The sequence below is a fragment of the Notolepis coatsorum genome (assembly GCF_963971535.1).
Source record: "Notolepis coatsorum genome assembly, chromosome: 10".
NCBI lineage: Eukaryota > Metazoa > Chordata > Actinopteri > Aulopiformes > Paralepididae > Notolepis > Notolepis coatsorum.
This window is the reverse complement of record NC_140174.1, coordinates 29808321-29952499: the sequence shown is the minus strand read 5'-3', so window position 1 is coordinate 29952499 and position 144179 is coordinate 29808321. Positions and strand designations below refer to the sequence as shown.

Here is a 144179-nt window from a genome sequence, read left to right as displayed (position 1 = left end):
CCCAGGTACTTAAAGCTGCTCACCCTGTCCACTACTGATACAGGTAGTAGGACGGTTGAGAGATACAGGTAGAAGGAAGGCTGAGCGATACAGGTAGAAGGAAGGCTGAGAGATACAGGTAGAAGGAATGTTGAGATATACAGGTAGTAGGAAGGTTGAGAGATACAGGTAGTAGGAAGGCTGATAGATACAGGTAGAAGGAAGGCTGAGAGATACAGGTAGTAGGAAGGCTGATAGATACAGGTAGTAGGAAGGCTGAGAGATACAGGTAGTAGGAAGGCTGAGAGATACAGGTAGTAGGAAGGCTGAGAGATACAGGTAGTAGGAAGGCTGATAGATACAGGTAGTAGGAAGGCTGAGAGATACAGATAGTAGGAAGGCTGATAGATACAGGTAGTAGGAAGGTTGAGAGATACAGGTAGTAGGAAGGCTGAGAGATACAGGTAGTAGGAAGGCTGAGAGATACAGGTAGTAGGAAAGTTGAGAGATACAGGTAGTAGGAAAATTGAGATATACAGGTAGTAGGAAAGTTGAGATATACAGGTAGTAGGAAGGCTGAGATATACAGGTAGTAGGAAGGTTGAGATATACAGGTAGTAGGAAAGTTGAGAGATACAGGTAGTAGGAAAATTGAGATATACAGGTAGTAGGAAAGTTGAGAGATACAGGTAGTAGGAAAGTTGAGATATACAGGTAGTAGGGAGGCTGTGAGATACACGTAGTAGGACGGCTGAGAGATACAGGTAGTAGGAAGGCTGAGAGATACAGGTAAGGTTGAGAGATACAGGTAGTAGGACGGCTGAGAGATACAGGTAGTAGGAAGGTTGAGAGATACAGGTAGTAGGAAGGCTGAGAGATACAGGTAGTAGGAACATTGAGATATACAGGTAGTAGGAAGGCTGAGAGATACAGGTAGTAGGAAGGCTGAGAGTGAGACAGTTAGTAGGAAGGCTGAGAGTGAGACAGGTAGTAGGAAAGCTGAGAGTGAGACAGTTAGTAGGAAGGCTGAGAGATACAGGTAGTAGGAAAGCTGAGAGTGAGACAGTTAGTAGGAAGGCTGAGAGATACAGGTAGTAGGAAGGCTGAGAGTGAGACAGTTAGTAGGAAGGCTGAGAGTGAGACAGGTAGTAGGAAGGCTGAGAGTGAGACAGGTAGTAGGAAAGCTGAGAGTGAGGCAGTAGGAACGCTGAGAGTGAGACAGGTAGTAGGAAAGCTGAGAGTGAGACAGGTAGTAGGAAGGCTGAGAGTGAGACAGACAGGAGGCAGGGGAGAGAAGGCCCTGTGGGGACAAGGGAAAGGCACCACACCATCCACAGGGACCAGGGGAAGCATACTTGTCACTGGGCTTCCTGTTTATCTGTGTCTGTGAAACAGCAGGGAGAAGGAGAGGTCAACAATTCAGCTCAAATCACATCAGACCAGTGGAGGAAAACCACAGGGCTGTTGCCTCATCTCAGTATATTAGTACCACATAATATGTGATGAGTGGTATGTTTACTCCATAGTCTGCTGTTGGCATGCTGTCCCTGTAGGCTGTGAGTTGTTGTCCTTGTGCAACTGTAGTACTACTGTGGTACTACTATGGTGTGGCTGTTGTACTGTGAAACCTGTAAATTGCCAGATCTGTTGTCACCAGGAAGAATGAATCCCTGTGCATTCTTGGTATTTGGTCAAATAAAGATAATAATAAACTGGCAGAGAAGTGTCTCTAATTCTGATTGTCCCAGTCACTGCACATTATCCTACTGTCTTTATATTATGTGGACAAGTGCACATTGGAAGAAGATGTTTTCAGCGACTAGCTGACAGGCTTCCTGGGCTATGTTCATGGAGCGTTGCTGCCCCCATGTGGTATATAGAAGTGTTACACCTCATAAGTGTTGGACACACCTGAGTAGAATGGCCACACTATTACAGTTTTTCCTCAATTGCTTAAACACATTTCCTGATTGACTACCTGACTTCCTCAAAACCCTAAACAGAAATCTCAAAACTCACACAAAATGCTAAATCCTACACTTCTCTTACAAAAGCACAGTTTGCCCTCTAAACATTGTTAAGTCTTCACTAAATGGTGTTTTCTTTTCAAATGACAAACACATACTGTATGAGTGTACGTCATATGAGTAGACATTCTAAGCACTCATTGAACACTGGTGTGCAAAATGGAAAACATTATAGTATGAATGGAAAACACTATGAATGCTTTATCAGTAGAATTAATCCGTTCAGTGTTACTCTTTCACCTGTTGGATGTTTCAAGTTTCAAGTTTTGTTTTACTGTATTTGTCACGTATAAAGTACATGTACATTAGGCTACAGTGAAATGCTTGGTTCTGTAACATATTTTACCATATAATGTTTTTACGTATACTCAAATAGAAAACACAATATTTTACTGTATAGGCCTACTGCAGAGATAGTTTTTAAAGCTAGAAGTTATCAACTGCCATGTAACTTACACATTTTGTTTAAAGAACGAGAGGTGACGTATAATTTAAGAAGAACACTCAATTTGAAACAGCCTAGAGCTCGAACCACACTTAAAAGTATGTCTGTGTCAGTTAAAGGAGTGAAACTCTGGAACAATATACCGGATAAAATAAAAAAACAGCAGGAGTCTTTTTAAGTTTAAAAAGATGCTTAAAAAGAGGGTGCTAGAATCTTATAGTACACTTTTACCTACAATCTGTTTTTCTCTACCATGAAACTCTGGTATTGCAGATTAATTTTTGATTTTCCTATGTTGGCTTATGTTCTTTTCAGGATCGGTTTTTGTTGATTTTTGATTTTTTTGTTTGTTATATTTTGAAAACTGTGATTTTTTTTTATTCGTTTTTTTTATTTGGGGGTCGGCTTCAAACCTATCCTTTTTGTTTGTTTATTTGTAAACATTTTCGATATTTTTTTTTTGTTTGTTTATTTATTTGTACTTTCGAAATAAAATAATTCATTCATTCATTCATTCATTCATTCATTCATTCATTCATTCATTCATTCATTCATACAGTAATAACCCAAAATGGGATGCAATTGTAAAGAGATAACAGAAAACAGGAAATAAACTAAACAAAACAAGTAGTCTGCATCCTGCCCAGTGGCGTCGTTAGCCCTGGGCTTCCGGGGCTTTAGCCCCGGATGTTTTTCTCCTAGCCCCGGATCTAAAAAAAAAAAAAAAAAAAAAAAAAAATTGTTTACATTTTTTTTTTTTTTTCTTTTTTGTCAGCATCCCCATTGTATTTGCTGAATCTTTGTTAGTGTTTGGTATTTTTTGTTGGTTTTTAGTACTTTTAAACATTTTTAGTAAGTAGTTTTCATTTGATCCTATAATTTTTCATTCACCGATTTGTGGACTTTTTCTTTAGTGTCCTGAAAGGCGCCTTATAAATCAAATGCATTATTATTATTATTATTATTATTATTATTATTATTATTATTATTATTATTATTATTATTATTATTATTATTATTATTATTATTATTATTATTATTATTATTATTATTATTATTATTATTATTATCATCATCATCCAGGAGGGAAAAGACACTTTGGATAGTAGGGACTGCATCTTTGCCTGTCCTGACCAGGAAACACTTTGCAACTGTGATCTTCTCTGGCAATAGTTGGATATTGTAATGTGTGGCGAGGGGTTGCAGCAATTCCACTGAGAGAAACTGGTCTGAGGCTGGATAACATGCCTGTATGCCTCTCATAAGTTGTTATCCAACTCATGAGAACCTGCTCTCAAGCTCTGGATAGAACAGTCTCTGTCTCAGCTGATCTCCTGAGCTGAGGTCTGAGCTTGTGCCACAAGATGCCATTACATATGGCCTTTGTCCTGTCATACATGTCCACTGCCATCTCTGAGGTGCGATAACCTTTGAGTGTGTCCTGCACTGTGCTTTTAAATAGTACAGATAGGTATTGAAGATGTGCACTTTAACGCAGCAGCACTGGAGCCTCCATACCCATGTCCAGTGTCCACTGACAAAGACATGCTCATGATACTGTGATAAACTATAATAAGCTTTAATCGAACCCTGGTTCATTTCCTCGGATAGTCCGGTTGGTTTGGGGTGGTGTGAAAGCTCATTCACTCTTGCAAGTGAACCCTGCATTTGAGATGTGAATGCAAAGCGGACCAAAGGCAGGAAAATACCCAAAAATCTAATATCTTTTTTATGAGACTTTTTTTTTTCGATTGCTTAAGCATGATTTTTAAAACGGGCCCGGTGTTTCAAAACACACAATTAGCACAACCACACACACAATTATCAGAACACCTCAGATCCTTTGCTAAATTAAACACTTGTCAAAACCATACACTAATTTAAAAAAACTACATTTTGTTACTATATGAAACACACGTTTTATATGACTTAATTCTGTTTGAACCAGTTACTCACACTGCTGTGCTTAACCTAAAACACATTTAGCTATTCTACTTCTCAGTGATTAGAGTACTGTAAGTGAAGTACGCAGAGAATGTGCAAATATACAATAAATTCACCAAACACTACACAAGACCAATGCTGTAGACTGATGAAAATATTATTTATTTATCTACATATACCCAAATCAATGATGCAGACTGCTGGAAAAAAAACATTTTCTCTCCATATACCCAAATCAATGATGCAGACTGATGACAATATAAATTTGCTCGCCATATAACCAAATCAGTCAACATTTCAACATGGAGAATCACAACAAAACATGTCCCAGTTTTCATGCTACTATGTGCATAACACTGTAAGCTCAGCAAATATCAGACAAACATAAAATACTGTATCCAGTAGGCCTACAGGTTAAAATTACAGTAAAACAAAAACAATTTTGAAAAAATTTAAATAGAGTACAGAAAATACTAGACATTATCTCTTTGCCTAGCTGGATCTGGCAAGATACTTTTTTGCTCTGTGTATTGTTTTGCAAAAAGTGTGAGGCTGACATTGTGCTTATAGAGGTGCAAATCTGGGCCTATGTTTTGCTCCTTGAGTGTAATGTTTTGATAATTGTGTAATACTTTTGATTTGAGTGTTTATGCAATTGAAGAAAACTGTAAAGACTAGAGATTAACTGTTTATTTCTTTTGTACATAGGCTGTGCATATGTTTGTTTGTTTGTTTATTTGCTTATGTGTATGATTCTTAACAGTTTTTATTTTGTTATTGGTGTATATGTGTGTATGTATGTACAGTATATGTATATATATATATGTGTATATATGTATATTTGTACTCCTGTTGGGGCCTCTTGGACCAGATCAATGTTTTATCTGGCTAAATAAAGGTTAAATAAATAAATAAGAAACTGATGATTTGGTCCTGTTAACTTTGAATTTTCTATGGGGACTGCCCAGATCCCTCTCATGGACATGGACCTCACTTTGAGAACCTCTAATGATTCTAGTTCTTCAGTATTCATCTCTAATTACTCTAAAATTGCGTATTACTGTGTTTAAAAAAAAAAAAAAAAAAAAAGGGGGGGGGGGGGGGGGAAACCCCCCTCCACCCCCCTGGGCTGAAGCCCCCAATGTTTTCTAACCCTAAAAACCCATTTCCTGCCTTTGCTCCCTGTCATTTTCCTCTTCATCCACCTCCTTGTCCTGCTCCTCATTGTCCTATTCTTCCTCCTCCACCTCCTTCTCCTGCTCCTCCCTCTCCTCTTTCTCCTCCTCCCTTTCCTCTTCCTCCTCCTCCACCTCCTTCTCCTGCTCCTCCTTGTCCTCTTCCTCTTCCTCCTCCCTGTCCTTTTCCGCCACCTCCTTCTCCTTGTCCTCTTCCTGCTCCTCCTCCACCTCCTCCTCCTTGTCCACACAGAAGAGTGTGCAAGATATAGAGAATTGTGTCTAGTGTTGTGACAAATGTGTGGTTTGGAATGGGAATCTGAGTCTAAAGCAGATAATGTGTTTGGAGTTTAGCAGAATTGGTTAAGGTTTAGCAGTTGGTAAATGCGTTTCAGGTTGTGCACGTTGTGTCTGATGTTCAAAATAATGTGCTTAAGCAATTGAGGAAAAACTGTAACACTCACAATGTTGTATTTTTATCCTTTTTTCAAGTTCATGGAAAAAAGTACAGTGTGTGTGTGTGTGTGTGTGTGTGTGTGTGTGTGTGTGTGTGTGTGTTAGGGGTGTAAAGGTACACGTATCCGTACCGAACCGTTTCAGTACTGGACCTATAGGTTCAGTACGGCTGTGTACTGAACGAATACAATGTTAACCACTAACGACCTCCCACTGTGGGCTGTTTTTTCCACAATTTAATATAAAAAAAAATGTAAACAAGTCGATTATTAATTTCAATATAGAATATTCGTTGACAGCTGTCATGTACAGAGGTCTAACGACCATACAAGATAGTAACTGGGCAGGTGGTACATGAGCAGAAACAACCCCCTCAGTAGAAAAATGCTTTTCAAAACAGTCCCGGGTAGGCAGATAGTAAACAAAGACGTTTTTCAAATGGTAAATTATGTTTATTGTAATGTGGGGCTTCCAACCCACGGCCTTTTCCCAAAGGGAAAAGGGATGTTGTCAGTGGGGATTTCAACCCACAACACACACAAAGGGAAAAGGTATGGGAGGACAAACAAGACATACATATAAGACAACTCAAACAAACACTTAGTAGTCACGATACTACCTTGGGCCCATCCCAGGCCACCACAGCTGTGGAGTCTAACCCACACTCCATGCGATAAGATGGCACCGTGCCACACAGTGTTGTGCTTAGGCCATAGATAGGCGAGACAGCAGCCTTCCCACTCTCCATAAGGCAAGTGACTCCAGCAACGAGACTACTGCAAAAATGACACCATGACGCGCCCCCGACGTGTGTGTGCTGTCAGGTATTTGGCTACCCATCCCTCCTGATGTGATTGCTATCAGCTGCCATTCATTAGGCAATCAGCACTCTTCAGTAGGAATGGGCAGCACCTGACAGGGAGAGAAAAGAGATATCATTAGCTCTCATGTTCACACACACGCACACATACAAACGATACTAATCTGATGTTCACATGGTCTTCCAAATACAGTAATAATGATAATGACCAACCCACGTACGTCACAACAGCCCTACAAGTACAATTAGTTACTGCACACTACATCACCCCTGAGTGGAACATGGAAAGCCAAACTTTCCCCCACTGTACCGAAAACCCGTACCGAACCGTGACTTCAAAACCGAGGTACGTACCGAACCGTGGTTTTTGTGTACCGTTACACCCCTAGTGTGTGTGTGTGTGCGTGCGTGCGTGCGTGTGCATGTGTCAAAACATATGGACTATTGTTTGTACATCAAAAGTATGGGTGTAAAGGTCCACGTATCCATACCGAACCGTTTCAGTACTGGGCCTTAGGTTCAGTACGGCTGTGGACCGAACAAATACAATGGTATGTTAACCACTAACGACCACCCACCGGGGGCAGTTTTTTTCACAGTCTAATAACTTTAAAAAAAAAATTAACAAGTCGATTAAACATTTCAATATAGAATATTCGTTTTTCTTGTTTTTTTGTTTTGTTTTTGAAGTTTTTTTACTGTTTTTTAATATTCTTACAGACTTTTTTTTTAAGATGGGGTGGGTTATATGGGCCTTTTTTCCCCTTGTGTGTATACTTTGGGCATCTCGTCAACAAAGACCAAATTTGGGTTATCTATTAGTACAGATTCATATACTTTTGAATTATTTTATTTCATATTATAAATGTCGTCTTTAGCTATTTTCTCATGGAACGTTAAAGGTCTTAACAATTCCATTAAAAGGGCTAGCTGTCTTGATACTATATCAAGAAATCGAGTTGAAATATGCATGTTTCAAGAAACGCACTTGCTTGAAAGAGATATGCACAAATTAGAAAATCAGCGTTATAAAGTGGCTTCTTCTGCTTCAGCTTTGAATAAAACCAAAGGGGTTGCTATAATCATTGATAAAAAAATGCTAAATTACCATCATAGGCAAAGGCAGTGATCAAGAAGGAAGAATAGCTTTTCTAAAATGTATTCATAATGGTAAAAGAATTGCGTTTATTAATGTCTATGCACCCAACTGTTATGAACCAGACTTTTTTCAATCATTGAATAAAATTCTAATGGAACTAGCTGATTTCCAGTTGATTATTGGGTAAGGGCCCGCGTCCACTTGGCGCATATTTCTGACCGCACGCATCTGTTTTCAATGTATTCCAATGGGGAGGGAGCGCATGCGGCCGCATGCAGCCGCCTCTAGGAAGTGCGCTGCCGTCGGCTTCTTTTCTCAGCTTTTTTGTGCAGCCGAAAGTTGAAACGTTCTCAACTTTCAGAGCGATGCGCTGGAGCTCATTTTCAGACAACCAATCACAGCCATTCATATCTACCACTCTGTTTGTAACCTGACACCGGAGCTGCCTGCCTGTCTGGCTGTCTCCCACAGACCATTGAGATTCGCGACAAAACTAATAATAATAACTACACGAATACACTACTAAAAAGCTAATAAAAAGCAAAGGGCAAACTGTGGTGTCAGGCAATAACTATATATATAATTAATATACAATAAAGTTATTCAAATATGCTATAATATGTGCAAAACCGCGGCATGGCTGTAGATTTCTTTCTGTCCATTAGGCTCGCCCCCTCGATAGATGCCTTCAAATCGAGGCTCAAAACCCACTTCTACCTACTAGCCTTTCCCGTTCACTGACTCATGCCCTGTTTTTCTATGTGTTTGCCTGTGTGCCCTCCCATAAAACGGAGTGTGATTGTTGTCTATATGTATCTTGTGTATTTACCCTCTGTACAGCACTTTGGTTGACACGCGTCATGTGAAATGTGCTTTATAAATAAATTTGATTGATTGATTGATTGTCATCTACAAGATGCGCTTCATGCCAGCGCTGCCGGCGCACTCCCAGCATGTTTCACGGAGAAATATGCGCTAGGTGGACGCGGGCCCTAAGATATGAATTCTGTTTTGGATCATACCTGGGATAAATCAAAAGCAGTTAATCATAATGCTCGCTCGACAAACGCTTTAAAGCACTTGCTATCTGACTTTAATCTTATTGATATTTGGCGGGTTCATAATCCAGGCAACAGGGAGTATACTTTTTTCTCTAATAGACATCTATCATTTTCCTGTATTGATTTAGTTTTAATATCAGCATCCTTATTTTCAGACGTAAAAAAAAATTGAAATCCGACCTATGAGTTTATCAGATCACCATGCCTATTTCTGTCAATTTCAATTCAGCCATGCTAAGAAAAAGGCCACAAGATGGTGCTTTAACTGCTCTTTATTGGATAATCCAGCATTCTGTGAGCAATTTCAGTCTGAGCTAGCCCAATTTTTTATGATTAATAATAACTCCGTGGATGATTTCAGGATACTTTGGGACGCTACTAAAGGCTTTGTCAGAAATAATGCTATTACTTTCCCCTGGACCTATCTCAATAGAGGCATTACTTTCAGCAGACTGCCGCCACACTAGCCAATGTTAAGAGTGAACTAAACGATCTTATCAGGAAAAGAGCCGAAACCTCTATCCATAAAGGTAGAGTAAACCAATACTTTCATGGTAGTCGACCGAGTCAAATACTGGCCAACAAACTACGCAATAGTGATCTTGTAGGAAATATTACTACTGTTACATCAGAAAATGGTGAGCTGCTTACAGATCCAAAATTAATCAATACAAGATTTGCTAAATTTTATAATGATTTATATACTACAGAAGGCGAGCGTCCCTCTGAAGAGATTGAATCCTTTTTAAGCGGCCTTAACCTCTCTGTTTTGTCACCAGTTGAATCAAGTTTAATGGGTGCTCCTATATCATTACAAGAACTCAAAACATCTCTGGAAACTATGAATAAAGGCAAGTCTCCAGGGTGGGATGGCATTCCCCCTGAATTTTATTTATCAATACCTATCTTTGGGCTGTACTGAAACATATGGGACTAGGTCAAAATTTTATAAATATGGTAAAAATAATATTCTCTAATCCATCAGCCAGTGTCATAACCGGAAATATTAGTTCTCCTTTCAAAATCACTCGTGGAAGTAGGCAAGGGGATCCGATCTCTGCAAGCTTGTTTATTTTATCCCTTGAACCTTTAGCCCAAGCTATACGGCAATCAGAAAATATTAAGCCAATCTCTGTCAATTCTACTGATCATCATATTTCGCTTTATGCGGATGACATCTTGTTATATATGGAGAATGTATCTCAGTCTCTCTCAAGCCTCCTGAATTTTTTTGAAAAATTCAGTTCAATTTCAAGTTATAAAATAAACTGGACCAAATCAGCACTAATGTACCTAAGAACCACTCCTAACTCTGTGCTTGACCATGAGATCCCGGTTGTAACCCAATTTAAATATCTTGGTATTGATATATTTCCTTCAATTGAAAAAATTGTGTCTGTAAACTACAATAGAACCATTAGGTCAATCATAGACAATCTCAATCGATGGTGTAATATACCTGTCTCCCTTTCCGGAAGAGTCTCTATTATCAAAATGAACATATTACCTCGAGTAAACTTCTGTAGTTCCATGATTCCTATTGCCCAACCTGTTGCTCATTGGGAAAATTTACATAGAGCAGTCTCAAAATGTATATGGCGTGGCAAGCGAGCTCTGGTAAAACTTACTACCTTACAAAATGAGCGGCAATCTGGTGGTTTAACTGTGCCAAATTTTAAGTTATATTTTCAAGCGTTATCATTTCGTCCTCTGTTGAGTTGGTTTAATTTAAATTCTGAGGCCCCCTGGCTTAATATTGAAAAACATATTGTGGCGCCGATTCGTTTACAAGACATTGTCTTCACAGATATTTCACTAAAGCAATGTAGATTACGTTATGGTCCGATAATAGCGCATGCCATATCTTTATGGCACAAATATGAAAAGTTACTTAAATGGGATACTAAGTGGCATGAACAGACTCCCTTATTTCATAACCCTTTTTTGCTTAGCGGAGGCCGCAGTTTTGTAGCTCAATCATGGTCCAATTGTGGCATTCATGTACTTGGCGATGTTATGGAGGACAATGGTCTAAGAACATTCTCAGATCTGAAAGAGTCATATAACTTACCTGGCACCTCCTTTTTTTATATTTACAGCTCCGTTCGGCTATGCGAGCCTATGGAGTTCCATGGACCAAACCAACTACTCACCCATTAATTACTTTCTCTAAAGAAACTGCAGGTCTCTCCAAAGGACAAGTCTCTATAATTTATAAAGATCTATCAGAAAGATGTACTTCGTTAATACCTGTTATCCAATCGTGGAGCACAGAATTGGGATTAGAACACCATCACTCTATCAATTGGACCAGAGTTTGGGGAAATGTTACTGTGGGAGCTATTAACTATTTTTACATTTATTTAATATATTTATTTGTTATGTGATTTTGTAGTATTAATTTGTTTACAGCCATATTATTTAAGTTATTATGAGTCGCAGCTAAATGCTTTTACTTTGAAGGGGATCTGGGCAATTGGGAAGCACAGCTGGGTGTATTTAGGTAATTAGAGTCAATAGCACAGTGGCATCAGGGAAGGTATATGGTTTTTACCAGCGTCAGGAGATCATATAGTTTCAAACATAATTTTTCTGTATTCTTTGATTAACAGACAATAAATGCCACAAAACTGTCAAATGCTGTCTGGACAATGGACTTCCTGATCTGCGTGAGATTCGCTGCCCTGGTGCTTCAGTGGCTTTTTAGTTTTTATTAGTTGTTGTTGACAAATAGCCACTACATAAAGTAAAAACCGTTCCTTATTGAAGCGGACACTTTTTATTGTTGTTTTGGATTTTTGCCGTTGGACGTTTTGGACATGGAAACACCACGCTCAAACGGAGGATCATTCAGATCAGAGGACATGGATGCTGGCTCTCCAGCGTTTGGTCTGGAGAGCCAGGCCTTGGATCAACCTGTTAAAGACACGATCGGAGAATGGAGGACCACACGGCCTAAGGGACGTCGCACTTGAACAAAACAACATCATTGGTATGTGAAGAATAATCCGTCAGCTTTATTGGAAAAAGGCAAACTTATTGGAGTGACTGAGTTATTGTCTCGCGATGCTAAATGATGTTGATGAATATTGGGAGTTGTTGAACTTCATTGTAAAGACATTCATTCATAAATCTCCGACGTGAAGTTGGCTGTGTGAACCAATCAGACAATATGGAGCAGCTGGTTGGGACATATGAGACAACGCCTGTGGTTGGTTCAAATGTTGCAAGTGGGGAGAATGTTGCTCCGCCCAAGTCCTCTGTAAAACGGGGCATCAAGTTTACCGCAAAAGGGTTGGCATTTTACATGCAAACATGTCAAGAAAAGAGGTCTGCAAAAATCAAACAGGCCAAGAAATACATTGAACCAATACGTACCTTGCTGAAATCTACTGACAATGTGAACTATGTGCGAGCTCATTTGAGTAACTTCATCAATTGTTACGAGGACGCTAAGGACATGCATGAGTCTTTCATAAATATGGATTTGCCTGAGGAAGAGGTTAAAAGGCAAAATACATGTTTCAATGCAACAATAATGACATTTTGTAATTTCACAGAGGATGTAAGGGTTTGGTTGTCTGCTGCTGGGCACCCTCATGTGGAATCAAATGCAAATATTGACAATGAAACTAATGATGTTGTTGAAACAAATGAAGATGATGATGAGGCTCAATCTAAACAAAGTGTTGTTATTGATGATATCAATCCTGAGGACAGTGCCTCTAACATTTCATGTACAAATGAAAAGCAACAAAAGCCACACTCCAGTGTATCAAAGACATCATCCACCGCGTCTACCAGGCTAAAGGCAGAGGCTGACAAAGCGTCACTACTGGAGCGGATGAAAGCTTTAAAAAGGAAACATGAGTTGGAAACAAAGCAGGAGGAACTAAGGGCAAAGCAGGAGGAACTAAGGGCAAAGCAGGAGGAACTAAGGAAGGAAAAGGAACAGTTTGCTCTGGAAACTGACCTAGCTGCAGCCAATGCAAAAATCAATGTGCTGGAAACCAATTCAAAATGTAACTCTAAAAGGTCGGATGGAATGAACTCCTATCTAGACAGGAATATAGCTCAAAGAAGGACAAGCCAACTCAATCCTCAAGCTGGTCAATTTGTCCCGCAGGGAAATAACATGCAAAATGAATTTCATCCTGAGGCCCAGGCTGTCACTGTAAGGCCCAAAGGACCATCACAGACCATTGGGTTTAAAGACGCATCACAGACTGTTACGAAGGATCAGATTAAACTGAATATATATATTTACTACTTGATATATATTGCATAATATTTGTATATCGTCTGATATCCCTTGTGTATTCTTTGTACATATACACGGAATATCCCTTTACCTAGTACAGACCATAATATTTCGTTCTCCTATTGGACAGCGGTCCCTTAGGCGCCACTGCCATACCCCCAAGGTCTAGTTCAAAGTCACCGCCAAAGACATGCCTGGACATGAACGGCTCTGCGCAAGAATACGAGACAGGAATAAGGCTGGTACTAGTTTGTTCACCTAACGTATAAATACGGCGCAGGTGAATACAGAAGTATGTTACCCAATAAGTTGAAGCCTCACCCACGATACAACGTGCGGTGAAGTAAGGCCTGTTTGGCCCCAAATAGAGCATTGAGACCGCGTGCGAATTAATAGCTGAAGTATCAGAGTTTAACGCTGTACCGTCGAGTTCGACCTATTCTATTAATTCAGTAATAGTCTATTTATGTATAGTGTATCGTGCGGCTACCGTTCTACAGTGACCAGCATCACCAACGTTTCCTCGTACCAGCTAGTGTGCTTATCCAGGCTGGGCAGCTTAACCTGGCGCCTTCACCCGAGGAGCCCTAGACAAGGACCGTGTGGACATGTACACTGGATAACCTACCCGACGACTACATAGCCCTTTTCGGCTGGATTATATTTGCTTTGGTCCTGTAATTGATGGAGCGGAGAATCGTCTACACCCACAATTGTGTGGGATTTACCCTGTGAGGAGCAACGTCGAGCCCGCCTCTCAGACGCCTGAGGCTGGCTAGCTTTCTTCCATGCGGAGCTGCATGCCGGAGAATAGCTGTTATTCGTCTGTGGATCAAGAGATTATTGCACCGTCTCCTGTACCTGGAGTCTCCCTATTCTTCGTTGACCCAGACTTTGCTACCGACAAATCCTCTCCCCTTGCTGGCCTACAACCGGAGGGACCCTACTAGTATCTCCCGCTGCCCTACTAGTGTACCATAGATATAATTCCTAAGATACAGGTGGTATTCATTATCTCTTGCGTAATATTATAATGGACTTACGCTCTTGATTTACTCACGCACATTCTTCGCCTTACAAGCGCGACCAAGTAATGTAATTTACTATTATTGCTGCTAATAAATATTATTCTAACCAAGATTGTGTGGAACCGTGTCATTGTGGGAAGTGTTCATCACATATACCTGTGTACTGTATGGCCAGTAGTAATGTACATAAGACAGTAGTGGTTTAATTATACCATACTTATTTAATACAGTCAGGGAATTGTACCCCTCAGTTACAATTGGTCCTTCGAGCCGGAGGGTAACTAGCGTAATATTAATATAATATTAATATTGACATGGCCAATGATGAACACAAACGGTTCTCCTAAAATAGATCGCCCGCAGCGCAGACGGCACCCACCTCAGTACTTAGAGGACTACGCTGCCAGTATACTACCTAGCTTTCTACAGACGTTAAACGCGGAAAAAGCGGATAGTAAAAGTATGTCAAACCCTACCGACAAGGCGACCCCGCCAGTAGAGACCCTAGTGGGTTCTAACGTAACTGACCAAGCTCACGGGGGGGACCAGGAGGGACCTGACATGACTTTACCCCCCGCCAACGTCGACGAGGTAGTCCCCGGAGCAGAGTCGGCGCCAGAGCGAATTTACGAGGGGGGCACAGGTAATTGTGGGGGGGGCATAAAATATACGCTTCAGAAAAGGCATTTCCCGCAAACCAACACGCATTTCTTCAAAACATGAGCGCACTGCAGGCATAAGAGATAAGACAGTCTCTCTCTCTCTCTTTCTCTCTCGCACGTCACAAACACACTGGCGTCTTGCGCACACACAAAGTGAAAGATCACGTATTTCGTTTTCGTATTATTAATACTGACAAGGGCCAAGGGGCAAGGCAGCTTAAATTAAACACTATGAAATAAGCCCGAGGCTGGGCTTCACATTCAACTTATTAATAATAATAATTGGGCCAAGGGGCAAGGAGGCAGCTTAAATTAAACCGTATGAAATAAGGCCGAGGCTGGGCTTCACATTCAACTTATTAATAATAATAATTGGGCCAAGGGGCAAGGCAGCTTAAATTAAACACTATGAAATAAGCCCGACCAAGGCTGGGCTTCACATTCAACTTATTAATAATAATAATTGGGCCAAGGGGCAAGGCAGCTTAAATTAAACACTATGAAATAAGCCCGACCGAGGCTGGGCTTCACATTCAACTTATTAATAATAATAATTGGGCCAAGGGGCAAGGCAGCTTAAATTAAACAGTATGAAATAAGCCCGAGGCTGGGCTTCACATTCAACTTATTAATAATAATAATTGGGCCAAGGGGCAAGGCAGCTTAAATTAAACACTATGAAATAAGCCCGACCGAGGCTGGGCTTCACATTCAAGTATTATTAATAATAACAATATATGACTTACCGATTAAAAGAGTTGTAGGCGGCGAGTCGTGGCACTGAACCTCCTCAGGACGGTGTCCTTCCATTCCGTGGTACATTTTCGCGTGAGGTCCTTCTCAAACGCCAGCTGAACCAATTGGGCCTTTCGTCTGTGGAGCATTGTCCGTCTGTGATCCGAAAAAACGTTCCGTAGCGCTGAGAACGAGTTTTCGCACATTGCGGTGGAGGCGCCGAAAGTTAATGCGTGCTTGAACGCAATCAATACACTGGGCATTGCCACAAGAGTTTTGTGGTAGTGAGACAAAATGTACTTTGTGGTCCAGATCCCCTCCTCGATTGGCTGTGATTCCTTTTCAGTCTTGAAAAACTCTTTTGCTACTACAAACTCTGCCTCAATTATAGGTGATCGTGACAGGTCCATGATATGCTTCACAGCTGTAGCATCTAGAAATGTGTCACTTTTTGGATCGAGTGCAGCAAGTGCCCTAGCCAGTTGAGTGTTGCGTTCACTAAACCTTTGATCCATTTCTCCAACAACTGACTCGATAATGCTAATGTACATTCTCTTGAGTTCTGTTTTGCCGTCAGCATCCCTCTGGCCTGTTGTTCCCTCAACCTGTTGTCAAACTCCTCATCACAACGTAGTTTTCGTACGCATTCTTTTGAACTAGCCACAACACGCAGACCTGTCAACAAATCAGCATCCTCTCTTTGTAGCATTTGGTTTGCTGGGTCAAGCAGGGCAAGCACTCTGTGCACTACGTTTGCAGTGAATGCAAATCTGGGCTCAGTCATCTCTCGCAGCAGGCCCACAGCTTCCATTCGTAGCTCTGCGCCATGGGCCCGCACAGCGTCGATCTCAGTCAGAAGAGATGTGATGTTGTCAAATGATTTTAAAATGACAGACACGGTGGCAAGGTGCCCTGTCCACCTCTGTTCTAGAAGGCGTTTAAGACGCTCACCCTTGTAATGCACAGCAACTGTGGGCTTCTTGCAGAATTTGTACAACGTGCTACACACATTAAAAAAGTCCACTACAGCTGGCTCGGCTGACATCGCATGTACTACGACCAAATGTAGCTGGTGGTTCAGGCAGTGTACATAAGGTATCTCACGATCCAGTGTCTGTTGCATTAGCTTCTGCATGCCACTGTGCCTCCCTGACATCACTGAAGCCCCGTCATACACCTGGCTGAGAATCTTTGACGAGTCCAAACCAGCATTCTTTAGCTCAGCTAAGACTGTGTCTGTCAATGTCCGTGCATCACCTGCGTCAGCTGTCGCTATGGTTACCAGGCGCTCTGTCACTTCAAATGACTGGTCTACAAAACGAATGACAACAGATATATTTTCACATCCCGTGGGATCGCGTGTTCCGTCCACTTTCAATGTGAAATGCGAGTCGCCTACTTCTTCCACTATAGCCTCAGTCACCACACTGCTAAGTGTACTTATAAGTTCATTTTGCATGTCATGACAAGTGTATGTGGCGTTTCGAGGGATAGTTTTCACTATGTCAGCCAATTCTGGGTCCTTTTTAATTGTGTAGTCCAATAAGGACAGGAAAAGACCACTTCCCCCCTCAGACATGTCACCAAAAGCATCTAGCTTTCCACGTAAAGGCAACTGGTTTTCTACCAGAAACCCGACAACATCCACGAGAGCCGAGAAGTAGTACCTGTTCCTTCGTAGCTGGTCTGTGTTGACAAGTGTCGAAATCTCCTTGCCGGTATTGACACGTCTCACTCGCTCCTTCCACATTGTGTAGCTAGAGAGATGCTCCTTTGATGTTTCATGTTTATGAAATCCCCTGTCCCTCTCTGTGGCATTTTTCCAATTACGGTATCCAAGATTCACAAAACCATCCACTCTCCGATTGGTGCTACTGCCAATAGAACAAAAATTCCGGCAGCAGAAACAAAAAGCTGCATCAGCATGTTCACTGTACTCGAGCCAGTCTCTGTTTTGGAACCACGTCGCTACAAATGACCGTTTCCTACCGCTAAACATGCTGGCAGGGTATGGTTGTAACACCATTTGTTTGGGATGCTCAGTCCCGAGATCATTTACCATTACCGCCAACGGTTGTGGATCTGGTGGATGATCATCATCATGGCCTATAACCACCACGTTAGCTTCTGCTGTGCCTGTAACAGATGCAGCACCTCCAAGTGCAGCACCGGCGGGGGGGCCGCCTGGGCCTGGCGCTTCTTGGCAGACTTCTTCAACCACGTTAGATGTTGGAAGGCCTTCACCAGGAGGAGGCATTCTTGGAGGAGGCCGTGAAGAAGCCTTAGGTGCGCCTGCCCCAGCCAACCATTTTCGTATATCCATTTTATTTGTATGTCCGTCTCCAAGAAGTGATTATTATATTTTACCTGAGTCTGACTTTCGCGCTCACTGACCTCACTCAAGTCACGCCCTACCCATATCAAAATCAATTCAAATGCAGTCACGCCCTACCCGCCGTCAACTCAACGTGACCAATAATAACGCGTGTGCGTGAGCCGTGGCGTGAGATCAAACATACACTTCCTTTAAGACTTTTTTTGTTTAATTTCGTTTAATAATAGGCTAAATAGCCTATTTATAAAGGAAAACATCTGACTTTTACTATAATAAAAAAAATTAAATGTTTAATTATTTTATTTTTTTATAATAATTGACCATGCCGGTTGGAGGGGCACAGTGCCCCATCTGGGGGGGCATGGCCCGCGAATGACCCCCCATGTCGCCGACACTGCCCCGGAGAGCTCCAGGATAAAGAAAGCCCTCCAGGGACGGAACCCGACCCACCACAGGAAGAGACGCGCACCCAGGAGATAGACCTCCTCGGTACGCGACAGGAGAACGGATCTCCAACGAGTACTACCAGAAGCCGATCACCTCTACCAGTGTCTTCCCCCAGCGAGGCGGACAAGATGCTGGCGCAGGCCTTTATCGCCACCCTGGCAGCCTCAACCGAACGCGATCGACTCCAAGCACAGATGCTTAGCGAGCGCGAACATTCTTCTATGGAACAAGAACGCTTCCACGCGAAACTCCAAGCGCAAGCCCTTAGTGAACGCGAACACTCTGCGACCGAGCGAGAGCGCTTCCAGGCGCAGCAACGGAGTGACGAAGACCGCATACGCCTAGAGACTAGACGCCTCCAGACGGAAGAGAATATGGAAAGAGACCGCGCCGAAGCCCAGCGCGCCGCCGCCGCTGCCCAACGCGAAGCAGAGCGCGACCTCGCCCACACCAAGCGCGAAGCCGAGCGCGACCGATTACAAGCGCAGATAATGGAGCAACTGATTACCAGGGTAACCCCCCCTCCCTCCGCACGGGGCTCCAGGGCCTCGTCAAGACAAGGGTCTAGGGCACCATCCCCTACCCGATCAAGCGACCCTGAGCCCGGCCAACAGAGAGAGCCTATACCCCTCTCCGAACCCCTTCCCCGACCGGTCCAAGCGAGACCCAGCAACAGGGAAGAACCGGCCTATGCCGCGGAGAGACTAAATAGACGACTACAGGATCTAGATGACCTGGCAGAGGAAGAAGAAGAGGGAGAGGAGGAGAGTCAAGCCCAACAGCATCATCGTACTCCACAGGACCAGGAGGTCCAGTACAGCCCAGACTTTACCCCCGCGGCTCTGCGCTACAGACCCCCGACTCAATTCACGGGTGAGCTTGACACACGACCAGCCCCGAGGAACAGCACCTGGGTACGCGGGCCTTGGTACCCGACAGGTACCAGCCCACCACGACAAGTTAGAGGAGACTCGCCTAGGAGGCCTCTCCTCCAACGCTCACCGATGTGCCAGCCATCCATGGCATCGTACCTTGGCACACCGACGTTCCCGGACTTCACGCAAGAGAACAGAACACAGTACACAGAGCTACGAATGTGCTTAGAGACAATGATGTCCGACGTAACAGATGAACCGTACAAGTATGCTATCCTACTCAAGCACCTGAAGGTGCCCAGAGCGCACAATATAGCGCTGGCATATTCCACCTCTACTACCCCATACACCGCGGCTCTAGCAGCCCTCGACCAATGTTATGGACGCATATGGGACTACGTAATACAAGAGATAAGGAATATTGACCGTCTACCCCCAGCAACAGACAATCGCTCATTAGATGACCTGTCTATCAAGGTACAATCCCTGGTAGGGATGCTGGGGGCACAAAAGGAAAAGGGTATGCACGAACTGTACGCAAACTCTAATGTTGAGAGGATTTTAGAGAAGCTTCCGCCCGCCCGACAAGAGCGCTTCAGGCGGCAAAGAGACCACCGTGATCCTAACGGTCCCGAGCCATCCCTCCTAGACCTAGCCGACTTCCTGGCGAGAGAAGTCAACAGCCTACGATTGGATACATTCGTGCGGAGCACGCCAAGCTCCAGAGAGGGACCTAGGAGAGCAAACGATGGCCGCAGGCTGGTGACCGTCATGCACCAAGCCGAGTCAGTACCAAGCAACAAGAACCACAGTACCCCCTCGATGAAAGAGAAGTGGAAGATTGTATGCCCGTACTGCGAAAAGGAACACTGGCTGTCACACTGTGACACGTTCAAGAAGATGACCGCCGACGAGGTGAGTCAATGGATAAAGTCCAACCGACGCTGTTACCGATGTGCGCGCAGTCACATGGCAGCCGAGTGCCGCTTAAAGAAGAGGTGTAGTCGGTGCGACGGAGCCCACTTGGACGTCCTACATGACAGTAACAGAAGAAAGCCTGCACCCTCAAGCAGCACAAAGGCAAGTGTTATGTACATTGACCCCGCCAGCAGCGGGGGCGCCCGGGTGCTCTTGAAGGTGGTCCGCGTAACATTGAGTTACGAAGACAAGGTCATGGACACCTACGCCGCCCTTGACGACGGGTCAGAGAAGACCCTTCTCCTCGCGTCCGCTGCGGCCCAGCTGGGGCTGCGGGGGAGCGAAGAAACGATGACGATTCGGACAATAAGAAGAGACCTGAAGACGATCAAGGGCGAGAACGTCTCCTTCACTATCGCAGCAAGCGGGCAGCCAGAGAGACGGTATAGGATCACTAACGCTTTCACCAGCCAAGACATAGGCCTGTCGCAGTACACCTACCCGATCGCCAAGCTGATGGATAAATATGTGCACCTGCGTCAACTACCTATACCGCTCATAGACGGTGCCACCCCGACCCTGCTGATAGGATCCGACCATGCACACCTCATCGTCCCGATGGACAGGGTCCACACTGGGCCCAGAGGCTGTCCAGCAGCAGTCGAGACCCGCCTAGGATGGACACTACAAGGCCCCCTCTCTAGGTCTCCTAACCGAACAGCAGCCACTCGCTGCCTCCACTCCAGAGTGACAGAAGAAGACACCACCCTCCTACAGCACGTCGAGAGGCTATGGACACTAGAGACAATGCCCTTTAAGAACGAAAAGAAACACATTTGTTCCAAGGAAGACATTTATGCCATAGCCCTCCTCGAGCGGGGGACAAAGAGAGTCAAAGTCAACGGAGTGATGAGATACGCAACTCCACTCCTGAGGCGAGAGGGTATGCCTACCTTCCACGCCCCAAAAGAAGCGACGGAGCGGTATCTATCGAACACAGAGCGGCGCCTAGCCAGAGACCCCGCTCAAGCTACTGTGTACCGCGCTGAGATTGACAAGCTAATCACAGTGGGACACATAAAGAAAATTGACATTAAAGAGGCCGATCAGACGACCGAATCATGGTACGTGCCGCACCACAAAGTCCACCACAACAGCAAGGATCGTATTGTGTTTAACTGCAGCTACCAAATCGGATCACATACTGCCTTCATCCTGGCTCGCTCAAGAATAGCCCCCCGCAAGCAACAATCTATCCCGCGTCTAGAGCTCTGCGCAGCCCTAGCAGGAGCGCAACTCGCCACGTTAATCCAACGTGAACTCACCATCCCGGTGCAAAGAACAATCCTGTGGTCAGACTCCATGACTGTACTCACATGGATCCAGTCCGATTCGTGTAGATACAAGGTCTTCGTGGGAGTCAGAATCACAGAGATCCAAGATTTAACAGAAGCAGCATGCTGGAGGTATGTGGACACAAAACAGAACCCAGCTGACGTCATCACACGGGGAATGTCCCTGGATGACCTCACCCGTCACAATCTATATAGTGACGGGCCCGAGTTCCTCAAGCTCCCGGAAGAAGAGTGGCCTACACCCACCCCACGGGAGGCGAGTGAAGAGGAGGCAGAGAAGAAGAAATCTATGTTCTGTGGGTTGACACACACACTCGTCCCCACAGATCCCAACATAGACGACTGCCTCACCCTTGAGAGTGCGCAGCTAAAGACATTCCTGTGGCACCACCCAGAGGTTCAGCCCACTACTGACATTACTGCAGCCAACTACGAAGAAGCAGAACTCCTTCTGCTACAGCGAGCCCAGAGAGACTCGTTCCCCGACGAGCTAGACTGTCTGCAGGGATCAAAGCCAGTCCCGTCAGACAGCAGACTGCTCCACTTAGCCCCTGAGAGCGACGCCCATAATCTCATCAGAGTGGGTGGTCGTCTGAGGAGAGCCCCAGACTTACCGGATGACGTCAAGTACCCGATAGTCTTAAACAGCCGACACAAGGTCACAGAGCTCATCATAAAGAAATACGACGAGGAAGTGCACCACGCCGGGGCAGAGAGAGTCTTCGCGGAGATCAGACGTCGGTATTGGATACTGCAAGGAAGAGAAGCAGTACGACGCTTCCAGCGGACCTGTCTAGACTGTCGTAAATGGCGAGCACAGCCCAGTATACCCCGGATGGCTGACCTACCCCCCTGTCGCCTCCGACTCGGCGACAAGCCTTTTCACTCCACCGGTATGGACTGTTTCGGCCCGCTGTATGTAAAGAAAGGAAGAGGGACGGAGAAGCGGTGGGGTATTGTATTCAAATGCATGACCACCCCAGCGATACACATAGAACTCCTTCCAACCATGAGTACGGACTCATTCCTTATGGCCTTCCGGAGATTCACATCGCGGAAAGGAAAACCGTCTATATTATTGTCTGATCACGGGACAAACTTCAAAGGCGGAGAAAGAGAGCTGAGAGAGAGCTTCCAAGCTATGGGCCCAGAACTTAAGACCCACCTCGCTCCATCTCAGATTGATTTCCAGTTTAATCCCCCGAATGCACCTCACTTCGGTGGAACTTGGGAACGAGAAGTACGTTCAATAAAGACAGCCCTGTACGCCGTGCTTGGGGCCCAGACCGTGGCGGAAGAAGTCCTCACGACAGTCCTCACGGAGATCGAGGGAGTATTGAACTCAAAGCCCCTCGGTTACGTCTCAAGTCATGTAGCAGATGTCGACCCAGTCACCCCCAACACTCTCTTGATGGGGCGGCTGGACCCCGCGCTACCACAGACAGTGTACAGGCCTGAAGAAGCGAACGGCCGAAGAATGTGGAGGTACAGTCAAGTATTGGCTGACAAGTTTTGGAACAGTTTCCTCCTCCACTATCTACCGTCTCTACAGACCCGCCAGAAATGGGTGAAAGAAAGAGACAATTTGACAGAAGGAACAGTCGTCATGATTATCGACCAGTCACTACCCCGAGCTATGTGGCCGGCCGGCCGCGTAAGCAAAGTGATCACTGGTGCCGACGGAAAGGTCAGAGCGGCAGAAGTGCTCGTCCAAGGGCGGACATATACCAGGCCCGTGGCGAGGCTGATAGAGTTGCCAAGGCTCCCTGACACTTTTGATGACGACCATGACCCCCTGACTTTGTGAACTGCCCTACCCTCACAACGGACATTGAGTAGTGGACAGTGCGGTTAATCTGTCTCTGCTTATCTAATTAGGTGGGACTAATTAGGAGGCGGCTGTTACGAAGGATCAGATTAAACCGAATATATATATTTACTACTTGATATATATTGCATAATATTTGTATATCGTCTGATATCCCTTGTGTATTCTTTGTACATATACACGGAATATCCCTTTACCTAGTACAGACCATAATATTTCGTTCTCCTATTGGACAGCGGTCCCTTAGGCGCCACTGCCATACCCCCAAGGTCTAGTTCAAAGTCACCGCCAAAGACATGCCTGGACATGAACGGCGCTGCGCAAGAATACGAGACAGGAATAAGGCTGGTACTAGTTTGTTCACCTAACGTATAAATACGGCGCAGGTGAATACAGAAGTATGTTACCCAATAAGTTGAAGCCTCACCCACGATACAACGTGCAGTGAAGTAAGGCCTGTTTGGCCCCAAATAGAGCATTGAGACCGCGTGCGAATTAATAGCTGAAGTATCAGAGTTTAACGCTGTACCGTCGAGTTCGACCTATTCTATTAATTCAGTAATAGTCTATTTATGTATAGTGTATCGTGCGGCTACCGTTCTACAGTGACCAGCATCACCAACGTTTCCTCGTACCAGCTAGTGTGCTTATCCAGGCTGGGCAGCTTAACCTGGCGCCTTCACCCGAGGAGCCCTAGACGAGGACCGTGTGGACATGTACACTGGATAACCTACCCGACGACTACATAGCCCTTTTCGGCTGGATTATATTTGCTTTGGTCCTGTAATTGATGGAGCGGAGAATCGTCTACACCCACAATTGTGTGGGATTTACCCTGTGAGGAGCAACGTCGAGCCCGCCTCTCAGACGCCTGAGGCTGGCTAGCTTTCTTCCATGCGGAGCTGCATGCCGGAGAATAGCTGTTATTCGTCTGTGGATCAAGAGATTATTGCACCGTCTCCTGTACCTGGAGTCTCCCTATTCTTCATTGACCCAGACTTTGCTACCGACAAATCCTCTCCCCTTGCTGGCCTACAACCGGAGGGACCCTACTAGTATCTCCCGCTGCCCTACTAGTGTACCATAGATATAATTCCTAAGATACAGGTGGTATTCATTATCTCCTGCGTAATATTATAATGGACTTACGCTCTTGATTTACTCACGCACATTCTTCGCCTTACAAGCGCGACCAAGTAATGTAATTTACTATTATTGCTGCTAATAAATATTATTCTAACCAAGATTGTGTGGAACCGTGTCATTGTGGGAAGTGTTCATCACATATACCTGTGTACTGTATGGCCAGTAGTAATGTACATAAGACAGTAGTGGTTTAATGATACCATAATTATTTAATACAGACAGGGAATTATACCCCTCAGTTACACAGACCATCGGGTTTAAAGATGCATCACAGACTGTCAGGCCTAAACAAATGGCAGTATTACAGACGGACCTCAGACCACTATACACTCAAGCACCAACACAAGTGGTCCATGATGCTCAACAGACCGGACGAGCATCCTCCCTGAATATGGCATGCAATAATGACACCCAAAATGACATTGTGAATATCATGCAACGCCAAACTGACATCACTACAATGTTGGTCCAGCAAAATTTGGCATCTTCTCTACCAGTGAGAAATATAGCCATATTTGATGGTGATCCTCTTCAGTATCATTCCTTCATCAGATCCTTTGAAAATTGTGTTGAGGTTAAAACCGACAATGCAAATGATTGTTTACACTTTTTAGAGCAGTACACCAGGGGACAACCAAGAGACCTGGTGAAAAGCTGTCAGCACCTACCCTCTGTTCAGGGATATCAACGCGCTAAATCCCTGCTTGCTGAACGTTTTGGAAATGAATACAAAATTGCTTCTGCTTATATGGACAAAATTGATAGCTGGCCTCTGGTTAAAGATGAAGATGTAAAATCACTACAATCATTTTCTCTGTTCTTGCGAGAATGCTCTAATTTAACACAGAGAATCATGCAAATGAATGAGTTGGACATACCATCAAACCTCAGGAACATTGTGATGAAGCTTCCTTATAAGCTGAGGGAGAAATGGAGGAACGTCGCATGTGATTTGCAGGAGCAACGTGGTTGCAGAGCACTATTTATTGACCTTGTGAACTTTGTTGAAAAACAAGTTAGAATTGCCTCTGATCCACTGTTTGGAAATATTCAGGATTCAAAATGTACCAGCCGCAACAAACCCCCCATTGACAGTCAACCAAGGCAAAGGAAACAGGGCACCTTTGCCACCAGTGTCACTGCAATGAAAGAAGGAAACAACAAAAGGTACATGGATAATAAGATCAAGTCCTTCTCTGCCCAAAGTCACATCAAATGCTGTTTATTCTGCCAACGAACAAGCCACTCACTTGAAAAATGCTCACAGTTTAAGTTAAAGATACAAAAGGACAAAATACATTTCATAAAGGAGCATGGAATTTGTTTTGGTTGCTTGAAAGTGGGACACATAAGCAAAGACTGCAGGAGTCGATTGGATTGCAGTGTGTGTCAGCAAAAGCATCCATCAGTCCTACACATTGAGCAGAAGGGTATAAGTACACCTGTGAGCCATCTGAGTGTAACATCTGTTCAGTCTCAAACATGTGGCCATATAGGGGCCGGAGATGAGGACAATGCTGTGTTTTCAATTGTTGCAGTTCAAGTGAAAAGCCAAGTGACTGACAGAGTTGTGCAGACATATGCATTTTTGCACTCATAACCTGGCAAAGAGACTTGGGCTAAGTGGCAAGCCAGCCAATATTCTATTACGAACAATGGGGCAAGAGAAAATTGTGAGCACCAATGTATTGTCTCACTTGTTTCAAGTTTCAAGTTTCTTTAATAGTTGTCATACAGAAGTACAGAATACTTTCATACAAAATGCTTCTTACTGTTACGCTCCAGAGACTGTGCTAGACAAGATAGTATCAAATAACATAGTATAGCATGTAGTTTAGAAGAAGAAAATGAGGTCACAGTGTTCGGTATAGACATATGTACAATGTTCTGAGTTACCATATAATATACAATACAATACTATGCAGTGTACTAATGTACAGTACTATATAGTGCAAAGCAGAAATGGGATGAGGTACAATTTAGGTACAATTTACAGTAAGGTGTACGAGTTGTAGTGCAATCCTTCATCAATAAATAAATATAAAGTGTGGGGAGTGGGTGCTACAGTGTGTTTGTTTAAAGTGGGTGTGTGCTATAAAGTGTGTGGAGTGGGTGCTACAGTGTGTTTGTTTAAAGTGAGTGTGTGCGTGTGGATGTGTGTGCTATGTGCGTTTGGTGGTTGTTGTTGTGTAGGGGAGGATCTATGGTGGTTGTTGTTGTGTAGTGTTCATTCATTGTTCGTTTAGCAGCCTGATGGCCTGGGGATAGAAGCTTCTTCTGAGTCTTTCTGTGCTCGCCTTGAGACTCCGGTATCGCTTGCCTGACCGCAGCAGTTCAAAGAGGCAGTTGTTCGGGTGACTGGAGTCTTTAATGATTCTCTTAGCCTTGCCCTTGCAACGCTTGTTGTAAATGTTCTGGAGGGTGGGGAGCCCCCCTCCAATTGTGCGTTCGGCTGAACGTGTCACTCTTTGTAGTCTGCTTCGGTCTTGTGCAGTGCTATTCCCAAACCAGGAGGTGATGTTGCCGGTCAAGATGCTCTCTATTGTACATGAGTAGAAGTTCTTAAGGATCTTCTGACTGACTTGGAACTTCCTTAGGCGCCTGAGGAAGTAGAGGCGTTGTCGTGCCTTCTTCACAACACTGTCAATGTGTGTGGTCCATGTCAAGTCCTCGGATATGTAGGCTCCGAGGTACTTAAAGCTGTTGACTCTCTCAACCGGTGCCCCGTCGATGCTGAGGGGGCTGTAGTCCTTGACCCCCGACCTCCTGAAGTCCACAATCATCTCCTTTGTTTTGCTGACGTTCAGGGAGAGGCTGTTTTCCTGGCACCATCCCGCCAGGACCTTGACCTCTTCCAGGTAGGCCCTCTCGTCGTTGGCAGAGATCAGGCCCACGACCACTGTGTCGTCAGCAAATTTGATGATTGTATTGCTACTCCGCTGAGCCACACAGTCGTGTGTGTACAGGGAGTAGAGGAGGGGACTCAGAACACAGCCCTGGGGGGCCCCTATGTTGAGGGTGATGGATGAGGAGGTGCAGTTGCCTGCTCTCACCACCTGGGGTCTGCCAGTCAGGAAGTCCAAGACCCACTGGCAGAGGTCATAGTTCAAGCCCAGGTCCCTGAGCTTGGCTATGAGTATGGAGGGGACTATGGTATTGAATGCCGAGCTGTAGTCGATGAATAGCATTCTCACATAGTTCCCCTGCCTCTTGTCCAGGTGTGATGCTGCTGTGTGCAGCACATGGGCTATGGCGTCCTCCGTGGACCTGTTGGGGCGGTATGCAAATTGCAGGGGGTCCACTTGGAAGTGTCTGGCATGGATAAGGAGGATTTTATTGAATTGCCAAATGTCTTAACCCAAAGAGCTATGCCAGTGTCACGTGTGAACATTCCACGACAGGATGATGTGGAAAAATTGCCTTACTTGAGTAACATAAAACTGCACGACTTGAATGCAGATGTGGATTTGCTCATCGGAACCGATGCAGCAAAAGTAATGGAACCATGGGAGCTGATCAACAGCCAAGGTGAAGGACCATATGCAGTCAGAACAAGAGTCGGCTGGGTCATAAATGGACCACTTAGGAGTGGAAGTAACAGCAGAGTTAAGACTGGCTGCTCTGTTGTCACAACAAATCGAATATGTGTGGAACATCTGGAAGAAATGCTCATGAAGCAATACAACCATGATTTTAATGAAAAAACATCAGAGGGGTCATTGGAAATGTCAAGGGAGGACGTTAAATTCATGAAGATAATGAGAAGAACAACAGAGTTGAAAGATGGACATTATTACATTGACTTACCTTTCAGAGAAGAGGAACCGGTCTTGCCAAATAATCGCTGTGTTGCAGAGCAGCGACTTAAAGGCCTGAAGAGGAAATTTGAAAAGAACATCAAGTTTAAAGAGGAGTACACCTCATTCATCAATGATATGCTGGTTCAATGTTATGCTGAAGTAGTACCCATTGAACAGCTGGAACAAGCTGAAAGAGCTGGATTTGGAAAAAGATCACCTGCCTATGGAAAGAGCACTTGGACTGCAATGGTGCGTTGAGTCCGACCAGTTCAGCTTTAGGACTTCATTACAGCCACGCCCACAAACCAGGAGAGGTATCTTGTCGGTGGTCAGCTCTCTGTATGACCCTATAGGATTTTTGGCTCCTTTTACAATGCCAGCCAAGTTACTGTTGCAGGAGCTTTGCCGGCAAAACCTGAAGTGGGATGAACACATTTCCCCCTCCTTCTCCAAACAGTGGTCTGATTGGCTGAGCGACCTCCAAAGGATGAGTGTATTCAAGGTGGAACGCTGTATCAAAACCCTGAACTTTGAAACATCTGTAACAGCACAAATTCATAATTTTGCTGATGCCAGTGAAGCTGGTTATGGTACAGTATCGTACCTGAGACTGAAGGATAAAGATAGAGACGATAAGGTGCATGTTTAATTTCTTGCTGGAAAGGCCAGAGTTGCACCTCTGAAGCACATCACCATTCCTCGTTTGGAACTCACAGCAGCAGTCCCTGCTGTCCGAATGGATGGCATGCTTCAAAGGGAACTACAGTGGCAACTGGAGAAGTCAGTGTTTTGGACCGATAGCACGACTGTCATCAAATACCTCTCCAATGAAACCAGACGTTTTCATACGTTTGTTGCCAACAGAGTCACTGTAATCAGAGAAGCTACAGATGTTGACCAGTGGAAGTATGTGGGCTCCAAGGTCAATCCTGCTGATGAAGCATCACGTGAATTGAGAGCTGAAGAATTTCTCACACATGGAAAATGGATTAAAGGCCCAGATTTCCTGTATTTGCCTGAAAATGAGTGGCCTACACTGGAAATAGATTCAGTGATTCCCATTGATGACCCGGAGGTCAAAAGAGAAGCGGCAGTGAATGCCATTGTTAAGGATTCAGAAAATCCAACAGACCATCTCATCAGCTACTTCTCATCTTGGAAGAAGCTTAAAACATCTGTTGCCTGGTTCCTTGAACTTAAAAGACTTCTGTTGCTTCTGAGTAAAAAAAGAAAGGAACTTAAAGCTACCGAAGATGACAAAGATGCTGGAGTGAAAAGTACAGTTGAACAGAAACTCAAGAGCTTCAAAGCCACGCTCTGTGGAAAACATCTGACTCCAGACGATTGCGATTGCAGAAAAGGCAATAATTTGTTTTGTTCAGAAACACAGGTTCAAGAGTGAAATTGCCTCCCTCAAACATGGCTTAAATATCGTCTCCAAGGACAGCCCACTGTACAAACTAGACCCCATACTGGAGGACAACATCCTCAGAGTTGGTGGTCGTTTGAACAGGTCTGCATTACCATCAGAAACCAAGCACCCTGTCATTCTTTCCAAAGACCTGCATGTCTCCCAGCTCATTTTACGTCATATCCATCAACAACTAGGACACGCTGGGAGGAACCACATGTTGTACAGACTTCGACAGAGGTATTGGATAATCAATGCCAATTCAGCTGCAAGGAAGACTATTACAGAGTGCATGGTGTGTAGACGGCACAGAGGAAAACTTGGTGAACAGAAGATGGCAGACCTGCCTGAAGAGCGAGTTGTGCCAGACAAGGCTCCTTTTACTAAAGTGGGAGTTGATTATTTTGGGCCCATAGAAGTGAAAAGAGGAAGACGCCTTCTAAAAAGGTATGGAGTGATTTTCACTTGTCTGACCAGCCGTGCAATACACCTGGAGGTGGCACATTCACTTGACACAGACTCTTGCATTAACGACTTGCGGAGATTCATATGCAGAAGAGGCCCTGTGTCAAATTTAAGATCTGATAACGGCACAAATTTTGTTGGAGCAAACAAAGAATTGAAGCAAAGTCTTGCTGCTTTAAATAATGCAAGGATCCAGGATGCCTTAATTCAGGATGGAATTAAGTGGAGCTTTAATACGCCAACAGCCTCACACCAAGGTGGCGTTTGGGAGCGTCTCATTCGATCAGTAAGGAGTATACTGACCTCTGTTCTTGGACAGCAGGTTTTGGATGATGAAGGCCTGCAGACACTGTTTTGTGAAGTAGAGGCGATACTAAACGATAGACCCCTCACAAAAGTGTCTGATGACCCTAATAACCTTGAGGCCCTCACCCCAAACCATATTCTCCTGCTGAAAGGAAAACCCATCTTTCCCCCAGGACTCTTTGAAAAGAGTGACCTGTACATCAGAAGAAAATGGAAGCAAGTACAGTATATCGCAGAGCTGTTTTGGAAGAGATGGACATCCGAATACTTACTTGTGATGCAGGAAAGACAGAGATGGGCAGCTCCAAAAAGAAACTTCTCCCCAGGAGATATTGTCATTATTGCCGATGCTACAGCTCCAAGACTAGGATCCTGGAAGATGGGTCGAGTTTTGAGTACCAAGTCCGACTAGAAAGGATTGGTCCGGTCTGTGTGCATCCAAACTAAAACCAGCGTTTTGGAGAGACCTGTGACAAAGATCTGCCTGCTGGTGGAGGCCACAGAATAATAATAATACCTGTTCTATCTATTCTCTCTTTCTATCCTGTCTTCTTACCATCTGTTTTCTTTCAGTGGCAGCAGGGAAGGAGACACAGAAGACGCTTGAATAGAAAGAATAGCTCCCTTACATGTTATATATATATATATATATATATATATATATATATATATATATATATATATATATATATATATATATATATATATATATATATATATATATATATATATATATATATATATAAGGGTAATTGTGACTCACAATTAGGGGCCGACTTGTGGGAGCTATTAACTATTTTTACATTTATTTAATATATTTATTTGTTATGTGATTTTGTAGTATTAATTTGTTTACGGCCATATTATTTAAGTTATTATGAGTCGCAGCTAAATGCTTTTACTTTGAAGGGGATCTGGGCAATTGGGAAGCACAGCTGGGTGTATTTAGGTAATTAGAGTCAATAGCACAGTGGCATCAGGGAAGGTATATGGTTTTTACCAGCGTCAGGAGATCATATAGTTTCAAACATAATTTTTCTGTATTCTTTGATTAACAGACAATAAATGCCACAAAACTGTCAAATGCTGTCTGGACAATGGACTTCCTGATCTGCGTGAGATTCGCTGCCCTGGTGCTTCAGTGGCTTTTTAGTTTTTATTAGTTGTTGTTGACAAATAGCCACTACAGTTAATATGGCATCACGAAACCCAAATCATCAGCAGATTAATTTCAATTTTGTCCATAAAACATATTTAACCCCCCAGAAAGCTTATAGAATGAGACGTGCTATTTCACCAAACTGTACACTTTGTTCTCTAAATACTACTGGTACTTTTACACATATGATGTGGGAATGCCACACAGTTAAAAGTTTCTGGGAACAGATAACTAATTATCTATCTAAAGTATTACAAAAACATATTCCCTGTTGTCCCAAATTACTTCTCCTTAATGATGATGATTCTTTAGCTTTAAGTATTGGTCAGAGACGATTTTGGCTGGCAGGAAGTACTGCTGCAAAAAGAATGTTGGCGCTGCGATGGCAAGCTCCACACTATCTGCCCTTTAATCACTGGAAACAGTTATTAGCTGATGTTGTAACAATGGAGCTTTCTACAGCTATAGATTAAATGGTGCAAGCTATCAAACAATAGATAGCTGGAACCATATTCTCTATCAAGTTAGGACCTTCACTATATAGCTAGCAGGACATAACTAATTATATCTGTATAATTCCTTTTATTTTTTATTTTCTTGGTCTTTGTTGAAATTTTTGTTCAATTAATTTTCTTCTCAGGCCTATGACGGGGTGGGTTGGGGGGGGGGGGGTTACTATTATTATTATTATTATTATTATTATTATTATTATTATTATTATTATTATTATTATTATTATTATTATTATTATTATTATTATTATTATTATTATTATTATTATTATTGTTATTGTTATTGTTATTGTTATTGTTATTATTATTATTATTATTTTATTTATTTTTTGTCAACGGTGGTTGGTGCAGGGGTTAGGGGTAGGAGTTTTTTTTTTAAATGAGGCAAGGGGCAAGTCAATGCATGTAATTGGCAAATAATTTAAATGTATGTTTTATGTGCATTGTATGCCTGTACCTGTGCCCTTTCTTCCAAAAAATGAAATAAATTATATATATATATATATATATATATATATATATATATATATTAAAAAAAAAAAAAAATTGTTGACAGCCCTACAAGTACAATTAGTTACTGCACACTATATCACCCCTGAGTGGAACATGGAATGCCAAACTTTCCCTTACTGTACCGAAAACCTGTACCGAACTGTGACTTCAAAACCGAGATACATACAGAACCGTGGTTTGTGTGTACCATTACACCCCTAATCAAAAGGTATGGACTATTGTCCTGCTGTTGTTTTAATGTAGTTTGTGATGTTCGCCCTCGCCACAAAGACCCCCCCCCACCTATAGAACATTTATGGAAATGCACAGAGACCACTGGATAAAATATGTAGATATCTCTCAGTTACAGTGGGTGACAATATTGTCACAAGGAAAGAAGAAATTACCTACCTGGGTTCCATCCTAGGGGCAAATCTTTCCTGTGACAAAATGGCATCCAATGAAATAAAAAAAGTCAACCAACGAACTCGATTCTTGTACCGGATCTCCTCTCTGGTAAACAAGAATACCCTGAAGACTCTGGCAGGAGCACTCATTCAAGGGTACTACGACTATGCTTGCACCTCATGGTACCAAAGCACCTCAAAGGCGCTAAAAACAAAATTACAAACATCTCAAAACAAACTGGTCAGACTACTGCTTGACCTTACTCCTAGAACCCACATCACCCCTGCCCTAGGATGGCTTAGAGTAGACGACAGAGTACAGCAACTTGCAATGGGCCTGGTCTACAAGATACACTACTACACGACCAAGGTACCCATGTACATGTCAAAATACTTCCCAAAGGTCAGTGAATACCACGATCACAACACCAGAGGGAGCTCCACAAATCATGTAAAACCCAGATTCGGCTCAAACAAGGGACTAAACACGTTTCGCAATTATGCCACATCAATGTGGAACGCCCTACCCAAAGCTGTAAAGGAATGTGAATCACTACCCACTTTCAAAACCACTCTGAAAGAACACCTACGGGAGACTGCAATTCGAAACTGGCCCCTGTAAATGTCCTAAGTCCTAACTCAACCCCCTCCAATGTACAGTAAATTATACCAAGTATGGTTTTGTCAATATTCCGATGTACAGTTTTGCTTGTACAGTTGTACAGTGTCCCCCCCCCCACCCCTCCTACCCGACACCCCCCCCCCCCCCACCCACCCAACCACCTCCAATGTACAGTCCCCCCCACCCACTCAACCCCACCCCACCTACCCAACCTCCTCCAATGTACAGTTTCTACGTCAAATGTATATACTCTCTTTTCTGGACTCTTTTTGTATCACAAACAGTACTGTGTCGTATTCGATTTAAAGAGAATAATCATTCAGGACGAGGAGATTACATTAAGAGGTTTATTGCAAAGGTAAGCATGAGTGTAACAAAAACAAGGAGGTAGGGACCGCACTCGGAATATCGGAATATAATTATTTTCAAGTTGTTAAAGGGCACAAAACGTTTTCAGCCATCCGGCCTTCATCAGTGTGCAAATAACAAATGTGACAAACACAACTTAAATAGGCTGTACTTGACAACAGGTGGGAACAATCGGCAATCAGTTAACAGGCTAGGTTGACGTCATGATTAGTAGCAGGGCTAGATTGAAAAGTAGATATCACAATATCACATAAATGTGTATGATGGCAATGTATGAAAACAACAAATTGATACATGTTATGATGAATTGAAAATGGGGGACCCTGATGTAAACAAGACGAAAGTATTTCTCTGGTCTGCATCCCCTTAACAATTGTATGTATTGAGCTGTACTGTACTACTGTAGCCTACCCATTCTGCAATCTGTTAATAAAGTTTTCAATCAATCAATCAATCAATCAATCAATCAATCAATCAATCAATCAATCAAAGTAGTCGTTTGTGCACAAAGGTCACAGATCCATTAGTACTAACAGACTGGAATTTCGTCCTGGAGTCCTTGAGAAAACAAATATCGTAGTGCTTCTGAAGTTCTGATTGAATCCCTGTCATAGCAACAACTCTAATCAAATTCCTTGTACAGTATGTGAAAACTACTTGGCAATAAAGACCTTTCTAATTCTGATTCTGAACTCTAGTTGGCAGCACTGTCCCAGAAAACTGCAGTGTGCCAGCCGAGGAAAACAGCGAAGAAGAAACCCGTCAAAGGCTAATAATAATAATTCCACGGACACTTCGTTTCAGGTAAACACATCCGTTTTCATGTAATAATTTGATCAACAGTTTAAACATGTTTTAGCCAACTGACGTAGGAAACATGGAAGCGGCATTGTTTTGAATGACAAATTACGTTTCCGTGTATCGATCCTTATTTACTGAGACAACATCCTTGCTAACGTTAAATGCATCACGTTAAGTACCTTACAATTTGGCCTAATGTCACAACACAAGCTACAGTAGTTAACGCTAGAATGCTGTGCGTAGAACGTTGTGTGTAAAGGGCTATTTGTTGCCATTGTAGTGACACTATTGTCCGTCCTTCGCAGTTGAAACTGGGCCAGGTATGATGAGGCACAGGCTCACACAGCCTACAATATGGATGGTTACATTCTAACACTTGGTTGCCATTAGGATTTCCTCAGTCTAAATTAATGTAACGTTGTGTGATATTGTGACCACTGACTCATGTAGACACGACATCACACAGCCTGAAATACTGCTGCTGTCAAATCGACCAGATGTCAACCACAACACAGCTGTGGCCCCCATCATGTTATTCCTAATATTTAGGCTCGTTTTCTAACATTTGCTGCATACTACAGTGCGACCATGGGTGTAATAGCGTATACAGTAATTGAACAATGTCATAGTGTCCTTGAGCAAAGACACAAACTCCTAACTGCTCTTGATGAGCAGGTTGGCAAAAATAAACAGTGTAAACAAAGGTGCAGGTGGTTGGTTGGTAATATTATAGTATGCAGATCTCTTGTGTGATCAAATTGCCTCATTACATCAGTTTGCAGGTTATATCTGACAAAAACCTATCCACTATCTCATCTCGTATAGGCCTATTGCAAACAGAGACTTGGGCCTACCAGTATATTGGTAAATCAGATGCATTAGCCTCAATGTCTTCTTTATTGTCCTATTATTAGTTATCTGGTAACTGTTTCTCGTGGTTCCCTGTGCTCTCTTTTCCCTTTAGGCATGTTTTCACTGCTCAGCTAAGAACTGTAGGGCGAACATCACCTATGGAGTATTTGTTAGTATAGATTGCTCCGGGACGTCACACACAGGTCTCTGGGAGAGTGCACTTGTTCTTCATCAGGTAGGGAGAGATGTCTGCTGTCCGTTTTCTATATTTGAAATCAAGTAGCGTTACTTCAGCTAACGACGTTACCGCCTGACTTTAGCTAACATTACCGCCTGACTTTAGTTAATGTTACTGCCTGACTGTAGTTAATGTTACCGCCTGACTTTAGCTAACGTTACCGCCTGACTTCAGCTAACGTTACCGCCTGACTTTAGCTAACGTTACTGCCTGACTTCCTCTAACGTTACCGCCTGACTTTAGCTAACCTTACCGCCTGACTTCAGCTAATGTTACTGCCTGACTTTAGCTAACTTACCGCCTGGCGTTACTAGTTTTGCAGCAGGGACAGGTTGCCGGCATAGATATTAAGAATGCTAATTGTGATTCTGATGAATGGCTTGATGATCCTCAAAACTCGCATAACTAGGCCTATTTTACTTGAATATCATTAGTTAACCTATATACTTTGCATCACACTCCTACGCAGAGCTGCCTGTACGTCACGGCCTGAAAACAGCTCTGCCCCAAGTGCCATATAAGGCAGGCCTCTAATCGGGTCATACTGTGTGTAGGCTGCACTATAAAGGACCCAGAGCAGCCCGGGAACAAATATATGGGGGGGGGGGGGGGGGGGGGGGGGGTGGATAATAATATATTATTTAGTCAATATGTTAACCCATTCTCCGCCAATCACGTGTTAAGGCAGGTTTCTCCGCCATGCGTTGTCTGCCAATCACGCCATAAGGCGTGTTTGAGATCAATATTTCATATTTTCGTCATGGTATTCATATTTCACCCACGGAGTCTTGGCTGATGCTGTCTGAGCCAGCACAACTCTGCAACGCTTCAATACTGCCACCTGGTGGCCGATCGGCGAGTTGCCAAACCGGAAGTGCCCGTTGGAGCTCGGTCCGTCCCCTAATTTCGTCCGGCCACTCGTTTATCGTCCCGGGGCTCAATACAGACACCGTGGATATGGATCATTGCCATAACTTAATAATCAACATGATTTGGACCTGTATTAGTAATATACAAACCGGAAATGGATCGCATCGATCAACATCACATAATTGGGATCTGTTTGCTCCACTCTCATCGCCCAACGCTACGAGGAGACTGACGTGAGTTTCAGCGTTTTTCTTTATCATTTTCGATACAAACTGCTCTGATCAATATATCACCCATACTACATAAATCATTTAACGTCGGTCATTGAATTATAAACGACCCCCCCCCCCCCCCCCCCCTCCGTTCACCCGCAGATGATCAGTCATGACGTTTAGGACCATGTACAGTTGACATTTTTAATATAGCATGGATCGGTATCAAACTGCATTTGATAATCTAATATATGCATCTATGCCTATATCTCACGTTCTATGAAATACTGCAGGAAACAATAAAAACATATTTATACTCTAGACGGTATTTTAGTATGAATGTGTGAATGAAAAAGTAAAACGTTCCTACATCCTGAACGATAGTTAATTGATGTTGAATGGGCCATAGTAATGTCAATTTAGCAATACAATTTAAAAAGTTATAGCCCTGCAAAGAAGGTGAACATCTCCATAGACAAATAGCGCTGGCAGAGGATGGTTTAGGATGATCAAAGTGGTGGCAGAGAATGGGTTAAAGGGAAATAATAAGAGTATCTGACACTAGTATAGGTAGCATCATTAGTTTACTTCCTGTTTGGCCAGAGATGTTTTTTTTTATCAAATCTTTTAAATGTTTTCCTTTTTTTTACATGAAACAAGACAACACAATACAGTAACAATAATAATAAACAAGACATCAATAACAGCAATAATCATAATAACTATAATGACAAGATAAACAATTAAAACAGGATAATGAAAATAAATTAGTTATAATATAAATTAAATCTATAAAGAAAAAAATAAAATATATATATATGTACCATAAGGTGAGACTACCCAGCACCGACAACCAAGATCACCGCCCCGCGAGGACCCCGAATCCGGCGCCCCGGCGAGCCAGAGCATCATGCCTCTTTAACACTCCGACTCACCGAGACACCGAACCAGGGGCCCCCACCAGCCCGAGACCGTGAACCCCAACGGGGCCCTACTGCCCCACCCCATATGGACACAAAATAGAAACAGAAATAACAAAAAGCAAACTACAAACTAGTGTTGTCACGATACTGGAATTTCGAACTTCGAGACGATACCTTGAAAAGTATCGATATTCGATACCATTTTCGATACCACAGGGAAAAAGGTTCAATCTTAAAATGTAAAAAAAATATATATATATATATATATATTTCTTTTTAAATAAATGTTGCTTTTGTTGCTGGTTGATTCTCCTCAGCTTCTCTCTGGTACTATAAGAGAAGATAAATATAACACTTTTAAAACCCTTTGTTTATCTTTAGGTCACACATATAAAAATAACTAAATGATATAATCTTAGAAATTAAGTAAATAACAGATTGATTGATTGCAAATTGTATTAACAGATTGCAGAATGGGTACAATACAGTACAGCTCAATACACACAATTGTTAACACTTTGACGACCGCTGGGACCCGTCTAATATGGTGGTAGAGGACCAAGGTTTGTCAACACACCGATGTCTTTTTGTAGAGCTATAATCTATACTTTATAGTATTGCTATCTGTCCATTCTCATTGTCACTTGAGTTCATAAACCGTCCCTTCAAAATGGCTTAAAGAAAAAAAAATCCATCAATAGGTTGTCATTTTATAGTGCCGTGAATATAAGTTTTATCACAATTTCGTCTCATATATTTTCTGGAAAGCTAGTTATGGAGCTAAAGGCTACTAACGTTATATTCAACGGCATTTCCGTTTTATATATGCTAAAGAAATAACACAAACTGCATATGATCCGGGCTCTCCCAAAGCATGTATGGATGAAAGGGGGGCGGCGGGGGACGGCGTTTAGTATTATTGATTACCAATACAGTGTCCGTGTAACTAGCCACATTCACTGATCGAATGCTTGCGTCTCACAACAATGTCTGATCCGGCTGTAATTTAGGTGAATAAGGTCTTACCGTCAGCCCGTGGGATACCCACCAGCATTTCCCCGTTATCGATCGGCATCTGGTAGATCGATATGTTCATTGGTTGCTGATAAATCCCCTTATTCCATGGTGAAATCTGCGATTCGAAACGTAATCAACGGTGCATGCTGTTGGTTCGGGATCAGGGTAATATGAAACGCCATTGGAAGGTACAAATAATTTGTTTTCCATTCGCCCACATGGTATACTGCAGTGGAGCGATGGCGCCCCTAAGAGGATCTGGCCGGTATTGCATGTTTGCGATTCCACAGACGAGGGTAGATCTGCAGAGCCGGTCGGGGATCTTGATCCAGTTATTAACACTATGATCGCTGCGGACGAGTTTTCACGTCATTCCTAGCCATGCTCATTCTGCCGAAGACGCCGTAACTCGTCTTTGATGTCAATATTTCAAAAATCTGTCATCGAAATCATATTTCCTTTCCGGAGCCCTGAGACACACTGCTGATCTCCTCTCAACTCTCTAGCGGCTCAAGAGCGCCATCTGGTGGCCGATCGGCAGATCGCCAACCGGAAATCACCCTTTGAACCAGAAGTGCTCACTCCATATGTGGTCCGACCACTCGCTATAGCTCCCGCGACTCCATCTTGAAACACTGGATAATAGATTGCTCGCCCTAACTCAATAAACAACGTTATTTGGACGTATATACTATTATACAACCTGGAAATGGATCGGGCATTTCTACATCCCATAATAGAAAAAAATCTGTTCCACGCTCATCTGCCAGCGGCGCGAGGAAGCCACGGTAAGATTCAGCGTTATTTTCTAACGTATTCTATACTAACTGATCTGATGAACATATGACCCACTCTGGATGAATCATCTAACGCTGCCCACGGAATTATAAACGATCCCCCGCCCATCCGGTCATCATCAGATGATGCGTAGAAACTTCTAGAACCACGTCCAGTTGACATTTTTTATCTCGCACAGATTCCTACCAAACTGTATTTGATCATCAATATAATGCATTTGGGGCTATAAATCACGTTCTGAAGAAAGCTGCAGAAAACGATAAAAACATACTTATACTTTAGACCATATTTTAGTATGAATATGTGAATGAAAAAGTTTAACGTTGCTACACCCTGAACAATACATATAGGACATTGAATGGGCCATAATAATGGCAATTTAGCAATAGAATTTAAAAAGTTATAGCCCTGCAAAGAAGGGGAACTTCTCCATAGACAAATAGAGCTGGCGAGGGATGGTAAATTATGAATTTAACCCATGGCGATTAAAGTGTTAATATGGAATAAAACAATAACAACTTGTCACGGCTATATACGTGCCTCTGGTCCACAATGCATGGCACCGAAAGCCGTATATATACATGGCCGGTCCCCATTGTGTTAAGGGGATGCAGACCAGAGAAAGACTTTTGTCTTGTTTACATCAGGGTCACAGGTGACATTTTATTATAATTTTTTTTTAATCAAATTTAATTTATTACCTTTTTTCAACTGCAAAGTAAAACTTTGTCAACATGTTTTATCTAATAAAATAAAGTTCAGTCTGTTCATCTCACTTCAATCATTTTTATTGCAGAACATGGTATTTTCTCAAGCAGACAGATGTAAACACTGTAATCTGTGTTGCATGTACCTGACAAACTGAACTGTTTGTATTACAGTCATGTATTACAGTCATATTCCAACGTGTGTGTGTGTGTGTGTGTGTGTGTGTGTGTGTGTGTGTGTGTGTGTGTGTGTGTGTGTGTGTGTGTGTGTGTGTGTGTGTGTGTGTGTGTGTGTGTGTGTGTGTGTGTGTGTGTGTGTGTGTGTGTGTGTGTGTGTGTGTGTGTGTGTGTGTGTGTGTGTGTGTGGACTAATGTACAGGTATTGAAATGAACAATGCAACTACCTTATAATTTTTTTTAAATTTTTATGAATAATTAAATATCGATATTGCGGGAAATGAGTATTGAAACCGTTTTAAATATTCAGAATCGATATGTATCGAAAAATCGATATTTTTGACAACACTACTACAAACACAAGAATACACTTGGGCAGAGATGTTTGACAGTGGAATGTCATCCAACTCTCTGCATAGGAGTGTGACTTAACTTTGCATGTCAGTGTAGCGTGTTGACAACATGATCACCAGAGGCCCCATGATACCATATTATCATGATACTAGAGTCACCACTGGTCGTATTTAGAGATGTTCCGATACCATTTTTTCCTTTCCGATCCGATTCCGATACCTAAGCTTTGGGTATCGGCCGATACCGATACTTATCCGATACCAGTGCATACATAAAAAAAATAAAAATAAAAAAAATATTATATAAATTTTTTATGAATATAATATATATATATTTTTTTTTAACAAATACTGTTTTATATATACTGTTTTTTAGTAATAACTAGAAAGTAATGGTATTTATTCAACAACAGGTGATTGTATAGATTTGTATTAGTATCATTAATCAATGAGTATGGGGCTTCAGCACTGCAGATATACCCTACTCCAATGATCCACACGGACATTATACGTTGCTGCACTCGCTACCCACTGGCTCTGCAGATATACCCTACTCAGTCTGTCTACAAGGCTCCGTTGAAGTAGCAGAGGATCTGTTGTGATTTTTGCACAATAAATATTCAACATTCTCTTTTGAGACTCCGCCTCAGACTCTTATCATTTGGCACTAAAAGCTAAACATTGTCGCCGATATGGCTGTCCGCAACATGTCATTAATTGTGTACGCGACGTGCAATTGTGCAATGACGACGTTACCGTTAGCTAGCATGAGCTACCGGTATATGGGAAGACCATGGAAGACTGTAACGTTACTGGTGACATTGTGATTTAACTTGGAATACTCCTTTGCCAACTTGCTGTACTTTGCTTGCAGGTCTGCAGCCATTATTGCTGGATTATATGAATAGCCCCAACTTTAGCCAAGGTAATGTTAAAGCTAGCTTTCGGTTAGCTGTTCAATGCTAATAACACCAGCCACCAAGCGAACCCATGAGCTCGCCGTCAACACCGCTCTGTCGGGACGATGACATTTAAGAAAGTATCTGCTGTTAAAATGACATGGCATTGACACTTTAATCGATTAAGCACACGTTTGTTTTATAATGCTTACTCAACAGACCACAGTGTTGTTGATAAATTACGTCATATGGTATCGGAGCGCAGCATTAGACTGGTACTCGCCGATACCGATACCAGCATTTTAGCCAGTATCGGCGGCTTTTCCGATACTGGTATCGGTATCGGAACAACTCTAGTCGTATTACCCTTCAACTAGGAAACATTTCTAAATATCGATACTTGGTGTTACTTTATCAATATAATATTGCCAGGCAAAATATCACGATTGCTGTATTGATTGTTTCCCCTACCCCTACTTGGTACCTGATTGTATCTCCAAGTGAACAGATGTTTGGAACATCGGCCTCCAAAGAGTTGCTGAATTTTTCTCCCTTGATAGTTTTTTTCCAATTCATGCACCTCGGTTGAAGGACGTTGCAACAGATCTTTTGTTTTTCTTATGAGCAGGCACGACCTACTGTACATCCAATACCGTAGCATCTTCTATGTTAATATAGCCTATCTTGTAGGCTACTCATACACCCACAAAGACGGTACTTAACGTTACAAGTTTTCGTTAGACCTTCTTCGCTGTGTGACGTACAATCCGTTTAGGTCTCCAGGTGTGTGAGGTTAAGCATTTAGCCGCTTGGTTTCTTGCCAATTCAATTTGCTCTCTTTCATTCTCCGCCACATATTAACTGAGGCTGTCGGCTACAGCGCCATGTCAATATGACACGGGTGCATTTGATGATTTCTAGTAGCTCTGCTCTCGCTCTTCAAAGTAGGACTCCCAAGCACTCTTATCTCAACTACAATCGGTATATTATGAAAAACGGAAGCCGTGTCAAGTAGGGCTGAGCCCAAACGTCCGAACCTTCGTTCGTTACGTTGGCATTCGAATTCTAAATCAACATTTACATTTTAAATTTTTAATAAAAAAATAATATTTAAAAAAAAAATCTTTTCTATTAATTCTGTTTAAACTTTAAACCAATGGGGTTTTTAAAGATTAGGCTACACTAATATTATAGTATTAAAATAAACTGATGAGTTATATTCATTAAAGAAAGTTGATTTAATGGATTTAGTTGGGCTGGGGCTTCTGAACCCTGGGCTGGGTCTGGGGCTGGAAAGTTGATTTAATAAAAAAAAAACTCATTTTACATTACACAGTACATAACACACATGCGCTCCGATCGCAATGAAGGAATTATTGGATCAACGCAAGATTGATGATATAGCCCTTATCTTGACTAGGATGTACCCCAAAAAGAATATTCCAATTATCTGATCGCCATTCCAAGTATTGATGTCGATCGTGTCCATAACATAATCCACCAAAGAACATGAATCGGGAGTGTTTGGTTATTTAAAATCCATGCATTATAACTAGGGATGTCCGATATTATCGCCCGATATCGGCATTCAAATGTGATATCGGAAAATATCGGTATCTGTTTTCAATTTTTTTCTTTTTTTTCTTTTTTACATTTATATAACCTTTATTTACCCAGGCAAGCAAGTAAGAACAAATTCTGATAAAATGTATTGTAAAAATGATGCATAATGTTGTGTTAATTCCACAACAAGAGATATGTAATGTTAATTACCTGAAATTATTCAGTTTTTTGGGGGGGGGAAACCCTGCATATATCGGTATCGGTTGATATCGGTATTGGAAATTAAGAGTTGGACAATATCGGTATATCGGTATCGGTAAAAAAGCCAATATCGAGCATCCCTAATTATAACCGCACATCATGCCCGACTAGGAAAAGTCCGGCCGGACCTATATAATCGACACACACCCGAATACAGAGAGTTTCAAAGGATGTGCAATACCGGCTGCAACCCACCAGGTGGCGGTATTGTACGTTTGCGATCTCAGACCATTCCCAATGATAACACAGGCTCCCTGGATGGATAATGAATGGAAATATCGAATAAAAGAAATAACGATGAAAACCCGACTTTTCTCGGGTTTGGCGCTCAAGTGTCTGCGAGTTAACCCGACTTATCTCGGGACTGGTGTACATTGAGTTAATAACCTAACACTACAGTCAGACCTAAACAAGATTGCCTCTATGTTGCACAGCGTCTTCAATCTCTGGACCTAAAGACTTCACTATGGGTTTCACCCCAGAGGACCTCGACTCTATGGGAGGGTCTACCAGGCTAGGTTATCATTGGCCATAGTCTGCTCACTCCACAGCCTGGCACAAACGCCCCACTAACTGTGGGGCTTAACACTAGTATGCTTGCCATGATATTTAGACATCAACGAGCATTAATATAAAAAAATGTGGCATTCGAAGCTTCGGGCCCGAGATTCGATTTTAATTCGAAGCTTCGAGATACAAAAAAAAAATAAAGAAAATATATATACTTTTTTTTTAATATATATATATATTTTTTTATGTTGTGGGACTTGTACAGCACTTTGTTCAACTTTGTCTGTGCTGTAATGTTCAACTTTGTCAGTGCTGTAAAGTTTAAACCTTTTTAAATCTTAGACAAATGAAACACTTTGCTTTCATGAAATATTGTAAGCAGTCATTTGAGGCTTTATAAAAGCAGCACAATGAACACAAATCTGTCAGTGCCGAGTCCGACCTCATCTTAAATAACAAACAGCATTGCTTGTTGTAGTTAACAAAGAGGCAGAGTTGATTTTGCAAAAAAAATAATAATAAAAAAATATATATATAATTTTTTATTACAATTTTTTATTTATTCAAAAAAATTATCGAATCCCATGCCCATCGAACGAAGCTTCAAAGTATTTAAGACAGCCCTACTGACAGCTGCCCACTTCACACAGTCTGCTGGCGTCTGACGGACTCTGACCTCATCGATGTTTCTCAATACACGTTTTATTTCATTGAATTTATATACACCAAATGTACCCACAATTGTCTTCCATGCCTAATTAAACAAGCGATTTATGAGCAACCTTTATCGGAATATATTGGCCTACAATAAAATCCTGACAAGACCAGATGACATTAAATGTTACATGCATTGACTACTATACTGCCCTGCGGAAGATAACTGCAGTACCTTACATTATTTAAAAATGGTTTAGTTAGAAGTTAAATTGAACTTCTCAATCACTAAATCACTGGAGCATCAAAAGAACATCAAAGCCATTTTTCTCAGTTTCACTGTTTGCATAGTTACTGTGGTTAGCTTCTGCAGGGCAGTATAGTGACACATTATTATGGATTGAGCTCTGGTTGCACGCACACTTAACATAATCAACATATACCCACTGGGCCGGCATGTGTCCGTGTCCGACTAAGACAGGCTCATCTAGTTTCTCAACTCGTTTCCGATGTTTGTCCCTGAACAGGTTTCTATGCTCCACCTGAAGCCCCCTGAAGAAGGAAGTGGCCGTGAAATTCAACAGCTCAGCCAGGCGGTGTCGAGGAACGATGAGCGACTCCTCGACGAGATGCTCACTCAAGAAATCTACAAGAAGGTCATCAACTGCAGGAGTGGCTGGGGCGTCGCCGGCACGCCGTTGCGGATGGCGGCGTCCAAGGGCCACCTCCGGTGCCTGCAGGTCCTGCTGAGCCACAACGCCGAGGTCGACTGCGTGGACGTGAAGGCCCAGACGCCGCTGTTCACGGCCGTCTACGGGAAGTACCTGGACTGCGTCCTAGCGCTGCTCAAGGCAGGCGCCAATCCGAACGGCAGCTCATATAACAACTGCTCGCCTGTGCTCACCGCCGCCAGGGAGGGTGACGTGGAGATACTGAAGGAACTTCTTAGACATGGCGCGGAGGTCAACTCCAGGGCCAAGGTGCTGCTCTGGTCCTCGTGCACCAGCGTCTCCAGCGGCCCCCTCTACCTCTCCGCTGTTTATGGACATATGGAGTGTTTCAAAGTCCTGCTCCTCCATGGGGCCGATCCGGATTACAACTGCACCGACGTGAGGTTCCTGAGTAAGATCAAGCAGCCCAAGACGGTGCTCGAGATGTGCCTGAGGCACGGCTGCGGGGTGGAGTACATCCAGCTCCTGATCGACTTTGGGGCCAACGTCGACCTCCCCACGCTGATCATCGAGAAATCCACCAAGCAGAACGAGGCCGTCGAGGTGCTGCTGCGGGAAAGAGGTACGAGTCATGGTTCCTGTCAAACTAGGTACTAGTCATTGTTCAGGTCAAACTAGGTACTAGTCATTGTTCAGGTCAAACTAGGTACTAGTCATTGTTCAGGTCAAACTAGGTACTAGCCATTAGGGTTGGGCATCGTTTGCATTTGAACGATTCCGGTTCTGATTCTCTATTTCGATTCCGGTTCTTTGAAGTGCAGGTCAAAACAGGTCATGGCTTATTTCGCAGGAGATTTTTATATTTTTTTGAAAAATCTTAATTTTTTTTCATACTACCGGTATTCACATTGTCAGTTGACTTGATACAGTTTAATTTGGTTGCTGTACTGTAACTAGGGTATTAATTAACAAAGTAATTTTTTTTTATTTATTTATTTTTTAAGAATTTTTTAAGACATTTCCACCCTACATTGTGGGGAGCACTTTGAGTGTCTAGAAAAGCGCTATATAAATGTAATGAATTATTATTTTTACTAGTCATTGTTCATGTCAAACTAGATACTAGTCATTGGTCGTGTCAATTTAGATACTAGTCATTGTCCAATAGGGCTGGGCTAAAAAAAATGGATTTCCTGATTCTGAATCGATCTTCATTTGAATGAGCGTTTATCGATTCATAATCCTGAGATCGATCTTAACACATCCACCGCCATTCACGCTGTAAAACGTTATTGCCCGCCATGCTTTGACCGCCAGATCTCGCTGTACAGCGTTATTGAGATCAATATTTCATTTTTTCGCCATGGCATTCATAATTAATATATACACCTCCGACGCTGCAGCTGGACCCTACGGCTCAATACAACGACGGCTCAATACCGCCGCCTGGTGGATGGTCGGGCGAGTTACACTCGAACAACAGGAAGTGGGAGGTGTGCGTCGATTGAATTCATCCGGCCGTCAGACATTGTTGCAAGGCTCCCGACAGACACTATTGTACATATCGATCGCTTTATAAACTTAATAATCTATATGATTTCGGCGTTTATTGCGACATACAAACCGGAAATAGACCTAGGTGATCGACGTCCTATACTTGGGATATTTCACCGCCAGTCTCTTTGACGCACGGTAAGAGGATGCTAACGTTATTTTCAGCCCAATTGTTTATTCATTTCACTGCAAACCATCTGATCAATATATCACCCATACTACATAAAGCATTTACTGACGATCACGGAATTATAAACGACCCCCCCCCCTTTCCTCCGCGCATGATGACGCATAACGTATACAATCATATACAGTTGAATTTTTTTTGAAATTTTTTTATTGATATTTTTCCCCCTCCTTTTTCCTCCGATTTTCTCCCATCCCAATGTTAGTCGTTATGCCAATTCCCAATCCCCTTCCTGGTCGCTGCGCACTTACCCCCCGACTGTGGGGGGTATCACGTGCTTCCTCCGACACACGTCTAGCCAATCAATCGCTTCTTTTCACCTGGCAGCACGGACTCTCACTGAGAGGGCGTAGCGTGTGGAAGGATCACACTATCCCACTTAGATCCTATCCGCGCTTAGCAGGCGCCCCGACCGAACTGTAGGAGTCGCTGTTTACAATGACCCGGACCCACCCCGCCAGCTTCTCCCACCCTCTAATACTGCCAATTGTATTAGTGTGAACGGCCAGCCAAGCTGGTGACAACCCCGGAGCTGAGCGTCTCCGGGGTTGGTGACGAACGCAATCTCCGCTACGCCACCTGACCGCCTTACAGTTGCATTTTTTAATATAGCGTGTATGGGGGGGAAACGGCAATCGATAATCTATACGTTTAGGCCTATAACTCACATTCTAGGAATTACTGCAGAAAACGATAAAAACATACTTATATTCTAGACCAGGGGTTCCCAACCTTTTTTCCCCCAGGGACCCCCAAACATCTCTGATGAAATTCCTGGACCCCCCTCCTAATAAAATACCATAAAATACTAATGTACAATACTATATAATGCAAGCAGAAATGGGATGAGGTACAATTTAGGTACAATTTACAGTAAGGTGTACGAGTTGTAGTGCAATCCTTCATCAATAAATATAAAGTGTGGGGAGTGGGTGCTACAGTGTGTTTGTTTAAAGTGAGTGTGTGCTATAAAGTGTGTGGAGTGGGTGCTACAGTGTGTTTGTTTAAAGTGAGTGTGTGCGTGTGGATGTGTGTGCTATGTGCGTTTGATGGTTGTTGTTGTGTAGTGTTCATTGTTCGTTTAGCAGCCTGATGGCCTGGGGATAGAAGCTTCTTCTGAGTCTTTGTGTGCTCGCCTTGAGACTCCGGTATCTCTTGCCTGACCGCAGCAGTTCAAAGAGGCAGTTGTTCGGGTGACTGGAGTCTTTAATGATTCTCTTAGCCTTGCCCCTGCACCGCTTGTTGTAAATGTTCTGGAGGGTGGGGAGCCCCCCTCCAATTGTGCGTTCGGCTGAACGTGTCACTCTTTGTAGTCTGCTTCGGTCTTGTGCAGTGCTATTCCCAAACCAGGAGGTGATGTTGCCAGTCAGGATGCTCTCTATTGTACATGAGTAGAAGTTCTTAAGGATCTTCTGACTGACTTGGAACTTTCTTAGGCGCCTGAGGAAGTAGAGGCGTTGTCGTGCCTTCTTCACAACACTGTCAATGTGTGTGGTCCATGTCAAGTCCTCGGATATGTAGGCTCCGAGGTACTTAAAGCTGTTGACTCTCTCAACCGGTGCCCCGTCGATGCTGAGGGGGCTGTAGTCCTTGACCCCCGACCTCCTGAAGTCCACAATCATCTCCTTTGTTTTGCTGACGTTCAGGGAGAGGCTGTTTTCCTGGCACCATCCCGCTAGGACCTTGACCTCTTCCAGGTAGGCCCTCTCGTCGTTGGCAGAGATCAGGCCCACCACCACTGTGTCGTCAGCAAATTTGATGATTGTATTGCTACTCCGCTGAGCCACACAGTCGTGTGTGTACAGGGAGTAGAGGAGGGGACTCAGAACACAGCCCTGTTCTGGCAAATGGACCCTTTCTAAGCTTTTCTGACAGCTGCTGCTCGCAATCACTTGACATCTTATCAATTCGGTCTTTCACTACATTGTTCGAGAGTGGTACTGATTTTAGTTTATCCGCACAGTTTTTTTTTTTTTTTTTTTTTGGTCTTTTTCCCCCTCCATTTTCCTCCGATTTTCTCCCATCCCAATGTTAGTCGTATGCCAATTCCCAGTCCCTTCCTGGTCGCTGCGCACTTACCCCCCACAGTCAGATCATCTGGGAGAGTGGAGGCTACCACGTGCTTCCTCCGACACACGTCCAGCCAATCACCGCTTCTTTTCACCTGGCAGCACGGATTCTCATTGAGAGGGCGTAGCGTGTGGGAGGACCACACTATCCCCCTCACGTCCAATCCGCGCTTAGCAGGCGCCCCGACCGAACTGTAGGAGTCGCTGTTTACAACGACCCGGACCCACCCCGCCAGCTTCTCCCACCCTCTGATACAGCCAAGTGTATCAGTGCAGACGGCCAGCCAAGCTGGTGACAACCCCGGAGCTGTGAGCTGGATTCGAACAGGCAAATCCAGCTCAGCTCCGGGGCTGGTGACGAACGCAATCTCCGCTCGGCCACCTAACCGCCTCGGGGCCGCACAGTTTCTAAACCATTTTGATGCAGGCTGGTTTGATGAGCTGCTCGCCAATATTGTGCGGTTTCTTTGCTTTTGCAATTAAAAGCGAACACTCAAAGGAGGCTTCGGTAGCCTTCTGTAAATCACTGCCACCCCTGCTCCACGCTACTCTAACATCAACGGGCTTGTTCGCCTTGAGAGACTGTTCTTTCCTCCGAAAAAAGTCCGGATCCTTCCCAACGGTTTCTGGGTGCTTAGACGCCTGATGTCTCTTCAGCTTGCTGGGCTTCAGGCTCGAGTTTGCCAACTTTTCTCCACAAATCACACACTCGGGTCGTTTGTCTGGTCCCTCAGTGAAGCCCATGGTGATGTAATTTTCGCGATTGCTGTAGGTCCTAACTTTTTTTGCAGATGAGCTGCCGTCATCTCCTTTTCGTTTGTCACACATTTTCGCCTCTGGCGGCTGACTGCAGACGAGCCGAGAAAGTTAACTAGCGTGCTAGGCTAGCTACGGAAAGTGATAGTCAACTGATTCGCGTTTTAGCGGCTACCCGGTAGCCTACTGTTAACATTCAAAAATCATGTCTAGATGTTTATTTATTTATCTTTATTTTTTATTGTAGTGGAGAGACTATTCATGCTTCTGATGATAAAAATATGCTAATTAAATATTTCTCTGAAAGAAAAAAAAACGTAAAAAAAAACTACCTCAAATCATCTGTGGTCTGGCGGACCCCCTGCGCCCCCTGGCGGACCCCAGGTTGGGAATCACTGTTCTAGACGGTATTAACACAACAATGTATGAATGAAAAAGTATAACGTTCCTACATCCTGAACGATGGATAATCGATGTTGAATGGGCCATAGTAATGTCAATTTAGCAATACAATTTAAAAAGTTATAGCCCTGCAAAGAAGGTGAACATCTCCATAGGCTTACAGTGGTGGCAGACTGGCTATATTGATGGATATAAGTTATGGCAGGAAAGTGTTAAAAAAAAAATATTTTTCATGCCAACTCCCTTCCTGGTCATTGCACACATTGCCCAGGCATTAAAGCGTTCCGTCTTGAGACGGATTTCCGTAAAATTAGATTATATTTATATAATATTTTGATTAAAAAAAAGTTTTTTTTTCTTCTTTTTTTATAAATATAAAGTTTGCCAATAGGGATGTATCAGTAGTATTGGTAGTAGTCGTAATAGTAATCCAGTCTATTTTTTATTTTCTAAAAAATTAACTAGTTCAACACAGGTAACCACTTTTGCTTAATTTCTTTGATGGCTCAAATGTATGCTCTAGTCACTAGTGTCTAGTCGATTTTGTGTTTTGAGCACAACGTTCATCATATATCTAGCCTCTTAATTGTGCTCTCAAAGTGCACCAGATTGATGCATTTAACTTTAAAACTAAAAAAAAAAAAGTTACGGGGGGGCATGCCCCCGGACCCCCCCCGAGGTTCACCCACCACCACAGTCTCACTAAATCCTGTGGGAAGCACTGAGGATTCACATTTTTTCACGGCTGTGGGTAGGGCGTTCCACATTGTTGTGGCATAATTGCAAAACGTGTTTAGTCCCTTGTTTGTAAGATAACAAGCCTTTTAGTTCATGGTTCAAAGTAGGGATGCCCCGATCACGTTTTTTGCCACCGATACCGATCGCCGTGAGCCATATCGGCCGATACCGATCCGATACCGATCGGTTTTGATTAAAAGAAATTAAATTTTATTTTATATAATTTTTTTTTTTTTTTTTTTTTATAAAATATATATATTATATAATTAGACTTGTACTTGTATTATCTGCGAGACATCGCCACCACGCAACAAGCTCCACTGTCTGTGTGTACTCTAGTAGCCTCCAGCTACAGCCAGGATTCTCCGGAGCTGCAGCTGGACCTATACTCGAGTAGCCTCGAGCTACGGCCAGGATTCTCCGGCGCTGCACCTGGACCCTATTGGTATAACGTTACTTAACTGTGCTCAGCAAGCCCTCAGCTCGAATATGCATCGAATCAGTGTTATAAGACATTGATATCAGGAGCTATCTGTAGCTACTGCTAGCTGGATATATAACGTTAATACAACGCCTCAGTGAATTATTTAGTTCAATGGGACATTTCGTTTTTAACAGTGAACTAACTTGCGCTAACGTGAGCTAACAGCTAACAGGTATCATACCTACCTACTATACTTGCTGGAGCGTTTGTTGATGTCAGGAGCTATCGGTAGCTGGCCGGCTAGATACCGTTCGGTTAGACAATGCCTCATCATGTATTAAACTAATAGTGAATAGTTGACTGGGTCATTTTGTAACGGTAGCTAAGCTAACGTTAACTCAGGGAGACGCCGACACGCCATCCTCCCGTGTCTCACTAGACTAGACCCGTGTTTACATGCGTGCGGGAGGGGCTGGACTCGAGAGCAGACGCCGCACCACCGCTGTCTGAGACAGAACTCGGCGACAGCGAGTGAGATCGGGTTTGGCGATCGGTGAAAATAAAACATTATCACAGATCGCATATTTATACTGATTATCGGCCGATAACGATCAGTGGCCGATCGATCGGGGCAACCCTAGTTCAAAGTAATGGGAAAAGGGTGCTAGCTCGCCATCAATCAGAAGCTAGCCACAAAACTTGCATTCACGCTCTCCAGCACACAGCCTCTCCCTGCCTGGCACAACAACCACAACAGTAGGGTCTATAGTCACAGTCGGGACAGTAGGCTCTACAAGTAGGGTTCCTTAAAACGCTAACGCTATTTAAAAAAAAAAATACAGTGGAGGTTAAAATAAGAATATGACTTGGCCTGAAAAAAAGTTCAGTCAGGAGATTTTTTTTTTGCTTTAATCCCTGGCATTGCCCCACTGTCGGTCTGGTGAGGGTGTAGACCAGGGGTTATTTTTTCCAAGCCATTATATGGTTGGCCAGAACCAAAAACAATGGCTAATTTAATAAATTGATAGTGAAAATGTTTTAACTCTGTGGCAGACCACCTTATAACTAAGACATACATTGTCATCACCCAGACGTGACATATGCAAAAGCCAATGTTCCAATAAAAAGTACATTCATGTAACTAGGGCTGGGCGATATGACGATATTATATAAATATCGGGTACAGTTCATTAACGAACTTTTTCAACGTATCGTGGATATCGTGATGTTTTGTCCAAGAGGATTGTGTCGCGTCAATCTGGTCCACATGTTCAAACTTTTGAACAACGCCGCCCCCACACACACACTACTGCATCAAAGTTACTACTTATAATTAACAAAGGCATTAGTTTTATGGCATTAACGTTATATATAGTTACACGTTCAATAACATCAGCGTATTTACCCGAACATAGCAACGTCCGATGACCACCTATAGATAGATAGCAAGCATTACTCGTTCATATCTCAGCCCGTGCTGAGATATGCCCATTCTGCGGTCTGTTAATACAGTTTTCAATCAGACAGATGTATGGAAAGGCTTTTATTATAACATTCGTTGCAGTAAAATCATTATGCCTCGTTTAGTCATCCTGCGGAGCACTGGTCTCCTACTCGTCGGCCGCGGGGAGCTAGCGTTAGTAGCTTTGTTGTTGTCGGCACTCGTCAAAATCAATGGAGGACATTCTCGAAGTCAAAAACGAATAGCGCTTGCCGATTGGCTCTAAGAACAGCAGGGCGGGTGCAAGCGGTGTGATGTAATTGGCAGACTCGACTGTCAATCAAAATTATTCTGTTTTCCGTCAGAATGAATGAATGAAAACTTTATTAACAGAGTGCAGAATGGGTACAATACAGTACAGCTCAATATAACAACAGTGGACTGGAGGATGAAGACCAGAAAAAGACTTTCGGCTTTTTTACATAAGGGTCCTCCATTTTCAATTCATCAAAACATTTAGAGACATACAAATATACAGTAGTTTCATAAAAATGCTAAAATGCTATTGATTTATTTAAAACTTTATTAACATATTGCAGAATGGGTACAGTACAGCTCAATACATACAATTGTTAAGGGGATGCAGACCAGAGAAAGACTTTCGTCTTGTTTACATCAGGGTCCCCCATTTTCAATTCATCATATTTCATATCTAAATCATATAATATCTCATTGCTAAATATATGCAATATATAATCTAATAATCTAAATCTAATATATAATATAAAAATGCTAAATGCATGGGTATTTTATTTAGTCTTTAACCCTTTAATCGCCAAGGACGACTTTAGACGTCATTCCTCGCCATGCGTAATCTGCCAATGACGTCGTACAGTGTCTTTGAGATCAATATTTCAAAAATCTGTCATGGCAATCATATTTCACCCACAGAGACTTGAGATCTCCTGTAGATCTCCTCTCAACTCTCCAACGGTTCAAGACCGCCATCTGGTGGACGATCGGCGAATCGCCAAAACCGGAAGTGAGCGGCCGGAAGTGGTGCTCACCCATATTTTGTCCGGCCACTCGCTATCGCTCGCGGGACTCCATCTTGATACACTGGATATCGATCCGTTGCCAATAACTCGATAAACAACATGATTTGGACGTATATAGTATTATACAACCTGGAACTGGACCAACTAGATCGACATCCCATAATAGCGAACTTTCTGCTCCACGCTGATCGCCCAACGCTACGAGGAAGCTGCGGTGAGTTTCAGCGTGTTTGATTATTATTATACATACAAACTGCTCTGATCAACATATCACCCATACTACATAAATGATTTAACGTCGGCCACGGACTTATAAACCCCCCCCCCTCCGGTCACCAGCAGATGATGAGGCATGACGTTTAGGACCTTGTACAATTGAAATTTTTTATCTGACGTCAATCGGTATCAAACTACATTTGATGATCTAATATATGGCTATAACTCACGTTCTATGGAATGCTGCAGAAAACTATAAAAACATATTTATACTTTAGACCATATTTTAGTATGAATGTGTGAATGAAAAAGTAGAACGTTGCTACATCCTAAACGATAGATACTTGATGTTGAATGGGCCATAGTAATGTCAATTTGGCAATACAATTTAAAAAGTTATAGCCCTGCAAAGAAGGGGAACATCTCCATAGACTTACAGTGGTGGCAGAGAGTGGATTAAGATCAGAATAATCTCTGGCAGATAAAGGGTTAATGTTAGCTTGCAAACTCAAATACTGTCTTGGTAAGCCTCATAATGAATTGTTTGGGGAAAAAAAGAAAACATTGTGATGTGTATCGCCGAAAGGTCAGAAAATATTGTGATATCATATTTAGGCCATATCGCCCAGCCCTACATGTAACTCCTTGAGAGTAAATTCTTAATGTAAACATTGATATTTTTAACAATGCAACATGTTAGAGGGGTCCTTGAACCATTGAATCTAATTGAATCGGAAATCGAATCGATTCAGGACCTTGTGAATCGGAATCTATCGTTTTGGGAAATCAGTGGCGATACCCACTACCCAGCCCTATTGTCCAACATTGAGGTCAGAAAACTGAGGCCTCAGGATCTAAAACATGGGAATTAGTCCGACATGTTCACATTGTACCCACTATGTTTCATTCCTCAAGGGGACAAGAATTAAGTTGTTCTTGTGAGCTCGTTTATTAGATTAGATTCACATGTATTGTCATTATACAGCACAAGTACAGTAGAACAGAAATATAACAACTAAAGACTAGTAGACTTTATGGCTTTCACAATGGCTTCTCAGAAACCTAAAAGCCATTGACTGTAAGCTAATTTTGTTCTTGTTATTTAGGTATTATTACAAGGATTTTAGTTCTAAGGACCCCATTCCTATGATTGCCATGTACAATCCGGCACGGTGGGTTTCAAATAGCAAGCATAGGGTGGAAATGCCATTTGGAATGATTTAACCCCAAACAAATAAAAAAAAACTGGGAAGGCACTCCCTTAACACTTTCACTGCCCAAGTGTAATTTCTTATTAGTCCCTTGAATGCCCAAATCCACTCCAATGTTAATATCGCCTAATCTATGTTTTAAATTAGTGCTATGTGTCTAATCTGCCCGTCGCTTATCAAAGACTCATTTTCCAGTCAACATTGTCAAATCAGATTGTTTTTGTATCGCTTCATTTTAGTTTGATAGCATTTTGAAAATCACTCGTTTTCGCGGAAAAAACAACACATTCTATGATAATCGTCTTTTACTGGAATATTCCAGAATGTTGTCATTTGTTGGCCTATTTATGAATCGTTTTCAAATAAACGCTAGATGATCGATAGTATATGTGTGCGCGCGCACGCACGCTTGTGCCGCGCGCTGATAATTGCTGCTCTTATTTCCTGATGGCTTTTACAGTCAAAACAGCTATCACATATAGGGGAAACGCTTATATATCCGTGAAAACGAGTCTGATTATCCTAAGACTGATAACATAGATTCCTTACCTGAGGTCAGATGGTATCCAAATGGTTTATTTCAATTTCCGAACGCCATTCGAAAAAATCGCTCATTTGATTGATCCATCGTGTATAGTGATGCACCGATGTGAAAATTGTGGCCGATACCGATAACCGATATTAATATTGCTGTTCTGGCCGATACCGATATTTACCGATGTCAATATCTCTGTATAGAAAACACTTTTTTATGATAATCAAATAAAGAGTTATTTTCCAAAACGCATACTTTTTTTACCTTTGTAACTTATTTTCAGAAATTACTGATATTTTGAAACTATTTAAGGCCAAAACATGTAAAAAGAAAAAAAAAAGATAAAAAAAAGAAAAAAAATAATATCGGTCCTATCTTGATATCGGACCGATACCAAAAAAAAACGGCCATATCGGCCGATATTATATCGGCGGCCGATATATCGTGCATCACTAATCGTGTATAAAACACATATTCGCCGCGGCACCAAGGCTCCAGAATGAACTGTAGTAGACCCCGGTTACATCAGTGAGAAGTAAAATGTGGAGTCAGAAATCCTTTCTCCCATTCACTTTCATTGAGTCCAATCCAAAAGGGTGATTTACCATCTGGGAGACGATAGGGGGCGCTTTTTTCACATCTGAGCGCCGGCGGTGCTTGGATCTCCAACAATAGGCTCGCTTGATGCAATATGATTTCAGATCGCTAATAAAAAAATTATTAAATAAAAAAACGAGAAATCTCGTGATGGGCATTCAACGGTCGGGGGGTAAACCCGAGAAAAGCCGTGAGTGGCATTCAAAGTGTTAAAGACGTCAGGATGTTAGCATTAGGTGTTAGCAATTCCCTTCCTGGTTGTTGTGCTGCCCTTCTGTCGGTCTGGGGAGGGTGTAGACCAGGCATCGGCAACCCTAGGCACGCGTGCCTGCTTAGGCACGCGGGACCATTTTCATAGGCACGCGGGGGGGGGGGGGGGGGGGGGCAGCATAAAAAAAAATTATTATTATTATTATTATTTTTACTTCGCTTTGAAATATTATAGTGAAATATTTTGCACTGTTGTCGCATATCTCTTGTTGAAATCCTCCCACAGGTTCTTTTTTGTAAGTCGACTGTTCTGCACACCCCTATATGACAGCAATCAGCTGTTCCTATGGTGCTCCGCTGTAGCCGGCCTCCCGCCGGCCTCCCGCAGCACTTGCGCCAGGTAACACACAGTGCTGAGGTTGCATTCTGTGCAGTGTCATGATGGCAACCCCCGGTAAGAAATCAAAGCAAATTCGGACATTCCAGTCCTCGTGGACAGACGATTACGGGTTTGTGGACCTTCAGAAGGACCGTGCTATGTGTTCTTTCTGTTTGGAAAATGTAGTTTGCCAAATGTCATCTGTGAAACGCCATTTCGAGACTAAGCATAAAACAAGTTTCAAGGATCAGGCGGATAAGGCAGAATCCATTAAACGTGCCGTCGCCAGGTATGGGAAGCAAGCCAGCACCCTCAAAGTGTTCACGCGCGCTCAAAACCACGCAACTGAAGCAAGCTTTCGCATTGCTCATTGCATTGCAAAACGTGGAAAGCCATTCACGGATGGCGAGTATATTAAGGAGTGTAACTGAGGGGTACAATTCCCTGACTGTATTGATAAGTATGGTATCATTAAACCACTACTGCGTTATGTACTTTAACTACTGGCCATACAGTACACAGGTATATGTGATGAACACCCACACAATAACACTGCTTAACAAAGAAAGTCCTGTTTGGAATATTTATTAGAAGAGCAGCAATATTATATTACAGTATTGAGAATTAGAGTCGTGCTTGTAAGGCGAAGAATGTGCATGAATAGGTCAAGAGCGTAAGTCCATGAGCATATTACGATGGGGATAATTAATACCACCTGTAGCATAAGAATTATATAAGGTACACTCGTAGGTCAGCTGGAGATACTAAGGGGGTTCCCTCCGGTTGTAAGCCAGCAGGGGAGAGGAATGTTCGGATGCAAAAGTCTGGATCAACGAGGAATCAATAAGCTCCAGCTACGGGAGTCGGTACATATACTCCCCTCGATCGGCAGACAAAAGCAGCAGCTATAATCCAAGTATGCGGGACAGCATGGATGAAAGCCAGCCAGCCTCTTCCTAGAGACGGGCTCGAGTGATGCTCCTCACGGGTAGATCCCACACAGCAGCGGGGTAGACAGTTCTCTGCTCCAGCAGCCACGGTACCAAAGCAATAATAATCCAGCCGGAAAAGGCTCTGCATTCACCGGTGTAGATTCTCCTGTGCACGGTACTTCACATTTAACTAGGTCGAACTTGACGTTATTTCACTAAGCTCTGACACTTTTACTATCCTATTCGCACGCGGTTCTAAGTGCTCTATTTAGACACAAGGTTGCTCACTTCACTTGGTCGTTGACTCGTGATGAAGGCTTTACTAGTAAGGAACGAACGATACGTTGAACGAACGTTTTAGGATAAGACAAGACTACTGCTGTATCCACCTGCAACAAATTTATACGTAAGGTGAATAATCTAGTGCCAACCTCAGTTCTGTCTCGTATTACTGCGCAAACCTGGGCATGTTGAGACATGTCTTAGCGGTGGCTTTGAACTAGACATTGGGGGTATGGCCGTGGCGCCTAGGGGGTCGCTGTCCAATAGGAGAACGAATATTATGGTCTGGCTTGTACCTAGGTAAAGGGATATTCCGTGTATATGTACAAAGAATATACAAGGGATATCAGACGATATACAAATATTATACAATATATCTCAAGTAATAAATATATATATTCGGTTTAATCTGACCCTTTGTAACAGCCGCCTCCTAATTAGTCCGCACCTAATTAGATAAGCAGAGACAGATTAACCGTCTTGTCCACTACTCAATGTCCGTTGTGAGGAGTAGGGCAATTCACAAAGTCAGTGGGTCATGGTCGTCATTAAGAGAGTCGGGGAGCCTTGGCAACTCTATCAGCCTCGCCACGGGTCGGGTGTATGTCCGTCCCTGGACGAGCACTTCTGCCGCTCTGACCTTTCCGTCGGCACCAGTGATCACTTTGCTTACGCGGCCGGCCGGCCACATAGCTCGGGGTAGTGACTGGTCGATAATCATGACAACTGTGTCCACTTTTAAGTTGTCCCCGTCCTTGACCCGCTTCTGACGGGCTGGAAGGGATGGTAGGGGGGTTAGGAGGAAGCGGGCCTGAGGCTGCTTTGATCTGTGCTTGGCTGTGCCTCCACATCCTCCGTCTGGTCTTCTTGTTCGGTCGGTACCCCGTCTGAGGAGGGGCCGGTTCCGGCCGCCCCATCAAGGAGTCGCTTGGGGTGCTGGGTTCGAGGTCAGCTACGTCTGGAGCGCAGCTGAGGGGGGTGGAGTTCGGAACTCCCTCTTGTGCCCACGGTTCTCTCACAGGCCTCTCGCCTAATGTCAATAGCCTCTCAACGGGCTGTACGAGAGAGTGGCCTGTGTCGCTCACCTTTGTGTGCAGGCAGCGTGTAGACGTGGGTTTACTGTCAAGTCCGGGGGGGGGGGGGGGGGTCCCGCTATGCTGGTCTATATGGAGCACTCCTGTTGGTCGGTTGCCTTGTTTGGTTACTCTTCGCTGGTGGGCCCCGCACAGTGCTGCGCGGTAAGCGGCGCCCGCCTGGGCCGCCTCACGCCACTGGTCAACTTGGACGGGGTTCAGTGTCTTATATTCGGCGCACTGTGCCAGCCAGTGTCCGCCGTCGCAGTAGGTACAGCAGGGGGCGGTCTGGTGGCTCTTCGGTACTGGTGCCACCGCCTCGGCCTGGTACATTACCGTGACGGGCCCACTTTGTTGTCCTGGCGGACGCCTGTTGATGTCATGCAGGACCTCCAAGTGGGCGCCACCGCACCTGCTGCACTTCTTCTTCAAACGGCACTCAGCTGCCATATGGCTGCGCGCGCAGCGGAAGCAGCGGCGGTGGTCTTTGATCCACTGACTCACCTCGTCCGTGGTCAGCTTCTTGAAAGTGTTGCATTGATACAGCCGATGTTCCCCTTCACAGTACTGGCATTCAATCTTCCACTCCTCTTTCGTCGAGGGGGTGTTGTGGTTCTTGTGCTGCGGTACTGATTCGGCTTGGTGCATAACGGTCACCGACCGGCGGTTATCATTTGATCCCCGAGGTCCTGGTCTTGGGCTTGGTCCACTCCACACGAACGTGTCCAGTCGTAGGCTGCTGACTTCTCTCGCGAGGAAGTCAGATAAGTCTAGGAGGGATGCCTCTGGGCCGTTGGGGTCGCGGTGGTCTCTCTGCCGCCGAAAACGCTCTTGTCGGGCGGGAGGGAGCTTCTCTAATATCCTTTCTACATTAGAGTTAGCGTACAGTTCATATATCCCTTTTTCCTTTTGGGACCCCAGCATCCCTACCAGGGACTGTACCTTGATAGAGAGGTCATCCAATGCTCTGTTGTCTCTGGCTGGGGGGAGGCGGTCAATATCTCTTATTTCCTGTATCACGTAGTCCCATATGCGTCCATAACGCTGGTCGAGGGCTACTAGAGCCGCGGTGTATGGGGTACTTGAGTTGGAATATGCCAGCGCTATATTATGCGCTCTGGGCACCTTCAGGTGCTTGAGGAGGATAGCATATTTGTACGTCTCATCGGGGACGTCGGACATCATAGTCTCTAAGCACATCCGTAGCTCCGTGTACTGTGCTCTGTCCTCGCGTGTAAAATCCGGGAACGTCGGTGTGCCAAGGTACGATGCCATGGATGGCTGGCACATCGGTGAGCTTTGGGGGAGAGGCCTCCTGGGCGAGTCTCCCTGTACGTGTCGTCGTGGGCTGGTACTTGGTGGGTACCAGGGGCCGGGTACCCAGGTGCTGTTCCTCGGTGCTGACGGTGCGTCAAACTCACCCGTGAGTTGAGTCGGGGGTTTGTAACGCAGTGACTCGGGGCTGACGTCTGGGCTGTACTGGGCCTCCTGGTCCAGAGTACGTTGCTGCTGGTCGGGGCTGTACTGGGCCTCCTGGTCCAGAGTACGTTGCTGCTGGTGGGCTTGACATTCCTCCTCTTCCTCTTCCTCTGCTAGGTCCTGGAGTCTTCTAGTCAGTCTCTCGGCGACGTAGGCCGGTTCTTCCCGGTTGCTGGGTCTCGTATGGACCGGTCGGGGAGGGGGTTCGGAGATGTGGACGGGATCCTCCTGTTGGCGGGGTCCCGGGTCGCTTGGTCGGGTAGGGGAATGTGCCCTAGACCCTTGTCGTGATGATCTCCGGGAGCTCCGTGCGGAGAGAGGGGGTGTCGCCATGGCAATCAATTGTTCCGTCATCTGCGCCTGCAGCCGGTCGCGCTCTGCCCTCGCGCTGGGCATGGGCGGCGTCGCGCACTGCTTCGCGCTGGGCATTGGCGGCGTTGCGCTGTGCATTGGCGCTGGCATGGGCGGCGTCGCGCTGTGCATTGGCGCTGGCATAGGCGGCGTCGCGCTGTGCATTGGCGGCGGATCGCTGTGCATCGGCGCGGCCTCTTTCAATGTTCTCTTCCGTCTGAAGGCGTCTGGTCTCCAGTCTTATGCGGTCGTCTTCACTCCTTTGTTGCGCCTGGAAGCGCTCTCGCTCGATTGCAGCGTGTTCGCGCTCGCTCGTCTGTTGAGCCTGGAGGCGTTCTCTTTCCATGGTAGAATGTTCGCGCTCACTTAGTTGTTGCGCTTGAAGTCGATCGCGTTCGGTGGAGGCTGCCAGGGTGGCGATGAATGCCTGCGCCAGCATCTTGTCCGCTTCGCTGGGGGAAGACACTGACGGAGGTGATCGGCTTCTGGCAGTGCTCGTTGGAGATTTTTTCTCTGGGCGCGCCTCGAGGTCCGTCTCCGGGGCGCGCTTCTCTTCTGGTAGTGGGTCGGGTTCTGTCCCTGGAGCGCTTTCTTTATCCTGGAGCTCTCCGGGGACCATCCCGTTGACGTTGTCTGGGGGTATAGTCATGTCATGTCCCCCCTGGTCCCCCCCGTGGGCTTGGTCAGTTTCGTTAGAACCCACTGGGGTCTCTACTGGCAGGGTCGCCTGGTCGGTAGGGTTTGACATGCTTTTACTATCCGCTTTATTTATTTTATCCGTATTTAACGTCTGTATAAAGCTAGGTAGTAGACTGGCAGCGTAGTCCTCTAAGTAAGGAGGTGGCTGCCGTCTGCGCTGCGGGCGTTCTAGCTTAGGAGAGCCGTTTGTGGAGTGTTCACCGCTGGCCATGGTTAATATCAATATTATATTTAGATATTACACTGATAGATCTCCGGCTCGAAGGACCAATTGTAACTGAGGGGTACAATTCCCTGACTGTATTGATAAGTATGGTATCATTAAACCACTACTGCGTTATGTACTTTAACTACTGGCCATACAGTACACAGGTATATGTGATGAACACCCACACAATAACACGGCTTAACAAAGAAAGTCCTGTTTGGAATATTTATTAGAAGAGCAGCAATATTATATTACAGTATTGAGAATTAGAGTTGCGCTTGTAAGGCGAAGAATGTGCATGAATAGGTCAAGAGCGTAAGTCCATGAGCATATTACGATGGGGATAATTAATACCACCTGTAGCATAAGAATTATATAAGGTACACTCGTAGGTCAGCTGGAGATACTAAGGGGGTTCCCTCCGGTTGTAAGCCAGCAGGGGAGAGGAATGTTCGGATGCAAAAGTCTGGATCAACGAGGAATCAATAAGCTCCAGCTACGGGAGTCGGTACATATACTCCCCTCGATCGGCAGACAAAAGCAGCAGCTATAATCCAAGTATGCGGGACAGCATGGATGAAAGCCAGCCAGCCTCTTCCTAGAGACGGGCTCGAGTGATGCTCCTCACGGGTAGATCCCACACAGCAGCGGGGTAGACGGTTCTCTGCTCCAGCAGCCACGGTACCAAAGCAATAATAATCCAGCCGGAAAAGGCTCTGCATTCACCGGTGTAGATTCTCCTGTGCACGGTACTTCACATTTAACTAGGTCGAACTTGACGTTATTTCACTAAGCTCTGACACTTTTACTATCCTATTCGCACGCGGTTCTAAGTGCTCTATTTAGACACAAGGTTGCTCACTTCACTTGGTCGTTGACTCGTGATGAAGGCTTTACTAGTAAGGAACGAACGATACGTTGAACGAACGTTTTAGGATAAGACAAGACTACTGCTGTATCCACCTGCGACGTATTTATACGTAAGGTGAATAATCTAGTGCCAACCTCAGTTCTGTCTCGTATTACTGCGCAAACCTGGGCATGTTGAGACATGTCTTAGCGGTGGCTTTGAACTAGACATTGGGGGTATGGCCGTGGCGCCTAGGGGGTCGCTGTCCAATAGGAGAACGAATATTATGGTCTGGCTTGTACCTAGGTAAAGGGATATTCCGTGTATATGTACAAAGAATATACAAGGGATATCAGACGATATACAAATATTATACAATATATCTCAAGTAATAAATATTTATATTCGGTTTAATCTGACCCTTTGTAACAAGGAGGCTTTTATCTGTACCTCAGATGTTTTGTTTGAAGGCTTGCCAAATAAAGAGAAAATAAAAGCAAGGATAAAAGATATCCCTATGTCAGCTCGAAGTGTCGAGCGACGCATCAATGAAATGTCAGAAAACATCCGAGAACAGCAAACAGCTGGATTAAAAGATGCGCCGGTGTTTAGTGTTGCACTTGACGAAAGCGTGGACGTGAACGACATACCACGTTTGGCAGTCATTGTCAGATACTGTGACTCAACTGTGAGAAAGGAGCTCTTCTGTTTAAAGCCAATGACTGGCACAACAAAGGGCGAGGACATAGCCAAGGTTTTTATGGAACACTTTGTGGAGAGAGGGATTGACATCAAGAAGATGTTTGCAGTGACTACAGACGGAGCGCCCGCCATGGTCGGGAAACAGAAGGGAGCAGTGAAATTAATTGAGGAAGAAGTCGGTCACGCCATCATGAAACTCTGCATAATCCACCAAGAAAACCTCTGCGCAAAGATGTCAATGTCGGATCTGAATGAGGTTATGGCTACAGTGGCAAAGATAGTTAACTTCATTGTTAAGCGATCTTCTCTCACACACCGACAGTTCCAGGCCCTGCTCGAGGAAACGGAATGTGCATATCAAGATCTCCCGCTGTACTGTGCAGTAAGGTGGCTCAGCTGTGGGAAAGTTTTGGAGAAGTTTGTCGGCTGCTTTGGTGCCATCAAGACCTTCCTGGCTGAAAAGGGCCAAGACTACCCAGAGCTCGAGGACGAGAAGTGGGTTGTGAAACTCATGTTCCTCACTGATATCACGGGACACCTTAACAAGCTCAACCTACGATTGCAAGGCGCAGGGCAGACTGTGCTGGACATGTTTGACACGTGGGTGCCTTTTGTCGGCAAGCTAGCGGTCTTTTCCAATGATGTTGCTACTTCCACGTTCCGCTACTTCAGACACGTAAATGAACTGAGTCTGTCCTCGCAGCACAGCATCAGCACCGCTGAAATATGCACGTACATGAGCGAGCTCAAGTCGGAGTTCATAATACGATTTCGGGACTTTCAGAAGTATGGACCCATGTTCTCCTTCTTGATGAAGCCAGACAGCTTTGATGGACACGAATTGGATAGACTGGTTGGATACACAGGACATAGAAATGCAGCTGATCAAGCTGAAGAGTTCAACACTGTGGGTGGCCAAGTTTGCAGAACCACGGCAGTGAAAGACCACGGAGCCTGCATCTTCTCCTGCTGGGCATCTGTACCGGAGAAGTTCAGCTGTATACGGAACGTTGCAATGGCTTTGCTGACTGTCTTCGGGTCAACATACCTCTGTGAGCAGATCTTTTCGCACATGAAGTACGTGCTCAACCCCTCCCGGAGTCGATTGACAACCAACCACTCCGAAGCATGTGTCCAGCTTAAAGTGACTAATTACACCCTAATTACACCCCCCAAATAACGGAGCTCAGCCAGGCAAAACAGGGCCAGGGATCTCACTGACGCGACAGGTAGGCTGCTGTTTATTTTCCTATACATCGGTTTGCATGTTAACTTGAACGTGCATATGCAGGGCTCTACACATAATAGAGCATACGCACAATTGCGCATATATTATTATTATGCGGCATGCGTATGTGCGTCATGTCTCTCTCGCTCTCTCTCTATAGCTGGCTCTGGTGGAGAGATTGGAGGAGGAGGAGGGCTAGGGGAGCTGTCCACTGTGTGTGGTGCTGAACCTTGCGTCATGTCTCTCTCTCTTGGTAAACATTAACACCATACCATTATATGGTATTTACTGCACAGCCAGGCCAGCATATAACAATAACAAAATATATTGCCTATGGTAAATCCGTTAAGGGAAATACCGTAATTCCTCTAATATACATGAAACCCGGCTTGTATTAGGAGGCCGGCTTATAATTGCTTAGCTCAACAGCGCACCCGGTCATTAATAGAGACCCGGTTTTTAATTGAATACCGGTTACTATTAGAGGAATTACAGTATGTATATATATAAATGTGCGAATTGGCTATAATAAGGTAATGTATAAGCATCTATTCTATATTCTATAATAATATTTCAAATTGCATTGGTCCAGATGGGAGAATTCAGTACTGTATCTACAGAACCTTCGGTTTTATCATCTTCCCTTTATTAATTTCAGATTAAGATCAGTGGCAAGTTTTGTATTCACTGTCAAAGATGCAAAGAAAAATCATAATTCATATTCTCCTTTGTTTCATCACAATTTAAGCAAGCCTAGTAATAGACACAATATTTCTGACACTGTGAATACATTCCCTGAGGTCCATAGATGTACCTAGATACCAAGAATGTGCAAATAGCCCTTGTAGAAGTGGAACAATATTCCATTTACTTAGGTATATATTTTATGCGGATTTTCACATTGTGTGGAACAGGTTAATAAAAAACGTACGTTTTAATAATGATAATAAACAATAATGTCTTGGGCGTGTCTGACACAGGTGTGCTTCATCTGTGCACGGAGACCGGCAACAATTTTTTTCTAACGGAAACCCATTGGGGGGTGCTTCAGCTAGGTCGGGAGGTGACAGGGGGTGCACGGCCAAAAAAGTTTGGGAACCGCTGGTGTAGACTACCACATGCCTCCTCTGTCGGTCTGGGGAGGGTGTAGACTACCACATGCCTCCTTAGTCGGTCTGGGGAGGGTGTAGACTACCACATGCCTCCTCAGTCGGTCTGGGGAGGGTGTAGACTACCAACCACATGCCTCCTCAGTCGGTCTGGAGAGGGTGCACACAATACCACATGCCTCCTCTAGGCTCTGATACATGTGGAGTCGCCAGCCGCTTCTTTTCACCCGACCGCTAGGAGTTTCACTGGGAGAAAGTAACGCATGAGGAGGTTCACGCTATCTCCCCCCATATCCCCTCCCTGCTGAACAGGCGCCCCAACCAACCAGTAGGAGTCGCTATTGCAACAACCAGGACTCATACCCCACTGGCTTCCCACCCACGAACACTGACAATATTGTGTTCGTAGGGACGACTGACGTGAAAAGTGCCCACCTGGACCAGATGATAGGGTCAATAGTCTGACAACAGCCACAATACATTATATTGCAACCCGGCTGAAGCTAGCTTGCTCGATACTGGATCAATTCAAAAGACTTTGGTCCATAGTACTTGGTAGGACTCCAAATTATGCAACGAGTTGTCCGTTAAATCCCAACCTCCAGGTTAAACCCTACTGATCAATTATGGGTAGTTTACATCATTTGTATATAATTTCATTATTTATTTATTTCCATTTGACACCGGAAATGCCACTCCGAAAGAGTTAAAAAGGTCCACGCACGAATAACATGCACGCGCGAATCAAAAAAGCTTATCAAACGCCGACGTCACTACAGGTGCATATTAATGAGCCGAATCTAAAAGCTGAGTGTTTGAGCCTGTAGCGTTAGTTAGCTCATAGCTATCATGTACCACTAGCCTTTGCGGCCTCGAGCACCCTGCGGCTGCCGCCGTTGTCGCGTCCGTGGGCTCCCCGGCGGGGTACCCGTGGGCACGGGGGTGTACAGAGAGGAGAGAACCATTTTGGGTCGGCCGTTCATGCCGGCCAGCGAGCCGGATGTCGGGATATGTTGTTAGCACAATAGCTACCAAGCTAAGCTATGTTAGCTTCTAATGGTGTATACACAAACACAATATGTACAACGACACAATGATTTACATTATTACAAATATGGTAACGTGGTTGTGGCTTTTACAAATAGTGGTTAACTTTAGAGATGGATGGCTATGACCACGGAGCAATAATGTTGTTAGGTGAAACAGATACATTTTCATTCGGCTAGTACTAGTAGTAGCAAGGCTCTCTGCCTGCCGTGCCTGCCACTAGCTGTGTGTGACTCTCAGCGCCCCCTGGTGAGCCCCCTGGTGCCCTGCACCTCCTGTGACGACATCATTTCGATTACACGCGCACGTTATGAACCATTGATTAAAATATGCATGTGCGTGGTGATTGTGTTGGGCAGACAAAATGTTTGATAAAAACGCTAAAACTGCATCAATTTCAATACTTTTTTTTTCCTTCTTCATGAAAGTCACCGTTGGCCTAGTCCACATTGTTTATTGAACAAAAATACAACATAAAGGTTGGCCTTTAAGGTACTCTGTAACATACTCTCATGGCCACTGTCTTGTGTCTTTCTTACTCTCCAGGAAGTCCAAAGTCTCTGATGTCTCAGTGTCGACTCAGCATCCGCGGGTACCTGAAGAAGATCAACAAACTCCACTGTATCAAACACTTGGAGATGCCGTGGAGTCTCACCAACTTCCTGCTACACAAACCAGTGTCAACCACAGTTCTCTCATATCTGAGTGATTAAAAACTCAAGCTGTGCCATTTCATTTTAATCTCTCTGCTATGGCTTTGTATGTTTTTTTTTATTTCATTTTCTAGAGCACTTTTTACCTCCTTAAATATTTTTTTCAACTTAAAAAGGGCAATAACCACAGATTCTCAACACTTAAATATGTATGTTACTTACCTTCAGGAGGTACTATGACGATGAGCAGACAGTTTGACTCGGTTCCAGAGCCGAGATCCGTAGGCCGTGCTCGGTTGGGTCACATGAGTTGCTTTACTTACGTACCTGGGATGCTATTAAGATAAGATAAGATATTCCTTTATTTCGGGCCATAGCGGGTCAAGGGAGGTACAGGTATGCGCAGGGTAATGGTAGAAAGAAAGTAGAAATAGTTAATATAGGCAATACAATTAGATCTGAATACAAATGTGAGAAAAATAAACAGTGTAAACAAAGGTGCACATGAGGATCTGTATTCCCTATCGGTTATATTATACGTTACAATAAGTAGGCAATACTGAATTTGTATCTGAATATACTATGAGTAAGAGTAAAACTAAGTAAACATACACAATGTACCCTAACTGGCATGATTTGTCATACATTGTACTCTGTGCAGGTTTTGGTGGTTAAGAGTCAGACACACTTAAGTGTACAACTGTACAACTATGTCAAGTCCATGAATGTGTACACAGAATATTTATGTTTCTCCATTGATGCATATTAACGAGCGCCATGTTTATGTATGATTACCTCAAGTCATCAAAATCCACGAGAATACGTCAAGTCAAAGAGTTTTATTTGTCACGGCATACAAGGAGACCGAGTAGAGACCGACAAGAGATCACTTGTGTCCCTACTTAAAGCATGACGTACAGTATATCATGCCAGTTAGGGTGCCGTGTTTATACTGCACCTTGTGTATACTGTTTACTTTTAAGTTTTAAGCTATTTTGGCACCATCTCCCCTCTCGCAGCAATGCAAAGTCAATGGGAATTCAGAATCCCGAGACTTGAGCTCAACACGGCAAACCGAGAGCTTATTTCAGGGTTTCCAACCGAACAAGCCACAGAAACCCAAAGTGTTTTCTGTTCTGGAAAAGAAAATGCAGCGGCACCTGGCCTTTATGTCCCGTCTGCGACACAGCTGGACATGTTTGTTGTCTTGAAGCCACAATTCGCGCAGATTGGATAAGATCATCAGATATTACTTTATTGATCCCCTTGGGGAAGTTAAGTCGTCATATACCGGTATCAAAATGCCTCCGATACAGCCTAAAATGCTGGATCGGGTATCGGCGAGTACGAGTCAAGTCTATGCTCCGATCCCATATGATGTAATTTATCAACAACAACACGTGCGGTGCTAGCGGAAAGTGAGGATTATAAAATTACTGTGAATTAAAGTGTCAATGCAGTTTGTCATTTTAACAGCAGATACACTTTATTAAATGCCATCCTCCCGACAGAGCAGTGTGGTGGGGAGCTCGAATGTGTTTTGCTTGCTGGTGTTATTAGCATTAGCTGAACATCTAGCTAGTTGGAAGTTGGAACAACATCCGCTTACATCAAATCAGATGATCGCCTGTCCTTTCTCGAGGACCTGACACTGGCCGCCTATCAACAATAATGCACCCACGGTGAATCTGATTCAAGCCAAGTAGCTACTAGCTACCGAAAAATAACCAGTGTAAACAAAGTTACACTGCAAGGATGATACCTCACATCACAACCCCAGTCCTCTCGCAGCGGTGAGATAATCGCAAAGATCGACAAACATGACTTTTGTAAAAACGGATGTCGCCTTCGGTTTTCTGTGGCTCGTTCGGCTGGAAACACTCGAATAAGCTTTCGGTTTGCCCTCAAATTAGCGTAGCTTGTGTCTTGGGATTCTAGACTCTCATTGGCTTCGCATCACCGTGAGAGGGGACGGTGGTGCCAGAGTATCATCTTGGGTTCGTAAAGCAACTCACGCAACCTCCCCCGGCGGGTCTACGGAACCTTCTGCTCGTTGTCACAGCGGTGGTGTAAAGTAACAAAGTAAAAGTACTTTGTTGCAGTGCTGAATTAAGTTGTGTTTTGGTATCTTGAGTTTACTGCAATGCTTTTTCTCCACTACATTTAATGTAGCAGTAAATATCATGAGAATTTTTAAATGTTCATCAGAGAATCGCTTTCATTACCAACGGATGATGCACAATTAAAGAACCTTGTGGAAGGAGCCGTCATTTAAGAATGGTCTTAATGCTAGGCTGCTTTGATAGCCTATACAGACATACATCCGGCTACTTCTCGCAGTCACACCTACTTTTGGTGGGAAACACAGACGGCATTCCTATAGATCGCTATTGTATACTGTATTAAAAACTGCTGGCAGGGTGCTTGCATAGTTTGTTTTGTTAGTGCATCTAATATGTCAAGTGATCGCTTTCCAACACTGGCCGCTGTCGACTGTTGGAGCTGTTTTGAAAAGGTTTTGTCTGATCCATCTTCAGGAGGAGAAGGGAGTTGGAAGAGAAATACCTTTAATAAACATTGGAGAGGAAAAAAACGATTTATCGCTGTTTTGTTACTTTGTATGTTTACTTCAGATAACTAAGTACATTTTAAAACCAGTTAAAAACTTTTGATACATAATATGTAAAGTACATTTAATGTGAGCTACTTTTACTCAAGCGATTTTGTCATCGGTGACTCTTGCCACATTCAAGATATCTTTTACTTTTACTTAAGTATGGTGTTCCAAGTACCTCCCAAAGGTAAGTAAAATATTTTAAGTGTTGATCATACTTTCTTCACATGATACCTGTTGCAAAGTAATTTGAAAGGACAAGATGTGATTTCCGCACTAATGTCAAGCTCTAATTGAAAACGATCGCCCTTTCTGAGTTTTTTTTGTATTTTTTTATCCTGGCTACAGGAGGAGGCCGTTTAGGAGGTCTGTTTCTATTGACTACTAGCATGTTTTAATGTATGTTGTCTTATCTAATATGTTCACGCCTGATGAGTTGCCATTCCTGAATACAAAGAAAATGGAATATGAATTGTATTGACTTCACATGATTAGAAAATCTGTTTATCGTTTACCTTTCTTGTGAATTATGGTTACCCAAACTGCAATTAAAAGGAAAATAATCAAACAATATATATATCTAAATCTAACAATGTATGAAGTGTTGTACAATGTGTGACGTATGTTGCGGGGAAACTGCCTTTCAACCCCACTGACAAAGGTGACATTTATACTGTGTAATTTGATGTAAGATGTAATTTTATCGCATTTAATTTCAAACCTTTATTTCAACTCTTAAGACACTGGTTACCCTCAATTAAAGCGACAACAAGCTTACAAAACAAGACACTGTTTATCAGCAATTTCATACACTACAGTATATAATTTGATTCTTTGAGAAATTAACGGTCTATCATTTTAATAGTAGGTTTATTTGAACAATTTAGAAAACAAAAAGAAAATCCAGAAAATCACATTATATAAAAGATATAAATTGATTTGCATTTGATTGAGTGAAATAAGTATTTGATCCCCTAGCTAAACATGACTTAATACCTGGTGAAGAAACCCTTGTTGGACAGCACAGAGGTCAGACGTTTCTTCTAGTTGGTCACCAGGTTTGTGCACATCTCAGGAGGGATTTTGGTCTACTCTTTGCAGCTCTTCTCCAAATCCTTCAGGTTTCGAAGCTGTCTCTTGCCAACTCCAAGCTTCAGCTACCTCCACAGATTCTCTACGGGATTAAGGTCTGGAGGTTGGCAAGATCACTCCATGACCTTAATGTGCTTCTTCTTGAGCCACTACTTTGTTGCTTTGGTCGTATGTTTTGGGTCATTGTCGTGCTGGAAGACCCATCGTCAGTGTCCTGGCTGAGAGAAGGATGTTGTACCCTCTATTGTCGGGTTCAGTTAATTTGACCTTGAAGAGACGGTAAGGAGAAGGTTTTAGGTTCAAAGATTTATTACAGAGTGAATAAAACAACAGAATACACATCACAGCTGTGGAGTGGACACAAGTCGGTTACTTAGCTCAGGAGCCTCGCAGAGAAAGTGTCTTGAACCTCCCAAACATGTCACATCTTATTCTGGGGCAAATCAGTGCATTTCTACACATGGGCAATGGCCTGCTTTAATACAGTAAACAGCACATTTTGTAATAGTATATTTGTAGATGGTTGTCTATACATTCTTACAATAGATAAATGGAACAGTAGATTGATTCATATATTTGTGAATACTGTAACTAGTTTATTTTACTCAGCAAGAAATCCTGCCATCTCTGCCTGTGACTCTTACCAACAGCTGCCTGGCCTTCCGGTCAGGAATAGCTGTTGACCAGAGACTCAAGATTATAATACATGAGAATGATAGACATGGATAAATATATTAAGGGTGACACTATATGCAGTGAAGTTGTCCTGTCACCTTAGCAGAAGAAACACCCCCAAAGCATAATGTTTCCACCTCCATGCTTGACAGTGGGGATGGTGTTCTTGGGGTGTTAGTCAGCATTTATCATCCTCCAGAGTTGAGATGTTGCCAAAGAGCTAGATTTTGGTCGCATCTGAAGCTACTTGCCGATGGGTCTTGTAGCCCATTCCAGCCTTGTGCAAGTCTATAATCTTTGTCCCTGACGTCCTTAGACAGCTCTTTGGTCTTGCCCATGGTGGAGAGGTTGGAGTCTGATTGATTGATTCAGCTGATGCGTTGCGATCGCCTTTCTTAAAGCGAGAGGACTAATCTAACCGCTCTGTGGGAGCCAGAATTCTTGCTGCTTGGTAAGGGATCAAATACGCATTTCACTCAATCAAATACAAATCAATGTTTAACTTTTATATAATGTGATTTTATTTTATATTATATAGACATGTTCATTTGTGTAGTACTGCAGTACTGGCAAACTTACAAAATCAGCAAGGGATCAAATAATAATTTCCGTCACTGTAGGCACAATAAATAAGAATAAACAATCAGCTACAGTACACAGTGGTCTGAGGTCGTACTTTTAAATGCAGCAAAATAATCAAGAACCTTCAGCTTCAGAGTCAGTCGGAGGGCAGTCCAGATAATGCATAGAAAGAAAGTGTTCTATTTTCACTCCTGCGCAAGGAATTTAGAATGTCTCTACTAGAATGAATGAATGAATGACTTTATTTGACAATATAAAAAATAAACATGTGACAGAAAGCACAGTCAGGATACTGCCAAGGATGAAACACAAAAAAGCTCAGAGCTTATTTCCATTGTGGTCCTGGGGGGTAGAGGAGTGTGATGCTTAGACATGCATCATACAAAACATGACATCACAACACATCACATATACCATTTAACATTTATATACATAACAGACTCATACAACATGCAAGGGTGCCTTAAGCTAAGTGTCTAGGTTAAAGTATAGTCCCTTTTGAGCCATGTCTTCAGGCTGGACTTGAATCTAACGGCATTGTCTACGATTTTCAGGTCACTGGGCAGACTGTTCCAATAGACAGCTGCTGAATACAGAAATGACTCCTTCCCCATACAGCTCCTGAATCTGACTGGCACAAAGTCACTTGAGCTGTGCCTAGTTGGGTATGCATGGGTGTCCCTGATTCGGTTGAAGTAGTTGTTGAAGTACACTGGCACTACCCCGTGCACTATTCTGTGAACTAGGCACATCCCTATCTGGTTTACTCTGTCTCCCACCTTAAGCCATCTCATGATCTCAAAGTGTGATGGGTCAAGGTGGATTCGGGCAGGTAGCCTTAGTATTACCCTGATTAGCTTGTTTTGTGATGTCTGTAGTTTTATTTTCGGACTTTTGGGGGCACTGTTGTACCAGAAGCCACACGCATAGTCATAGTGACACTGTAGTGCTCCAGCAAGAATCTTCATCGCTGACTGATCTAAAAAATGCGAGATTCTGGCTAGGTATCTATGTTATTGATCTTTGTAAGTGCTTGGTGAGCCATGCTTTCCCCTGATAAGCTGTTTTCCAGGACGCAACCGAGATATTTCACAGATGTTTTGTCTGTGAGAACAGTATCTCCTATTCTAATGTTAAAACCTGGCGATTTTCTGAGCCTGACCTTTGACCCGAATAGAATGGACTCAGTCTTCCCCACGTGGAGGGACAGCTTGTTGTAGCCTAGCCAGTCGCTAACCTTCTCTAGTTCTGCACTCAATGTCTGCTCAACCACTTGTTTGTCTTTGTGAGACACTAGTAAGGCGGAGTCATCCGCGTATAAAAAAAGGTCACATGAGCAAGCTGCTTTCAGGTAATTAATATACAGGAGAAAGAGGAGCGGACCCAAAACACTCCCTTGCGGGCCCCCCGCACTCTACTGTCCGAGGACTGGAGAGTACTCTGTTTATATCTACCACCTGTTGTCTCCCTGTTAGGTAGGAACCAATACATTTCTGAGCTTCATCATTAAAGCCTAGGGCCCTAAGCTTCATTAACAGGATGTTGTGATCCACTGAATCAAATGCCTTCTGGAGGTCTAACATTACATTACACATAATTAAATACCTCCATGGTAACATGCCTTTTTATGGAATGTGGAATAATGGCTAAGCAAACTAAAGAGAAACTTCACTGAGAGCGAGATTGATCACAGAGGTCATCTCTAACCAACACATTGAAGGTAGAAAGCATTTAGTTGTGAACAATCTTATTTGGAAACATGACACAAAATAATATTCAGCTTTTTATTTTAAACAATATTTAATCGTATGATTTAAAATATTTTTTGAGAATAAATAAATCCAATAAAAAAACCTTTTTAACTCATTCCCCGCCAACAACAAGTTTACTTGTTATTGGGAGCAGACTCTTGAACGCCAACAATGAGTATACTCGTTATTTGATCGCTTTTCCTTTTTTTCGATATTTTGATTCATTATTCATCCAGGGACCTTGGTGTTACCATAGCATAGGGAATGAGTCTGAGATCGCCAAAGTGCAATACCGGCCGCATCCAGCTAGACGGCGGTATCGAGCACCCTTTGTAACGTTGTATCTTGGCCTGTGTAACGGCCAAATGTCTCCAGGCTGCGTGAATATTTTCCCTAACGGAGTTGCACTTCCGCGTTCAGTTTGCGCAATCTGATTGCCCACTGACGTTTCTGGTCATGTGACATCTGCGCCAATCGTGTGATGCTTGTTTCAGCCTGCAAACTACCTAACGCCTAGTTCTATCACTGGTTAAGCTTAGGCGACTCTTTCGAAGTTGGTTAAGGTTAGAGTTTGGAATCAGGGCTGATGTTCTATCGCCCTGCTCTAAGACAAACTCTAACCTTAACCAACTTCGAAAGAGTGCCTAAGCTTAACCAGTGATAGAAACAGGCATCACACGATTGGCACATATGTCACATGACCAGAAACGTCAGTGGCAAAATCAGATCGCGCAAACCGAACGCGGAAGTGCAACTCCGTTAGGGAAAATATTCACGCCTCCAGGCTCACTTTTACTTTTCGGGCGAGTAGAGCGGTTCTCTCGGTTGCAATGAAGCGCGTCAAATATCCCCAATCCATATGTTGTGGTGGGTTATGTCGTGGATCAAATGGACATCGGATGTACCAGATGGCGATCAAACAATTGGAATATTATTTTTGGAATACTCGCGATCACAGGTAAGGACTATCTGACGTAAATTTGAGCTTGATCGTGCAATGCTTTTATACCGATCGGGCTGATAAGCGTTTTTAGTGTTCAATACGAATGCCGTTACTGGCAATCAAATAATCAGAAACGACCCTGCCCCCTTTCATCCATTCATGATGAAACATAATACCCATGATATAGATTTGATTTGGGAATAATAGCGTGTACAGGCAAGAAACGGCAACGTTTATAGTAGAATTGACGTATAAGCTATTACTCAGCCCTTCGGGAATTACCCCAGACCACGCTATAACCATACTTATATTCACCACGGTATAACACAGGAACGTATGTGTAACGGGTGTAAAACTCACTCCCCAGAGGCATCCAAACTGAGCGCTTAGAAGGGAATTCCTTTCTTGGCGCAACGGTTTGTGATGTCGCCCGCAGTGCGGACGCCTGGGGTTCGACTCCCACTCAAGGCATGGTCGAATTCGTGGCAGGGGCGAGTTGCCTCTGTTACACTGGTGCCGTGACCCGGATGCCTTGGGTGGTGTGAGTTTAGGGGGGGAGAGTGTAACGGGTGTAAAACTCACTCCCCAGAGGCATACAAACTGAGCGCTTAGAAGGGAATTCCTTTCTTGGCGCAGCGGTTTGTTATGTCGTCCGCAGTGCGGACGCCTGGGGTTCGACTCCCACTCAAGGCATGGTCGAATTCGTGGCAGGGGCGAGTTGCCTCTGTTACATATGGATGAAGAAATTAATTATTTTTCACATATTGAAAGATAGATAGATGATGTCAAATGGGCCATAGTATTGTATCCATAGCTATAATATAGAATATAGTTATTGCTCTACAAACAAGGTGACACACTCCTATCTTTTAAAGCGTGGCAGTGCTAGAACGGGGCCTGGCTAATCCCCGGCGGTCAATGAGTTAATGCACCTTACATCTACCTAGACACGCCCACTTCTTCTGTTAGTATATAACCCGGGGAAGTGCCCATGCTCACCCTCCCTCGTTTCTTTCACGCGAAAGGCTGTTCACAAGCACCTGCAGTTGTGTGAGTGTTACGACCCTGGCTCAAGGCCCGCAACCTATGTGCAAAACCGACACCAAAACCTGTGTGTTAACTCAAAGTGCTACTATATTAAGGAATTACTAGTGTAAGCTAAAGGATAAGGACTGGAAGAACGTGACTATCTGTTTGGTAACCCACACTCTTCTAAACACAGACCCTGCATGTGTGTTTCCCTGGCTGGTTTTAAACCTCCCAGCAGGTAACCAATCAGCACTAATTAACTAATTGGCAGCCCTCACCTACATGCCCTGTGACACAGGAGTGATCAGGCCTCTAGTACATAACACCTCCCCCACCAAACTGGTTGCCCAAGAGGCAACCACTACACAACAACCCATAGACCAGTGGTTCTCAAACTTTTTACACCAAGTACCACCTGAGAACGTAGCTGGCTCTCCAAGTACCAGACCGGCGTTAAAATACAGTCTATTCAGCTATGCGCAGTTCACGCAGGAGGCAAATGTATTCCTAATACCATTATGTATTGTTAACTTTTGTCAGACACAGCCACAATGTACAAAGGGATAGCACTAGAACTAGCAAACGCTTCCACACAACTCATACAATGCAAGGGGCATTGAGAACATAATAACTAACATTCTCACATAGCAAGTGAGAAAATTAAGAACAACTGTATTTCAGCAAATGTACTTAATTCTCTCTCTCTCTCTCTCTCTCTCTCTCTCTCTCTCTCTCTCTCTCTCTCTCTCACACAGCAAGCGATTGTCCATCATTCTCTCTCTCCCTCACACACACACACACACACACACACACACACACACACACACACACACACACACACACACACACACACACACACACACACACACACACACACACACACACACACACACACACACACAATTATTTTGTTACAAAAACTTAATTTCCTGCATTCTGGTGCAGGAATTTTTTAATTTTTACCCTTTAAATGCCAGTGTTTGTGATGGGCATCACAAATTATTGTAAAAAAGAAAAGAAAACACATATTTAATACATTTTTTAATGTTTACCCTTTAAATGCCAGTTTGTGTGATGGCATCACAAATTATTGTTAAAAAAAACACACAAAAAGTAAAATATTTTCAATATATCAAATGCAAAGTACATTTTTCTGGGGGGATTGTTACAGGCTAGGCATGTGTCAATGATTAGCAGCAACACAGATTTTGATGGATTTTTTGTAATGTCAGATTTTTTATCTGACATTACAAGAAATCTAAAAATAAATGGTTATGATCAGGGCTGAAGTTGAATTAAAGATTTATGACTGTTTAGACTGCATTACTCTCTGTCACAGTGATCTCCTGGTTGTTCCCCACTTAGGTTATCTAACTATCGCGCCACCGCAACCAGAAACACTGGCCTGGCCTGCTTCTAAGTTCAGTGGCCTGACTGCAAAAGAAAATGTTTACTGGATGTTTACTGTTAATGCCTGTGTGTCTAATTTGATATTATGTTTAAAAAATAATAATAAAAAAAAAGTAAAAATACAAAAAAAATAAAATCTTTGGTGCTTTTTTGTAAATGTTTTCAAGTACCACCAGCAGTACCACCAAGTACCACTAGTGGTACGCGTACCACAGTTTGAGAACCACTGCCATAGACAAAACAACTGTGACCCCTTAGTTGTCAGGGCCACTACCAAAACAGCGATAACGGTACCACAAACACCGGTACTATGATCGTGAGAGGGCGTCTGCTAGCACGTTGTCCCTCCCACGAATGTGGCGAATATCCAAGTTATACGCCTGGAGGAACAAACTCCATCGCATCAAACGATGGTTCGAGTTCACCATGCTGCGAAGAAAAACCAAAGGATTATGGTCTGTATACACAACAAGGGGTAAACTGGAGGATCCAACGTAAACATCAAAATGGTTCAAGGCAAGAACCAAAGCGAGCGCCTCCTTCTCTATAGTAGAGTAGTGCAGTTGATGCCTGTCAAACTTTTTAGAAAAGTAGCACACTGGGTGCTCCACCTCTAATGCATCCTCTTGCAGGAGGACGGCTCCAGCACCGAGGTCACTAGCATCCACTGCCAACTTGAATGGCAGTTGAAAATCGGGAGCTGACAGAACGGGAGCGCTAATCAGAATACCCTTGATGCTCTCAAAAGACTGTTGACAAGTCTCAGTCCACACGAAAGGTACTTTAGGACTGAGCAGATTGGTCAAAGGGGCAACAACAGAAGCAAAGTTCCTACAAAAACTCCTATAGTACCCTGCCATACCTAGGAAGCGCTTTAACTCCCGCCTGGTGATGGGAGCAGGGAAGCCCACTATAGCCTCCACCTTAGCTGTAATGGGGCACACATGCCCACGTCCCGTGGCCTGTCCAAATTCACATTTCGCAAGGTTAACTGTCAAGTTAGCATCACCCAACCGCTTGAACATTTCCGCCAGATGCTCCACATGTTGTGACCAAGAGGAACTGTGGATAACCAGGTCATCCAGATATGCCTCACAGAACGCTACCCCGGCCAGGACCTTGTTCACTAGCCGCTGAAACGTCGCTGGGGCATTTCGCATGCCAAAGGCCATCACTGTATACTGGCAGAAACTCTCTGGTGTGACAAAAGCGGATATCCCACGTGCTCGCGGAGTAAGCGGAACCTGCCAGTATCCCTTCAGCAAATCCAATTTACTTACAAAGGCTGCTGAACCCACCCGATCGATACAGTCGTCCATCCGAGGAAGAGGGTACGAGTCCGGCTTGGTTACTGCATTAACTTTACGGAAGTCAGTACAGAACCGATGAGTGCAGTCTGGCTTATCAACAAGCAGGCAGGGGGAGCTCCACGCACTAGAACTGGGCTCCGCAATGCCATGTCTCACCATATAGTCTACTTCCTTACTCAAGATCCGTCGTTTTTCTGGATTCACCCTGTAGGCATGTTGCTTAATTGGCCCTGCACTACCAACATCAATGTCATGCTCGAGTACATTAGTACGACTAGGGACATCAGAAAACAAACGTGCTGTCTAAGTAGGCGCACCACATCCGCAGCACGCTCAGGAAGTGGCAAGTACGACAGGTGTGAGTCCAAGTCACCTAGTATCTGGGTGTTTGGCAACCTGCCCTGAGAAATCTCCTTCGACACAGAACAGTCGGCCACAATAGGAGATGCAGAAACTGTCAGAATAGCCACAGGCTTGACCCCTGACTGGTCAATCTGAGCCCTATCATTGTACGCCTTCAACATATTGACGTGACATAATCTACTCTTGCGCCTGCGGTCGGGAGTTTTAATCAAGTAGTCGACCTCACCAACTTTGCGCTCAATGGAGTATGGCCCACTGTATTTAGCCTGTAATGCAGACCCAAGAATAGGCGAGAGAACCAACACCTTGTCTCCCGGTGAGAACACCCTATGTCGGGCCCGCCTATCATACCACACCTTCATTTTTCCTTGGGCTACCTTTAGGTTCTCTTTCGCTAGTTCACATGCTCTACTAAGCTTAAGCCTGAAGTCACACACATAGTCTAACAAATTAGTAGAGGAAGGAGTCTGGTCAGCCAACCACTTTTCCTTCAGCAGTTTCAAAGGACCCCTCACTGTGTGGCCGAACACCAGCTCAGCCGGGCTGAATCCAAGAGACTCCTGGGTTACCTCCCTAGCAGCAAACAGAAGCAAAGGAATTCCATCATCCCAGTCTTTGTCGAACTCCGTACAATATGCCCGCAGCATTGTTTTGATAGTCTGGTGAAATCTCTCCAGCGCCCCCTGGGACTCTGGATGATAGGCAGAGGAAGGGCAATGCTGGATAGACAACTGCTGGAGGACCTGAGCAAAGAGACGGGACATGAAGTTAGACCCTTGATCTGATTGATTAACCTTTGGTAGAACAAACGTCGAAAAAAACCTAACCAGAGCTTTGGATATAGCTGGGGCTGTGATCTTGCGTAAAGGAATGGCTTCAGGAAAACGGGTCGCTGCACACATAATAGTCAAAAGGTACTGGTTCCCTGTCTTAGTTCGAGGGAGGGGACCAACACAGTCAATGAGGATCCGCTCAAAAGGTTCCCCAACGGCAGGGATAGGCTGCAGAGGAGCCTGAGGGATCTTCTGGTTTGGTTTACCAACCACCTGACACACATGGCACGAGCGACAATATTGTGCCACATCTGACTTCAAACCAGGCCAACAAAAATGTCTCAGCACACGGTCATAAGTCTTCCTGACCCCCATGTAAGATATTCCTTTATTGATCCCCTTGGGGAAATTCAGGATCTTGACCAGCAAGATCATGATCATGTGCTACAGATACAGCGCTCAAAACTCAAACCTCTCATGCGCCTCTACCACTCCTCCACCACTCCAATCCAAACTGATTGTGTGACTCCTATTGTTCTGGACCGAGCCAGATTTCACACCTCCACTTCCTCCCAGCTTGGGGAGATTTTCATCTTAAATTTGTATTCGTTCCAAATGTCCCAGCCCCATCGGATTTCTTAGCTTTTTTCACTGTTTACTTATCATGCATTGCAACACTAATATATGGGCAGTACCCCAAGTCAGACTGCCCATATAAAAATTATCTTGGGGGTCTGAGGGCAGTAGCCCCCGACCCCCTCCCTGGTGAGGTACTTAAGTTAAGTACACTTCCTTTGTTCACCCAGCCACCAGACCCACCTGAGTGCTAGACTTAAGTGGCACACAAGCAGCAACAAGCAGCAGACAAGCAGCAGAATTGGTTAGATTTTTGAGCGCTGCGTCTGTAGATGCAGTATATCAGGACGATACACGGCTGGAACAACAATCTGAAACACACTGCCCCAGTCATCCAGACTGGACAGGTTAGGTGGTGTCCACTTTCTCATGAGCATGTCATTGCTAACAAAGTATCCTTGAGACGTATCTACCATTGCATCCTCTAAAACCGCCTCTTCAAAGAGGGACGACAAGAAGACATCCTTGTTTTGCTCTAGTACCAACTGCTCATGAGACGGTATCACCTTACCAAAACCCTCATCAGGGCCACTTTTCAACTCAACAAAGAACGTGTCACTAAGTGTCATATCACCATCTAAGTTAACAACCTCATGGGTGTCACATTTGACCTTTGACATTGCGCGTGTTACCGCACACACAGGAAACACTCCTGGATGCTTCTGTGCGAGCTCATCAGGAACCTCAGAAACTACAGGGACGGGAATTACAACTGGAGTAGCCAGCACTTTGCCACCGGCCAAATCGTTCCCTAGAATGAAGGACACCCCCTTTATGGGAATGTGAGAACACACTCCTACGACAACATTGCCTGATACTAAGGGAGAGTTTAGCGAGACCTCATGCAAAGGAGTATTCACAAAGCCTCCTCCAAAGCCCTGAACAATGGCACCGGAATGCAATGAAGAATCTTCCGAAAATGGCAAAATCCCATCCAGAATGAGAGACTGGAAAGCTCCTGTATCTCTCCATATTGTAATAGCCTGCCTTGATCCTAATGCACCAACCAGTGAAACAAACCCATCCATCATAAATGTTGAGGAGCCCTCTAGCTCCCTGTCTGCACCTTTGATACTTCGCACCCCACCCTCTAATGTCGGCATAGGTGTCCTGTCCATGATTTCTACCAGAGCCACCGTTTTTACATTTTTCTGCTTAAGCACAGGGCATCCAGCAACGATATGACCAGGCTCCTTACAGTAAAAACAGATAACCCCCTCTGGGAATGCACTAGCAGAGCCACCTTGCCTAGGAGTCGAAGTAAACCGACCAGCAGACACGGGTGCCGGGAACCGGCTCCCCTGAAAAGGACGCCTACTACCCTTGGACTCCACACGGCCCTCCTCTACAAAGACAGATTTGTGTGTTAACACAAACTCATCAGCCAAGACAGCAGCGTTGCCTATCTTCGATACCTTATGCTCATTTAGATGTGTGGAAACGTTATCAGGAACACACCTTTTAAATTCCTCTAGGAGAACCAACTGTCTGAGCTGCTCCCTTGACTCTGCTTTTTGCGAGGTGCACCACCGGTCAAACAGGTTCTCCTTCTCTTTTCCAAATTCAACATAAGACTGCCCCTCCTGCCTACGATAACCTCTAAAACGCTGACGATAGGCCTCGGGGACCAACTCATAAGCCCTCAATATGGAAGCTTTAACAAGCTCATAATCAGTGCTTTGTTCAAGGGACAGAGCAGTGTAGGCTTCTTGTGCCCTACCAACCAAAACACATTGCAGCAGCAGTGTCCAGGCGGTATCAGGCCACTTCAATGTGGTTGCCACCCGTTCAAAAAGGGGAAAATATCTTTCCACGTCTTTCTCAAAAAACGGAGGCACCATCCTAATATTCCTGCCTACATCAAAACCGGAACGTGACTCTGGATGCAGAGCACCCGCCTGCAAGGCAGCATACTTATATTCAAGCTCCTTCTGTGCACGCTCGTGCTTCAGCAACAGTTGTTTCTCCTTAAACTCACGCTCATGCTCACGCTCCTCTTTCCTCTCTCTCTCCTTAAGCTCACGCTCCTCTTTACTCTCTCTCTCCTTAAGCTCACGCTCCTCTCTCCTCTCCTCACGCTCTCGCTCTAGCTGCCTTTCCTTAAACTCCAACTCCCTAATCCTCCACTCACCCTCTACACCAGGTAATAGCGGAGACGCGCCAGACGATGGAGGCTCCTCCACCCTCTCCTCAAGCACGTGTTCCCTAATGAGCAAAACCCGCAAAGGACCCAAGGCAGATGGTTTCAAACGTTTCTCACTGGGAGTAAGCTCGACCTTGTAGTGCATAGCAAGCTCGAGAAGCTGTTCTTTTGAAAACCTCTCCAATATGTCATGTGAAGGGTGATCCACAAAATCCCTAACGGAAGTCATCTTTTCTGCACCAGCGCCACAACCCGTTCACTTTAGAATCACCAAAAAGCTGCCAAAAGCACCCTAGTACACACACAATCCACCTAAAGCACCACCAAAGAAACACTAAAGAACCACTGAAGAATGACTAAAGAACCACAACGAACCACTGAAGAACCATACAGAATGCCAAAGCCACTAATAATAACCATAAAGGGACGCGGTGGCAATGTGTGCTACGGAGCGCACATTTCAAGGATGCAAAAAAAAACATAAAAAAAAACCACACCCACCCCAAATAGACGTGTCATACACTCAGGGTGTTAGGTGCTACCAGGTATGCTCACCAAACACTCAAACAAACAAAATAAATCCAACAAACAATTCCAAACAGGTGCGCCTTCTAACCTGATATGACTACATATGCTTCTACGTCTAAACTGCAGAAGAAGAAAAAAAACGGCCCACCACATGTTCTACCCTAAGAAACACTAAATCAAGCCCTACCACACTACCTGTGTTTTCTGGCCGCCCTAATCTACCTATCCTTAAACTAATGCCCTGTAGACCTAACTTTCTTCAACCACACCTGCTACCAGTCAAAGATCATATACCAATCATTTCATTGACCGCCCCAGGAGTACGTGGTGCACCGGACGCTAACCAACAACCAGAAAATAATGTCCCTATCTACATGTGGAGCCCACTAAACTATATATTTTAACAGCATAAGTAGTAACATGAAATTACAAACAAATACGGCATACTCACCTGTTTGATGAAAATGGCTCAGCCCCCACGTTACACCATATGTAACGAACACCACCCAAACCATAATACGATGACACCCCGTGCAACACAAAAAAAAAAACCACCAAACAAAGTTCTAGGGGTAAAAGATCCCGGACGAGCGCCCAATTGGTACGACCCTGGCTCAAGGCCCGCAACCTATGTGCAAAACCGACACCAAAACCTGTGTGTTAACTCAAAGTGCTACTATATTAAGGAATTACTAGTGTAAGCTAAAGGATAAGGACTGGAAGAACGTGACTATCTGTTTGGTAACCCACACTCTTCTAAACACAGACCCTGCATGTGTGTTTCCCTGGCTGGTTTTAAACCTCCCAGCAGGTAACCAATCAGCACTAATTAACTAATTGGCAGCCCTCACCTACATGCCCCGTGACACAGGAGTGATCAGGCCTCTAGTACATAACAGTGAGTTTGTGTTACTTGTTGCTATTAGTTTAGAGATGGATCGTCCACCACCCAAAAAGTCCTCTTCAGGACTCCCCCAGCGCTTATTGCCCTCCGCTCATTGTGGAGTATCGCTGGACCGGCAATCCTTCTCCGGAAGATCGCTGGAGTCCGGGGAGAGCTTGCGGCGGTCGGTGGAGAGCTTGAGCCGCCTGGCGGTCGTGGTGAGTTCTCGCAGGAGAGGGACCCCCGGTCCTGGTTCGAGTGGCGTCTGGGTGACCAGGCGGGGTGAACCTCCGGCCAGCCCCGGCGCGGTCTCCCTGATGGCAGACGATTTGCAGCTAAACCTCAAGGCCTACGCTCAGCGCACCAAGCAATCGGGAAGCGAGAGCAGCGGGCAGTCTGTGGAGGTGGAATATGCATCACCGGAGGAGTTTGGGACCGTAGAGCCATTCCCGGGCCAGGGGGAAGACCTGTGCGTCTTCCCTGATGTGTCACCGTCTATTCAGAAGGAGGCACCCTGAATTTGAACCCCCGTTTAGTGAGTCAGGGCTAATCACCCAGACCTGAATTTGTTGGGATGTATACCTGGAGGAGGTGAGGCAGTAGTCGAGGCTGCTGCTCGTCTTCCCCAGGATTATGGCGGCTGCGGCCGCAGCCAATGGTGTCCCACTCCCTTGGCAACTGCCGATGCCTGTCCCCGATCGCATGGTGTTTTTTCAGGGAGGACCCGTGCGGCAGGCACGACCTGCTGTGCCCAGGTTTCCCCCCAATCGACACATATGTCGCTAAAGGACAGGTGGTGTCGAATGTCAAGCGCCTGACCAAGGCCTATCTGCCCTTCACACAGGTGGAAGGCCGGGTCAGAGGGCTTAGGACCGGCAGAGGGCTTAGGACCTCTCCGAGGATGGACTGTTCGGGTCATCCATCGTGGGAGGTGTCGGCGGCCTGTAAGGCAATGGAGGAGCAGCGGTCGATATTGGGATGTCACTTTTCAGAAAGAACAGGAGAAGGCAGCCTGGGCCAGACCCAACCCCAAGCGCTGCAAGACCCTGGCTTCCTGCGACGCTCCACGCCCCGCAGCCAAAGGAAAGAGTGGATGATGTAAACAGGCTGCCCAGTGCCCATGTCCTGTAGATGGTCCTCATGTCCTGCAAATCCTGTACAAGTAAAAAGTACGCCATACTAGCGCATGCCACCGAAAAAAAGACAGCTTTGGGTTTGTAAAAAGACTAATGCTGTTAGTGCAGCAGCTAGCAGCGCTACTGAAGTTGATAATGCTAGTAGCGTTAGCTCTGCTGACGATGTTACCGCGGCTGCCACTGCCAGACCCGAGTCCCCGCTAGACCTGGACCTCGAATCCGAATCTGATTAATTGGATCATGAGGAACTTGAGAAAGATGTGGGAGTCAGCGCTGCTGCTCAACCACCGCAATGATGGGGACCGAGTCAGTGGAAGTTTTGGAAAGCTAAATACAGCTGGTTATTTGCCAAGGAGGGATGCATTGGCTGCCTTCCATGTAAAACGGCAAGACATTACTAAAGAAATCCTTTGGAGCCCATTTGGGCAGCGGGGATTTTCTAAGGAAAAATGTAATCAGCATAGCCACAGACGGGCAGCTGTTCTAAATGGGAGACTGGACTCATAGCTAGACTGAAACAGGATTTCCCTCGTTCATTGTCTCGCTGATGAATGATTTTATGTTCTATCAGACGATAATGTTACTGCATCGTGATAAATGCTGCTGTTAAGTGCCATACAACTATTTATTTTCCATTAGGTTTTTTTTGTTCGTTTTTTATTTATAAGTGCAGAGACAGAGTTAAATAAATGTTCATTTAAGTTCATACATTTTGTCTCTTGTCAAATTAAATTGTTGCATTTCATCAGATGCAAAAAATATGCAGATGCAAATAAGTAAATATGGCATATCAGAGGTGATTAAGAAAATGAACAAATATTGATGGTTAAGAATGAGACTGAATAATCAAAATGACATCACACAATAGTCTAATGATTAGACTGTTGTGTGATTACTCATTAGTATTAGACTCTAAATATTACTTAGAAAACTGCCACAATTTCAGGAAAAATCCGGCAGCGCACGGTTTCGGGGCCCCCCATAGCTCTCAGGTGATAACTCAAACCCTGGATGAAATGGATTGCGAGGCGGAGCTGTTAACCAATGGTTCTCCCTCAGCCCGACCCCAGTGCTGCCCTCCCCGTTCCCCAGTGCTGCCCCCCAGCAGTGCCACGCATGCACCCAGTGCTTGTGGCTCCATGGCCCAGGTGATGCTGGACAGCCAGGAGCGGGTGGCGATGGAAGACCTTGCGGCTACTGTTAGAATATTGCAGGTTTTATGCTAATATAAGACTATCCATAAAAGTATCTACAGTATCTATAATCTACCATATCTATCTATCTATTTATACATTCCATCTATTGTAAATGACAGTGCCTACAATGTACTTATCTACACTGATTCTATGTGAATTGAATATATGACACTATGTGTGCCTATGTAAAATGTCATTCATGCAGCCCTATACAACAGGCACCTGTTGAGTCTGTGTTCTAATAATGGTGAGCTCAGTTGTAATCCAATCCTACAGTAGCTGCCCAATACCTGTTCCATATTTGGTTTTGTGTCAGTCTTGTTTCTCTGATCCTATTTCTGAAGATGCATTTCCATTGGCTAATGGACGAGATATAAGTCACTTGTTACTTCCTGCTCTGGGCAGAATCTAGAATGTCTGCCCGTTGAAAATGACCACATTTCAACGTATTGTATACCTATCTGTAATTTATGCTGATTCACTTCTTGGAATAAAACCATTGAAAGATTTTCTACATTTCATTATTGGATATGATTGACCATGACAATTTGGATATTGAATATATGAGTCAATTTGAATTATGTGACAATTTATGAGTGAGGATTATTTCACAATTTGGATGGAATACCTTACACTACCGTGGCCTAAATAAAAAGCACAATTCCCTGACACCCTCATTTGAGTATTAGTGAAGTGATTAGTTATTGGTAGAAATTGTAAACTGCATCTACTAATAGTGACAGAAGCTAGCAAGTCAAATTCAGGTTGTAAGGATTTATTCACCCCATACGTGCAACTAATTGCTGTCAGACTTGGACTCTGGTCTGTTGTCCGGGCCCATCAGGTGGTTGTTGAGGTGGCTGGAGGGGTAGTGGGACACCACTTTTCTGTGCGATGTTGTGCAGGATGCAGCAGGATGATGCAGCCATGATAATGAATGAATGAATGAAAACTTTATTTAACAGATTGCAGAATGGGTACAATACAGTACGGCTCAATACATACAATTGTTAAGGGGATGCAGACCCCCATTTTCAATTCATATAGACATTTATGACATACACAACATACATGACATTTATGGCATAGGGACATATAGGTATTTAGTACTGATACATTTGTGACATAAACGGTATTCAAATATACAGTACTGTTACCCCTAGATCCTGACAGAGTATATACATATGATGGGGAGGGGACTGTACATTAGGAGGGGGTGGGTGGGTGGTAGAGAAATATACATACGGTGGGGAGGGAGTATATACATGCGGTGGGGAGGAGACTGTCTATTAGGAGGTGGTGGGGGTTTTGGGCATTTACGGTGGCCAGTTTCGAATTGCAGCCTCCCGTAGGTGCTCTTTAAGAGCGATTTTGAATGTGGGCAGGGATTCACATTCCTTTACAGCTTTGGGTAGGGTGTTCCACATTGTTGTGGCATAATTGCGAAACGTGTTTAGTCCCTTGTTTGAGCCGAATCTGGGTTTAACATGATTTGTTGAGCTTCCTCTGGTGTAGTGGTTGTGGTATTCACTGACCTTTGGGAAGTATTTTGACATGTACATGGGCACCCCGGTCGTATAGTGTATCTTGTAGACCAGGCCCATTGCAAGTTGCTGTACTCTGTCGTCTACTCTAAGCCATCCTAGGTTGTCAAAGTGGGCAGGGGTGAGGTGGGTTCTGGGGTTCAGGTCAAGTAGTAGTCTGACCAGTTTGTTTTGTGATGTTTGTAATTTTGTTTTAAGCGCCTTTTAGGTGCTTTGGTACCATGAGGTGCATGCATAGTCATAGTACCCTTGAATGAGTGCTCCTGCCAGAGTCTTCAGGGTATTCTTGTTTACCAGAGAGGAGATCCGGTACAAGAATCTAGTTCGTTGGTTGACTTTTTTTTATTACATTGGATGCCATTTTGTCACAGGAAAGATTTGCCTCTAGGATGGAACGCAGGTAGGTAATTTCGTCTTTCCTTGTGACAATATTGTCACCCACTGTAACTGAGAAGCCGTCGGTCTTGCTGAGTTTGTTATTTGAACCGAAGAGAATGGACTCTGTTTTGCCCATGTGTAATGATAGTTTGTTATCAGCGAGCCATATGCAGATTTTGCCTAGTTCCGAGCTGAGGGTTTTTTCAACCTGCAACTTGTTCTTGTCAGAGACCAGCAGGGCTGAGTCGTCCGCAAACAGGAACAAGTTGCAGTCACAGGCTGACGACATGTAATTTGCATAAATTAGGAAGAGTAGCGGTCCTAGTATGCTTCCTTGTGGAACACCACAGCTCACTGTGAGGGGGGGGGGGATAGAGTGCCATTTACCTCTACCATCTGTTCTCTCCCCTCCAGGTAGGATTGCATCCAGCTCACTGATAAGCTATCAAAACCAATTGCTTTTAGCTTGTCCATTAGAATGGATTTAGCATGTCCATTAGAATGGATAATCCTACACACCTGAAACGAAAAGAATAAATAAGCTACAATTAATGACATGCAACAATATTATTGTATTGGGCTGAGGTGGGCACTCTAATGTTTATCAGCTGTTGCCTTCATACACACCTTATCCGGCCTGTACAGGAGCTTGCGACCTGCTGCGTCCAAACACATCCAGCGTCTCTTTAATTAAAGGTCCCCTATTGTTCACTATTTGGGCAATTTTACAAAATTCCTGTGATTCTATGGAACACATAGAATAAAATAAAATTCATTGTTTTGTATTTTTAATCAAGTACTTTGGTGCACCACTTTCTCCCCTTCCAAAGTACAAGCTGTTTTTGGCTGGGCTCCGTCCATACTCAAAATGCGCTTTGATTGCCAGTCACCCACCTGCACTGGCAGATACGCTAGGATGGAGGAACCTTTTCAAAGCGCAACAGTAGAGAGAGAGAGCGAGAGCTCTTATATTTTGAAAACGTTTTTTCCTCTGAAAACTTAAAAGGGCGTTATTTGGTTCTTCGTCTGATGTACTCAATGGACTGTAGCCCCCAAGCTTTCCCCCTGAGGTTTTGCAGAATCTGCAATGCACTTTTTATTACGCTTTAACTACTGTGTGCCCCCCCCCCTCTCCCTTTGATGCAGGCTGTTATAATCGTCACCATCGTAAGCGGGATCATCGCTTCATTCCTCTAGCATAAAAGAGAACGTCATTAGCATCACTGATCATTAGCTTCAAACTATAGACCTAAAACCAGTAGTACTGTCTGTAAGATGTTCTCACTGCATCACTTACACATGTCCTCATTAACAGCACAGCGCTCCCTCTCTCTCCATCTAGGCTTGAAGGGATCCCTCGAGATGTTGAATTATATTATTACTATTATAATCACTGTCCCACTGTGAGGAAGAAGCAGTTTCCCGAGGCAAGGGACAAATGCAGGAGCTAGATACCACAACGTGACATGGGATCTCTCAAGGTCTCCTTGTTAAGGGCATAGTGTATTAGTCACAATCATGTGTGGTTGGAATGAGAATTGCTCATCAGATAGAGAAGAGCAGTGTGGGATTGAAATTAAATTTAATGTGGGATTGATTGCAAAGTTTCAGTTTATTTAATTTATTTGTAGGGACAAATATTTCCGTAAAAGTGCCAGTTTTAGCCAGATGGCTAATTCTCCACTGCAGTCCCTGGGCAAGATGTTCCCAGAAACCAGTGACGAGTTACAAAAGACAATGCAAGACACAAGTAGTACTGTACATCACGGGACAGTAAGGCTACTTTCAGACTGCAGGCAAAAGTGAAAAGATTGGTCTTTGCTCATACTGTATGTGACTCATGTGTTTTTTTCATGACAGTGATCAGCACAAATCACATTCAATCTGATATTTTCTATTCTGATCTTGGTCACTTTCATATGTCGTCCTAAATCAGATACAGGTCTGATTTTCTGCAACGTGACCTCAGTCTGAACAGCCATATCAGAATTCTCAGAACTCTAGACTGTTTCATCTAGATTTATCACAATTGTGTCAGGCTTGAATACAAAAATGGAAGACGACTGTGATGGCGGTGGTCAGTGGAGGGACTGTTCACCTTATAAGTGTTTGAGGTGATACTTCTATCCAAGCAAAACAGGAGGAGACGCATCATAACCGGTCTGTGTTTGAAAGCATATTGCACCTCCTTCTCGCCCCCATTATCATCTGCTCACAAATGAGCTGGTCTGCCACTGCACATCAACTTGGAAATTAAACCATAAATCGGTGTGCTCCATGTTTACTGGCGGCATGGTGGTGTAGTGGTTGCCTCACAGTTAGAAGGTCCTGGGTTCGATTCCCGCTTGGGGACCACGTTGCCAGGTAGGGTATCTCCCGGGGGTTATGTGAACAGCTAAACAAAAGAATCCAATCTGAGCAATACATCAGAATTGAGCACTAAAGCTTGCAGTCAGTGCAGGTCCCTAAGAGGTGGGGTGACATGGGCTGACTTCGGTAGGTTTGAGATCAGGCGGGCGGCAGTATGACAAGTTCTCTCAGTATTCAGTATACAAAGCCATGAGAGGAAACATGAAGCAAGAGGACACAAAGAAAATTGCCACTCAATACACTCTAGCCATGTAGAGCAGACCGGCAACATAATGGGATTGGGATTGATTACAATGTCCTACTTTTTCCCCCTTTCACCTAGAAGAGCATGCAGCGTCTGCTCCGATGAACAGCTCTTGATGAATATAAATTAATTGGCCATAAAGAAAGGATTTTAATGAGCAATGCATCAAATACTTGCCCTTTTTAAATGGCAACAAAGTGAGGAATTAGATTGGCAGGGTTCTTTTCTGCTTTCAGAATTAGAACATCTTAATAATGAATCTGCACAGTGAACAGAATGCCTCTTTATGCAGAAACAAGGTACAGGTTGTCAGGATGTGGGGTGTTGGACACACACACAGACACACAGGGGATTCTTAAAGTTCCCCCCAGAGGCGTAACCACTAGTATCACAGAGCGATGAGATATAGGGCGAAGAAAATACAGGAACACTAAATGAAATAAAAGCTACTGACACACTAAACACAAGGGTCAGAGAAATGGATACAAAAAAGAAAACACCACTGTCTAGCAGTTGAAAAGACTAAAACATTTATTTAAAAAAAAACTAGAAACTGTACTCAGAGGTCTCTGAGTAACACACATCTACTGAGGACAAAAGAGAAATAAACAAGCACAGGACACCACGCCTACTTAAAGACACTGCACACCTGACAGCAAATCAAGCCCACACACCTTCTTCTTCTTCTTCTTTTGAATTTTATTGGCGGTTGGCACATCCTTCTGGGTGCACCTCCTCTAGCTTGACACGGTCTTAACGTTGCAATACCGCCATCTTCTTGACCCCTTTACCTCCCACAATGTCCATTCTGCGTTCACCATCCTGGAGTGCAGCTAACGCTGCTTCCTCCTGACTGAGTCCCCCTCCGCGAGACATGCTTCGCCTCCTGTGGCCTGACTCTGGACTACTCGATCACTCACACCCCCCTTCTCTAACTCTCCTACTTGATCACCCACAACCACCTTCCTTAACTCCCTTACAACTTCCTCCACTGCTGCTTTAACTATCAACTTTAACCTATCTGTCCTACTGCTAACCATCGCTGCTGTATTCACTACTCCTGCCACAAAGGCCACTATATCCAACTTCTCCCCCCACACCCTCTCTTTCTCCTCCTGAACTTCCTCTACTGACAGATGCCCTTTTCTAAAACCCTGTTCCCTATCTTGCTTTCCCTGATCCTCCTGCACTATCCTTACTGCCAAATGCCCTTTTCTAAACCCCTGTCCCTTGTCTTGCTTTCCCTGTCCTACCTTCCTAGCTGCCTCTGCATATAAAATCCTACCTTCCCTTCTCACCTGCTGGACCACTACCTCTCGCTTCATCGCCTCACAACCCCAATACGCTACACTATGCTTCCCACCACAACTACAACACCTCGGCTCCACTCCCTGGTCACACTCCCCATACTTATGCTCCCCACTACATCTAGCACATCTCTGTCCCTTCCTACATAACTTAGCTATATGTCCAAACTCCGGGCACCTGTAACACCTCAACGGTTTTGGCACAAACTCCCTAACCCTATATGCCATATACCCAAAAAATACCTCTTTCGGACTAACCTCACCCTCAAACTGAATGACTATCATCCCTGTCTCCTCCTTCTCTGCCCCTCTCTTCATCCTTTCTACACTCTTAACTTTCCCATTATGTTCGTTACTCCTCAACTCTCCTAACAGCTGCTCTGCACTAACCTTAATTGGAATTCCACTAATCACCCCCTTGCAACCACCATCCCTTTTCTCCCCTACTATCACTACTCTACAGACATTCACTTTGCCAATGCTCTTCATTTCCCTTGCCTTCTCTACCTGCACTACACTTACACATCCTATAAACAAGTTCCCATCCCCCAACATCCTTGCGTACCTTACCTCTCCTAACTGCGCTTTAATGATTCTTGACAGCTGTCTCGGCTCTATATCCCTAACTCTGTCGTCTCCCTCAAATCGCACCACTACATTCAACCCTTCTACAAAATCCTTCCCTCTACCCTCATCCTCTGACCCACTCAAGCTATCTCCCCTCTCTTTCTTCCTCTTACTCCCCTTCCCCTCACTTACCCTACTCTTCTTCTCCACCTTCGTCCACCCATCTCCCCCGCTCTCCTCTCCCTCACTACACTCCATACTGTCACTATCCGTCACCTCACTTCCCTCTCCACACGTCGCACCCCAAGGGGACACTGGGCTCGCACCCGGCGACTCGCGTCCCTCCTGACGCAAGCCCTCATTCCACTCACTCCCATCTCGATTCACCCAAAACCCTGGACAGTCTTCCACTGGCCGGGGCCAATCACGAGGACTCCACTCTCCCTGCTCTCCATACGCTGCAACGTTCGCCCTCCACCACCGCCCACTCCCCTCCACGTCCCCCACCTTCTTCCTCCCTCTCGTCATTTATCCGACCTCCGTCTCTCGCGGATATCTTCCAGCCCTTCACGTACCCCACTGCCAGCCAGCCCACACACCTGCCATGCCACATGGCAATTAACCCACAGAGTGTCTGGTGATTGACAGCTCACAAGAGTAAACCCCAAATCAACCCAAAATTAATCCATAGCTCACAGGAATAAACTAAAACCAAACCCACATAGACAGCAGTCCATCATACAGGTGGTTGAGGAAAATAGTCTGATATTACATGGTTGTCAGGGAACGCCCATTGTAGTATATGAATTGGACACTAAGAATTGCCTGAAAACAGCTCTGTAATGGCATTTCTGCCTTTGATAAATGATTTCTGACTAAAATGCCATTTCTGAGATGTTACACACATTCACGTCAGTGTTAATTCTGCTTAGTTTAAGTCCAATTTGAATCTGTCTGCGTGATCAATGATCTCTGGCTGTTGGTACTTTCTACCGAGTTATATTAGTATTGGCTGAGCGTCCCGCTCTGAGCCTTATGAGATACCTCCTATCTCCTATGATACCTATTGTATCCCAATGAACAACTAAATGCACCCATACCTGAAGGGGCCCCCGCCCCTATGGAGGCGTAGCCTATATAACCATGACACTGGTCACCAAACACCCTTCCTCGCCAAATCTCGTTCCAGGAAAAGATCCCTCAAGAGGGAACTCAGGGCCGCGCAGAGCGGGACGCTTAGCCAATACTAATATAACTAGGTTATATACATAACCTATCGCTATATATCGTATTTGCTTATCGCGTCCCGCTCTGAGCCTTATGAGATATGGGGAAGAGCGGACGCGAGACCCGACAGATGTACCCCCTGAGGACCCGTAAGCCCACATCAAGGGGTGCGGGGAGCCCTGTCACCCCATCCTTCCTAATGAAGGGGGGGCGCAGTCAACTCCACCTGAATGCGAACAAGAGGGAACTAGAACCCCTTGATCACACCGCACAGGCGGAACCACGTGTGACTCAACACACTGTGGCCCATACCCATACAGTCCTGCTACCCTTCCAAAGGACGGGAAGCAGGAAAGGCCACAGACCCCAGAACCGCCTGGGAGACAGAACCCCCGGTCATGTCCATGAGGTAAAACCTTACAAAGGGGCCCGGGGAGGACCATGAGGCTGCAGCACAGATGTCCTCCACCGAGGCCCCACCCAGGAGAGCGGCAGAGGCAGCCACCCCACGATTGGAGTGCGCCCTGACGCCCCCAGGGGGATCCTGCCCAGCCAACGTGTAGCAGAGGGCAATGCCCTCGCACAACCAATGGGACAGGCGCTGTTCGATAGTGCCTTACCGGCATGAGAACCACCGTGACAGACACAAAGCTGAACGGTGACCCCGAGGTCCTGAGTACGGCTGAGGCAATTCCCAAAGCACGGACCGGACATGACAGGTGAAGGCCCGCATCTAACTCACCACCGTGAGGAGGCGGATGAAAACGCCTGAACAACAATATCCCTGGAGCGGAAGAACTCCGGATATTTACAGGCACGAAGGCAGGATTAGGCCACAGAGTGGCACCGCAATCGGAACGAAAGACAGGCACTCTGGGCGTACCGAGAGAGCACAAAGCACACCCACGCGTCAGCGGAGGTGACGGCCAGCAAGAACGCGGTCTTGAACGACAGCTGTTCCAACGGCGCCTGCTCGAGCGGCTCAAACGGGGCCAAGGACAACCGACCGAGGACCAGTTGAAGATCCCAAGTCGGAGCCCAGGAGCGTTGCACCGGCTTAACGCGTCGAGCGCCAAGCAGGAAACGCTTCACAAGAGGGTGGCTGAACAAGACATCCCCTCAAACCCATCATGATAGGAGGATATAGCTGCTGCATATACCCTCACCGTCGAAGCCGACAGTCTATCAAGGAGAGACTGGAGGTAACTAAGGACAGCATCCAGGGGGCAGGAGACTGAGTCCCGGCCCCCCGCCTTACACCACACTTGGAACATACGTCATCTGCCCGCGTAAGCGCGACAGTGGAGGGAGCATGCGCATTCCGGATGGTAACACCATCAGGATCAAGAACCTGCGCCCCTCAACATACCCGTCCCAACAACTGACCTAACAGATGTATGGGGAAGAATCCCTGGCGGCACGGCATCGGTCCCAGACCTGCCTGGCTATGTCCAGACGTAATCCTCACCCGTCAGGATGAGGACCGTCCCGCGACAGTACACCTGCACCCACATTCTCCCTGCCGGGGATGTGGGGAGCCCTCAGGCCGCGCAGATGGAGGACGCACATAGCCAGCCGCCCGCCGCCTGGTGCAGACAGGGGGAGCGTACTCCTCCCTGTCTGTCGATACACGACACTGACGTCGTATCGTCCGTCCTGATCAACACCATTTGTGGACCAGAAGGGCCGCTTTCAACACCAACACATTGAACGTAGCGCAGACCGGGCAGCATGGTTTGCCAGCTGCCCCCTACTGCGTTGGCCCGACGCGTCACCAGCGAGGGAGGCGTCGGTGAAAACGCAACGTGAGACAGCGCCGTAACCGTCCTAGGACGGAACCTCCCGAGCGTGTTGACAACACGCTTTGAGAGGGATGCCCATAGCCCTCCAACCGTTGACTGGGAAGAGGAGTACTCTACATCCAGTCTACAGCAACCCCAGGCAGGTAGAGACCTGCCTGGTACGAGACCTGACGATCCACCTTGACCGCGAAGGACCAGAACGTCGTCAGGGCAGAACACTCCGTAACCCCTGACGACGCAGAGGCCCCAGTGCGGCCTCCACACACTTGGTGAAGATGCGGAGAGCCAGAGAAAACCGAACGGCAGCCTCTGGTACTCATACGCTAACCCTGCAAAGGAAGCGTAGGTAAGCCCTAGGATGGAAGATCGGAGATGCGCATACGCATCCTACAGGTCTATGGAGGAGAACCAGACCCCCACCTGACAGTGTTCAACAGGTAGGAGACGATCCAAAAAATGCTGAACCTTCCCATGGGACAGGTCCAGCCTGGGTCTTACACCCCTCCCTCCCGACTTCTCAAGCAGAGAACACCGGGAGGAGAACGCCACGACGATGGCTTGCTTCGTCCACAGAGATTGGATCTCGTTGACCAGAGCTGTCACTGCTGGAGACCCTGACAATAGGGTCTGTACCAAACCTGAAAACGGGTGGGGTTGTGTAAACACAAGTCCCCGCCTCAGCGTTCTCTCCATCCACCTCGACATATGGTACTGCCGTAGTCATATGTGATGACACTCCCAACGCACCCGCCGTCATGTGGCGCAGGTCCGTCAGGAACTGTAGATAGTTGGCCCGGCCCCCCCGCTGTGCGTAGCCAACCCTGGAACCGTGCGGCCAGCGCGTTCCGTGTCGGGACATCTGACCCTGACACCACCCACGAGGCAATCGCACCCAAGGGGGGACCCCGACAGAAAGGGCCGGTTTGATACGGGGGGCTTCCGATGAAAAAAGCCCCCCCACTGAACACCCCTCCAGAACATGCTGAGGAGTTGTTCTGCAGCCGGACATGCAAGGTGTAAGGACCCCATGGGTTCCTACACACCGTAGCCCTGCAGTGATATTACTACCACCCCAAATCACGCGTGCCTGCGACCACTGCCAATATTTCAGGAGTGGGAGGCACCAACATGATACCTGGCCTGGCGAAGGCGAGGCCGGGGAAGCCCGCACTGTGTGCCTCAAAAGGTTTCGAGCCCCCCTGCTGACAACACTTAAGTTGACAGACGTAACACCAGGCTCAACCAACGCAGCTTATGGTGTGGGAGCCGCTTGACAGCACAACATTCTCACGGACAGACCCAGGCTCAGCCATCAACTGGGTGTCAGCCCCTGTCCCCATGAGAAGCGAAAGTGGGGCCGCCCGCGCTTCAACGAAGGCACGCGGCCCACAGGCAAAGGAAACAATCAGAGCCCACTTTTTCCGCTGGTGTTGGGGAAGGGAGTGATCGGAGAGCGGGCTGCTCGCGGCAGGACGGTGACGGCTTGTTTGTTCAAGCCGAACCCATCCTACATGGCCGATCCCTCGGCCGCCAAGGCTGTCGGCCTTGTGGACACCTGTCGAATCAACGCCCAGGATACCTCCGGCGGGGGAAAACATGACCGCCTGTCGAGGGCCTCGTCATCGCCGCTGACGAGGCCGTGCTCTCTCTACTTCTAGCTGCGCGGTGTGAGGCGGTGTGGGGCCTAGGACAATACCGCCTGCGCTCCAGCAGAAGACCAAAAACCCCTGCGGAGAGGGGAACCCTAAGCGGTTATAGCTTGCGGCTGGGTCAAAGCTAATAACGTCAACAACCTCGCGCGATGTGTCGACGTCGGCTGGCCCTCAAGGCCCCGCCACCAGACAAAAAATTTTTTTAATAGAAAAAAACAGCAATTCGAACACAGTTCTAATCGCTGCCAATTCCATACCGTGGCGGTACAGGCTTTAGCAGCCCACCAGCCACTCGCCAGGCCGACCCACCCAAGGCGTCGGCCGGGCGGGGCACTGTTTCAATATGTCAAAAACAAAGAACTGATGTTAACACGGAGCACCAGTGGTGGTTGCAAACAGCAATCTCCACTGTGGTGTGCACCATGAAAGGGTTAAATGAATAAAATAACTAAACCACAAAATACTGTAGAATGAGCAAACCCATGTACACAACGTTAAGGGGAGGCGGACCAGAGCGAACTAGTCCCGCCTTCATTCAAAATATTCACAACAGCACACCAGCCCTAGCTTAGCCCATTTACCAAAAAAAGGTAAACAAAGCCCCCCCCCGCACTACTCCCCCAGTATACCGATTGACCGTCAGTATGAAATGGTTGAGAGGAGAGAAAGCTGTAGCAAAGACAGACCTTCTCATAGCAGAGTGACAGAACGAAACAGTAGCCCCCTACACAGGGCCGCCTCAGGGGGTGGGGGGCCTCGCGTTTAAAACTCGCACAGGGCCTCACATTTCTCCCAGGCGGCCCTGCCACTACACTACTACAGCCTAGCGTGAGGCGATGTGTGACCCAGATCAACAACCGCCTGCGCACAGACACGCAACATGTTTACCATGTTGGCTGGACCCATAGCCCCACTACCCGACGCCAATGTGGATAGGAACTAGCCAGCTGAGCCATAACCCGCCGTTACGTCCCATCCTGCAGTAGTATAGCTCTACTGCTACACCGCCGAGCTCACGCATCGGCCCCAGATGGGGACACCGTTCCACAGACCCCGCCGGAACACAAGGGTAGCGTATCTGGCTAGGCTACCTAGCCACGGCCTACCCTGTTGTCAACCCATTTACCCGTAAAAAGGTAAATAGGACTCAGCAAAAAAAAACGACAACAGCTACCGACTGACCTTCATTGATGAACCGGGCAAGAGGAGGGAGAAGTGACAACATCTCACGGCGGAGACATTAGAACAGCGTAGCAGTTAGCATGTAGCAGTAGTGATAGCATGTGGCAATAGCGATAGCATGTAGCATAGCATTAGATGTTTAACAGCACGTCCAAGACCGCTTGGAAACCGTTCACTGCAGTGAAACGTTCACCAAACCATCCTGCCCCCGGCGCCAACACACAACATGGTTGTGTAACAAAACAAACCAGCATTACTAACACTAATACCCATGCCTGAAGACACAGGGCCTACCTGGGTACAAGCTGGCCCGACAGCCAATCTTGCACAGCTGAACCTTGATCTGCTGCCATCAGACGAGGAACATCAACATAGGCCCGTTGTGTCGCTGAAAACATGCTTCGAAGATGCCAGGGGCCAGCAACCTCCGGTAAGCTTCCAACATTATGAATCTTCTCTGATCTTTTTCATCCTGCTAGTTACGTACGGTGCACGCAGCCGATACGATGGAACGAAAATAGAGGAAGGGTGTTTGGTGACCAGTGTCATGGTTATATAGGCTACGCCTCCATAGGGGCGGGGGCCCCTTCAGGTATGGGTGCATTTAGTTGTTCGTTGGGATACAATAGGTATCATAGGAGATAGGAGGTATCTCATAAGGCTCAGAGCGGGACGCGATAAACAAATACGATATATAACTCTCCTCCTCCTCCACTCATTATGACCACATGGCAGTAAAAACAGTCAGACCTTATATCCAGTATGGAGGACCATTAAATAAACAAATACATTTATTTAAAAAGATGATGTGTAAACTATTAAATACAATTTTATATATCTTTTAATAATTATATCTTTCTCTTTCTTTCTTATGTTTTTCTTTATTAATTATTTATTGATTTATTTTCTCAAATACAGTGTGGTATTAAGTATGGTTAAGATAAGGGAAAATATTCCTTTATTGTTTCCCTTGGGATCATAGCAGCATGGGGCAGGGGGGAGGTACAGGTATGGGCAGGGTAATAGTAGAAAGTAAATATAGTAAATATACATAAATATAGACAATACAATTTGATCTGAATATAAATATATGAAAAAAAAATACAAAGGTGCAGATGAGGGTCTATATGCCCAATATATAATATCGGTTATATTATATATGTTACAATAAATATAGGCAATAAAGAATTTGAATCTGAATACATACTATGAGTAAAAGTAAACAGTATACACAAGGTGCAGTATACACAAGGTACCCTAACTGGCATGATATACATCATACATTGTGCAGGTTTAGGTGGGTAACCCATTGACTGCCACACTGTTTTCCCATCTGTACTCCCTGGCGCCAGTTTTCTTTTGACCATTTTCACGATATTTCACGATATTTACGGAGCTATTGTATATTCTATATTACAGCTGTGGAGACAATAGTATATACTATTTATACTCCAACATGTAAAAAAAAATTGTTTCTACATACCCTCGTTCGTGCACAATCCCGAGCTAAACATTGCCCTGTTTCAAAATAATCCAGGCTGGTTTTCTAGATCGTGAGATAAAGTGTGTTTTGTGCAGCGTATGCGCAAATCTCGTGGCTGCTCGCCTGAAACCTATATTATTGCCAGGTCAAAGGTAAACACATGACCTAAACACATGACCAAAACCGGCGGGGGGGGGGGGGGCATTTTCCAACGCTGCGATCATACAAACGCATGCTTTATGATGGAGTTTCGGTAAAGTACACGTAAAATAGAAAAGATACACTACCATATGTTTCTTCACAAGATCATCGGGGGGGGGGGGGGGGGGGGGTCGTTTTCCGACGCTGCGATCATACAAACGCATGTTTTATGATGGAGTTTTGGTAAAGTAGATGTAAAATAGACGTACCTTTGTTTTAGAGGTACTCCATTTCTCACTTCGAGTCCTAGTGTCTTGAATCAGAACAGGATCAATACATATAACGTTAGGAAATGCACCTTATCGTCCATAATCATCATCCATATAATCCATTTAGTCTTTTTCATAATATCCAATAGTTTGCTCTAGGCGATCACCATTGTTGTCCTGCTCACAGCTGCTCACAACCTACTAGTAGAGTGAGTCCCTATAGTTGTTTGGGGGCTGGGGCCACCCACACTAAGCTCCCCCATATGCATGTTCATAAGGTAGGCGATACTGCAACCTGGCGGGATTCAATCGTCATTGCCATTTCAAGTACTCAGATGAGTCACCAAGGTCTTGCCGACTGTTTAGAATAGGAAAATCGAAAAAAGAAAAAAGGATTTAAAAACGAGAACTAGTTTTTGGCGCTAAAGCATTGGCGAGGAAACACGAGTATATTCTTTTTTGGCGCCGAATGAGTTAAGAGTCCGACACCCTTACCTTAGCCTTACCTGCGTAACTTAACTTATCACAGACGAGGCCTACAGAGGTGAAGACCAGCTGTTGCCAGGACAACAACCTCTCTCACAACATCAGTAAAACTATAGAGATTATCATGGACTACAGGACAAAGCAGGGGGGCAGACACCTCCCCATCTACATTGGTGAGGCTGGGTCTGAGAGGGTCGGCAGCTTCAAGTTCCTTGTGTGCACGTCATAGAGGACCTCTCCTGGACACTACACATGAACACACTGGTCAAGAAAGCTCACCAGCAACTCTATTTCCTGAGGAGACAGAGGAGGTTTGGCATCAACGTCAGCATCCTTACAGACTTATACAGATGCACCATGGAGAGCTTGCTGATGGGCTGCATCATGGCCTGAAGAAGAGAAGAAGTCTTTATTTGTCATGCAGCAACACACACATGTGATATGGGCGACACACAGGAACAGACACATGCATGCATTGGGAATTTGTGTGCCTCTCTGCGCTTGACCCATCCCGTCTTCCTTCCCCCCCCAAGGGCAGCCGGGAGCAGACATGGGCAGCGCCCCAGAGACCAATCCAAGTGCTCCTGACAGTCTTTGTCAGGGACGCAACGGCATTAGCAATCTGTTCTGCATGTTTTTCCATTGGATTTATCTCTTTTTCTGGAGGGCAAAACCTTGTGAGCACTGGGAGAACATGCAAACTCCACACAGAAAGGCCTGGGAGATACCCCACCTGGGTACCTGGCAACCCGGCAACCTGGTTCCCAAGCGGGAATCGAACCGACAACCTTCTTTCTGTGAGGCGACAGTGCTAAGCCCGGAGCCCTATTTTCAAAAAATTCGTCTAAAATACATACCTAAGTAAATAGAAGATTGCTCCACTTCTACAAGGTCCATTTGCATGTTCCTGGTATCTAGGGACATCTATGGACCTAGTGAACGTATGCCCAGGGTCAGAAATATTGTGTCTATTACTAGGCTTGCTTAAATTGTGATGAAACAAATGATTAATTATCACATTTCAAAAACTAAAATCTCACTAATAACACTTTAACCTATTGGTAAACAAACGTATTGCTGAAAATATACACTATGACTGCTGTTGTGACATGGTTAGTATGTTTACTCTTGGATACATTTGGGGAAAAAACCAACATTATGTCATACAGTCTAGACAGATTGATTTATGACGTGATGTCATCTGCGGTCCGGTACCGGACCACACGGGTGGAATAGGTTAACCACTACACCTCTGTGCTACCTGGTACGAGAGCTGTTCTGCCCACAACCAAAAAACAGCACATCACTGGTAACTGACTCCCTAATTATGATTCCTGGAGTTTGCTCTGAACTAGGAAAATACTGCTTTTTCCTATGACGTGATACAGGAGCCGAGCTGCTCTCACCACCAGACTCAAGGTTTTTACCATCAGGCTTCTCAAACACTGCTTCTATTTTTCTTCATCGTTCACATTGTTCACTCGCTCGCTTTGCATACACACACACACATGCACACACACACGCATGCACATACTCACGTGCACACATACTCACACACACATGCTGTGTTCTCTTTTTATACACATCGTACTGAGTACAGACAGTTTTGTGACTGAAGGACATGGCTTAATGATGGAGAAAATGTTTTTTAATGAGCTCAGTGATCCAGGCTGGACGCACCTGCAGTGAACCTGGATAACTCTCCAGTGACTGACAGTGTCTCAGTTCCAGAAGGACCGGCTGGGCGGGGCGGCGCGGCTGAACTTGTGGAAGAGATAGAGAGTACTAGAAAGAGCAAGCTGTAGGCTGAACTTGTGGAAGAGATAGAGAGTACTAGAAAGAGCAAGCTGTAGGCTGAACTTGTGGAAGAGATAGAGAGTACTAGAAAGAGCAAGCTGTAGGCTGAACTTGTGGAAGAGATAGAGACTAGTACTAGAAAGAGCAAGCTATAGGCTGAACTTGTGGAAGAGATAGAGAGTACTAGAAAGAGCAAGCTGTAGGCTGAACTTGTGGAAGAGATAGAGACTAGTACTAGAAAGAGCAAGCTATAGGCTGAACTTGTGGAAGAGATAGAGAGTACTAGAAAGAGCAAGCTGTAGGCTGAACTTGTGGAAGAGATAGAGACTAGTACTAGAAAGAGCAAGCTATAGGCTGAACTTGTGGAAGAGATAGAGAGTACTAGAAAGAGCAAGCTGTAGGCTGAACTTGTGGAAGAGATAGAGACTAGTACTAGAAAGAGCAAGCTATAGGCTGAACTTGTGGAAGAGATAGAGAGTACTAGAAAGAGCAAGCTATAGGCTGAACTTGTGGAAGAGATAGAGACTAGTACTAGAAAGAGCAAGCTATAGGCTGAACTTGTGGAAGAGATAGAGACTAGTACTAGAAAGAGCAAGCTATAGGCTGAACTTGTGGAAGAGATAGAGACTAGTACTAGAAAGAGCAAGCTATAGGCTGAACTTGTGGAAGAGATAGAGACTAGTACTAGAAAGAGCAAGCTATATAGGCTGAACTTGTGGAAGAGATAGAAACTAGTACTAGAAAGAGCAAGCTGTAGGCTGAACTTGTGGAAGAGATAGAGACTAGTACTAGAAAGAGCAAGCTATAGGCTGAACTTGTGGAAGAGATAGAGACTAGTACTACTGTATTCTGAACTTGTGGACGAGATAGTGAGTACTACTGTATGCTGAACTTGTGGAAGAGATAGAGTAGTAATAATAATAATAATTCATTTTATTTATATAGCGCTTCTCAATGACCCGAAGTCGCTGACAGTAGTTATAGGAACATAGTAAAAACAAAGAAACAGAAAAGGAACATGAGACCATTGGGGAAATAGGGGAAAGCAGCATGAGATAACACAAAAAAGATAAAGTGATAGGAACAGACATCAATCGGGTTGGAGGGGGGGGGGGGTTATGGGTGGGGGGGTTGAATTCTAGGGAGAACAGGTGGGTTTTGAGGCAAGATTTGAATGTGGAGAGTATAGGGGAGTCTCTGATGGACTGAGGGAGGGAGTTCCAGAGTCGGGGTGCAGTGCGAGAGAAGGCCCGATCACCAAAATCTTTGAGTTTGGATGTCGGGACAGTGAGGGAGGCAGTGGAGGAGGACCGGAGGGAATGGTGGGGTGGTAGGGGAAAAGGAGATCAGTCAGGTAGGGGGAGCCAGGCTATGGAGGGCTTTGAAGGTGAGGAGTAGTGTTTTGAAGTTTATGCGTTGTTTGATCGGGAGCCAGTGGAGAGAGTGAAGGACAGGGGTGATGTGTTCACGGGACCGGGTGTTAGTGAGGAGGCGGGCGGCTGAGTTTTGGACCATCTGCAGTTTGTGAAGGGAGCGGGAGGTGATGCCAGTGAGGAGGGAGTTACAGTAGTCCAGGCGGAAGGAGATGAAGGCGTGTATGAGGGATTCAGCGGTGGGGCAGGAGAGGCAGTGACGAATTTGAGCAATGTTGCGGAGGTGGAAGTAAGAGGTTTTGACAATGTAGCGGACGTGGGGGTCAAATGAGAGGGTGGGGTCAAGGAGGACACCAAGGTTTCGGACTAGGGGGGATGGGGTGATGGTGGAGTCATTGATGGTGAGTGTGATGGGTCCGGATCTGCTGAGGGTGGTTTTTGTGCCGATTGTGAAGAGTTCCATTTTGTCGCTGTTTAATTTGAGAAAGTTGTGAGTCATCCAGGTTTGGAGTTCAGCAATGCAGGATTCAATGTGACTGAGGGGTGGGCTGTGGGGGGATTGTGTACTGATGTAGATTTGGGTGTCATCAGCGTAGCAGTGGAAGTTGAGGTGGTATTTAAGGATGATGTGACCAAGGGGGAGAATGTAGCAGATGAAGAGCAGGGGGCCGAGGACTGAGCCTTGGGGGACCCCCTGTGTGACTGGGGAGGGGGAAGAGGTGTGGCCGGAGAGGGAGATTAATTGGTGTCTGTCTGTGAGGTACACATTGGAATAATGAATTTAGCCTAAAACCTAAATGTCACCACATAAACTAAATGTTACGTTGCCATGACAACTAAATAAGAACAAGATTCCATTTGTTTAAAAATAAAGAAACGGGACAAGAACAATAAACAAACAAATCTCGGAACTGTGGGTGTATTACAAACAGGGTTCCAGCTGATGCCGTCTGGAAAGCGCTACCGCAGCCACACAGCCATAACCAACCGGCTGAAGAGCAGCTTTTTCCACCAAGCCATCAGAGCCTTATTCTATGCTAATCTTATTGTATGTATATTATTGGAAGCTGCTATGGTCGAGGGACCACAACAAATTACATTTCACTCTTTCTTTGCTGTAAGGTACAAAAAATATGGGACAATAAAGGAATCTGAATCTGCTTCCTGTTCCGGTCGCTGCACTACTGTGCAGGGCTGTCTATTATAGAGATGCTGTATAGCATATTCTCGATCTCCCCATGAGTCATTAACATACCAATGTGTAAAGGCTGGGGGGGAAAAACTAACCCACACATTCTTCCGCCGTCCCGTACGTCACGAAGATGCGACGTAAGTGATTTATGAGGCCGGCTGCGCCCTCCGTCGACTTCGAGATGATCGGCCAGTTTGAGTACCGGTCCACAGTCACAAGGTAGTGCACGCCCCTGTGCACATAGAAGTCTGAACACACGCCTGAAACGGCTGGGATAGGTGGGGTTGGCGGCGCTCCAGACTGTGAAGGTGCCATCCGGTGGCAGTGCTCGCATTTCCTCCAAGTGGCGCTGATGTCAGCCGACATGCCTGGCGAGAACACAGAGGATTCTGCACGGGCGGTCATCATTGATATGCCCTGGTGGGCAGCATGTAGGGCGCTCAGGACTTCTCCATGGAGTGAGGGTGGTATAACTACTCTGTCCTTGTACAGGACCCCCCGTCAGTTGACGTGATGCGCTCACGGTACTGGTGGAAGTCACGGATCGTTGTCGGCATCTAGAATTCGGGAATGTCGTCCATTTCGGCCTAGTCGATCGGCCACCCAGGCAGGCCCTCTCGAGGTGATTCTGGCGGCCACACTTGCGACACTTTTTACCGTATGCGTATTTACATATGAGGTCCTTCATCAGATCCTCCTCACAGCACTCCAGTAGCTGTGAGACTATGTCAGGTCCGACCAGTTTGGTGCCCGTCTTGTACTCACCCCAGCGGGTTCACTTTTGGCATCTTTCATTGTAGAGCTAATCAAAGTCATCCTAATTGTTGAATGGTAAAGGTCCACTACAATCCAATGAAATTATTACGAGGAGGTCTCACCCTGGTCTCCCGTGAGCAGGTCTCACCCTGGCCCCTGTGAGGAGGTCTCACCCTGTGAGCAGGTCTCACCCTGGCCCCTGTGAGGAGATCTCACCCTGTGAGGAGGTCTGACCCTGGCCCCTGTGAGGAGGTCTCACCCTGGTCTCCCGTGAGGTCTCACCCTGGCCCCTGTGAGGTCTCACCCTGTGAGGAGGTCTCACCCTGTGAGGAGGTTTCACCCTGGCCCCCGTGAGGAGATCTCACCCGGTGAGGAGGTCTCACCATGGCCCCTGTGAGGTCTCACCCTGTGAGGAGGTCTCACCCTGTGAGGAGGTCTTACCCTGGCCCCTGTGAGGAGGTCTCACCCTGTGAGGAGGTCTCACCCCGTGAGGAGGTCTCACCCTGTGAGGAGGTCTCACCCGTCTCACCCTGGCCCCCCATGAGGAGGTCTCACCCTGTGAGGAGGTCTCACCCTGGCCCCTGTGAGGAGGTCTCACCCTGTGAGGAGGTCTCACCCCGTGAGGAGGTCTCACCCTGTGAGGAGGTCTCACCCTGTGAGGAGGTCTCACCCTGGCCCCTGTGAGGAGGTCTCACCCTGTGAGGAGGTCTCACAGCGACCCTGGCCCCTGTGAGGAGGTCTCACCCTGTGAGGAGGTCTCACCCTGTGAGGAGGTCTCACCCTGGCCCCTGTGAGGAGGTCTCACCCTGTGAGGAGGTCTCACCCTGTGAGGAGGTCTCACCCGTCTCACCCTGGCCCCACATGAGGAGGTCTCACCCTGTGAGGAGGTCTCACCCTGTGAGGAGGTCTCACCCTGGCCCCTGTGAGGAGGTCTCACCCTGTGAGGAGGTCTCACCCTGTGAGGAGGTCTCACAGCGACCCTGGCCCCTGTGAGGAGGTCTCACCCGTCTCACCCTGGCCCCCCATGAGGAGGTCTCACCCTGTGAGGAGGTCTCACCCTGTGAGGAGGTCTCACCCCATGAGGAGGTCTCACCCTGTGAGGAGGTCTCACCCTGTGAGGAGGTCTCACCCTGGCCCCTGTGAGGAGGTCTCACCCTGTGAGGAGGTCTCACCCGTCTCACCCTGGCCCCCAATGAGGAGGTCTCACCCTGTGAGGTCTCACCCTGGTCCCCCGTGAGGAGGTCTCACCCTGTGAGGAGGTCTCACCCTGGTCCCCCGTGAGGAGGTCTAACCCTGTGAGGAGGTCTCACCCTGTGAGGAGGTCTCACCCTGGCCCCCGACAGTCTCCCCTTGCGCACCAGTGGCACATTGATCATCGACACTTCTAACACACCTTGCCTACATTCTGTTTTACTATCATTATCTTCAAATACAATAATTTTCTAGGGCGGCTGATTGGCGCAGTGGGCAAGGCGCTTGCCACTAACGCAGGAGACGCTGGGTGTGAGCCCAGCTCTCGGCTGGTCTTATATTCGGACCAATGTGGTTACTGTACAACTCAAGGCAATACAGACTAAAGGGAGAGCACAGCACTGCACCATCATAAATAATGTAACAACAACGTGACTGTACTAGAATAATGTTAGTGGTTGTAGACGACATCAACATATTCATGAGTCGTCAACATCAGATCATCATCATCTTCATCATCATCAACAGTGACAGTCAACAATTTTGATTAAAAAACTCTCTGAAGAGCACCTTGGCATAACAAACCCTGAAAGAGCTCTTCAGCTCTTACACGAAGGATTATCCTCATTTTGCACAACACTCTTGAGCTTTGTACCCTGGTGTGTGTGTGCGTGTGTGTGTGTGTGTGTGTGTGTGTGTGTGTGTGTGTGTGTGTGTGTGTGTGTGTGTGTGTGTGTGTGTGTGTGTGTGTGTGTGTGTGTGTGTGTGTGTGTGTGTGTGTGTGTGTGTGTGTGTGTGTGTGTGTGTGCGCGCGCAAGCGCAAGCGCATGTGCACACACCTAATACGTGTGTCACTGTCAGATGCAGTGGTGGAGGAAGTACACAGTTCCGTTAGGGACGTTCCATAATTACTTGGGGGGGGGGGGGTAATTTTATTCTGAGCTCCGGGTAGGGCACGGCATTTTATTAACTTCTCAATCAAAACAATAACCAAGGGAGATATAAAAGAAGGAAGGGTCATCACGTCAGAATACCAGCGTTCTCTGCTCTGCTTGGTGTCGGACTTTGGTGTCAGTTCTACTGAAGCCTGTATTAAAATTCGAAATATGCGAGCTGTCTGAGGAAATATATACATCAACCGATATATCAAACGTTAGCTAGTCAAAAATGCAACAAATTGCAGATGATTCTGACATCCGAGGAAGTAACCTGTTTAATGACAGGTACAAATAAACAAGGAGATGGCTGATCCCATTCAACTCAATGTCGGCCGAACTGAAAGTTTCGATACTTGGCACCAATGTGCGTTCACACACTATACACAGACAGTGACGTGAGTCACGTGACCCTTCCTTCTTTTATAGTTTTTATATAGTTTGCTTTGACAATAGCAAAAGACAAGCTTTGAGGACGTTGTGAATTAGCATGGGATCATGTTGTGTTGTTGTCTTCGTTAAAATTAAAATGCACTGCACTTTTCTTTGGTTTTAGCACGACTGAAAATTCTAATTACCCTGATGTGGTTTTAACGCTACTGGCAGACTGGGGTACATCACCCAAACCTCTGTATTAATCACAGAGTTGATGAGTAGCATGTGTAGCTAATGATACGTGTAATGTAAGTGAATGGAAAATCAAAGTCAACTTTATTGTAATTGTCCCATTTGTGCAAGACATACAGAAACCAATTATTACATTCCCCTTGCAGGGGCGAAAATCTGATATCAACTTTGGGGGGGACAATTACATTAAATTTTCTCAAGAGCAATTCCTGGGGGGGGGGGGGGGACACCAAAAGTAGTGCTGTAACACATAGCCTATGTTGTAATATGTTAAATATATATTGAGGAACAGAGTTATTTTGTATGTTAGAAGAGGCTTTTAAGTTTAAGTCAAGCACTTTGATATATGTTATGTTTAAGTCAAGCACTTTGATATGTTATGTTGACTGTTTAAAAAAAACGTGGTTCAGTCACCAGTTTAAGTTTGAGAGTGGCAACAATCCATGGCATTGTCCAATTATGTTCAAATAAATGTTAAGAATTTATTCTTAATTGCTTGCTTGGGTAAATAAAGGTTAAATAAATTAAATAAAAATATGTCCATATTTTACAAGTCTAAAAAATAGCGAACATTTCATAATGTTGCCAAACAAAAACTCAACAAACTTAGCACTGTATCTGTCCCCAGCTCTGCTGTCAGTGTCTGTGTACAATTTCTTGCCTGCTCTGCCTAATGACATCATTATCAAATGATTTTAGCATTTCACCTCTTTCGTATGAAAAAATTTCAACCTCTGTAGTCTAGTCTTTGAGATATTAGGCTACTATGGTCATTATTACTTTGCGTTTTGGTGTACTTAAATAGGCTCTGATGTCGGTATTTTTTCTGCCATGTTCTACCGGACTGGCTGGCTAGAGACACACACACACACACACACACACACACACACACACACACACACACACACACACACACACACACACACACACACACACACACACACACACACACACACACACACACACACACACACACACACACACACACACACACACACACACACACACACACACACACACACACACACACACACACACACACACACACACACACACACACACACACACACACACACACACACACACACACACACACACACACACACACACACACACACACACACACACACACACACACACACACACACACACACACACACACACACACACACACACACACACACACACACACACACACACACACACACACACACACACACACACACACACACACACACACACACACACACACACACACACACACACACACACACACACACACACACACACACACACACACACACACACACACACACACACACACACACACACACACACACACACACACACACACACACACACACACACACACACACACACACACACACACACACACACACACACACACACACACACACACACACACACACACACACACACACACACACACACACACACACACACACACACACACACACACACACACACACACACACACACACACACACACACACACACACACACACACACACACACACACACACACACACACACACACACACACACACACACACACACACACACACACACACACACACACACACACACACACACACACACACACACACACACACACACACACACACACACACACACACACACACACACACACACACACACACACACACACACACACACACACACACACACACACACACACACACACACACACACACACACACACACACACACACACACACACACACACACACACACACACACACACACACACACACACACACACACACACACACACACACACACACACACACACACACACACACACACACACACACACACACACACACACACACACACACACACACACACACACACACACACACACACACACACACACACACACACACACAGAATGACCCTAACACCACAGTCGTACCTTTTTTCTGCAGATACCTGCCGAATTTTCAAAATGGTGACATAGTTTTGCTGTGCTTATATAATATGTGTTGTGGAGGATATCATAAAGCCTTGTTCTAATCAAATCAACTAGTTATTACATATTATAACCTTGAAACGGGTCGCTGGAGACCCTACCACCACATAAGGGTTAAACATTATTAAGTCCTCATGGGAGGAGGAATTGGGGGGCGAGATATCTGCCGACATGTGGGAAAAAGCACTCAAAAAAGGTCCACACCTCTTCCATCTGTGCTCGGCATGGTCTCATCCAATGCAAAATCATCCACAGAGCTCACTGGACTCCAATGAGACTATCCAGAATTTACAAAAGTGTGAAACCTAACTGTCCACGATGTAAACCATGTGCACATGTTTTGGAGCTGTCCATCCCTAGTGGATCTTTGGGAAAATATCTTCAATACTCTCTGAAATATGCAGTACTCAGGTCAGGTGGAACCAGACCCTTTGACTGTGTTATTTGGTGTTTCCTCACCCTTATTACAACTGACAAATACTAATAAAGAGGTCTTGGCTTTTGTTACTTTGTTAGCGAGACGGTTAATCCTACTTCAGTGGAAATCCTCATCACCCCCTTTGCATGCCCTTTGGATTAAATCTATTCTTAACTGTATCAAACTAGAAAAAATCTGACATACACTCTGAGGGTCTACAGCAGGGAGGGGCAACTGGCGGCCCGCGGGCCGCATGCGGCCCTCACCGACGTTCCATGCGGCCCCAGGCCAATAAAAAAAAAAAAAAAAAAAAAATATATAATATTTTTATTTTTTTTAATTTTTTTGTATTGTATTCGACTAAGAAGAGTTGGCAGTCAACTATGGCTCCTTTCGATCGATTAGTCGACTATTTGACTAATAGGGGTCAGCCCTAGTGTGCACATATTCAACGCTGTTGAAAGTGCCGTGCAGCAATATGGGGGTTTTGATAAACTGTCGGCTGTTGTTACCGATGGATTCGCCGGGCTTCTAAGGCAGAGTGGGGTTGAGTGTCCAATGCTGCACTGCATTATACATCAGGTAAGTTCGCTAACATAATTTCCATCTATTGTGCGTCACTATAATGACCAATGCGAGTCGAGTGTAGTCAAATTATATGCGAGAGTCGTTAAAGAAGAGATGGAAGAGATGGACACTGATTATGGCGACTTGCAGCTACACACAGAAATCCGATGGCTGAGCCGTCGGAAAGTACAGGAGCAACATTGAAACACTGCAAATGCAATTCAATGATCGGTTTGAAGATTTCAACGGCATGCAGTCACGGATAGCGCTGTTTGCCGGCCCCCTCACCGCTACGGTGTCAGAGCAGCCCCCCCCCCCCACCGTTGCAGCTTGAACTGTGCGAGCTACAGTCAGATCCTTTTTTTCAAGCAAAGAGAAATGAGAGGGGAATTTCGTTTTGGAAACTGCTACCTGAGCCCCGCTTCCCACTCCTCAGGGACTTTGCCCTCTCTATGGCCAGTATGTTTGGGAGCACATACATACGAGAGAGCAATTTCTCAAACATGAAGCACATCAAGTCAAAGGAGAGAAACAGGCTGTCGGATGAAACATTATTTCATCTGATACAGATTGCATGCACAAACATTGAAGTTGACATTCCTGCTATTGTGCGCCAAATGGAGAGACCACAAGTGTCTCATTAAAGACAGGGGGGGGAGGAGATGATGAAGAGGTGTAGAGGGGGGGAAGGAGATGATGAAGAGGTGTAGAGAGGGGGGGGAGAGATGATGAAGAGGTGTAGAGAGGGGGGGGGGGGATGATGGAGAGGTGTAGAGAGGGGACCATTATTATTATTATTATTATTATAACCATTATTGACCCACTGTGGGGCGAGGGTGAATGTCATGCCAGTTTGATAAAGGGTCAATGGGAGGCATGTAGTATTGCACTTTACTTTACTTGCACTTTACTTGTTTACTTTTGTAGTGTTCAGATAACACTAATAACACAAACACAAAGCAGCATTCCTGCTGCATTTCACTACAACAGTAAATCAAAAGTGCATTAATAAATGATTTTGTTAAATGTATAAACTTGTATCCTGCTACTAAACAAAACATTCCTGAGTGCTTCATATCCATAACATGCATTTCAGTGTTATAATGTTTTGTTTAGTAGCAGGATAAAAGTTTATACATTTAACAAAATCATTTATTATTGCACTTTTGATTTACTGTTGTAGTGAAATGCAGCAGGAATGCTGCTTTGTGTTTGTTGAGCAGTGGGCTTTGAGTTCATACATTTATTTTATTAGAAGCCTTAATTATATAATCATAATCATCATAATCATTTTTGTATATATTTGGGGTCACAGCAATACTTTTAAATTCAGCTGTTTATAAATTCATAAAGTTGAAATTGCATTACTAAATGCATTTGAAATGGAATAAAAACAAAGTTACAACAAATTATAATTGTTTATATACCTTATTTATCACATCTGTGACTATTATGGGCTATTTGAGTGATGGGGTACTACTGGCGGGACTGCCGATAAACAATGCGGCCCCCCAGATTGATTGTGGACATTTTGTGGCCCTCACCATATACAAAGTTGCCCACCCCTGGTCTACAGACAAGTTTTTTTCTATGTGGGCTCCCTTCTTTTCCTATGTTGAGAGGATCCACCTTCCCATAGTCCCAGACTGATACTCACTCACACAATACCCTTGGTACACTACTCACTCATCCCTCCCCTTCAAACTTTCTCCTTTGATACACCTGTCAATGCAATAGGTTTGGAATGAGCATGCCATCTCAAATCAACACCAGAGTTGGTTGACCTATCCAACCTATCCAATGATTACAAGTTATTTTGATACATTTATTTTTATTTATTTCACATTTAAACAACATTATTCTTGCCTAAAAAGCCCCTTTTCTCATATTCCTCATGTCCACCCTCTCCAAATTACAAAAACCCCTACAGATATCTTTTGAGTTTATGGAATTATGGTCTTTCCATCCACGGTTCTTGAGTGCAGCTTCCAGACACAGGCTTTGCTGTGTAGCTGCCACCACACTGCTCGTCTTTTGTGAGTTGTCCATGTTGTCCTTTGAGCTTAAGCATGAAAAAGAGAAAAAGACATTACTGAAAAAGTAACTTCTCTCAACATCTCCTGGACACACTGGGACTGAACCTCAGGTATGGCCATTAGGTTGTCAAGAAATGAAAAATACAGAAATGAGAGGTATTATGATATACCTATGGCTTCAACTAAACCTTTCCTAGGGCTGAATACTAGTCTCTTGTATGTTCTTTGATGGATTTTGGTTAGTTTTCATCATTGAACTCCCTCAATTAACTGACATCTTAGGGATTCCTTGCATGAAGAACTTCTACAGTATTTCAAAGTGTCCCAAAGGCCAAAGGTCCCATTCATCTCAGAACATCCATAATGCTACATGTCTCTCATTTAACCATTATGTATTTCTGCTTGATATTTAGAATCGTTGCCTTGACATAAAATGTCAGTGAATTGAGGGAGTTCAATGATGAAAACTAACCAGAATCCATCAAAGCACATACAAGAGACTAGTATTCAGCTCTAGGAAAGGTCTGGGAAAGATTTAGTTGAAGCCATAGGTGTCAGCAGCTGCTGGATCCCAAGGGTTCACATACTTATGCACACTAGGATATTAATCATTGTAATTAGTATTATTAGGGCAATATTTCTATATCGATATATATAGCACATCTGTTTAGGTATGGACATTTCCATATTAAATTATCCCAAAAAGGGCAAATGATGGACTTTCTCTCTTCATAAAAGCGTGTTTGAGCAGCGAGACTGTTTTGCGTATCTCGGTATGACAGGTACATTTTGAATGTACCAATGAACTGCTCCTGAGTGAGATTTCTCTCATCCGAGAGGTATTGATAAATGTTATGTTACGGTTTGTGTGTATTATACAAACAGTATTGTTGTCATCCAAATGGTTAACCCTTTTCTCGTCGGTTGTGTGATAGTAAAGGGTTAACTTTCTGTCATGTGGCAGTGAAAGGGTTAATGAGGTGACATTCAAATGTCACCTCATTAACGACGTATGAAAACGATCAGATTCTAACACATACTGTATAGTGTATACTGAAGAGTACTGTGTACATTACAGATGAAGGCGTTCTCACCCACACTTCCAGCCATGGATCTCAGTCGTGTTCAAGATGGACATGCAGCTGTAAAATAAGAAAAGAGAAAGTTAGTGAGAAAAACATTAACTCTTCGGAGTTGAGGGATATTTTCAATGTTTTAGCTAATTTTGATTTAAATAGTATAATTCCCATTTTAAAATGTTTTACCATGGTATGTTTGGTATCTTTTTTTTCAGCACAGCCTCACATATATGACCTGACAGTTAGTTTTCATACTGCATAATACTGTATACTGTATACTGTACAACATAAAATCGGATTGAGAAAATGTGTTCTTTTTACTATGAACCAATGCAAACATATTCAATCAAGCATATAAAACAGTGGAAATGCCCCCTCAGGTAGCATATTTACATAAACAAAAGATAACAGGGCAGAATTCAATTAAAAAACAAGTATTTTCTTCATACACAGGTAATAAACCCAGACGAAATTTTGATTCTCAACTGGAAAATCTCACCATCATGCTTTTTTAGAAATAGTCAGTAAAAAAGTAAGTAAAAGTTAAAAAAAAATATATAGCATCATTATGGAATGTAACTAAAGTAATGTGCATTAAAAATACTTGTAAAAAGTAAAAGTAAAGAGGAATATTCAATATACATATACACTATATAGACTACTGTACATCAGACAGAGACTACTGTACATCAGACAGAGCCTACTGTACATCAGACAGAGACGCTACTGTACATCAGAGAGAGACACTACTGTAGATAGGCTCTCTGAAGCAGCAGAGAGGCTCTCTGAAGCAGCAGATAGCTGAAGCAGCTCTCTGAAGCAGATAGCTGAAGCAGCTCTCTGAAGCAGATAGCTGAAGCAGCTCTCTGAAGCAGATAGCTGAAGCCGCTCTCTGAAGCAGATAGCTGAAGCCGCTCTCTGAAGCAGATAGCTGAAGCAGATAGGCTCTCTGAAGCAGATAGCTGAAGCAGATAGGCTCTCTGAAGCAGATAGCTGAAGTAGATAGGCTCTCTGAAGCAGATAGCTGAAGCAGATAGGCTCTCTGAAGCAGATAGCTGAAGCAGATAGCTGTACAGTGTCTCAGCTGAAAGTATCTAAAAAGATGGGATGGGGGGAGTCCAAAGGAGGATGACAAGTGAGAAAAGCTGCAGAACACCCCATCCACATATAGGTCCTTAAATGTCTACCTTTATTGTGCCACTGAGAAAAAGTTTAGTCTGTAGAATGGGGGTGGGGGGGGGGGGGGGGCAGATGGTTTTTACATATTGGGGCCATGGTGGATGCAGAACAGAACTTAAAATGGCATCTAAGTTGCTGCCAGATCCTTAAAGTGTTAAGAACCACTGGGCTATCTGTAAACTGGCTAGGTTTAAAAGGCAGAGAAGAATATATAAGGGCAGGCAGGGAAGATGAAGAGCAGTAGCGAGACTCTAACCTACACCAGGGAGTGTTAGGAGACTCAAGCCAGTAGTTGACCTTGTGAATGTGTGCAGACCAGTAGTAAAGGCGGAAAATGGGCAGTGCAACGCCCCCACTTAGCTTGCATCTCTGAAGGAGAGCTTTGGAGATTCTGGGTGTTTTTTTGCCCCATAAAAAAGAGCCTTTCATTTGGTCAAGTGTCTTAAAGAAGTTTTGGGACAGGAATAGAGGGATATTTTTAAACAAATAGAGAAATTTGGGTAGAATGTTCATTTTTATGCTGTTCACTCTGCCAATCAACGAGAGTGGGAGACTATTCCATCTCTGAAGGTCAGACTTGGTCTTGGAGACTAGGGCGGCAAAGTTAGCAGAGAACAAGCCAGATAATGAACGGGTGATGTTGATTCCAAGGTATTTAAAGCCGGACGTGCTCAATTTAAAGGGCAGAGTTATTAATGGGGTAACATTCACTCTTTTGAAGATTTAATTTGTACCCCGAGAATGAGCTAAAATTGTCCAGGATAGATAGAATCGCAGGGATACCAGAAGAAGGATTGGTTATGAACAATAGAAGATCATCCACATATAGAAGAAGTTTGTGCTCAATTTCCCCATGTACAACACCCTCAAACAAAGAAGAGGACCTCAGTGTGATAGAGAGCGGTTCGATTGCCAGGGCGAACAGCAGGGGGGAAAGAGGGCAACCCTGGCGTGTCCCACGTGTGAGTGAAGTAGTCGGATCGGTTGTCGTTAGTATGTACGCTAGCCTGAGGAGAAGTATACAAAAGACGAATCTTTGCAATAAACCCATCTCCGAAACCAAATGTTTCCAGTACTGCAAAAAGATACTCCCATTCAACCCGGTCGAATGCTTTTTCAGCATCGAGGGAGATTACAATTTCAGGTGAATCAGTCTGGCTTTTAGAGTATATCAAATCAAAAAGTGTACGAGTGTTAAAGAAGATGTGTCTACCCTTAATAAAACCTGTTTGCTCCTCCGATATTATTCCCAGGAGCACCCCCTCCAAGCAAGAGGCCAGTAGTTTTGCCAGCACCTTTACATCGACGTCGAGGAGAGACAGGGGTCTAAATTAACCACAGGAGGATGTATCCTTGTCTTTTTTCAGAAGCAGGATTATAGATGCTTAGGTTAAAGTGGGAGGTAGAGAACCACCCTTAAGTGATTCCTCGTACATGGGCAATAGAAGTGGGGACACAGTTCTATTCCTCGTACATGGGCAATAGAAGTGGGGACACAGTTCAAATCTCCTCCAAAAATGGGAAGATGGGAATTTAGAAAAGGGAGATTGCCAAGTAGTGTGTGAACAAAGCTGGCGTTGTCGAAATTGGGGGCATATATTGACCAGTAACACTGGTCTTTGGTACAAAAGGCCCACTATGACAATGTACTGGCCATTTTTATCAGCAATTATCTTGGTGGGGGAGAATTGAACATTTTTCCAAATAAGAACTGCCACACCTCTGGCCTTTGAATTGAAATCAGAGTGGAAGACCTGATTAAACTGAGGACTGTGTAACCTGTGATGATCTTTGTTCCTTAGGTGTGTCTCCTGTAAAAATGCGATTTTAATCGCTTAAGATGTGTAAGAACTTTAGATCTCTTGATTGGGTTACCCATACCTTTAATATTCCAAGTCAGAAACCTAACGGAAGCACCTGTACCTGAAGGGCTATGACCTGTACCAAGACCTGCCATCACCCATTATCAAAATGTAGTGACAGCACATATCCAAGACAACAATAAGGTTTTGCAGATCCGACCCCATGAAAGTTTGAGCTTCTGCGGGTGACAGGAATACCGTATATTTATGTACTAAATGTACAAAAAAAATCTAGTCTGCAGGAGCTTCTACACCAGCGTCTCTGTGCGTTAAAAATATGTATTCATTGTCCATTGAAGTCAGCCCTGCCCCCTTTCAAATCTCATGAACCACTTGTTGGTTGGTATCAATAGAACCACACAAGACTCCTCTTTACAGAGTAATTAATGCTAGAATGCAGAATTAGACCCAAACCAGGCAGTGTAATTTATGGTGACACACCAGAAAATATATTTTCTTGAAGCATCCTCACGTCTAATGGCTTGGAGCCACAGTATTCATTAACCTCTTAAGCCCTAGCCATATTTTCAGTAAATGGAAGATTCTACAAGGTCCATTTGCATGTTTTTGGTATCTAGGGGTATATGTCAGAAATATTGTGTCTGTTACTATACTTGAGTCAATTGTAATGAACCAAAGGAGAATATAAATTATTATTATTACATTTGTTTTCCATCTTTGACGGTGCATAACACCACTGAGCTCATTCACCACCTTCTTGAGATCATGTAACATCTAAGCAAATGAATAAAGGGCAGATGATTTACAGGGGGTTTTGTAGATACAGTACTGAATTTTTCCATCCGGACACATGCCATTTGAAATATGAATATAGAATATCAGGTCTATAAATTACCTTATTATGGCCAAGTCACACATATATGGATCGGGCCAAATCTTCTCTTTCCAATGGCAGAGTTCAATCTGGATTTAGTACCACCAGGCGCCCCTGACAGGGCAGCAAACAATTTCAATGAAATCTACTGTAAGTACAGTTACTTTTTTATAATGAAAATTGCTCTGCCATTTTTCATCAGATTGCAACGCGTTTTTTTGATAGACGTTCACAGAAAGGTAGAGAAACTAACTGCGTTCTATTCTATTTATTTTTTTAATTGTATTCAAAAGCCTCGGGTCTCTTCTTTCGAAAGACTACACTCAAGTTAGGTTGCGCCATGTCCTTTCATCAATATGCGCCTTTTTCCGACTCAATGCGCTGAGATTACTATAAACTCATATTTCACTAATAACACTTAAAATCATTGGTAAACAAACGTAGCTAGTGCTGGAAATATACACTTTGACTGCTGTTTTGACATGGTTATGGTCTTTACTCTTGGTTACATTTGAAAAAGAAATGCAACATTGAATTGCTTGAATAGTTTATTTTCGGTCTTTGTCTACAGATAAATCAAAAACACACATGTGTGGACTTTCAAAAGGAAAAGAAAAAATCACAAATGTACATAATATTCAAAGTAAGCTCACACACAAAATCCAAACTCAATGACCGAAAAAAGGAATAGGCTGAAGCACATGCTTATTTGCCTATACTTTACAATTCTTAAAAACTAAATATACTTTAATATAACTTAAAATATATATAAATTTTTAAGAGAAAAAAATAAAAATAAATTTGATGTTTTACTCAAAACTGTACTCCTGAATTATTTTATCCTTCAGGGCCTTTTTAAATCTCCCCTGAGAAGTGCACAACTTCAACCCATCACTAAGACTATTCCACAATTTAACTCCCAAGATTGAAACACATCTATCTTTTACATTAGTTCTTACATTTTTACATGTTTTAAGAATACACAACCCTTTTAAATTATACTTTCCTTCTCTTGGTTGAAAGAGACATTGAATACAAGCTGGTAGGTTCTTACTCTTACCACGAAAAATTATCTCCAAGGTTTTTATGTAAACCATATCTACAAATTTTAATGTGCAGGACTTTATGAATAATGGATTTGTCGATTCAAGGTAACTAGCTTTATTTATTATTCTAATAGCTCTTTTCTGTAGTTTAATAATAAGATCTATATTTGTTTTATAAACATTCCCCCAGACCTCAACACAATATAACATGTAGGCACAAAATACAATATATGCAAACATTTCTGGTTTAACAGCTCCCTTGTTTTGTATATGAATGCCAACAGATTTGGCTAATTTACCTTTGATATATTGTATATGTGGCTTCCAACAGAGTTTGTGATCTATAATCACACCTAAGAATTTTGTTTCATATACTCTTTCAATTTCGGTTCCATTTAAATTCAGTTTAATTTCACAGTCGGTAGGAACACCACCAAATACCATACATTTTGTGTTGTTTTCATTAAGAGACAACTTATTCCTATCAAACCATTTCTTTAACTTTATCAATTCCCTTTCTACTGTTTTCAATCATTCTTTTATGTCCTCCCCTGAACAAAGTAAATTAGTATCATCAGAAAACGTAACAATTTTCTAAATATTCGATACTGTAAAAATATAATTTAAATAAAGTACAAATAACTTGGGTCCCAATACGGAACCCTGTGGAACACCACAAGTTACTCTTCTAAGATGTGATTCTGTATTATTAATATTTACATATTGAAACCTGTTACGACCCAAGGGCCGGTCCTGCTGACCGGCAGGAGAATAACATTGGACAGTGCTCTCCTCCTGACATTGCTCCCTCTGCTGACCTAAGCCCGATGGTGCGGTCGGCCATTTTGTGTTGGTTGCACATTGTTGATATGATTTGTAATATTATGTTATGCTGGGCCATCCCTGTCTGTGTTTGATGTTACACCCCTGTTGAGTTGTTGTGTGTCATTGCCTTAGTGTCTAGTTGTGTTTAGTGTGTCATTGCAGTAGTGTCTAGTTGTTGTTTAGTTTGTCATTGCTTTACTGTCATTGTGTATGTTGTGATTCTGTGTTGGCCAGGTGTTGTTGATTATCAATTAGTGTGGGTATATAGGTGTCTGTCTTTCCTCAATTCCTTGTGGCGACATTTCCTCCAGTATCCTGTGTGTTCCCCGTGTCGTGCCTGCCTTCCCCGTTGATGTCTAGTGAGTCCTGTATACTTCTGTCGTTTTCTTGTTTTCCGTCATTGTGTTATTAGTAGTGTTGTTTTGTATTTACGTTTGGATAAGAAGTAAACACCCTTCTTCAAGCATCGCTCCTCGTTTCTGCCTACGTTCATTCTCCCTTGTCTGCTAACTGTGCTCTCTTCTTCAATAGCACACCAAGCGTTACAGAATGTCGCCACCAATCAAACGCACAGCAGGCAAGGTGGTAGATACTTTTGTTATCCTTCAAAACTTGATGGACGGTAATCTGGAGCAGTACACGCCTGCCAAGTGGGTGTTCTGGCTCCAGACGATCGACAGGGTTGCAAGAGAGAGCCCGACACAGGCGCCTGCGATGCGGGTTATGGCCGACCACGTCTCCGCCCTCATGGAAGGGTTTATGCCGATCCCTAGTACCCTACCCACCAGTCTGGTCCCGCTTGCTAGCTTTTCCCCCGCAGCTAGCCAGCCGACTAGCATTCAACTCACGGTCAGCCTAGAGCCTGTAGCTAACCGTGCGTCCCCAGCTAACGCAGCTCCGCCCGTTAGCATCTCTCCGGTAGCTAACCGTGCATCCCCAGCTAACGCAGCTCCGCCCGTTAGCATCTCTCTGGTAGCTAACCGTGCATCCCCAGCTAGCGTAGCTCCGCCCGTTAGCGTCACTCCTACAGCTTGCGTGGCTAGTGCAGCAGATGAGGCCTCCACAGCTAACCCAGGCCCTACTGTTAGCTTAGCCTCTGTAGCTAGCCAGACTCTCCCAGCTGACACAGACCCTACAGCTTGCATGGCTGGTGCAGCAGATGAGGCCTCCACAGCTGACCCGGCCGTCGCTGCCAGCCTGGTTCCGCTCGGTGTAGCCCCGGCTGTCATCACTCCCCCTCCGGCTTCCACGACCAGCCCAGCCTCTACGCCACGCATCGCCGCCGAGACCGGACTGGTCTCCACGCCCAGCCCAGCCTCTACAACTGGTCCGGTTGCAACGCTGGGCTCCGGCTCCTCGACTGGTCCTGGCTTCCCGTCTGGTCCACCCCCACGCCGTGACCGGCGTCCTGGTCCTCGCCGTGGTCTTCGCCGTGGTCTTCGCCGTGGTCTACGCTGGATCCTGCTCCGGGGGTCGCCGCCGCCGCCCCTCCGTTCCGGCTCCCCTGAACCGGTTCCTAGTCCGGCGGCTGGAGGGGTTCTCGTCCGGGATCCTGCTCCGGGGTCCAGCTCCCCTTCCCGGGCTTCAGCACCTGTTCCTACCCCCCCTCGTCGGGCCTCTGTTCCCAGGTCCAGCCCCCCTCCCCGGGTCTCGGTGCCCGTCCCCACCCCCCCTCGTCGGCCCGCTGCTCCCTTCCCCACCCCCCCTCTCCTGGCCTCTCTTCCCTTCCCCTCCACCCCTCTCCGGGCGTCTGCGCCCGTTTTCAGCCCCCCTGGCTGCTATGCCCCTCCTGGGGTTTTCGCTCTGTCTCCCGGCTCCTGGTCTCCAGGTCCTCTCCTTGGGCCCCCTCCGGGGTTCCGGCTTCCTCCCTCGCCTGGGTGCAGATGTTGTTCTCGGGGGTCTGGAAGCCCCCCGTTGAGAGGGGGGTACTGTTACGACCCAAGGGCCGGTCCTGCTGACCGGCAGGAGAATAACATTGGACAGTGCTCTCCTCCTGACATTGCTCCCTCTGCTGACCTAAGCCCGATGGTGCGGTCGGCCATTTTGTGTTGGTTGCACATTGTTGATATGATTTGTAATATTATGTTATGCTGGGCCATCCCTGTCTGTGTTTGATGTTACACCCCTGTTGAGTTGTTGTGTGTCATTGCCTTAGTGTCTAGTTGTGTTTAGTGTGTCATTGCAGTAGTGTCTAGTTGTTGTTTAGTTTGTCATTGCTTTACTGTCATTGTGTATGTTGTGATTCTGTGTTGGCCAGGTGTTGTTGATTATCAATTAGTGTGGGTATATAGGTGTCTGTCTTTCCTCAATTCCTTGTGGCGACATTTCCTCCAGTATCCTGTGTGTTCCCCGTGTCGTGCCTGCCTTCCCCGTTGATGTCTAGTGAGTCCTGTATACTTCTGTCGTTTTCTTGTTTTCCGTCATTGTGTTATTAGTAGTGTTGTTTTGTATTTACGTTTGGATAAGAAGTAAACACCCTTCTTCAAGCATCGCTCCTCGTTTCTGCCTACGTTCATTCTCCCTTGTCTGCTAACTGTGCTCTCTTCTTCAATAGCACACCAAGCGTTACAGAAACCTATTATCTAAATAACTTCTTAACCAATGATGAGTGACACCTCTTATTCCATACCGTTCCATTTTTTGTAAAAGCAGGGAATGATCAATTGTGTCAAATGCTTTACGTAAGTCAATAAATACACATATTGAGGGTTGTTTTTCATTAATTGCTGTTGAAGGCAGAGGTTCTGTGTAGAATTGTTAGTAACTGTCTAACTGCATATATAACTGTTTACACTAGTAACTGTCTAACTGCATATATAACTGTTTCCACTAGAGGGCGCTCTAGGCGGAGACACTCAGGAACACCACCAGGTGGCGAGTATAAATAGATATGTCTCCTCCCACTTCTTTCTCTTGCCCCCAGCCTCTCAGTGAGAGGAGACCTGTAGTGTTACTGCTCTACCATGTGAATAATAAACCACGCCAGTTAAGGCTCAAGATAGAAACCATGCCTCTTGACCACATTATTGTCGCCCTATAGCCGAATTCTGTTAACAGGTTATGGGCCCAGATAATGCCGGGGCGAAATAATAAGGGTAGCAAGCTTAGCTGAAGTATAGGCTAGGTTAGTGCCGGGAGCACCACGTGGCTAGACGCTAGGCCAACAAGAGCTAAAGCTACGCCTACCACCAACAAAGAGGATGGAAAACAAGAGAAGGGGCAAATGGCCCTCATTCAATGGGAAAGCAGAGGACTACGAGCTCTGGGAAGAGCGCATGCTATGCTGCATGCACAGTGCAGGACTGAAGGAGACGATCCTGGCAGCCCCCACGGGAGAACTGACGGCGGAAGAGCAAGCCCTGGACGACCAGCGTAACGCAGACGCGTACTGTGAGTTAGCGCCGCTGCTCGACGACACCAGCCTGGGGCTGATATTCTGCAACACTAAAGACAGAGGCCGAGAAAGCCTGGAGGTGTTGAGAGAGCATTACATCGGGCGAGGAAGACCCAGAGTCGTGGCCCTCTACATAGCACTAACGGGGGCCCACCGAGACTGTGACCGAATACGTCAACAGAGCGGAGCAGATCACGACGCCATTGAGGAGCGCCGGAGAACCACCAAACGATGGGCTAATGATGGCGATGATGATGAGAGGACTACCGGAGCTGTACAAACCGTTCACACTCCTGGTAACACACGGTTCAACGGACATGACGTTGGGACAGTTCAAGGCTAAGTTAAGAAACTTTGAGGCCTCAGAAGATACCCACCCAGCCGCCGCGGAGGCGGGAGAGAGGGTGCTAAAGGCCCGAGCGACGCCAAGGGAGAGGACCAGGACCACGACTGAACTGGCGTGTTGGCGATGCAGAGAGAAAGGCCATCGGAGAAGCGACTGCACAAAGACTGTCTGGTGTAGCTTCTGCAAATCCACGGGGCACACAGACAGAGCGTGCATGAAGAAACGCGACCAGAGCGTGCGATACGCGCATGGGCAAGAGGACGGCCATGGACGAGACGGCGGCCATGGACAAGACGGAGGCCTCGGACAAAATGGCGGCTACGGACAAGGTGTTGGCTACGGACAAGAAGACGGCTGTGGACAGGATGACGACAGTGGACACGATGGCGGCGACGGTCGACGTGAAACGGATCGAGACGACGCCCGGAGAATAATGGGACAAGAAGACTGCGCTTTCGGGGCGCGGGCGGCGTGCACCGCCGGACCGGCCCAGCAGCAGCGAGCCCAGAGGAGGGGACTGATCGTGGACACAGGTGCGTCGTCCCATGTCATCAACGACAGGAGTCGGTTCAAGAACTTTGACGACACTTTCCACCCGGAGAGGCACAGCATGGAGCTGACAGACGGGAGACGCACCTACGGATTGGCGCAAGAGAGACGAGACACACAGGTATGCCTCACGGACAGTAAGGGGCGCCGGCGTACGGTGACATTAAAGAACGTTCTCTACGTACCATCGTTCCCACAAGGACTATTCTCTGTAATAGCTGCTACTGCAAGCGGTGCCAAGGTATTCTTCGATAAAGGTACAAATGTTCTTGTAGAACCTGACGGTACACAATTTGACATAAAGATGTACCAGAGAATATATTATCTGAAAACGGAGTGTAATGACAACGACAAGTGTAATGATAATAATGATATGTGTAGCGTGACGGCCAGTCACGATATTTAGACATGGCACGACATTATGGGTCATTGTAATTACGAGGATTTACTGAAACTGCAAGTAGTGTCAGAAGGCATGCACATTGAAGGAGAAAAGCGTAGACCTGACAAAAATTGTGCCGTGTGCAAAACGGGGACGTTTACTCAACCGAGATACAGAAATCCCACAGACAGAGTAAGGGTACCACTTGCATTAGTTGACACAGACCTAGCCGGCCCAGTAAGCAACGAGTCCATAGGAGGTTTTAGATATGTACAGTCTTTTACAGATGTGTGCACAGGGGCAGTGTTTCTTTACTTTCTCAAAGCAAAGAGTGACACACTCCAGGCCACGGAGAAATTCCTGACAGACGTAGCCCCTTATGGAAACGTAGGATGCTTGAGATCCGACTACGAAACCGAGTTCACAAACAGAGAGTTCCAATCACTGTTGAGAAGGTATAAGACACGAGACGTCACATCCATATCCCCCACACCAGAACTGGGTGGCAGAGAGGGAATGGCACACCCTTTTCGAAATGGCTAGGTGTAAGCTAGCAGATAGTAACTTACCTAAGAGCCTATGGCATTATGCGTTGCAAGAAGCCGCTTACACCAGCATTCGGGCACCACCCCACGTATACAGCGCTGACAGGAAAGAAGTGTAATCTAGCCAGAATGCACCGATTTGGATCAGTGTGTTATGCGTACCTGCAGGACAGGGGAAAGCCCAAGTCCAGAGGTGTAAAAGTATTTTTCGTAGGACACGACAAGGGAAGCCCCGCTTTCCTAGTTTATCATCCCGGTAACGGGAGAGTGCAGAAACACATGCTAGTCAAGTTTGTCACGAAGGCAACATGTGAGAGCGAGACACAGACAGAGGAGCCAGAGCTGGACTCCAGAGTAAGGTGTGTAGAAACAGAGACACATCAACCCAGTGTACTTAGTACGGTCGTGCAGGCAGACAGTCAGCAACCCCCAGAGGGCGATGACGAGGAGCACCCGAGGGTGACGTCAAGTGCCCCAAGCAGTGGGAGGTATCCCTCAAGGGAACACAAACCCCCAAAATATCTGACAGACTATGCCCGGAAAGGGAGTGACAAGAAGGACAGTACACCTACCCCGTTGAGTACTACTACAGGGTAGTCAGTGGGGTAACCCAGACCTTTAAAGAGGCCACATTGTCCCCCGAAGAGGGCAGACAGACAGTGGGAGGGAAATGGGTGTATTCAATCCAGGAGGGTATTGAAGACCACGACAAATACAAAGTGTGGTTCGTAGCAAATTGCTTAAATGCTGAAGGAGGGTACTCCATGTTTAAATAATGAAGGAGGGTGGCTACACTGCTAAAAGGCAGGAGGAGGATACTCTAGGTTTAAATACGGGAGGAGTAGAATCCAGGTTTAAATACCTGATTAGAGTCCATGTCTAAATACTGAAATGGATCCTATGTTTAATTCCATGTTTAAGTACATTGGTGAATGATTGTTTAATTCCATGTTTAAGTACAGAGGTGGATGATTTACCATGTTTAAATACAAAAATGGATCCCATGTTTAAATACAAAGGTGGATGACTTACCAGGTTCTCAATGATGTAACTATGTGGGAAAGACCCTCAAACGTACACCATGAAACACCATGTGATCCAAGACTAGACTATCAGGAGGATGCTCAGAAACTGAGACATGTAAAAGATGGATTACGGCCAAACATGTTTTTTTTGTTATCTTAAAGGTACAGGATATTGTGTGAGTTTGAATACAGACAGCTCACTGGTTTCGTGGGAAAACAAAGAAGCAGCCCACAGTGGTACTATCAACTAGTGAAGCCGAATATACGGCTCTAGCTATGACCATACATGAGTGTATTTATCCAGAATAACTGCTAGAAGTGATGGAGATAAGATTATGAGTATATTGTTTAATATGTAATAGGTAATTGGAATGTATCCTCTATACCAGATAAGGTGGTTTTTGAAGATGAGGGGTATTTTGTCAACACCATTTAAAAATGATGAACACTGTGTATATATGAAGGCTGTTGTTTATGAGGGCAACCAGGGAACCATTGTGATTGCTAGGAACCCAGTGTGTCAACATAGATGTAAACATGCCAATATAGAAAATATCATCTCATCAGGTCTGTCATCAGAGAAGAAAGAATGACACCGGTTTACTGTCCAACGGACGACAGAGTAGCATTATATTTACATTTACATTTAGTCATTTAGCTGACACTTTTATCCAAAGTGACTTACATGTTCTGTATGACAAGCCATCAGGAAGGGCACAACTCTATCAGCTGAGAAACAATGTTCATCAAAGTGTTGAGTGCTACAGTGTAGGTTAGTTTATTAGGACAAGTACATGACAGTACGGTTAGTTAGGGTTATATTTTTTATTTTATTAAAAACATTTTTAATTCAGATAATGGTTGAAGAAGTGCGTCTTTAGTCGACGGCGAAAGATTGGACGTGTTTCGGCTGTCCTAACTGGGGTGGGTAGTTCATTCCACCATTGTGGGGCAAGGACTGAGAATAGGCGACTTATCTTTGATGACCCTCCCGGAGCTTGGATAGGAGTAGGTCTGAGGCGGCCAGAAGATGCAGAGCGTAGGGGTCTTGAGGGTGTGTAGTTAGAGACCATTGACCGGAGGTAGGCGGGAGCGGTTCCCTTTGCCGCACGGTATGCTAGGTCGAGGGCCTTGAAGCGGATTCGTGCAGCAATGGGGAGCCAGTGCAGGTCCCTAAGAAGTGGGGTGACATGGGCCGACTTCGGTAGGTTTGAGATCAGGCGGGCCGCTGCGTTCTGAATGAGTTAAAGAGGCTTAGTGGCAGTGGCCGGGAGGCCAGCGAGCAGTGCGTTGCAGTAGTCGAGGCGGGAGATGACTGTTGATTGGACGAGGAGTTGGGTGGCTTCTTTTGTCAGGAAGGGGCGAATCCTTCTGACGTTGCTCAGGAGGAATCGGCAGGTTCTGGTTGTCGCTGCGATGTGAGCAGAGAAGTTCAACTGGTCGTCAAGGCCAACACCAAGGTTCTTGGCGGTCGGGGACGCGGTCACAGCTGCATTCTCGACTGTGATGGAAAGGTCGGTCAGGGCGGAGGATTTGGCCGGCAGGTGGAGCAATTCTGTTTTGCTTACATTCAGTTTGAGGTGGTTGATCGTCATCCAGGCAGAGATGTCGGACAGACAGGCCGAGATCCGCTCAGAGACGTGGATATCTGAGGGAGGGAAGGAGAGGAAGAGTTGAGTATCGTCGGCATAACAATGGTAGGAGAAGCCATGAGACGTGATAATGTTACCCAGTGATTTAGTGTAGAGGGAGAAGAGAAGGGGTCCTAAAACCGAGCCCTGGGGGACACCCGTCCGCAGGGGGCGGGTGGCCGACAGGGTCCCTCTCCATGACACTTGGTAGGAGCGGTCATTGAGGTATGATGACAGCGCAGAGCCAGCCACTCCCATTCCTGCGAGGGCCGCGAGGAGGATCTGGTGGTTGACTGTGTCGAAGGCTGCAGATAGATCTAGGAGAATCAGGACAGAGGAGAGGCCTTTCGCTTTTGCTAAGTGAAGTGCCTCTGTGACCGCAATGAGGGCTGTCTCTGTGGAGTGACCAGTCCCGAAGCCTGACTGATTAGGGTCTAGGAGGTCATTCTGTAAGAGATAAGCAGTAAGTTGGTTGGATACAGCACGTTCAAGTGTTTTAGAAAGGAAGGAGAGAAGAGAGACAGGACGGTAGTTGCCTATGACGGTAGGGTTCAGGGATGGTTTTTTTTATGAGGGGCGTGACTCTGGCTTGTTTTAGGGAGGTGGGGACCACCCCCGAGTTGAGTGAGGAGTTGATGGTTGCAGTTAGGAATGGGAGGATGTCTGGCGCTATGGTCTGGAGGAGTGGGGAGGGTAGCCGGTCCAGCTGGCATGTAGTCGGACGGTTCGACGTTACCAGTGTCAGGGTCTCGGCTTCTGTAATGGGAGAGAAAGATGACAGAGTGAAGGATGAGGTTCTCGATTCAGCATTTGGAATGGGTGGGGGTTGGGAGAAGGAGCTGCGGATGTTCTCCACTTTTTCCTCAAAGAAGATCGCAAGTAGCAGACACTATGAGGAAACCTGTTCCAAATTAAAATTGAAGGGATTTGCATGTTTAAGGTGAAATGTTGACTGTCATACCCTGTTGATGTTTTTGGATTATATTATTTCCTTTGTAAAATGTTTTTCCAAGAAGTTATCCAGTATGCTAAACCATAAGTGGGAGTGTTGAAGGCAGAGGTTCTGTGTAGGATTGTTAGTAACTGTCTAACTGCATATATAACTGTTTACACTAGTAACTGTCTAACTGCATATATAACTGTTTCCACTAGAGGGCGCTCTAGGCGGAGACACTCAGGAACACCACCAGGTGGCGAGTATAAATAGAGATGTCTCCTCCCACTTCTTTCTCTTCCCCCCAGCCTCTCAGTGAGAGGAAACCTGTAGTGTTACTGCTCTACCATGTGAATAATAAACCACGCCAGTTAAGGCTCAAGATAGAAACCATGCCTCTTGACCACATTATTGTCGCCCTATAGCCGAATTCTGTTAACAATTGCTGTTGATATATTTTCCACAAAATCTATTACTACTAAGGATGTTGATCTATTGCTCCTAAAACCATATTGATGGTCACTCAATAATCCATATTTTTCAATAAAGCCATCAAGTCTATTTACAAATAATTTTTCGAGTATCTTTGAAAATTGAGGTAGCAATAATATAGGTATATAATTTGATATAGTATGTATGTCACCACTTTTAAAGATTGGAACCACCTTAGCCATTTTCATTTCATCAGGAAAAATACCAGTCAAAAAGGATTTGTTTAAGTCAAGTTAAGTAATTTATTTATAAAGCACGTTTAAAAGCTCAAGAGCCAACCAAAGTGCTGTACAATCAAAGCATAAAATCAATGTCCTAATATAAAATACACAAATACAAAAATACAAAAAGGCACAACAGGACGCGTCTATATTTTCTACAACGGAGTTCGGCAATTTGCGAATCTGATTGGCCACTGACGTTTCTGGTCATGTGACATGTGCGCCCAATAGCGTGACGAGCTGTGTCTTTGCCCATTTCCGCGTCGAACAGCCTGCAAACTCTAACCTTAACCAACTTCGAAAGAGTGCCTAAGCTTAACCGTCGGAATCAGGGCAGGCGTTCTATCGCCATGCTCTAAGACAAACTCTAACCTTAACCGACTTCGAACGAGCGCCTAAGCCTAACCAGTGTAGAAACTTGCGGTCCCACGATTGCGTGTACATGTCACATGACCAGAAATGACACTGGCCAATCAGATTCGCAAATCGCCAAACTCCGTTGTAGAAAAATAACAGGCCAACAGGACAGGACAGTACATTCATAAAATAGGACAGTAGGCCAACAAGCGGATAGGGGAGCACAAAGTACAGTATAGCACACAGGGGACAGAGGAGCACAAGAAGAGATACAAAAGGGAGGGGGCAGGATAAAATTGCATGGGAGTGTGTGAGTTAGGGTGTGGGAGAATCAGAGTTAATTGAAGGCTATAGGGAATAAAAGTGGGTTTTTAGACTGGCCTTAAATGTCTCCAGCGAGGGGGCAGATCGGACCTCCAGGGGAAGCTGGTTCCACAGTTTGGGGGCCACGGCCTTGAAGGAGCGATCGCCTCTCTTTTTGAGTCTGGTGTGAGGGGGGGGGGGGGACCAGCCGAGCCTGGTTGGAGGATCTTAGTGACCTGGGTGCTGCGTAGGTGGTGATGAGCTCAGTGATGTATAGGGGTGTTACATATATAAGTGAATGGTTTGAGGAAGACTTCTTTTAAAGTTGACATGTCAATAGTATTACTATCAGTGGATTTCTTTTTCTTAAACTTTCTAACCACTTCTAGCACATCACTCTCACAAACACCACCAAGGAACATTGAGTTGCTGTTTGGTGGTGAATCAGAATAAGTTTCACAATCTGTAGGGAGGTCAATTTCATTAGCCAAATTAGCGCCTACATTAACAAAATACTCATTAAACTCATTAACAATTTCCTCTATACTTTGAATAAATTAATTGTAATTTTTTTGAAGTATATTGGAAAGTCCTTTTTACTGGACTTTTTAATCATGTCATTAAGCACACCCCAAGTAGCCTTAATATTATTTTTATGCATTTGCAACAAATGATTATAGTAGTCGTTTTTTTGTGATCTCATAATATGTCAATCTGTTTTTATAGTGTTTGTACTTGTCCACCTTATCCTTTGTTCAATGTTTGATACATTCCCTGTAGAGCCTATTTTTCTTAGTGCACACTTTTCCAGACCCTTGGTTAGCCATGGTTTCACCCTCTTTTTAGGATTTTGTCTGCACTCCTTCAATGGACAATGTCGGTCGTAATATGACAAAAATGTACCAAAAAATGCATTGTATGCTTCATTGGTATCCTCTACATCAGTGGTTCTCAAACTTTTTACACCAAGTACCACTTGAGAATGTAGCTGGCTCTCCAAGTACCACCATATGACCGGCGTTACAATACAGTCTATTCAGCTATGCACAGTTCACGCAGGAGGCAAATGTATTCCTAATACCATTATTTATTGTTAACTTTTGTCAGACACAGCCACAATGTACAAAGGGATAGCACTAGAATGAGCAAACGCTTCCACACAACTCATACAATGCAAGGGGCATTGAGAAAGAATTGAGAGAGAATGGCACTGCAACGAACGGCTGCCTTTCTGTTCGCTCCGTCGAGACTGTGCTTACTTTTGTTAATATTTATAGTTTTAAGAGTTTTGTCTGTACCAACAGTAGGTGCATTTAATGTGTATGACCGTCAGTCACTTATAGACATCGGATTCCGGGAAACTTACCGATTGGATTACTCACTGGACCAGCTTTCCGAACCGCAACAATGGCCTGAGGAGATTCTCCGGAGAATGGGACCAGACCCTTTGTTCCTTGATCCCAGGAACAAAGGAACCAGACGGCGTGGGAAGAGAGCTGGGATCCGTAACAGGCTGAGATCCAGACGCCACCGAACGCCATTGCCCAGTATATTGCTAGCCAATGTACAATCAATTGACAATAAACTGGATGTCATCCGAGCAAGGATTCAATACCAAAGAGACGTCAGAGACTGCAATGTTCTCTGCTTCACCGAAACGTGGCTCACGCCGGACGTTCCAGACCACGCTATCCAACCAGCCGAACACTTCTTTATCCACCGCAAGGATCGTACAGCAGAGTCCGGTAAACAACGTGGAGGAGGTATTGCCTTCATGTTTAACAACAATTGGAGCGATCCAACTAACGTGAAGGAATTATCCAACCACTGCTGCCCAGACCTGGAATATATAACCATCAAGTGTCGTCCTTTCTTCCTCCCGAGGGAGTTAACGGCGATCATCCTTGTAGGAGTGTATATTCCACCGCAAGCCAGTAACAACGTCGCGCTCTCCAGACTCCACGACGAGGTAAATAGAATACAAGCGGCGAACGTTAACGCCGCCATTTTAGTGCTGGGTGATTTCAATAGCGCCAATCTGAGAAAGGTATTACCTGACTTCTATCAGCATGTGACTTGCAACACCAGAGGCGGTAACATCCTAGATCACTGTTACACGCAATTTAAAGGTGGCTACAAGGCTCATTCTGATAGTGGCTTTGGTAAATCAGATCACGCGTCCATCTTTCTTTCACCAATGTACAAACAGAGAATCAAAAGTACTCCTGTAGTCTCGCGAGAGGTGCAGAAATGGGATTTGACGTCAGAGGAGATGCTCCAGTCTGCGTTTGACTGCACAGACTGGAATGTGTTCCGCGACACAGATAACATTAATGTCTACACGGAGACAGTGCTGGACTATGTTTGTACTATGGTGGAAGAAACAATCCCCACTACCAAAATGAGAGTTTACCCAAATCAAAAACCCTGGGTAGACAAATCCGTCTGTGAAGCTCTGAGAGAGCGCACCAAAGCATACAACGACGGCCTAGTGGCAGGCAACATGAATGACCACAAGGTGGCGCGATACAACGTAAGGAGGACAGTGTCAGAGGCCAAACGGCGCTACAGGGATAAAATTGAACTCCAGTTTGAACAAGCTGACTCTAGAGCTATGTGGCAGGGGCTCAAAACGATGACAGACTACAAAGGCGCCTCCCTCAAACTGAACAGTGACATCTCCTTAGCAAATGACCTCAATACCTTCTATGCGAGGTTTGATGCTGGTAATAACAACACCAGCTCACAAGCCACGGCAATGGGGGGGGGGGGGTCGGCTGCTGATGGAGGCGCAGTGTTCAGGGTAACAGAGCATGAGGTGAGGCGGACCTTTAAAAAAGTGAATATCAGGAAGGCAGCAGGTCCGGACGGCATCCCCGGCCGCGTCCTAAAAGTCTGTGCCGACCAACTGGCCCCAGTATTCACTGACATATTTAACCTGTCCTTAGAACAGGCTGTCATCCCCACCTGCCTGAAGAAGTCCACTATTATCCCTCTACCCAAAAAATCCAAGCCTGCTTGCCTCAACGACTACCGCCCTGTAGCTCTCACCTCCATAGCCATGAAGTGCTTTGAGAAGCTAGTAAAGGGCTACATCTGCTCCTCCCTCCCCATCAACATGGACCCCCTGCAATTTGCATACCGCCCCAACAGGTCCACGGAGGACGCCATAGCCCATGTGCTGCACACAGCAGCATCACACCTGGACAAGAGGCAGGGGAACTATGTGAGAATGCTATTCATCGACTACAGCTCGGCATTCAATACCATAGTCCCCTCCATACTCATAGCCAAGCTCAGGGACCTGGGCTTGAACTATGACCTCTGCCAGTGGGTCTTGGACTTCCTGACTGGCAGACCCCAGGTGGTGAGAGCAGGCAACTGCACCTCCTCATCCATCACCCTCAACATAGGGGCCCCCCAGGGCTGTGTTCTGAGTCCCCTCCTCTACTCCCTGTACACACACGACTGTGTGGCTCAGCGGAGTAGCAATACAATCATCAAATTTGCTGACGACACAGTGGTGGTGGGCCTGATCTCTGCCAACGACGAGAGGGCCTACCTGGAAGAGGTCAAGGTCCTGGCGGGATGGTGCCAGGAAAACAGCCTCTCCCTGAACGTCAGCAAAACAAAGGAGATGATTGTGGACTTCAGGAGGTCGGGGGTCAAGGACTACAGCCCCCTCAGCATCGACGGGGCACCGGTTGAGAGAGTCAACAGCTTTAAGTACCTCGGAGCCTACATATCCGAGGACTTGACATGGACCACACACATTGACATTGTTGTGAAGAAGGCACGACAACGCCTCTACTTCCTCAGGCGCCTGAGGAAGTTCCAAGTCAGTCAGAAGATCCTTAAGAACTTCTACTCATGTACAATAGAGAGCATCTTGACCGGCAACATCACCTCCTGGTTTGGGAATAGCACTGCACAAGACCGAAGCAGACTACAAAGAGTGACACGTTCAGCCGAACGCACAATTGGATGTTCCCCACCCTCCAGAACATTTACAACAAGCGTTGCAAGGGCAAGGCTAAGAGAATCATTAAAGACTCCAGTCACCCGAACAACTGCCTCTTTGAACTGCTGCGGTCAGGCAAGCGATACCGGAGTCTCAAGGCGAGCACAGAAAGACTCAGAAGAAGCTTCTATCCCCAGGCCATCAGGCTGCTAAACGAACAATGAACACTACACAACAACAACCACCAAACGCACATAGCACACACATCCACACGCACACACTCACTTTAAACAAACACACTGTAGCACCCACTCCACACACTTTATAGCACACACCCACTTTAAACAAACACACTGTAGCACCCACTCCCCACACTTTATATTTATTGATGAAGGATTGCACTACAACTCGTACACCTTACTGTAAATTGTACCTAAATTGTACCTCATCCCATTTCTGCTTTGCACTATATAGTACTGTAAATTAGTACACTGCATAGTATTGTATATTATATGGTAACTCAGAACATTGTACATATGTCTATACCGAACACTGTGACCTCATTTTCTTCTTCTAAATTACATGCTATACTATGTTATTTGATACTATCTTGTCTAGCACTGTCTCTGGAGCGTAACAGTAAGAAGCATTTTGTATGAAAGTATTCTGTACTTCTGTATGACAACTATTAAAGAAACTTGAGAACATAATAACTAACATTCTCACATAGCAAGTGAGAAAATTAAGAACAACTGTATTTCAGCAAATGTACTTAATTCTCTCTCTCTCTCTATCTCTCTCTCTCACACAGCAAGCAATTGTCCATCATTCTCTCTCTCTCTCACACACACACACACACACACACACACACACACACACACACACACACACACACACACACACACACACACACACACACACACACACACACACACACACACACACACACACACACACACACACACACACACACACACACACACATTTTTTGTAATGTCAGATTTAACACCAACTCTTTTCAGAAAAGTGGGAGTATTTCATTTTTTATTTGACATTAAAAAAAATAAAAAAAAATAAAGGTTACGATCAGGGCTGAAGTTGAATTAAAGATTTATGACTGTTTAGACTGAATTACTCTCTGTCACAGTGATCTCCTGGTTGTTCCCCACTTAGGTTATCTAACTATCGCGCCGCCGCAACCAGAAACACTGGCCTGGCCTGCTTCTAAGTTCAGTGGCCTGACTGAAAAAAAAAAATAAATAAAAAATTGTGCTTTTTTGTAAATGTTTTCAAGTACCACCAGCAGTACCACCAAGTACCACTAGTGGTACGCGTACCACAGTTTGAGAACCACTGCTCTACATGAACCTCCTGCCAATCATGACAAAAGGTCTGCCTTCAGAGCCAGTATTGCTTCAGGTGATTTTTTTCCTAACCAAATTGTGTGAATGCCTATTTGTTCTTATTTTTTATTTATTCTTTATTTCAAACACAGCAAAGACAGGCAAATTATCACTTACATCAGTCACTAATAGTCCACTTACTATATTCTCATCCATTACATTTGTCAAATTAATACATTTTTTATTTTAATTAAAATTTAATTAAATTAAATTAAACATTAATTAATACATTCTGTATATGGAAAGAAACCTGTACCCCCAAATAATCTGTGGCTTTGAGTACTGTAAATTATGACGTGACACAGATTATGACTATAATACATAGTAGTACTCAGTGTGTATAGTACATAGTAGTACTCAGTGTGTATAATACATAGTAGTACTCAGTGTGTATAATACATAGTAGTACTCAGTGTGTAGTACATAGTAGTACTCAGTGTGTACAGTTTTCAGTGTATATAGTATTCACATGGTAGTACCCCATGCAGGGCCGTATTAACGACCGGGCCGTCCGGGCCGCGGCCCGTGGGCCTCTAGTGATGAGGGGCCTAAAAAAAATAAAAATAAAATTATTTAAAAAAAATATTTATTTTAATTTCTTTTGAGGCCCCTCGTCACTAGAGGCCTTTTGGAGGCCCCTCGTCACAAGAGGCCCCAAATAATATTATTATTTTTTTAACTTTTATTTTAAATTTTTTTGGAGGCCCCTCGTCACTCGAGGCCTTTTGGAGGCCCCTCGTCACTAGAGCCCTTTTGGAGGCCCCTCGTCACTAGAGGCCCCAAATATTTGTTTATTTTTTTTTTACTTTTATTTTAAAAAATTTTGGAGGCCCCTCATCACTAGAGGCCCCACATTTTATTTTTATTTTTTTTCTTATTTTGGAGATCGATGTTATACTGTGACACTGAAATGAAAACATATTTCATCAACTAAAATATTTAGTCAACAAAAATATTTCATCAACTAAAATATACAGTACGTCACACCCTGCCGTCTGCAAGTGGCTAATCTTGAGTATTTTTTCTCCTCTTCATAAGAGTTTGAGGTTTTCCGTTTGAGGTAAAAATAGCAATAAAAAGTCAAAACTTGCATCTCCACATCCCAGCCCCGACGCCTGAATACTTTTACCAACGGATTTCCAGTTCCGCGTTCGCGTTCTGCGCTCTGATTGGCCACTGACGTTTCTGGTAGTGCCAATCGTGTGACGCCTCTTTCTTTCACCGGTTAAGCTTAGGCACTCTTTCGAAGTTGGTTAAGGTTAGAATTTGTCTTAGAGCAGGGCGATAGAACACCAGCCCTGATTCCATACTCTAACCTTAACCAACTTCGAAAGAGTCGCCTAAGAAACGTCAGTCAATATCTCTATTGTATTTTTTTTCTTTTATACATACATACATACATACATACATACATACATACATACATACATACATACATACATACATACATACATACATACATACATACATACATACATACATACATACATACATACATACATACATACATACATACATACATACATACATACATACATACAGCCCCACCCCCACCTAATAGACAGTCGCCTCCCCACCGTATATAATGTATATTTATCTCCCACCCACCCACTCCCTCCTAATGTACAGTCCCCTCCCCATCATATGTATATACTCTCTGTCAGGATCTATGGGTAACAGTACTGTATATTTGCATATGATATATGTCACAAATGTAACAGTACTATATACCTGTATGTCATGTATGTCCCTATGCCATAAATGTCATGATGTTATATATGTTGTGCATGTCATACATGTCACTATGAATTGAAAATGGGGGACCCTGATGTAAACAAGACAAACGTCTTTCTCTGGTCTGCATCCCCTTAACAATTGTGTGTATTGAGCCGTACTGTATTATTTGTACCCATTCTGCAATCTGTTAAATACAATTTTCATTAATTCATTCATTCACAGACAGTAACACAGGACAAAAACACATTTCAACCCCCTCCCTTCCCTAATTATAATTTAAATTGACATTCACGTAAAAGTAAGCTTACTATTCTAATATTATATTCTTGTCTCCAAAGTGTGTCCATGTTTTTTTTCTTCCTGAGGATGGCGCCATCCCCCCATCTAAACATGATGTGTTTCTTTTCTCTTCTTGATTGATTGAAAACGTTATTAACAGATTGTAAAATGGGTACAGTACAGTACAGTACAGTACAGCTCAATAATTGTTAAGGGGATGCAGACCAGAGAAAGACTTTCGTCTTGTTTACATCAGGGTCCCCCATTTTCAATTCATCATAACATATATGACATACATGACATACAGATAGACAGTAGGCCTACTGCTACATCTATACATTTATGACATACCAGATTTGCAAATACAGTACTGTTTGTGTTACGAAAAGAGTCCAAAAAAGAGAGTATATACATTTGACGTAGAAACTGTACATTGGAGGAGGTTGGGTAGGTAGGGGGGGGGGGGGGGACTGTACATTGTAGGTGGTTCGGTGGGTGGGAGGGGTGGGTGGGTGGGGGACACTGTACAACTGTACAAGCAAAACTGTACATTGGAATATTGACAACCATACTTGGTCATTTACTGTACATTGGAGGGGGTTGTGTTAGGACATTTACAGGGGCCAGTTTCGAATTGCAGTCTCCCGTAGGTGTTCTTTGAGAGTGTTTTTGAAAGTGGGTAGTGATTCACATTCCTTTACAGCTTTGGGTAGGGCGTTCCACATTGATGTGGCGTTCCACATTGATGTGGCATAATTGCGAAACGTGTTTAGTCCCTTGTTTGAGCCGAATCTGGGTTTAACATGATTTGTGAAGCTCCCTCTGGTGTTGTGATCGTGGTATTCACTGACCTTTGGGAAGTATTTTGACATGTACATGGGTACCTTGGTCGTGTAGTGTATCTTGTAGACCAGGCCCATTGCAAGTTGCTGTACTCTAAGCCATCCTAGGTTGTCAAAGTGGGCAGGGGTGATCAAAGTCCTTTTAGCTTGGCCCTCAGAGCCCACCACTTCTAAATATTCTATATATTTTTTAAAGTGACTGTGCACGTGTATGTGTGTGTGGGGGGGCCTCCACAAGAATCTGGCCCAGGGGCCTCTGAAGTCTTAATCTGGCCTTGACCCCATGTATATAGTACATAGTAGTACTCAGTGTGTATAGTATAAAGTAGTACTCAGTGTGTACAGTACATAGTAGTATACAGTAAATAGTTGTAATAGGAGTAATGTGGGGAGATCTGCTTTCATTGGTCTATGTTTGCCCCGCCCCCTACACTTAAGCCCTGCCCAATGTGCAGGCTACTAGAAAATACATGTGTGGCTGCCACCTGGTGGAGATGTGCACTCTACTGAGCACACCATTCATTCATTGGTCTGCCACATGGGACATCGGTATCTCGGACACTTGGTCAAATTTTTACAAAACCTGAAGGGATGATACAGTTTGCCACTGTGTTCTGGCATGTAAAATATATACAGCATGTATAAAATATTGCATGTACATTTTTTATATTTATATATAGTATAGCATATTTGCCAATAGGGGAACCAGCCCCGTTCCCCGTACCTGGATAACTGAGTTAGCCGGATAACTTTCGGTGAAGTCTGACTTAAGCCGGACTTTTCGGCTCCCCGTACCTGGATTACCCAAATCACCATGACAACAGATCCAAAAGTTTGAGCCTGGTCGAAAGCAGGGTTTAAGTTCAAGTTAGCCGGATCAACCATCGCCACGCCCCCGCAAAGAAGTGACAGCCCGTTTCCTGAAATTATTCCCACAGTCTACGATCTGCATTATACCATTCTGAATTACGTTTTTGTGCTCCATTCTTCCAGAGGGGGCTTTTGAAATGTAAAATAGACCCAAAATGCTGATACTAAATTCACTTTGTCCTAAATAATGCACGTTATATATACCGTGGCGCTCGCTCGGTGCGATGTACACATTATGTGGTTATTTTAATTGTAACTGGGATTAAGATGTCTGATGAGATGCGCTGTTTGACGGATTTGAGAAATTGAATGAGCCGTGGACGTCACATTAATGAATGAGGATAAAGAAATAAAACTTCATTCAAAATAAAGAATATTCTAAACACGGGTCTCTCGTTCATTAATGTATAAACAATGAATTTATCCCATCTGGCACAGTGGCGCAGCGGTAGTGCTCAATCCTGCCAACCCAGCGACTGGTGTTCGAAACCCTGTGTTTCCAATATACATTTTTGGAATATAATATTAATGATTATACGCCAAAGTAGCCTGGTTTTAAGTTAAAATATTATAAATCTACATGCATTGAGGATGTCATTCTTTATATAGCTCTCAACGTGCACCAAATTGAATTATTCCTATATTGCAAAAAGAAGGAAAAGACTAGGGTTTCGAACCCCGGTCGTCTGCGTGAAAGTCAAAAGAACAACCCGTTAGACCACAGTGGAGATAAGTAAAAGATCGACCACACATCAATCAATGGGTAAGAGAGCCGTATCGTAATTCTGTATAACAGTTTAACTAATTGTTTTCGCTAGCAAGATCTCATTTGATTATTCAATCCAGCAGGCAAGTTTAAAGAAATATAATCTGATTGATTGAGGTAATGAGGGACTTAAAATTAGCCTATAGATAACGCATTTAACTTGTCGGCGAGGCGATTGAGCCGTACTGCAATATGTTACTAAAGTTTTAAATCAATTAATCAATCAATGCCGCTAGAGAATCAGGATCTCTGCTCTCGACACTTGCTGCCTTCTCGGCTGAGGCGGGCACGCGCACTTATCCTGGGTCTCAAGTCTGGCTTGAGTTAACGAGACTGAATCCACCTTCGAGGAACAGGAAAATCCCGGCTTCAAACATCGGGTTAACTGAATCTGGATAATGACATCTTGATCGACTTAGTTGAACCAGGTACGGGGAACGGGGCCCTGGATTGCCAAAAAGGTGCTTGGCATACACATCAAATCACAACAGTTAATTGACATGCATCCTCCATAGGGGTGAGCTATTTCAGTATTCCCTAACAGAGGGAGTTTGTCCTCCAATAAGATTCTTAAAGTAGATATACACACGTTCTCCAGCAACAGATGGTGTTTAACAATATGAACTTCATCGTAGCCAACTGAACTGATGAGATCACTGACATCTGTGGGAACATGTGTGCATGTTCGTTTCCAGCGAGTTCCATGCAGATACAGAATGATTATTGAAACCTCCCACTTCAGTCTGTTTGACTTCAGTCTGTTTTCTATTTCAGAACATGTAATTAGTCATGGCCATATGGGAATGAGATGCAGAAATAGTAAAGCAAATAATGCTGTCTCTCTCTCTCTCTCTCTCTCTCTCTCTCTCTCTCTCTCTCTCTCTCTCTCCACTCAGAGGATGTGTGTGTGAGTGAGTGAGAGAGAGAGAGAGAGAGAGAGAGAGAGAGAGAGAGAGAGAGAGAGAGAGAGAGAGAGAGAGAGAGAGAGAGAGAGAGAGAGAGAGAGAGAGAGAGAGAGAGAGAGAGAGAGAGAGAGGGGTGGGGGAGAGAATTCAATAAACTGAATATGACAAGAGAGAGAAAAAGAGAGAGAAAAAGACAAGAGAGAGAGAGAGAGAAAGACAGAGAGAAAGACAGAGAGAAAGCAAGAGAGAGAAAGAGAGAGAGAGAAAAAGACAGAGCAAAAGCAAGAGAGAGAAAGAGATATATAATGATACTGATCCAGGTATTGATCACTGACACACATACACACACTGTTTTGTTTATTACACATTATTTGTGTTCAATAAAGTCAAAGATGTCACGTCTACAGAGAGCTTCTCTCCCAGGTTGGTTGGTACTGCAGTAGGACATTTGCTGTAGGAATATTTATAGATTTTAAGAAGGTGTTTGATACTATAGATCATGGTATATTATTAAAAAAAACTGGATCGATGTGGTATTAGAGGAACAGTTCTAAATTGGTTGGAAAGTTATTTGGAAGACAGGAAACAATTTGTACAAATTGACAAACATAGGTCAACATTGAGGAACATAGTCTGCGGAGTACCGCAAGGGTCAAATACTGTTTTTATTATACATTAATGACATATGTAGAGTATCATCAATCATGAAATTCATCCTTTTTGCAGATGACACTAATATAATTTGTTCAGGGCAAAATTTGCAGGATATTTTGCAGGTGATCACACAGGAGTTGATAAAGTTAAAAAAAAAAATTGTTTGATGAGAATAAATTGTCATTGAATTTGAGTAAAACTAAATTAATGTTATTTGGAAAGCGAAATAGTGATTTAACAGTGAAAGTTATGATAGACAATGTATGTATTGAAAGAGTAAAGCAAACCACATTCCTGGGTGTAATCATAGATGACAGGATATGCTGGAAACCTCACATCAGTCATGTAAAATCCAAGATGGCCAAAAGTGTGGGGATTATGTATCGATCCAAGAATTTTGTCAACCAAAGGTCACTTCTCATCCTCTACCATGCACTTGTAGTCCCATATTTAAATGATTGTCTGGAAGTATGGGGTAATACTTATCGTTCCAATATATCACCTCTTTATATTCTGCAAAAAAAGGCCATAAGGATTGTGTACAGTGCTAAGTACAACCAACACTCTACCCCATTGTTTTTACAAGCATCAGCTTTTAAATTATGGGACTTGATCAAAATTAAAACTGCAGAAATTATGTTCAAAGCTTCACATAACTCTCTTCCAACCCCCATCCAATATCGGTTCACTGAGAGGGTAGGAACCAGGAATTATAATCTTAGAGGGAAACAGAAACTCCAGCAACCGGGTGTAAGAACCACTCTAAAATCTATGTGTATATCTGTTTGTGGAGTAAAATTATGGAATGGATTGGACGAGGACGTTAAACTGAGTAAAACATATACCAGTTTAAAAGAAAGTTAAAAAAAGGAATATTGGAAAGGTATAAGGAGGAGGGTGAACATGATGTTTGGCATTAAAAGGAGTATGTATATAAAATATGTATTGACGGGTCAGACTCATGTATGTCTTGTTGAGATGTCGGGGGATGTGGGAAGCGGAGCTGTGTTACATGTTGTATGTAGAGGGTGATGGCCGGGGTGTGGGGAATGGAAGTTCACAGGATTGGCTTCTTCCATCCCACTTTTCGGACCATGGGT

The 144179-nt window shown here is 44.7% G+C and overlaps 1 protein-coding gene across 2 annotated transcripts; it reads left to right on the top strand.

Moving 5' to 3' along the window:
- The first annotated feature begins 34874 nt into the window (after window positions 1-34874).
- LOC311235907 (ankyrin repeat and SOCS box protein 12-like) lies at window positions 34875-71181 on the top strand. Of its 2 annotated transcripts, XM_084323432.1 has the most exons (4): window positions 34878-34943; window positions 35905-36027; window positions 45502-46267; window positions 67929-71181. In XM_084323432.1, exons 3-4 carry the CDS (start codon window positions 45508-45510, stop codon window positions 68093-68095), a joined length of 927 nt encoding a protein of 308 aa, XP_084179558.1. In that variant the 5' UTR covers window positions 34878-34943; window positions 35905-36027; window positions 45502-45507; the 3' UTR covers window positions 68096-71181. The 2 variants fall into 2 exon arrangements, with proteins under 2 accessions (XP_084179559.1, XP_084179558.1); XM_084323433.1 differs by lacking the exon at window positions 35905-36027 and having other exon boundaries at window positions 34875-34943.
- Window positions 71182-144179: the final 72998 nt, after the last annotated feature.

What these genes read in the sequence shown, in the direction of transcription:
- LOC311235907 (XM_084323433.1), top strand. Translation starts at nt 45,508, where the DNA reads ATGCTCCACCTGAAGCCCCCTGAAGAAGGAAGTGGCCGTGAAATTCAA. An exon ending in GGTGCTGCTGCGGGAAAGAG is followed by an intron (nt 46,268 to 67,928) that starts GTACGAGTCATG and finishes CTTACTCTCCAG; the next exon opens with GAAGTCCAAAGTCTCTGATG.